The sequence below is a fragment of the Lytechinus pictus genome, chromosome 12 (genome assembly GCF_037042905.1).
Source record: "Lytechinus pictus isolate F3 Inbred chromosome 12, Lp3.0, whole genome shotgun sequence".
In the NCBI taxonomy this organism is placed as follows: Eukaryota; Metazoa; Echinodermata; class Echinoidea; order Temnopleuroida; family Toxopneustidae; genus Lytechinus; species Lytechinus pictus.
Window position 1 is genome coordinate 4751522 of NC_087256.1, and position 121896 is coordinate 4873417.

Consider the following 121896-nt stretch of genomic DNA (forward strand, 5'->3'; position numbering starts at 1 on the left):
TGTCGTATGCCTCCTGAATCATATCACACTTCTGCGTATGTTTAGCGTGCCCAGAGTCAGGCAGTGCAGCGCCCTCACCCGATACCTGATTGCTGCGCATGCTCTGTCTGCGTTGGCGGGTTTTACCTGCGCAGTTTTCTTTTTTCTGACGTTCGTGCTTTGGTTTGGGTTTAGAACAAGGGCAGAGGCGAAAAGCCCTCAAATATAGACAGTAGGTCCGATCGATTAAACGGGCGAGTACTCGACCGATGCCAGCCATAAAGATTATGTTAATGGGGATTCCCATCAGAGCATAGATGATGCATACAGCGCGTCCAAGTTGAGTCCGGGGGACTATAAGACCATAACCTGGAAATGAAAAAAAAATGAGAGGTGTAATAGTAATATCCATAGGCGGGTCCATGGGGGGGCCCATGGGGTCGCCCCCCCCCCCCTATTGGCGGAAAAAAAGAAAAAGAAGGGAAAAGAGGGGAGAAAAAAGGAAGAGAAAAAAAGAGGAAGAAGACGAGTGAATAAAATAAGGTGGGGGAAGACTTGGAAAATTAAAAAAAAATCTTTCATATCAATATATAAAAATTCGCGCTCGCATTGCATGTTCGATGAGATACATGTCTTGCTCAACAGGCTGATGTGGAGCTTAATACACTACTCAAAAAAAGTTAAGGACCACTTTTTAAAACGTACATAAAGATTTTATACAAGGTGTTTTATTTCTGGAAATACCTCAGTACAACTGTCCTAAATGTCCTTAAACACGCTGTAATCAATTTCACGCATGGGTGGTTTCAGTTGTTGCACAATGTCTCTCGCATCACTGCACATCCTGAAAAGTGGGCCCCGAGGGGTATCAGCTACCGACATGAAGTGGTAAAAACGAATGTCTGAGTGTCTTTCAGGCAGTTCAGTAACGAGTGTGACCACCTCCTGCAGCAATAACGGCTTCACAGCGCTGTCTCATGGAGCTGATGAGGCGATTGATGTCTCTGACGTCCAGTGCATCCCATGCAGCCTCCAGAGCCACACCCAGCTGCTGCAGTCCAAGTGGATGGGCTTCGAGCTGCTCGAGACTCCTCCCCATCATGTCCCAGACGTGCTCTATCGGGTTTAAGTCCGGGGACCTCGCTGGCCACTCCATACGCTCAATCCCCTGGCCCTCAAGGAACTCGGTCACCACCCTAGCTCGGTGGGCACGGGCATTGTCATCCATGAAAATGATGTTTTGTCCCACATTTTCTGCAAATGGCACCACTATAGGTTCAAGGACCTCATCCCTGTACCTCACTCCTGTCATTGCTCCCCCTGGGACCACGTAGAGACGAGTACGGTTGGCGTAGGTGATGCCTCCCCACACCATGACGCTGCCTCCCCCATAACGGTCATGTTCTGCAATACAGGGGTCTGCAAATCTCTCTCCTGGTCGCCTCCAGACTCTCGAACGTCCATCATTGTGGTCAAGGGAAAATCTGCTCTCATCTGTGAACAGAACTCTACGCCATTGCTGTCTGGTCCATCTGACATGCTCCCGGGCCCAGTTGAGACGAATTCTTCTGTGAGCAGGGGTGAGTGGGACACACTGAGCTGGCCGTCTGGCATGCATATTGGCTCTGTGAAGTCGGTTACGGATTGTTTGAGTGGAAACAATCACTCCAGTTGCTGCAGCGAAGTCATTGTTGAGGCGGCGTGCACTGTGAAAGCGGTTGCGGAGGCTGAGATTCGTCAAGTAGCGATCATCTCTAGGGGTTGTCGAAACTGGTCGGCCACTGCGGGGTCTCTCGGAGTATAGCCCTGTCTCTCGGTGTCTTTGATTTGCTCTGCTAATGACACTGTGTGACACGCCCATCATTCTGGCTACTCTTCGCTGACTGAGGCCAGCTTCCAGCATCCCTAGGGCTCTGGCTACATCTGTTTCACTTAGGTGGTGTCTTGGCATTGCTATCCAGCTGTCCAGGATGCCATCAAACACAATGAAATCAATTTCACACATGCAGTTCTTTCATGTCTCTTGCATCATTGCAATGTGCCCGTACAAAAGTGGCTTCCAAAGCATTTTCTGTCTTTAGTCTCTACAATCAACAACTTGCTGACAATAGCAATGCCAAGATACAGCTGTCCAGAATGCCATCAAACACAATGACATCAATTTCACACATGCAGTTCTTTCATGATGTCTCTGGCATCATTGCAGTGGGCCATAAGACAAGTGTCTTCCAAAGCATTTTCCGTCTTTAGTCTGTACAATCAACAACTTGCCTACAACAGCAATGCCAAGACACCACCTAAGTGAAACAGATGTAGCCAGAGCCCTAGGGATGCTGGAAGCTGGCCTCAGTCAGCGAAGAGTAGCCAGAATGATGGGCGTGTCACACAGTGTCATTAGCAGAGCAAATCAAAGACACCGATAGACAGGGCTATACTCCGAGAGACCCCGCAGTGGCCGACCAGTTTCGACAACCCCTAGAGATGATCGCTACTTGACGAATCTCAGCCTCCGCAACCGCTTTCACAGTGCACGCCGCCTCAACAATGACTTCGCTGCAGCAACTGGAGTGATTGTTTCCACTCAAACAATCCGTAACCGACTTCACAGAGCCAATATGCATGCCAGACGGCCAGCTCAGTGTGTCCCACTCACCCCTGCTCACAGAAGAATTCGTCTCAACTGGGCCCGGGAGCATGTCAGATGGACCAGACAGCAATGGCGTAGAGTTCTGTTCACAGATGAGAGCAGCTTTTCCCTTGACCACAATGATGGACGTTCGAGAGTCTGGAGGCGACCAGGAGAGAGATTTGCAGACCCCTGTATTGCAGAACATGACCGTTATGGGGGAGGCAGCGTCATGGTGTGGGGAGGCATCACCTACGCCAACCGTACTCGTCTCTACGTGGTCCCAGGGGGAGCAATGACAGGAGTGAGGTACAGGGATGAGGTCCTTGAACCTATAGTGGTGCCATTTGCAGAAAATGTGGGACAAAACATCATTTTCATAGATGACAATGCCCGTGCCCACCGAGCTAGGGTGGTGACCGAGTTCCTTGATGGCCAGGGGATTGAGCGTATGGAGTGGCCAGCGAGGTCCCCGGACTTAAACCCGATAGAGCACGTCTGGGACATGATGGGGAGGAGTCTCGAGCAGCTCGAAGCCCATCCACTTGGACTGCAGCAGCTGGGTGTGGCTCTGGAGGCTGCATGGGATGCACTGGACGTCAGAGACATCAATCGCCTCATCAGCTCCATGAGACAGCGCTGTGAAGCCGTTATTGGTGCAGGAGGTGGTCACACTCGTTACTGAACTGCCTGAAAGACACTCAGACATTCGTTTTTACCACTTCATGTCGGTAGCTGATACCCCTCGGGGCCCACTTTTCAGGATGTGCAGTGATGCGAGAGACATTGTGCAACAACTGAAACCACCCATGCGTGAAATTGATTACAACGTGTTTAAGGACATTTAGGACAGTTGTACTGAGGTATTTCCAGAAATAAAACACCTTGTATAAAATCTTTATGTACGTTTTAAAAAGTGGTCCTTAACTTTTTTTGAGTAGTGTATATCAAGTTTTGAAGTCATACAAAACGTATTTCAGCTCGGACATCGAGCTTTCGTTATTTTGTTTGATTTACAAATTGATTTTGAAAAAGTGCTCGGTAAAAAAATGTCCGTTTTATTGTCTAAGTATCGAAATTTTCAGCTCGCGCTGCGCGCTCGCATTATTTGATTTGTCAAGTACCCCTTCTCTTCGTGTAATCCATAAAGTTATCAAAATATCCCTTTTCAGATTTGATTGTCAAAACCTATCAACATAGCCCTGCGCGCACCCATTTTGATTGGTGAGTAATGCATACCTCTATAGTGCGTAAAAAAAAAAACGGTACAGATATGAAGTGTATCAAAATTTTGTTTGAAATTATGATGTATAATTGATGTAAATATATGCTCTAAAGTCTTATCTTTCAAATGACATTTACAAAAATGAGTTTTGTTCATGCTTTTGCGAACACGAAATGTTTTTGTCAGGGGTTTAAAAAAAGGCTTGCGCCAAATGGCAAAAAATGAGAAAATATTGATCATCAGACTTCTTGCTACTTTTTGTTCAACTTGTTCTCATTTCGTTATTTCTGCATCATACTTGGTAAATATGATTCTTGGGTAATACCACATATGTGTTCATGAGGATGATGAGGTTATAGGTCATCTATGGGTCAAAAGGTCAAATGATATGTGGTCATGTCCATCCTTTTTTAAGCTTTTGTTCATCTTGCTCTTATTTCTTTATTTCTGCACCAATTATATTCATATTTGGTAGGCCTCACATGATACTTGGGTAATACTTCATGTGTATCCATGAGGATGATGGGGGTCAAAAGATTATTATTGTACATTTTATTAATCGCGTATTCCTTATACAATATAACAAAAGGATTCATGTCTTTCAAAGGCACCATAGACTTTGCAGCACAGAATGAAAGAATTCGATTAAATTACAAGCTCTCCCATTGATATTGCGAATCCCTTTGCTTGGGTTGACATTTTTTTAAATAGTTTTTACTTGTGAAGAAATATTCAATGCGAAAAGATAACGTATTTTAAAAAGAACAACACAATAATTCATGTGAAGTGATAGATTTGTAAATAGATTTTGACAGCATTATTAGAAAATTATGGCAAAGACACTGGAAGGATTAAAAGGAAGTGTGCTGATTAGCAAGAAGTCTGATGATCAATATTTTCTCGTTTTCTGCATGCCATTTGGCGCAAGCCTTTTTTGAACTCCTGGCAAAAATGAACCGTGTTCGCTCAAGCATGAACGAAACTTATCCTTTTTAATGGTATTTGAAAGATAAGATGTCAGAGCATCTATTAACAACAAAATATAGACATCATAATTTGAAACAAAATTTTGATAAACTTTTTCAAAACTGTCCCCTTTTTTATACGCACTGTATAGTAATTCTATAACAAACTACTTAAAAATCCCCTTTTCATGACAGTTTATCAAAATTTCGGCTTGCAATTTGCGCTCGCGTTATAATTGTTAAAGATATTAACCCATGCATCCTATGATCAAAGTTGCTTAAAAGTCCAGTTTTCAGGCCTCATATCAACAAATCTCTCGCTCTCATTAGGCATATTAGATTAATTTTCATGAATTCCTAACAATCAAATCGTCTCTTTTCAGAAAGGATTATCAACAAGTTTTATCTCGCGCTTAGGAAGAGGAATAGGAATATAGTCCTCATTTTCATATGTTGACAAAATATCCTTAGAATGTCCCGGTCCCAGGTCAAAATGATAACAATGAAAATATCAGCTTGCGCTCGCATCATTTATCAAGTGCGACCCATATCCACTTCACAATTTTCCTACACAGTGCTTGAATTAGGGCTTAAATTGACCCTTTTTCAGATCGGAATATCAAATGTTTCCAGTTCGCACTTTCCGCACGTATTATTGATTTTCATGATAGAAAATGTATTTAGAATGTCCAGATTCTAGATCTAAATTCAAAACACACGCACGCATGTTCATCGAGATATGCGATTCTTCTTTATTTCAAATATGCTTAAATTATCCAGTTTCAGATCAGAATATCAAAAATTTTCTGCTCGCGCTTCGCGCTTGCATTATAAATGTAGGGAGATACCCAATTACCCATCCTTTTCATGATTTGCAAAATATGAATAGAGTGTCCCGTTTTGGGGTCTAAATCTCCTTTTTTTTCCCGCTCGCGCTTTGCGCTTGCATTGTTTAGTTATATTCCTATCCCGTTCTTGATTACAAAAGTGCTTAGAATGTCCAATTTTGAGGTCTGAATGTCAAAATTTTCAGCTCGAATTATTTGATTGTTGCAATATGCATCGTCTTCATGGCTACCTGAAAACTGTCCTTAACAAGTCCCTTTTCGATCAGGCCAGAACGTATATTAAAATTTTTAAATCGCGCTCGCATCAATTTTTGTTTAACAAGGTAGGACTACTCATTCTGTTCCTGGCTACAAAACAATGCGTAGAATGGAAAATGCTTTTTTTTTTCAAAATGAAATGTGCCCTTTAAAAAACCTACTCTTTTATAATAAAGCAGCATAATACATTTTAGGCTAGAAAATCACAAAAAATTTGCTTGCGCTTTGCGCTTGCATCAATTATTGTTTAGTAAGGTATCCTGCTCATGGAATATAAAAGACTGCTTAGACTGTCCAGTTTTCACGTTGGACTATCAGAAAAAAATTTTGCTCCATGTTTAGTGCTCTCATCAATTATTGTTTAGCAAGGTACTCAATCTTTTCCTGGTTACAAACAATGCTTAGAATGTCCAGTTTTCAGGTTGGAATATCAACAATTTTCATATCTTATTACATAAAATTTCCACAATTTTCAGCTCGCGATTCGCAATTGCAACATCTCGCAACGATGCCCCTTTAACAGAAATTAGCGCCATGATTGACCAAAAGTGAGTTTTACCACTTCAGATTTGATTTGATTTCCAAACCGCTCGCTCGCAGATGAGCCTAAATATATATCTTATCAATCATAAATTTGCTCAACTTCATCTACAAAACACACAACTATACTTCACGCAGATGATAATTTCATGGTGAAAATATCCGTTTTGCACAATAATGCCCATTTTGACATATAAGTGCCCATTTTTGGCTTTGCCCCAAAACAAATATACCTTCCACCGCCCCTGTGATACATAATTTATGCCATTATGCGATTGATTTTGCTTTCTGAAGAGTCTTAATGTAAGGAAAATGAAAAGGCATCGTAGAAGCGTCCGAAATTTGCCTTAGTCATGCAAGTCCTTAGACAATGCAGTTTGCAAATTAATATAAACGCGATGAATAAAAGTAACAGCAACAAACATAATGCTGTTGAAAATAAAGGAGATACGGCCGCCGTAGGGGAAATGTGACTGCAGCATTAGTTTATCGATATTGCGGATCCCAGATTTTATTCCTTTTTTTTTGTCTTTTACAGAGAGAGCGATATTCCATTTGGTGGCATAAAGAACATCAGCTATACTTCCTGCACTTTGCGATTTTACTTCTCAAATACATTAAAATGAGCAAGACTTTGTAAAAAAACAAAAAAAAAACGGCTTCGCATGCATACTTTGCGCAAGGCATAACAGGAAGCAGTAGACTCATTTTAAAGTTTAATTTATGCATTTTGAATAAAATGATATAGATATTGCTTAGTTGCATGACCAAGCTATTGTATATAGAAATATGCCATTTCCACATTTTCTTCTTCCTTCTTTCCCCCTACTTTTTGTCCCCCTTTCACACATGAAAAAGTGGTGCCCCTACCCCGAGTAGCCGTCCCTTCATATTGACAAATTATATGGCTTTCTACTACAGGAGATGTTCTCAAAAGAAAATTGGTGATTACGAAAAAGTAACTTTTATTCCATGCATACGAATTATATGGAATTTAGTCATTCAATAAATATCGAATGGTTTCGCTTGGGAAATCTCTTGACATCTCGATGGGAAAGATCACATTTATTACGGGAGTATAATATATTCATCTTTGGAACAGCGGCGTAACAGAGGTCGGTGGCCAGGGGGGGCAAGAGCCAAAAATTTCCCGGTCATATCATGGAACAGGCAATGACGTCATAATAATAATAATAATAATAATAATAAGGCATTTAGGAACGCTATACATAGTACACTATATCATAGCGTTTACACTGTAGATCAATTTACAACACTTAAAAAAGCTACATCTATCTTAGATACAAGTACGTTTTCAACTGTTTCTTAAATCTAAGAAGAGAAGTTTCAGATCTTAATTTAGTGGGAAGCTTGTTCCATTCTTTTGCCGCAGCAACAGTAAAACTACGTCCACCGGCCTTGCTCCGGGTTGTCTGATAGGTTAGTCTAAAATGATCTCCACCTGACCGCAAACCTTCTCGTTTAGGATTATGAACCTGAAGTGCCCCCTTGATATACATTGGTACATGATCATGAAATGATTTATATACATACAAAAGAATCTTAAATAATATTCTTTGTTTAACTGGTAGCCAGTGTAATGCCCTTATTAGTGGAATAGCATCATGTCTACGGTCAACTTTGTGAATAATACGTGCTGCAAATACGTCATAAGGCAAAACATTTGAGGGGGCGATATGGCGTATCGCTCAAATATATATATATAAGCGAGCGAAGCGAGCGAGCAAATCTTTTTGACATTTTTATTGCAAAATCCAATTTTGTGATAGATTTTGACATAATGTTAAAAAGATGATATCATATTTCACCCTCCTCTCTTTCCTTTTTTCTCTCTTTTTTTGTACGCCACGGTAAACAGGATTTGTGTTATGATTGTCAGCATCAGGGCGAAGCTCTATATGCTCGAGGGGGCCGAGTATGGCGCTTCTGGCAAGAAGTAGCTTAATATAGGTCCCGAGCGAGCGAAGCGAGCGAGATAAAAAAAAAAAAACCTTTTCATGAGAATCTAACATGAAGATAGATTTTAACGTGATATTCAGAAAAATATAATACACTTTCCTTTCTTTCCTCTTTTTTTTTGTTTGGTTGTAGAACTTTTGGGGGCCATGGTCCAACTCATCCATATAACAGTGCTTTATGGGTGGGGTCCAGGGCAGAGCCCCGGAACCTCTTGATATCAAAGCCATTTTAAACCTTACAGATGGCCACTTGTTTTAATCAAATTGCGTGTGTATTTATATAGCTTTAACACAACACATAAATTCAATGCAGTTGTGTATCGTAATCATCCAAATATTGTGAGGGGCACACCATAGCAAATGTGGGAAAATTTGTAAAAAGTCGCCAGCGAGCGAAGCGAGCCAGAAAAAAAATGGCCTGTTAAAATGAAATTCTAATTATGTGATAGATTTTTACATCATTATAGCAAATATCATGTCATATATTTTTTTTCATTCATCTCATTTCGCTGCCTCCTTTATTTTCTTTTATTTCCCCTTGGCTGTGGAACCACCCCCCGGTACGCCAGTGCTTCAACGTAAAGCTTAATGCAGGTCCATATAGGGGCCCGTTATAGAACCCATAAAAGGTTACAGATGAAGAGCCTCCACTGCACGGGGTCTTGACTCTAGGACAGAGCCTTTGGAGATTTAGCAAGTTTATGATAGACTTTCGTACATTATGCTATATACCATCCATTTTTCTTCCCGCTCGTTATAGTGTATAGTGTACGTTATTTTGTCCCTATTCTTTATTTTCCAATTTAGATTTGGCTAATTCCATTCTGCCTTTTTTTCCCGCTTTTGTTTGCCTTTTTGTCATCTTTAATTTATTTCCCTGTCTTACTAATCATGCTAATGTATTATATCGGGGCGAATTGTTCTTTCTCACTTGTTCTTTTTCCTTCCTTTTCCCGTTATCTTTCCGTTTTCCCTTTTTTTATGTTTTTCTTAGTTTTCTTTTCCCTTTTCCTTTTCCTTTCCCCTTCCCTTTCCTTCCCCTTTCCCTTTTTTTCTTTTCTTTCCTTTCCCTTTCCCTTTCTTCCTCCATTTTTTTTTCTTTTTCCCGTTTTTTTTTTATTTTCCCGGTGAGCTCCGCCAGGGGGGGGCAGCTTGCCCCCCCTGCCCCCCCGCCTGTTACGCCACTGCTTTGGAATGGATTAGAGTGTGAGATCTATCAAAGGTTACGAAGTTGACTGTTATATTTAAACTAATTAAAGTAATGTTTACATCCTTCCCTCTAAGAAGGAACCCCCCCCCCAAAAAAAAAAAAAAAAAAAAAAAAAAGTTAAAACAAAACAAAATAAAACAAACGCGGAATTCTTTTCATACAACATAAACCCTTAACATCTCAAGGAATCAATATCAACAACGAATTTATTTAAAACAAAATCAAAATCATGTGAAATCTTTTCATCACTCCTAATTTCCATCACAGCTGGTATTCAGAGCTGAAATTATATGAGCTGTGTGGCTAAATGAAAAATAGCAATAATCAGAACATGGTCATCACTAATCAAACTCTATAATTGGTCAATGGCTGATGTATATATTAGCATCAGTGAAAACGTAATTGCTGCATTTTCAGTACTTCTAGTCTTGCTAGTATAGGCTTGCTGATTTACCATATAAACATGATACACTACGTTTATCTTACCAAATAACTGTTATCACTAAACACTCATTACAGCGACTACCACTATCACTATCAGCAAACAGAACCAGAATCAATTTACAACAGCAATATGAATGAAGTCATTGGACGTCACAGTTACAGGCTTACAGAATGTAAGGCATCAATGAGATTTTCCAACGAACGTAATGGCTAATGGATGTATTATGCTTTGTACACTTTCATCTTATTGGTTAACTAAATATTTGTTTTAGTTCATTTTCTTACCAAAATGAATTTCACATGCAGTTTCAAATACAGGCGTTTAAAATCAAATTGACACTAGTCATGAGCGAAGTCTAGAGGTCTATATCAGTGTGCTGAAGATAATAGCAGCGCCGAAGTTTTTGAAAATAAATTAATTCTTACAGCGAATTAAAACCTCTTCAAAATTGAGCTAATTATTAAGTACCTTAGTCACAGAGCAAAATTAATTTGAAAATCTAGGAAAATTATAATGAATGGATAAGGGTATAAATAAACAAAGGGATCCCAAAATCTGTGAAAAATTTAAATATATGAAAGAATAATTCAACAAAGAAAATATTCCCGGACTTCCGAGACATATCATACTGGCACTGCTATCTTTTACAATATTTTATTTAGTAGACTTGTTAACTGCAAAAAAAGGGGTGAACGCTGCATTTTTTAGTACAAATGTCCCACTTGGCACAAATGTCAGACACGCTGTATCTATGCAAATAAGCAAGTAATTTGCATAAATTTGCATATTATGTCGATATAGTGAAAACAAGTATTTAAGAATATACATTTAACCAGAACTGCCCTAAAATTGGAAATAAAGACTTAGGGTAAGAAAGGGAAGAAAATTGTCATAAAATGATTGAGATATCCTTGTTTATTATTACCTAATTTACATAAATTATGCAAATTATAATTCAAAACAGAGTATTTTTTCATGAATCCTCAACTGTTTTATAAATAACAGCAATTAATACACAATGTCAACATTCTACATGAAATAGAATATATTAGCGAAAACATCGATATGCTTCATGACAGTATTGGTGTCTTAATTTGCTTAGAAAGAGGGCAAATATGTCAAAATGTATGACGTGATATTGCGCTAAAACGAGACCGAAGCAACCTCTATGTCACAGTCACACTCACGAATCGGACAATAAAGCGATCAATGGTATGTCATTCGAGATAACACAATCTCAACACAATAGCTTCCATCGGCTTCTCGTATCGCTTTTGTTGGGTGTGTCTGCCACACCGTAATCTATGATATATACGGGCAAAATGCATTTCGGTATCACCATTTGTTTTATTTGTTTCTAATCTGTTCCCCTTGGAAAATTAACAGGAGACATTGCTTTGCAGGTTACTGCTTTAATGAAGCTCTGGACCATGAATCATGACGAATGTACCCCACCTCAATCCATATTTTAACTTTATTGAAATATATATCTTTTGGAGACCCCGAAGTGGCAAAACTGCATTCCTCCGGCATTCCCGCTACTTTATAAAAACCAGTTTGACTTGTATTATCGACTTGGAAAAGAAAGATGTATGAGACACCAGTCAACATGTTTCCTGAAGAAAGTTTTTGTGTTTATTTCAGCCTACGCCCACGGGAGCCCTCCGAATTTAGCCCATCCCTTCTCCTTTTTTCGACACTAAATAAAAAATATCGTGTTTTAAAGCCATCGGCAACGCAACTTGCGTTTATTGGTATAATAAAGCAACTTTTTATGTCTATATTTTATATTTATCAATATTAATATTATTGTTATAATTATTATTATTATTATTATTATTATTACTATTATTATTATTATTATAATTATTGTTATTATTGTTCTGCAGTTTGTAATAATGCTCTAGCACAGTAAAGGCTATAACCCAACAGAAGCATGCCTAGGATACCCTTTCCCCTTTTGGTTGTATACATTCAAAAATAATTTATTGTCTTTAGAACTCTTAAAAGATTACTTTTGTTTGTATTGATATCTTAGAATAGATTGAGTAGAAAATACTCTACAATTGACATGTAGAGGAGCTGTGGTACATTGAAGAAAAGCCACACGTAAGCTCCAAACTACTCAAAGCCCTTTATTGATTCCACTCTATGTTAAATTTAAATATTTTTAGAGCCCAATCGGAAGAAAGATGCATTTCTATAAACTGCACAGTAAAGCCGCTTTACGTTCTCCTCCTGGAAAAAAAATAGAAGGCATTGTTTTATATCGCATAAAATAAGTTCGTGTATATGACCATGATGACGGTGGCCTGTCGAAGTTGCCCAACCCTTTATTTTGTTTTGACAATATATATTTAGAATATCGTCTAAATGAAGCCCTCATTCTGGAAAAGGGCACTTTAAAGGCAGCATCTACATTGCAGGCCCTAGCACCCGGAAGCGGGGGCTGAAGCACCCGCAAGATTTTCGGGGGGGGGGGGTGTGCTGCGTGTATTATTCTCCATAGACATCACCCCCTGGAATTCCGGCAGATGTGACAAAACGAAAAAAAAGAAACGTTACCAAAATAACCTTCATTTTGTAGTGCAATCCTTTTTGTATATTTGTTTGTTAAATTTCTTGATGTAAATTTGAAATGCAAATAAGGTTCAATGTAAATTTTTGGTCCCAGGAAATTTAACAAGCAAATAAATAAAAAGGATTGCACTACAAAATGAAGGTTATTTTGGTAACGTTTTTTTTTTCGGTTTTGTCACATCTGCCGGAATTCCAGGGGGTGCTGTCTATGGAAAATAATACATGCAGCACACCCCCCCCCCCGGGAAATCTTTTGGGTGCTTCAGCCCCCGCTTCCAAGTGCCAGGGCCTCCTCTATATAATGTAGATGCTGCCATTAATAAGTGCCCTTTTCCAGATGAGGGCTTCATTTAGACGACATTCCAAATATATATTGTCAAAACAAAATAAAGGGTTGAGCAACTTCGACAGGCCACCTCATGTACACAAACTTATTTTATGCGATATAAAACAATGCCTTCTATGTTTTTTTTTTTTTTTTTTGGGGGGGGGGGTTATTCAAGAGGAGAACGTAAAGCGGCTTTACTGTGTAGTAGAAATGCATCTTTCTTCCGATTGGGTTCTAAAAATATTTAAATTTAACATAGAGTGGAATCAATAAAGGGCTTTGAGTAGTTTAGAGCTTACGTGTGGCTGTTCTTCAATGTACCACAGCTCCTCTACATGTCAATTGTAGAGTATTTTCTCCTCAATCTATTCCAAGATATCAATACAAACAAAAGTAATCTTTTAAGAGTTCTAAAGACAATAAAATATCTTTGAATACATAAAACCAAAAGGGGAAAGGGTATCCTAGGCATGCTTCCGTTGGGTTATATAGCCTTTACTGTGCTAGAGCATTATTACAAACTGCAGAACAATAATAATAATAATAATAACAATAATAATGATTATAATAATGATAATAATAATAATGATAATAATAATAATAATAATGATAATAATTATAATAATAACTTAAATAATTTTATTAATGTTTATAATAATATCAATAATGATGAATATAGATTTAAAAATATATAGATATAAAAGTTGCTTTATTATACAAAAAAACACAGTTTGCCTTGCTGATGGCTTTAAAACACGATATTTTTTATTTAGTGTCGAAATACGGAGAGGGGATGGGGTAAATTGGGAGGGCTCCCATGGGCGTAGGCTTAAATAAACAAAAAACTTTCTTCAGGAAACATGTTGACTGATGTGTCATACATCTGTCTTTTCCAAGTCGATAATACAAGTCAAACTGGTTTTGTAAAGTAGCGGGAATGCAGTTTTGCCACTTCGGGGTCTCCAAAAGATATATATTTTAATAAAGTTAAAATATGGATTGAGGTAGGGTACATTCATCATGAATTCATGGTCCAGAGCTTCATTAAAGCAGTAACCTGCAAAGCAATGTCTCCTGTAAATTTTCCAAGAGAAACACATTAGAAACAAATAAAACAAATGGTGTTTTACCGATACCGAAATGCATTTTGCCCGTATATATCATAGATTACGGTGTGGCAGACACACCAACAAAACCGATACGAGAAGCCGATGGAAGCTATTGTGTTGGGATTGTGTTATCTCGAATGACATACCATTGATCGCTTTATTGTCGGATTCGTGAGTGTGACTGTGACATAAAGGTTGTTTTGGTCTCGTTTTAGCGCAATATCACGTCATACATTTTGACACATTTGCCCTCTTTCTAAGCAAATTATGACACCAATACTGTCATGAAGCATATCGATGTTTTTGCTAATACATTCTCTTTCATGTAGAATGTTGACATTGGATATTAATTGGTGTTATTTATAAAACAGTTGAGGATTCATGAAAAAATATTCTGTTTTGAATTATAATTTGCATAATTTATGTAAATTAGGTAATAATAAACAAGGATATCTCAATCATTTTATGACAATTTTCTTCCCTTTCTTACCCTAAGTCTTTATTTCCAATTTTAGGGCAGTTCTGGTTAAATATATAATCTTAAATACTTGTTTTCACTATATCGACATAAAATGCAAATTTATGCAAATTACTTGCTTATTTGCATAGATACAGCGTGTCTCTTTGGATTATTTTTTTCTTTTGACTCAAGGAACATTTGTGCCAAGTGGGACATTTGTACTAAAAAATGCAGCGTTTAAACCTCTTAACAAGTCTACTAATTGGACGCCAAACTCCATTGCAAGAATAGAATATACTTGGAGTGGAGTCACCGATGGCTCGGTTTGAGAAAGGTGTGTGTCTAAATCGGAGGAGTCTGGAAGTTGGTTTGACTGAGATATTTCCCCTCTTTTCACAGAAAAAATCACTTTCAAATACTGTACATACCGTTGAAGTCCCGAGCGAGCGAAGTGCGCAAGCAAAAATTTTAACCTTTTTAAAGGTCAAGGCCACCCCCAGAAAAATGTTGATTTGAATAAATAGAGAAAATTCAAACTAGCGTAACGCTGAAGATTTCATCAAAACCGGATGTAAAATAAGAAAGTTATGTCATTTTAAAGTTTTGCTTATGTTTCACAAAACAGCGATATGCACAATTCAGTGTCATGCAAATGAGTCAGTCGATTATGTTCATCACTCACTATTTCTTTTGTGTTTTATTGTTTTAATTGTACAATATTTAATTTTTTAAAGATTTGACAACAAGGACCAACTAAGTTGACTGAATCATATTTTAGTATTAAACAATGCTAATTCCACATGTTCAGGGAGGAATTAATCATTGTTTCACTTGACAATGAGGAATAAATTAGAATATTTCATATTTCATACAATAAAATACAAAAGAAATAGTGAGTGGATGACGTCATCAGTCTCCTCATTTGCATACCGACCAGGGTGTGCATATAACTGTTTTGTGAAATTAAGCAAAACTTTAAAATATAATAACTTTCTTATTTTACATCCGATTTTGATGAAATTATCAGTGTTATGCTTGTTGGATTTTTTTCTTTTTATTCAAATCAACTTTTTGTTGGGGTGGACTTGTCCTTTAAGATGACAAACTATTTTTCCTTTCATTTTCTTTCGTTTCTCCTTCTTTCTCTTTTTTTTTCTTGGTCGTGGAACTATTTTTTTTTTGGGGGGGGGGGCATGGCCCCAAGCCCCTCCCCATCTGTACGCGATCACATTAGAAAAAAATACAAACCTATAGTAGACATCACGGTGAGACAGAAGTGTACGCCCCCTGCCATGTCCCATTTGTAATTACGCTTTTCAGGATGACAGCGATCTAATATTTCATCAGCGAATCCAGAAATTGTATCAATCGTTAGATCATCTAATTGTTGTCCTCCCGATGAGAAATTAGCCTGGTCTCTGGATACATTCCTGATAGTCTGCCAAAATAATAAGTGTGGAAGAACATTAAGGACGAGCAGGGCTAGAGGCGCCACATATACGGTCACTATAATTTTCCAAAGATGAACTTTGAGAAAGTATATTAATTAATAATCTGATCGTTATTCATACAGTGCGTATCTTGTAAAATTATATATTTGTGTAAATCCTGAATGTTTTTTTTTCTCCACATTTACACATTGGTACAGATCTCTTTAAACAAATGACGATATAACTGTTGAAAAATCTTGCTGCTTGAGTGAGCACCACTTACTTTTGAAAAGTTCGTAAAAATTATTTAAGCAGAACTTGAAAATAGTTTATGAATTAAAGTGGACGTTAATCATGAAGAACACATCGAATTTAGGTAAGAACATTGATTTGAAGATATCTTTTATCTTTTAAGTTATTTCCTTGCCCAAAACACTTCATAGAGCGCCATTTTGCCCCCTCGATATACCCTCCCCACATACCGAGGAAATCGTCATATCCACCTTACACGAAGCTGTGATTCACATAAAATGGTATAGGCTTGATTTTCTTTTTGTCAATCATTGTCAAGCTTTGAAAAAGTGTGAAGAAGCAATTATTAAATGAAATATGAAATGTTGTGCCACTTTAAATGATAAAAACTTAGAGAAAGAATGCTGGAGATGACCGAAATAAACTTTCCCTTCAGTTATGTCCTGAGATCCCGATGGCACAAATAGGTAAAGGTTGTGCTTACCTAGTGTTACAATGTTAGTTTGGGTGGTAAAGTTGTTACAAAATGTTTGAATGTATCTGGTTTATTTCAATTTGCTAATAATTCAAAAGAAAGGTATGAGAGATGTTCCGCACTGTCAGTTTGTTTTCGCCTTTCTTTCCTTACACGGCGTGAAAATGAGCATTTCTGCGTAAACCAATTCCTGCGAAATGGACAGTGCTCACTCAATTGTAACATTCTGTCAAATTTTTTACTTTCATTACTTTTTGATAGATGAGACCCAAACCCAAGAATATATGTGGAAAAAATATCCAAATGTTGCATATTTTTCCATTCCCAGGAATTTTTCAAATTGTAAACTTTTTATTGATACGAATTGCATAGTGCATGAGTCTTTATATCCTCTTGTTTGTTTTGGAGCTATATGAAATCTAAGTATAATTTTTTATCTGATGAGAAAATACGCATATACAATACCCATATAATTATAAACGTCCTTGCCCCTATGGAGTTACCCTTAATTCCCATCTCCTGTAGACAAGAGTTGATGGTTTACACTTAATTTCTGTTTGAGCCCAAATGCTTTTTGGATTATGATAAAGCTTAAGATTTACGCTTTAACATGATATATAGAATTATAAAATGAAGCATTTTAGATGGGTCAGCATCCAGCTTTTCATAGGCCAAGTACATTTAGCAGCTTGAAAACAAGAATACTGTGCTCTGATTGGTCAAAGAGACCACACACCCGCCCATATTCCAACGGTTTTCACGCTGGGGGCTCTCGAAAGTCACAATCACCATGTGGTAATCTCTTCAAATTATCCGCAAGTGTTGTTTTGAAACATTATTCAGCCAATCAGAACACTGGATTTTATGCTACTCAGAAATGTCAGAAATCTCGTTTTGTATCTTGATGGAGAAATGCTGGCTGCCGATCCATCAAAAAGGTGCACATCAAGAATGCATTGTGCGAAAGTACAGAGTTTGAGCTTCCTGATATAAACAGTATTTGGGATCAAAATAAAAAGTTTTGCACAATTTGCAAGAGATAAAAAGAGGAAGAAAATCCGTTTGGGGCATCTTTTCAGGCCTGAAATTCACTTATTCATCAAATAATTTTATTTTAAACATGACCAATATAAAATAGTAACATTAATTATGGTACAAAAATATTCAATTTTACTTGATGATAAAGTGGTTAAATTGTTTGAGAAAGAAAGTCTCAAAATTCACGAGATTTTGCAGGCAGGTGAATTCAGCCACGGGAGGAGTTGGATAAATTTTGCTCATTAGCACAGTGACCTGCACAGATGAGAAAGGTCGTGCATAAAGGGTGGGACAGAGAGGAGAGAGATGATATGATATACCCATATTCATTGCAATTGCCTAAAATACCGAATCAAATTAATAAAAAATTATAAGGGCTATCAATACCATTAAATCGTCCTGTATTCAGACCAGGAAGTAGTTAATGTCACACGCTTATTTCACCTTATTCGTCTCATTAATTATCCGTTTCTGTGTCCTTCATCACCGCTTTTCAACATGCTCAATGACATAAGAGTAAAACCAGTTTACAGAAGCGAACAGGCTTTAACAGATCTTTCGTCGTAAATAAATTGATTTTGCTGATTACCTGACGAGAATCATAAATCATTATTGAAGCATTACACCCACCCTCGAGACAGGTTAATTTTGATGAGAGTATCTTTCTATATGGAAAGAATTACTGATAATGCATCATACAGTAAGGTTTAATGGTCATCAAATTTTTTTAGAAGTGATCGAACAAAGCAAAAGAGCAACTGTTGAGTACCTTTTTGGTTGCTTGGTATCATAATAGTTTAAGAGGGTATTGTTAGAGATTGAAAAGGTATTTTATATTCAATCATAATAAGATCTTTAGCAGAAATTCAGTAAATGATAACGTATCTATAAATTGTTGAAGTTTTTATTTTGTGACGTCTGATGCTGGGCGATGATCTCCCAATTATTAGTCTGGCAGGTGAGTCAGAAATTCCACATTTTTTTTGCAGTGGTTAATTTCGGATGGGGTTTATTATCATAATGCTTTATCATGGAAAAATATAAGAATAATTATTGTGTGTAAGTAAAATGATATGAAATTTTTGGAAATTGAAGTTTACGGGATTTACAAAACATAACATTGGGAAGAATGGCGATTCCTAAAACATTAAAAACCAAACTCATATATTATTTTCTTCATGCATTTTCGTAAAATTTTCATTGCTATTCTTCTATAAGCTTGTCATCAAGGTGGACTCCCCCTCAATATTTTGAAAGGTTGGATTCATCAGGCAATCGATTGAAAACATGAGATAAGTCGTAATCCTCGGCCATAGCAATTATCATGATTATGGAGGTACTTTATGGTATCTGTCATTTCACTATAACCGCATGTCGCTTTGCATTTGTTCTAAGATATATCGGCCGATTTGTTTACCATATTAGATGAATATTGGAGAAATAAAGTTAATATAATAGTAGGCTCTCACTGCCTCTGATATCAATGTACTTGAAGCATATGCTTTCTTTATTAAAGGAGTAGCAGCAGCAACAGTAGTAGTAGTAGTAGTCGTCGTCGTCGTCGTAGTAGTAGTAGTAGTATAGTGGTAGTAGAAGTGAGTAGTAGTAGTAGTAGTATTAGTAGTAGAATAGTAGTGGTAGTAGTAGTAGCAGTAGTAGTAGTAGTAGTAGTAGTAGTAGTAGTAGAATAGTAGTAGTAGTAGTAGTAGTAGTAGTAGTATAGTAGTAGTAGAAGTGAGTAGTAGTAGTATAGTGGTAGTAGTAGTAGTAGTAGTAGTAGTAGTAGAAGACATCATGCATATAGCAATAGCAGAAGTAAAGAAACATCACTAGGCATATCAGCATCATCATCCGTATAGTTAATATGAGTATTGTGACATTCTAAGTTGTATATAATAAGAGAGTATGTTGTCAGGATTAAGTAGTTTATTTACTATCTACAATCTGATGAAAAATACAAACACAATAGCATCTAAAAAAAAACACATTCAGAAATACATTCAAACTACCAAGAAACATTGATATAATATATTGTATACAACAGTAACAGAAAGTGGTGTGGTTTGAATCAATATTTTGCAATTTGCCTACTAAGAATCATACCTCTGCTATCAGATTGTAAAACCATTGTCTTTCTTCATCAACATGATCACTTTCTCTCGTCTTTTCTATCCGGCTGAACATGTAAGCTCCAATTACGAGATACGAAAACCAAAGAACAGTCGGGATGATAACCCTTCGCGTGCAGATCGTTCTCAACGATTTAACAAACGCCATGTTTATCCAAAATAGTACCTAACCTTTTTTCCAATATACACATACTTCCATAATAAGCAGGCTATCATGGTCTTCTAGAATGACTCTCCGATCGAGCGTAATGGTTTTAACAAAATGAGTATAATGGAGTTTTCACCGTCCTTGAAATTGAAATGCATTGGCGTAAAGCTTTGACAACCACCGTCCTGACAGTTTTTGAAGTGTCAATTCCGTCCAATTTTGTTCCTGACAAATTGAAGTGTACTTTTATTTCGCCTGGGTTTTGATCTATGATGCAAGCAGCGATTATTTTTTTTTTGTTATCGTGCGCATTGGTTAATGTTGAGCCAAAACAAATATCTTCCATTAAAAGAAATATAATTCTAAGAAGCAATCAGCGTAATAAGTTTAATTCTCCAGGCATATAATGAAATCAACCAAGTATAAACTTTGTTGCTATAACAACAAGACGAAATCATTTTATCTCCATGCATGCTGCAATGAAAAGTGATGATCCCTCTATATAGGGAAGTCAACGAAGGCAAGATGAGTTTGAAGATTAGGTAGAAGCACAATACCTTTCTAATGAGAGAGTCAAACACGAGAGTGACAGCACCGATACAATCAAATTAACTTTGATGAGAATACTAATTTCACTTGCCGTAGTGATAATCAACCTAGGTACTCCATCATGTCCATTTAAGCTCGAAAGATCAGACTTCTTCTTTACATATTACATATTTAATGATTCAGTGCTATAATGTAATGATTCCAGGCAGTGGCGTACCGTGGGTCACAGCATTGGGGGGGGGGGGCACCAGCAAAAATTTAGAGTCACTTAGAGAGCGTGCGAAGCGCGCTCAGTTGCCAGGTATACTGACATAATAGATACATTTTAAGGACAGTGCCATTAAACGGTTATGTATCTCACTAATCACATAATGCGAGCGCGAAGCGCGAGCTAAAATTTTTTGATATTCAGACCTAAAAAAGGACATTATAAGCAAATTTTTGCAATCATAATACATACCTGTCTCGATAAACAAACAATGCGAGCGCGAAGCGCGAGCTGAAATTTTTGTATATATTGACCCCAAACAGGGACATCTTAAGGACTATATTTTAGGAATCCAGTATACATATCTCACCATAGTCATCTAATGCGAGTGCCAAGAGCTTGCTGATTTTGTAAGAATAATATAAATCTAAACACATGAAGCACTGGTAGTCATTGTAATCATGATTATCATACGCATCTCACTAATCAAATATTGCGACCGCGAAGCGCGAGCTGAAAATTTAGGAAATTCAGACTTAAAGAGGGGCATTCTAAGGCCTGCTTGTAGGAATTCACGATGACCATGCGTATTTCACTAACCAAATGATGCGAGCGCAAAGCGCAAGCTGAAAATTTTTGATATTCAGATCAGAAAAAGGGACATTTTAAGGACTGATTTTAGGAATTCATGAAGAACAGACATATCTCACAAATCCACGAAAGCGAACGTAAGCACGGACAGGAAATGGTTATTAAGACCTTAAAAAGGGGCAATCGCTTTAAGTAGTCATGAAAAAGAAGCATATTGCACTACATTAAACAATAATTATTCGAAGTGCGAGGAAATATATTTGGTGTATATTGACTTGAAAACGGGAGATTTTAGTACAGAGGATTACATAATCTTGTTAAACAGACAATGCGAGCACCAGGAACAATGAAAACATAGGCCCTGCGCAAATTATGTTTCATAAAGTTATGATTTTTTAATGTAATATAACATAACATAATTATAATATAATATAACATTATAATTAACAATAATTTCTTCTTTCCCCACTACGTTTCTTTCCCTTTCTCCCTCCTTTTCTCCGTTTTTTTTTTTTTTTTTTTTTTGGCCAGCCGATTGGGGGGGGGGGGGGCACGTGCCCCCCCCCCCCATGCCCCCCGTAGTTACGCCACTGATTCCAGGTGTGGAAATCAGATGGATCCTTAAGCTAGGCTGACACTTGCACGATTATTTGAAATGAGCAAACTACTGTAAGTCGAAAACTGGCGTGTATAACCCGTCGTGACTGCGTGCCATGTCGGAACGAGAATTTTGACATGTTCAAAATTTGGTCACGACAATTTTTAGCGACCGGGTCGTGAACTATATGCGAAAACTGTTCGTGAACTCGTCGTGACGATGCGGGAGGGTGTGTGGCAGTGCGTGGCAGTGCGCACCATGCCACGACTGTCACGAACTGACACGAATAGTTCACGAACAGGCACGACACCGTCTGAATTGCGCAAACTCGTCGTGCCATTGCCGGAAGTGCGTAAACTATGCGTGAACATGTGCCAGTTCTTGTCATGTGGACACTGATGGGCACACATTCGTGAACTAGTCGTGAACAGTGCGGGAGCCTCCCAGTTCGTGCTGCAAAAATGACACGACTTGCCACGACAAAATCGTGGCCAAACATCGTGCAAGTGTCAGCCTGGCTTCAGTTAATTGAATTTTAAACGCCGGATTTTACTGATCAAATCATCTGTGATACCTTGTCACGTGAGTGTAGGCGGGTGGAGGTATCTCAGAGTAAAGGAGGGCATGTTTTTTTTTAAGCACTAACACGATCTCGATCTAATGGAATCGACTGACAAAACGTTTCCATGACAATAAGCCTTGCCTTCATTACCAACAATTTCCGTTGGGAGCTCAATACTAAAGCCACTGAGATAACACGATGACAGGAAAATCAATGAGACTATTATAAGATAAAAATGTAATTACAATAAGGTTGGGGTTTCTGATTGACTGCATAATCATTCGTCTCTCCTACCGATATTGCTCAGAATCTGATTATGATTAGACATAAAATGGCATAATTATCTCTGTTGACTACATGCTTCCAGGCTATTATTTCTTTTTTTGTAATCATCATGAGACTAATGAAACTGGGTAATTTTATCACAACAATATGTCATGACAACGCGTGTAATTTCAAGCTAGTGTGTTCTTATGGTTGCTAAGCAACGGGCATCCTTGTTTCATGGAAAAAATACGAGATTTTTCTATTAACCTCGTGCATTATATAGGGGAAGAATATGCATAGGCGTTAAATTGATATTGCAGACGATATATCGACACGATTATATTAAATTATCATAAAAATATATATATTTGTTTACTGCTGAGATAATGTGTTTATACAGCTTTCTTTATTTAAAAAAAGAATAAAAAATTGCAGTAATTATATGAATATTGATACAGAGCAATAAGAGTACTACTTGTTTATGCCACCACCACACTGTAAAAAAAATATTGGGTAAAAATTTTACCTCCACGAGGGTAATTATGTTTCCAACCAATTTGGGGCAGTATTTTACCCAGTGCGGGAAGCATATTGTCCAGTAAGGTTAAAAAATGAGCAGCAATTAGTTTAGAATGGGCAAATTTTTCATCACACTGCATGGATAAATAAACATGGCTAAAAGAAATGTCCAATGTTGGTTTATAGACACATAATTACTCTCATGGAGCACTTTTACCCAATATTTTTTTTAAGTGCACCAATACTACTACTACTACTACTACTACTACTACTACTACTGCTACTACTACTACTACTACTACTACTACTACTACTACTACTACTACTACTACTACTACTACTACTACTACTACTACTACTACTACTACTACTACTACTGCCACCAACACCACCACCAACACCCGGCACCAACACCACCAGCACCACCAGCACCACCACCCCTACTACTAATACTTTCTAAATGCGAAGGAGATAATCTTTATTTTTTATTCAGGGTCTAATTATCAATGTTTAAGGAATCATGCAGTGAGCAATGCGACCAAACTGAAGGCAATAAGCACTTTTGTTAAGAACTAAAATCGGAACTTTCTACTCTCTTACTTATTTGCTCTTTGAGATTAGCTTGTTTAATTGCATATTTTTACAAAGTATTCCGAAGGTCTTTTTCATTTAATATAAAATCTGAACCATACTTTGTAAACTTGTGCAATTAAAAGTAGGTTTTGAGGAAGTAAAAGCAAGAAGAGAAAGTGAGCATGTTGAGTGAGTATGTCTACTATCCCGAATAAACTGTATAAGGTATATGCAGCTCTCGCATAAAACTCGGATTTTATTCTCGACATCTTTCCAATGTCATCTCTTATGTTGTGAAGTCAATGTTCCGTGTAATTGAAAGTACTACTGTTGGGCGTGCCATTTCGGTAAATACCTCCGCCAGTGCCCGATTTAAACGAGTTGTTTAGTGTTTAATCCCTTAGAAGTTAAGTCTTAATAAGTCTTTTTAAAGTATTATTGTGCCATTTTGGGTGTGTTCACAATTCATTTACCTGTGTCACTTTTTCTTTTACTTTCCCACCCCTCTCTCTCTCTCTCCCACTTCCTTTCAGTGTCACCTTCAGCTTTCTTCTTCCCCCGTCATTTCCACTCATTTTCAATTACAAGTAACTAAATTCATTTATATGTTTTATTAATTGCATGCTACACCCCTTTATAATTACGAGTATTTTATTATTATTATTGTTTAGTTATTAATATATATTATAAATCAACCATTGGAATTGGGACAGGAGGCTTCATGCCACAGTAATTAAGTTAACTTTTTCTGTCCCTGGCGTTCCAATGGTTGATATTTCTTATTTTGTATTGTTTACACTGAAATGTATCTTTGTATATTATTTGCCGAATAAATAATAATAATAATAAAATGTAGATCAAATGCCCGTGTCAAATATTAAAATATTATGGAATTGAGGAGCCCCCCCCCCCCCCCCCCCCCCCCGCTTAGGCCGTGAATCCGTTAAATCTGAGAACATATATAGATACTTCTTAAAAGTTCTCATTTAAGAAAGGTGTTGCTATAATTTTGAGCGAGCGTAGGAAGCAAGAGAGAAACCACTTCTAAGGGTTGTTGGCTAATCGTAAAATTAAGTATGGAAACGAATGAAATATTTTGGTTGGATTTATCGAATCTTAATCATTTTTATTTTCACCAGCTTAAGTTGAAATTCATGATTGTTGGTAAATTGGAGTTGATATTCTTAATAATTGCTATGTAACGGGGAAAGGCAATGGCACTGTTTATTTTTATCAAACGTAATTATACGAGAATTCCAGAGTATCTTGAACATCAAACATGTCATCATTCCATGGGCGGAAATCCCAGGGGGGACAGGGGGACGCGCCCCCCTACCAAAAATAGTAGGGGGACACAATATCAAATGTCCCCCTACTAATTTTGGTATTTTATGATGGAAAGAAATACATCATTCAAAATCGAAATAAAACATGTATTTTCGCGAGACGACCTTGCTTTTTTGGTGTTCACTTTTTTTGCTTGTCAAATTTATTTTTGTCTAAATGACCTTATATTTGAGGTGATAACCTTTTTGGGGGGGCTAGTCAAATTTATTTCGGTCGAAATAATCTTCATTTGGGGTGATAACCCTTTTTTTGCTTGTCCAGCCCCTTGCCCCCCCCCCCCTACGTTTGGAAAGAGATTTCCGCCCTTGCATCATTCACTTATTAAAGGGGAGTGAAACCCTTGCAACAAGTTGAATTGTATGAAAATGAAAAATCAAAGCACAAATCAACTCGAGATCCTCTCGTTGTCACTACGACAAAATTTACGTCTGGGTAATTTACCTTTTTCTGTTGAAAACAATGTTTTGTTTATCGGCAGAGGGGGCTCGTCTTACAATTTGCGATTGACTCAAAGTGCGATTGATCTAAATTTGTGTAGTTAAGAGCAGGCGCGGATGCATGGGGTCGAAGGGCACATGCATGCTGCCGCCCCCCCCCCCCAAGAGAGAGAGAGAGAGAGAGGGGAGAGAAGGGAAATGTAGTATAGGGAATGAAAATGAAAGGCAGGCGCGGTTCTGGAATAAAAGTTTTTTTTTGCGGGGGGGGGGGGCTTCCGGGTACCTGAGAAATTTTCGACGTTGTTTGATAAATGAAAATGGCCTATTGTGGATAGTCTTATACTGACAAAGCAGCTACTCCCCCTCCCCCTTATAAAAAAAATATTTATAATATCATGCGAGGGAGCGTAGCGAACGAGCGAAAAAGAAAATACATTTTCAAAATGCTTGAGAATTTTTAATCTATATTATGCATCAGGGCCTGATGGGTTTTATAAATGTAGATGAGGCATTTAACGATAAGGGGGGGTAGATCTAATTATCAGGAAATAGGTTTTTGCATGTTGTTACTCTCTCCAGGCGGTTTTGGAGAACTTGAACGCAAAAGTGTAAACTAAAACATGGCAGGAGATGGGGTTTTAATGACACCCCTTAAAATTATTACGAGGGAATGTGATGACCGGGGAAAAAATAAGTGAAACCTAGCAATTGCAGCACTTCACGAACTTCCAAATAAATGAACATCTGCAACATCGTTAAATTACTGAATGGGATACTCAAAATGCATAAAGGCTACAAAAGAATACGACCCAATAATCACTATAATCAATAATCAATCAAATCATTCTACGCGTCGCTTCTATCATGGGGCGGGCAGGCGGGAGAACGCAATTGAAATGTTGGGGATGCGGCAAACATATCGATGTGCCCTGCCCAGTAATTTGACAAAATGAAAAATTTAAGAATCCATTGCAATAATGTGTTTGAAAAAATAAAACATCTGAAAGCACTATAAAACCATCAAACTTGACATGAAAATACTATAAACATATAAAATTGAAAATTGTTCGTTATGCTTCACGTGCAAAATTCTGCATTGTAATTTTGGATATTGTCTTTACCCCCTATCGCCATCCGAAACATGGATCGGCACTCATGACTCTAAACTATACACAAAAAAGTAAGTCCCCCCTAAATCAAAATGCTGTAACTTTTGAATGGAATAATTTTTAGATGTAATATTTCGTAGGTGGTTTTTTACACTCATTACGAAACTCCTGGAAAAAAAAAAAAGATTGATCGAGTGAGTCATGCATGAATTGAGGGAATTTCAATTTAAAATGTTGTATGAGCTTATATACACTAGAAAATATTTGTATGTATTTAAATTTACTACGAGCAATGCTTGTGCTTTATGTGATAAAAATGAAGAAACCTATGAATATTTATTTTTCAAGTGCAAAAAACAAGAGATATGTGGAAAAACTGTGGTGTTCTTTCAAACTTAATTGATAGTAAAAATATAAATTACATGATCTTTGTTTATAGTAGGAATAAAAATGAACTCCTCACCTCAAGAAATAAAAAAAAAAAATTAGGAAATGAACATGAAAAAACTAGCAGAAGAGAGGGGCACTAAGTGCACCATCTCAGAAAATGGGAAATTTTCACCAATAGAGGTGACGAGGCAGGCACGGATATCATGGATTGGTGATAGTACTGGGGGCTGTGTACTTCTGAGGGTGTGTGTGTGTGGGGGGGGGGTTGTGCGGGTGTTGAGGTGGTGTGCGGTGTGTATGGGTGTACGTGTGTGAGGGTGTGTGTCCGATTGTGTTTTGTTTGTGCTGGTGCTTTAGATGACGGGGGGGGGGGAGGGGGTGTTTTGAAGACAGATTAATTTTCTCACAGACCTTCAGTCAAATTATGTTGCATGTTCATTATGTTTGAATTATCAATGATGTATTTCTATTTATATGAAAAATTATTTTTTTTGTTGATTGCCAACTGTAATATATGTTTTTGGGGGGAGAGAAATAAAACATTACTTTAGTCCCCAAAGGCCCCCCCCCCCCTAAAACTGCGCCTGATGAAGGGGGAAAGGAGAGAAAGAGGAGGACAGGAAGGGAAAGAAAAGATGGAAGGAAGGAAAAGGAAAAAGAGAAGGGAATGGAAAGAGGAAAGAAAATGGCGAAGAAAAGTGAGAAAAAGGAGAGGGGAAAGAAAAGGAAAGGGAAAAGAGAAATAAAAAAGAAGAGAAGGGAAAAAGACTTCATGGATCATTAATGAGCAAAAACATCAGGTATACACTGTAAAAACGCTGTTTAAACTTTTAAGCACGTTTTAAAGCCCGTCACTCTAACAACTATTGTTTGAACTTTTTAAACGACTGTTTTAACTCTTTAAACAACTGTTTAAAATGTTTAAACAAGTTGTTTAAAAAGTTTAAACAATTACAAAAAAGATTGAACAACTTGGTGTTAGAGTGACAGGCTTAAACATTTTTTTTTACTGTGTAGAAACACGAACTTAGACCTCTTTCTTTATATTCTTGTGTTTTTGTTATTTTTTCTCCTTTTGATTTTCTATTTTCCCCCTTTTTTTTTCACTGCTCCAATGATATTTCACAACCCCTTATTACATGTTTGACACATCTTGTTCGCCATGCCAACAAAAGGATCATCAGAGAGTATTTGACATGTTAATATTCATAACTTTCGTTATTATTCATAGATCCAAATTTTGTTGAAATTTTCTTGATCTTATTCTTTGATTTTTCCCTTTTTACACAAGCCATATTTTTTTCCGTGTTTCATTTTTTTAAGACAAATAATGTTAACACCATGCAGTGGTCTTTTTTTTTTTTGGGGGGGGGTCTCAAGCGTCTGAAGTTAATGAGAAATATCTCAGGGCTACGCCTGTAGGATGCTTGAAAAGGTTCATAAAAACTAGGCCTATATATACCCTTTTTGACGAATTATAGTTACAAATAATTTTCCAGTATGAGTGATATATTTGCTTGAGATGATAAAAGGGGAAAAGTATCTCAGAGGACACACATGCAGGCCCAGCAATGGTCATTCACCGTCATTGATTATCATGCATTCAAGGAAAAAAGAGGGTAGCTTTACTTAATGGGTTGATACCGTCTCCAGTCGAAATAAATTATCTTTAGCCTGGTAATTGCCCATTGGAATATCATAAGTCAATATCACTGATTGATTTTAGATTAGTGATCAAGGGATAGTGTGTACTGGAGTAAAGCAGTTGATTAAAAATTAGAATTTTACGAATGTATTTTTCGCTCAATGTATCTGATAATATATTATCATCAAGTATAATTTGTAAACAAAATATCATTGACTTGTCACGAAGGATCCGATAAAGAACACCAAATATGGTCTCTGTAAACACATACCGGCACATACCCCCTCCGAAGTCAGGATCATGTCACAGCCACAGGGTCTCGTTTTGACTTGCATTCTGACGTATGACGTGATCATCTTCTAAAAATAGAATGGGAGTTCCTTGTTTTTATAAAATGGCCGTAACTGCCAGCAGCATCCCATAGGCATAGCAGACGTTGTTAGCGGTAAATAAAGTAGGCTTATATCTTCTATCGTATGAGTATAGATATTGGATGAATGATTGGATGTCATTCATATGTTGGTCTATTTGATGGCGTGGTGTTTTTATTTTAAAGCAAATTATTTTTGTGTTTATCCGAGCTCGAATCGGAGCTCAATTCTTCCGCATTCACGTACGGTACGTTATTGTACGAGGCGGCCAGGCCTGGGCAGGAATCAATCTGCCTGCCGCTCGGGTGGCCGGTGGACGTGTGCATGGTGTGTATGCTTGTTGATGTTGTTAATGCCAAACCAAGGCAATGCCAATGCCATGGTAGCCCTCGCAGCTTGGGGCATGTCTGCGCACGAATTGAAGTATTGAGCCTACAATTAAACATGACTACATGAGTCTCTTAATTTCTCAAAAGTTTTGGTTGATGTTCCTTATAATATTTTCAAAAGTATTTGTGCACCAAAATAATATAACGACTTAACGTTAAAACTTTATTAATTCCAAGTCCAAGCAAGATGATTGATGGCCAACCTCGCAGCCATTAGCCCGAGGGGGGGGGGGGGCAAAAATACATTGACGAGTGGATACCATGTGTGACCAAAAAAACATGTAAAAAGGATGTCTTTTTCAAGATATGGCATGTTAAGTACGTAACGTAAAATAACACTAGTAACACTAAAATAATGAAAAAAGGTATCTATTTTCACTAGGCAAGCTACGTGTTTAGGGTCTAATTTGCGAGTTTTAGACTAAAATGTTTTGTAAAGGATGTACTTTTTGCCCCAAGAGTCAACACTAGTGTTTTGTTTAGAGTACTATTTGCGCGAGATGTGGGAGGTGCATGGGGCTGTACTAAACCCACTGTACCGACGACCGACGTCAGTGACATAACAATAAAAATATCGCTGTACTTGTTTAGGGGGTCAATTCAGGGAATACTTGCCAAGTATCGTTTTGTTTCCAATACTTGTTAAGGGTAGGGTTTCACACGCCAATACTTGTTAAGGGGTGCATTTTCAGAATATTGAAAATACGTGTTTAGGGTGCTTTTCGAGACCCCATGGTCGGGCATGGTATCCACTCGTCAATGATAGTGCCCCCCCCCCCTGGGGCCATTAGTGAGTTGACGGTGGCAAGATTAATAAGACAAGTTAGATCTAACTGTACATGTATTGTAGGCTAGATTCTACTGGGGAATAGAACCATGCCATTTCACTTTTTTATTTAAAAAAGTCTTTCACTGCATACCGACTCATTTTGCAAATGATTTAGGGATTTCAATGTCTTTGCCCACAATGGCCACAGCTTTCAGATAATTTATAACTTGTTCAGTTGTTGTGTTTATGATATGTTACATGTAGGTTCCAAGGGGAAATGTGAACACACATGCATGCAAAACACAGACACAGGATGAAGTAGGAAGACAACATAGGCCTACACAAGATTGACCTAGAAGCTTGGCTGCAGAAACAACCAGGCCTAGGTCTAGAATTTTTTCCCAGTAGATAAATGGTAATGGGCCTAGCTATACTGAGCTTATTAATTTTTTTTTTGGTCCTCTGAAGAATAGAAAACCTTGGTCCCCTTATTGAATATAAAAACTGTCTGTGTTTTATGTGGTATATATATGTTATAGTGATTGTTAGAGGAAAGACAGAGAAAATACACATGTTATGTAGAATGAATAAAGGCATGCAAAATATGTGAATCATTTATAACAAGCATTTTATTTTTAATCTTTACCCATACAGTTAATTTCAGTTGAGCTTACAATAAAAGCCAAATCCAAAAACTTGTCACCATGGTCAAACAACTCATGGACATGTGTATAGGCTGCATAGCCCAGAACCTTCACGCAATCAGCAACGTTGGCAAGCACCTTCCCACATTACATAAAGAGAAGATTCTACAATGGGTTGTCGATCATAACATGCTGACTGCACAATACTTGCCACACGTCACGTACCATCTCTTCTCACCGGTGCTGAGGTCCATCTCTTTCAACGAATGTGAACAGATTACCGACAAGCTCCTCGTTCAGCTCGATGCGTGCAAATGTAATCTTGAGAGTATCAAGATTGAAGGGTGTAAGGCTACAGGTAAGAGAGACATGCTGAGGCAGCAGTTCCTTGTATCTAAAAAAACTTGTGATTAGTTAAAGGGGAATCCAACCCAAATAAAAACTTGTTTTTATAAGGAAAAGAAAAATCAGACAAGTTGATAGGTGAAAGTTTGAACCATTATTGGACAAACAACAAGAAAGTTATGAATTTTTAAAAGTTTTAAATATTGGTAATAACTATACCCATGGAGACTTCAAATTGGTCGTATATGGGATGTCGTAGTGATGTAAGGCAAGGACTACTCTTCCATGTACTCCAATACATATTATGGCCAAAATGTTATTTTTCCAACAAGTTTTATTTCAAATTATATTTTTCTTTCATGAGGACATAAAACAATATACTACCTGGGTTATATTTAGATTACTGCCCCTGGGGAATGGGTACTTAGGAGAAAATCACAAATCCCTGATAATAAAGTACATGAACTATGGGAAAGTTGTCCTTGCCCCTTGTCATAATTTACTTACCCAGTTGCCAATTTGAAATCTACATAGTATTAGTGATCTCATTTTTAAAGCAGCTATAACTTTCTTATTGCTTGTCCGATTTCTTTCAAACTTTCACCATTCTGTTTAATTCATTTTTCTCTTTCCAAACACAACATTTTATGGCCAAGGCTGGATTCCCCTTTAATATTTTCATGTAGTTTTGAAGTTGAACCCCCCCCCAAAAAAAAAAGATTAAAATAACATGAGTGAATAAGTTTTTAATAAACTTTGAGTGATATTTGAACCATCTCTTGATAACCTCTAGGTCTCATACACTACTCTGTACTTGATGAAGAATGGCAGGATTGTCGAATTAACCCATGCCTCAATTTTCAGGTTCATTCTTGGTGAATTTCCTTCTCATTTCACCCCCTCCCCTTCCAAAAACGAAAAGAAATCCATTCTAAATGTCATTTCTTTGATAGTTATATAGAAATTCTCAGTTTGAAGAACAAGCACATCAAATTTTGTATTTTTATTCTATCCACAGATGTTGGTGTATCAGCTCTGCTGAGCCATCAAGTTGAACTGCAGATATTGGTATTGAAAGATGTAGATGAAATGACTGGAACAGGGCTAGAAGTACTCAGGTCAAAGAAATTAAAAGAAGTCGACCTCTCCCAGTGCACAAACCTTATTAACAAAAGTAAGTTATACTTTAATACTGGCTTCAATTTGAAGGTCAAGTTCACCCACCCCAAGAAAAATGTTGATTTGAATAAACAGAAAACAAATCAAAACAAGCAACACCCTGAAAATTTCATCAAAACCGGAGGTAAAATAAGAAAGTTATGACATTTCAAAGTTTTGCTTATTTTTCACAAAACAGTTATACGCACAACACAGAAACAAGCTAATTAGAAAATTGATGATGTCTCTCATTCACTAATTCTTTTTTTTTTTTTGATTAATATAATTCCATTTTTACCTATGTGACAATAAGGACCAACTTGACTGAACCATAAACTGTTGAGAGGATGCCGATGCTAATTCCACATGTTCAGGGAGGAATAAATCTTTGTTTTACAGGACAATGTGGAGAAAGTTAGAATATTTCATATTATACCATAAAATACATAAGAAATAGTGAGTGGGTGACATCATCAGTCACCTCATTTGCATACTGACCAGGTTTTGCATATAATTGTTTTGTGAAATTAAGCGAAACATCAAAATATCACAACTTTCGTATTTTACATCCGATTTTGATGAAATTTTCAGTGTCATGCTTCTTGGATTTTTCTCTTTTTGTTCAAATTAAGTTTTTGTTGGGGTGGACTTGTCCTTTAATAGGTAGATCTACATCTTTATTTGTAAAGAAAGTGACATGTGACTCAGACATTTTTCCCATCTGTGTGCACTCAAAGATAAATAAGTTCCATACATTTATGTTGTAAATGTATGGTAATTGTAAGTTCTGAAAATGTCATGAAATAGGCCCGCCACAAGTTTATGTATGAAAAGGTTAAGGTTTATAGTCAGGGTTAGGTTTTTAGGATGCGTTTTACATTGATAAAAGCTAATAAAGTAACAAAAAGTCAGATGTTTGAATGCGGTATCTTCTTATTTCTTGTGAACTTCTCACACTTCTCCGTTTATCACCAAGGCCTTGTACAACTTGTGACAAGAAATCCAACAATATCAAGATTGAATCTAGGTTCCTGTTATAAGATCACTCATGAGGTCATCCCTACCATCGCAGCAACTCTTTCTCATGAACTTGTAAGTATATTGATCTAGAGTTCTTGAATAAAATGATGCATGGTTATATTGAGTGTGAGTGTGTAGTGTTTCTGTGTTATTAGGTCACTCATGAGGTCATCCCTACCATCGCTGCAACTCTTTCTCATCAACTTGTAAGTATATTGATCTAGAGTTCTTGAATAAAATGATGCCTGGTTAAATTGAGTGTGAGTGTGTGGTGTTTCTGTACCAATTTGGAGACCGAAAGCTAAAAAATGTATCATGCATGAATCATTAGCATCACCCCTATTTTATGTGGAAGCTTCAAGCTCCAAAAATGTACTATGCCTGAATCAATAGCTTTCACTCATAATTGTGAAATGATTCTCTAACTCTGAGAAGAATTGGAAGACGGGTTGCTTTCATACTTCTAAGATCACAAAAATATGTGGAAAATTACAAAAAAAAGAAGACTTTTTCAGGTATCAAAATACAAGAAAATTTATTTTAACATATCCACACCTGCCTCAACCACTTAATCTATGTTTTTATGCATTCAGCCCATTCTATGCATATCATATTTTTTTATTATTTTTTTTTCTGTAGGAGCATTTAGATCTTAGTAGTATCCACACTATAGAAGATGAAGATCTTGTTGTTTTATCACAGCATTGTAAAAACTTACAAGGGTAAGCATAATTTTGATTCGTTTTTCGCATTTGTGAATATGCATTATCAATTTTTTCTCAATATTCAGCCATATGTTAGTGCTGATAATACTTGTTAGGTGATTTGTGGAAAGCTGGTGCTATTCAAAAAAATCTTGCAGAATGCCTGAAATTCTGAAAAGTCATGAAAAATAATTTATTCAATAATATTTGTAAAATAGTATTCAATTAATTTGTGTAAACAAAAATCATACTATTCTAAGGTAAAATTGTGCTTGGATGGGCCAAGAATGGGTCAGTGAGATTATTCAGTCAGGGAAATTTGAATTTTGTGTTACATCTCTTTGTGACTGGGCCATTTGCAACCAAAGTGTATAACTATTTCCTTGATGTTTCCTATTATTACAGAATCGTACTTCATGGATGTAACAGAGTAACCAGAACAGGAATTATGGCAGTAAGTAAAATCCCAATATTTTTTGAGTCGGCTATACGGTTGTCAACATTACTTTTTTTGTCCTTTTATTTAGGGAATATTTCTGTGTTTTTCATTTATCTTAATATGAAATGACAATTATTTATTTTTGTATCCTGGCTACGACAAAAAAGTGTGCCAGCCCAAATTCCAAGGTTGCCGCTATTTTCCCAGAAAATCACATTTTTGCCATAAATTTGTCATTTCTTGAAATTTTCACAAGCTTTAGTTGTCTTTACCTGTTTCAGTGAATCCATTTATGCATACAGGGAGAGACACAGATAATTAGAAGTTTAATTGATACAATTTTTGTCCACATTTCATAATCTTTCTTGCTGAAATTTGCATATTTGACTTAAGGTGTGTAATGAATGGATGGTGTTACAAAACCAATGTAAATAATAAAATGATGATGGGGAAGGGTGGGGGAGGGGTTCAGACAGATCGAGTATAAAAGCAATATACTATCATCATCACTTCCAGCTGAACAGAGAATGCACCAAGCTCCAGCTCCTTGACGTCTCCTTCTGCTACAAGCTCCAGGAAAGCTCCAACAAGGATTGCTTGACAGAGCTCCCTGTTAGTCTCAAGAACCTTGTCCTGTCTGGGCTTCAGCTAGATGGTGGGGACATCCATGCAACAGTCTCTAGGTTACCCAAGCTAGACACTCTTAGACTATGCGGGATTAATTCTATTACTGAAGAAAGTGCTGTAAAGGTTTGTACTCATCCCATACTACTTATAGTAATGATAATAATACTGTTACTCATTATTTATATATACTTATACATTCATTCTACATATCTAAGCACTTACGGGGGGTGCATGATGGCCCCCACCCCCTTCTCATCTCGACCGTTATTCTTGCGATTGCACCAAAATTTGGCAAGCACATTCCTTACCACATGAACTAACCAGCCAGTATAAAAAATTCCAAAAATTATTATTTGTTATTAATTATGAATAAAATATCCAAATTTATTCATGAAAAACATTATTTGCATATTTAACACCCAATTTCACTTCAAAATTTTCTTTCCAGATGTCATCTTTGAAATCTTATTTAAAGGATTCCACAACAACAAAAAATCGCAAAAGTCAAATATTTCCTTACATATTTCTTTGTTTTTAGAATTTGTTATGTATTCCTTTGTTTTTCACTGTTTTGTCAGTGCAAATTATTACAAACCATTTAATAACTAGATTAAGCCCTAAAATTAATCACGCAGACCAATTAGAATAAAATATAATCACCCTTTATGAATTTCATCTCCCATAGACTTTGTACACAAAGTATAAAAATGAGCCATTTTCAGCATAAAATTGTCTCATAAAAAGTCACGTGATGTTGCGATACTATACCCATACTTCATGAATTTGGTCTCAAAAGTTGGTCAAGACTTCAAATGAAAAAGGTCAAATTATTTTTTTTGCATTCCAGAATTATCGCGTAAAGCGTTGAAGGGCATCATGGCCCCCCAGTCCTTTTGGGGTTAAAGGATGTTTCCTCCACTTTTTGAATGAGAAGAGAACCAATTTCAATATTCCTCAAATAACTCATCATATTAGCAAACTTAGTATTTTTCTTTTCGTTGCTGCATTTCTTACTTTTACAATTATCAGAAATAAAATAGATATTGCTTAGAATTATCACTTATTGCTAGAAATTTGCCATTTTGCATTGAAAGACAGTGATTTTCGCCATTTTAATTACCCAAGTTAGAGACTCTTTAAGATTAAATCCATCACTGAGTAAAGTACTTTTTGTATTCATTCCATGGATAATTCTCCGGTGATTCTTGATATTGGCAATATTGGTATAATTTTAGCTGTTATGATTATGTAGCAGAGATTGCTATGGAACAGTGATCACATTGCCAATTAAAAGATTTTGCTGAACATTGTCTTGAAAAAAAACCCACAATACATAGTATGTAAAATTATTGACACTTCTGCTCATATGCATTCAGCACTGAGCATCTAAATTTACAAACCAAACTACAAACCCTGTGCCATGGATGGAGTAAACTTAAATGTTTTCCTCTTGTACTTCACAGATTTTTGAGACAGTTGGTCCTCAGCTGATAAGTTTGGATATGACAGGATGCCATCAGATCATGACTGATGATATCCTTAGACTCATTGTCAAGAATTGTAAAGCTCTAGAGGAGATCTGTCTTGCATTCTGTATGAAGTTGACCGGTGAGCCGTTACGGATGCTCTTCAGAGATGCTGAAAGGTCTGGTAATCTGACGCTGTTCAGGGTCAGTGGCTGTAAAGATGTAAGTACTGGAGCATTCTACACAAAATTTACTTTGGAAAACAGCTTTGTAGACTCTCTGCTTCTTTTTGATTGGCTCAAATACACAGGAATCTTGGAGGGGTTCTCGGGCCCCTTTTCATCATTACTTGCTAAATGTCAATGATGAATTCCAAGCCACAAAGGAAAGCTTGTGAAATAGTGCAATTGGAATGGCTTATAGCAGATTCACAAATTATATTCTTTATAAAAAATCCATGGTCCTGTTTTGTTGGATGTGAATCTATTTCTTGACCAATCTTGGGCCCTTGATCTGAGGTCTATTAAAGATTTCGATGGGTGTGTTTTCAAGTCTTTTGAATCTGCGATGTAAGAGAATATACCAACTCTACTATTAATTTTAACCATGAGTCAATGACAAATCATTGAATTAAAAGTTGCATTCAATTGTCAGATCATATATCAAGTGACACAGGAAAGAGATTACATAATCATTTTTTTTTTTCATTATTTTTTTTTCCTTCAGCTATACCATGACATCCTATTGGATATGAGTAAAGCCTGTGTAAACCTGACCAGATTGTACATGGCTGGAATCAAGAGTGTTGATGACACCTTGCTCTTCTCCATTGCAAATCATATGCCTCATCTTAAAAATATCTCACTCAAAAGCTGCGTTGGTACAGTCGCAGACCAGGTGAGAAACTGGTTCTTTGTTTTTTCTCTCTCTTAATCCCCTAATAAATAGGCTATGAAAAAGGTATTGAGGACTTGGAGATGTCTCTATTTCATATTTCGGCATTTATATTCCTTACATCATAAACTACCTGAAATCCCCAAATAATTATTCTGATGATTCCATCATGAAAAATTATGTGGGAAAACATTATTTGTCTCTGAAAACCTCAATGTTACTATATTGTATTTCTTATTTTTTCTTTACAACCTTAATATGCTCGCATCATGAAAAGTTATGAACTTCATATAATTGTTAAATTTTTTTCCTTGATGTCTTGTTTTTTTTCATTTACTCATTATTTATTTATTTGCTTATTTATTTATTTGCTTATTTATATTAATTGTTACTTCAATATTCTGTTGAGTGAGTGGAAATGGCACATTATAACTCATTTCTATTTATCTAAAATCATAGATTGTTTTGAATCATACATTTGTAATTTTTTTTTTTGAAGTCTCTGAGAAATACCATAATATTATTTCCTGTATATGTCTGCAGGTGACGGATAACGGTGTTGTTGAACTGACAAGATGCTGCCCTCTGGAGGATATCTGCCTTGCTGGAATCCATAGCATCACCGATAAGAGTGTTTTTGCTCTGGCCAACAACTGCCCTGACCTCAAGACTCTCTTTGTATCAGGATGCACTAAGGTCACAACGCAAGCAACAAATTACTTACAGGTAAGAAGCCAGGTTACCAATCTGTAATGACACGCACCTACATGATAGAAAATATTTTCGGGGGCTACTTTTCACAAACTGCTGCCTAAATCTGGAATGTTCGGTAAGCTTTAACACTGCAGCGAATGGGGATTTTCCAGGGATTTGATCTTCTGTGCACATAAATTATAATGATTGCAATATATCAATTAACTTGATGCCTGGAAATGTTTAACACAGTTCTCATCAACAGGAATCGCTGGATATATTATCAACCAAATATACCATTAGACTTTATGAAAATGGAATTGCCAGTGAGACAGACTAACCCAAGTAAATGTAAGAACCCATGAAACATAAAGGGTGATCATGAGATGATTCTGAATATTAATGAGAATAGAACGATAGAAGAATGCGGAGCAGAAGTGGAAGAATTGGGTAAAATTACTACATGTCTGACCTAATGTATAATGATGCAATGAGGAATGGTTTTGTGATGTAGATTTGGAATTGACTCCCCTATTTAAACAATGAACGATTAAAAGCAAATTTCAAACAACTGAATGAAAGAAGTACTGGAAGAAAGAACTATTTTCAAAAGTAATTCAGGAAAAAAGTGCTTATATATTTTTTCTTACCACTCTCTCTCTCTCTTTGTCCCTTTCTTTCTCTATATAGGACGTGTGTAATGACAAGGTATATGTCTACCATCGCCTTCCTAATGCTGATCCAAACCTCGTCATGGCCAAGAATCTTGATACAGGTGAATTTTGCCAGGTTGATCAGACAAAATGGACTATGTGGTAACCATGACAATGTTATTTAGTTATTTCAATGTCTTTCTCATGTCATCCAAGATCTGGGGAAATATGGGAAGCATTTCATGAAGCATCTTGTCAGTTTTACTTAACTAATAGCGTCTTTACACACGACTCAGCTCGAGTGTTGAATCCTCAGGCAGAGTCGAACGCTGCGAAGAGGGTAAGTGTGGAAGCGTCTATACTGAAACAAAAAAGGCGAGTTCGACACGGCCCACAGATCATGAACGGAAGTAGAATAGATGTCACAAATATGCCGTGTTTGACTGAGGTCATGCGGGTTCGACACGGCTTTCTATTTACACAAAAAAAAATATGCGAGTCTGACTCAGCTCGCGGGTTGAACCCTACGATTTTGGCGGATCAAAAAAAAAAGTGTTCGACATGGCTCGCGGATCACACTGATCGCGTTTATACAGCATAAAGTTGCCATGTTGAGCACAACTTGCGTGTCAAACCCTTGAGCCGAGTCACTGTGTAAACACGGTATTAATTGCTCCAAGCCAGCCAATCAGATGCTAGGATTTCAGTAACTTATTACAGTTGCCAGTGAAAATCACTGAATCTTCGCTTCATGAAATGCTCCTAGATGATCTTTGTCACCATCTCAATATTTGAAATGTTCATCTTTATAAAGAGCATAATGCTTGTAGAATGTTTAGGGTTGCAGAGATGCTGAGAAGTTTCATTTTATCTAAAGCTATGCCAAATCTTTCTGGTTTCAAATAATTTATATTTTTAAAATTTTTTATTATTTTTTTTGGGGGGAGGGGTGGGATTTTTACTCTTTAGGGCCCATATCTCCTAGTAGGCCCACGGGAGAGCAAGGCTTTTTCTTTCAAATCACCTTTCAAACACTGTCAGTAATACAGGAAATTTTAGTGCCTCAAGGCAGGTCAGATGGACACACAAGGCTTGTTGCTTTGGGCTAATGCTGAGTCTGACAGGGAATATTTTTCTTATGATCATTCATTCCTAATCTTCTAATTGTATTGAACTACATATGTGTTTAATGAGATTGTGGAAAATAAATTCAATCCAATTCAATTCAAATGAAAACTGGGCTATTTTCCATTCTTATGATGCTCCTTCTTTTATTTTAGGGGCTAAATTAGCTTCACATCATTTTTGGGGGCTGTTTTTTTCCTGCTTTCAATTACAGAATGTACATGTGATCTTTATTAACTGGTTATGTACTTACATTTACTGAAATTGTTGTACTTGTTACACAGTGACTCTCAACTTATATTCATATGATATCGTGGTAAAGGTCATATTCTTTGGTGACATATATGGTATATTAGGTTTTACTAAACCACTATCTTAATGCTATTCATTTTGTAAAAAAAAAAAACACCTTTTTAAAATCTGCGGTACATATCTTTACATATTTCCTGAAAATATAGTTCATGTCTGAGTTCATGGTCCTGTGACATAAATATTTGCAATCATTTACAAGGATTTATTGGTTGATAGCTAGTTGGACAATTTGACGTTACTTGAATGTAACAGTGATCCTAATTGGCCATTGGCCTTTTGTGTTTGACCACAAAGATGTTACCGGTCCCAAATCTCTCTCTCTGTCTCTCTTTTTCTTTCTCTCTTCTTCCTTGTATTGATATTCAAATATAGTTGCTTTTACAATTGACAGCAAACATTTATGTAACCAGTCAAATTCTTCTCTTTTTCTACACCAAGTTGAATAGTAATTTTGATTTATATTTGAATCATTCTACATTTTTATTGATGAAATGTGTTATTGTAATTTGTCACCACTGCGATTCATATTTCTGTGGTGAAGAGGGAGACGGCCATTGTTGAGATTTCTTTCCTTAATTGAAGTAAATACCCTTCTAAACCTACAACTGACATCCATTTGTGTACATGGGACCACTGTAAGTACCAATATTCCATGTTTATTTACTTCCGTATTTGTTGCATGTTCATCATTTTATATTTGATATACTCATGACTAATCCAGTCATTAAAATAATTATTGTAACGTTAAGTGCAATTTTCTTTTACTTTCCTATCTCTCCAGCTTCTTATGGTTTTCTTGTTAAGTCGAGCAAATTTTAAAAATAGAAAATACTACTCTGATTTCATACTTTACATTTTTGATAGAATCAAAATTTTAATATAGAAATTCGTTTCTAATTGAAGTTAATATTATAATTCATATAATTGTTGAAATGGCTCAGTTAGATGGAATATTATGTCAATTGAGTATAGGAAATTCTTGTCTCAACTGTCAAATTTCAATCAATATTACCATATGTTCTTGTATGCCCACTACACCTGATATATATTATACTACTTTATATTCATATCAATATGATTTCTGCTACCATACTGTTCTTGCATACTGTACAGTATATCAAAGTGTCTCTTTGCCTATTCCAAAGGCCCTTTTTATATATTTTTTTAATGCCATGGTTTGTTTTTACCAAGACTCACTATTTGCTGATGCTAATATTACATCTATGCTTTTAAGATCCATTTAAAGCTTATAAGCAGTTGGTGTATTTCTCAGATCACTCTCATACCACATGGTCTAAACCCATTCGGTCTTCTCTAAATCTTTGGTCTGATGACCGTTTGTTCTACACTATACTTGGTCGTACAATGTAGTCTAATTCTATTTTTTCATCTAATACCCAGATGGTGTCATTTCCACTTCATCTACTAATTATTTTGCACTCTTTCAATGAAAATTTGATTCATACACAGTCCATCTATCATATAGAATAAATGGTATTAGTACAATGAAGTGGTGCTAGACAAAATGAAGATAGCATTACTGGAAAGAAGGCAAATTTTTGATTGTTTAGTTGTTAACGAGAGCAAGTTGTTAGTAGACAAACTGGTGAATTAGGATTAGACCATGTGTGATGAGACGGAACAGAAAGCAGACAAATCAGTTGTATACCAATTAGCAATTTACTGGATACGATATGTAGTCTTCTAGCCACACTGAGTGTCGTTTATGACAAAATAGCCCCTCTCTCCAGTCTCCACCCTTTATTATTTTTGTTTCAATCTGCCCTAAAACTTTGTTCATGAACATTTTGTGTCTTAAGTGTAACTGACTTTATAGAGATGATAGGAAGATAATTGTGTATGCCATGTTGGTGCTTTAACTCTAGCATGATTTTAATCTGATGGAAACAAATCCTTCTAACAATTTAGGGGATTCTAGAAAGCTAGTACATTTGGAAAGTTTGGCCAAAAAGTAATTAAGTTGTTAATTTAGTTGTTAACTAAAAGTCTTGGATCTCATTTATATGCTAGATGGGTTCTTGAAGAAAGAATTGCAAAGTAAGACCTGAGAAAAAAAAAATCGATTTAATTATTCCAATATTTTTTTTCCTAATCCATAAACCTTAAACATTCAATGACATCATTGATACATCATTCATCATTACTGACAATGTTCTGATGATGATTCTGATAAAATAATGAAAATGTATTTTACACAAAGAAAGATTTTTGTACATTGTGCACAAATTTAATAATGTACTGATTTTATATCCATTCATATTCTATCAACAAATTATATAGATTTGTATGTTATGACTTAATTTCTGAGCTTCTCTTCTATTATGACTTTTTAGTTTTAACAGTATTATGTTATGTTTGTGTGTTTGTAGATACAGTAAGCAAGGTATAACCTTGCATGTATATGTATGATAGTCTTTCATGTAAGAAATAAATCATAATCTATAGCATTGACACAAATATATTGGCTCATTTCATTTAAAGATAAGATTGATGGAAGCAACAACCTAGATTGATTTGAAGGTTGAGAAGGATGATGGAATACATACACAGAGGGAGTTTTGGGGTAAAGGTGATGAGAAGGAGAAGAATGAGTTGAAGGAGATTAAAAACAGATGATAAGGTGAGTGAGGGAGAGTGAGAGAGGGACAGACAGAGAAAAGAGCTTGAGGGAGAGGGGAAGTAAGAGAGAGAGAGAGAGAGGGGGGGGGGGGTGGAGAAAGATGGGAGCAAGGAGGGATGGGTAGTGAATGATGGCACGAATTATTGAAATATGTCCTGGAAGTCTACTTTTAAAGAGTTGGCGAGAGTGGGGCAGAGAGGGGGGGGGGGTAGAGAGAGGTTGACAGCATACAAATGAAGAGAGGGAGAGAGAAAAGAGAGGGATATTAGGTGAAAGCAGGGGCGGATCCAGGATTTTCCAAAAGGGTGGCACATTTTCCGAGGAAAAATTTGACAAGCAACAAAAAAAGTCTTCACTTTCAAAAGGGGGGTGCACACTTCTATTTCCACGGCATTTTTTCATAAAAAATTTAATTTTGCCTCTCAAAAGGGGGGCACGGGCCGGCTTTGCCCACCCCCCCTCTGGATCCGCCAGTGGGTGAAAGGTATATATTCAGGATTAGTGACAAATCAAAATGTTCCCTAAAAGTCTTCGTACCCTCCTTCTTGTTCTTTGTCTACCGAAAAAATTGTAAATACCACACATATCGCTTGTCCCGCATTATGCACAAGGTGGGGTTATCAAAGGGGTTTGATACATTTAAAAAACATCAGATCGGGTTTAACTGGATCATTCTCTAGTTAAATGAAAGTTTAAAAGGATATGATCAATAAAGACGAAACTCGCATTATGTTTGTCCTGTCCGCCGTGTTCGAGGAAATACATACAGATGGGATTATCAATGGGCTGTTTAAAGGCCACTGGTCACACTTCATCGATGGAGCGAATCAAACAAGTAAAATATCAGGGTTTTTGTGTCGATAGGACCAGCATTCTTACAACACCCAATTATATTCCTCTTGTACCGCTGACTACTTGAAATCGATAACACCTAACAGTTGACGTCTCAAGTTAACCTCCCAAAGATCAATGCCTCCCTCGAAGAATCTATATCTATACTTTTAGTCTATAAAACAAAACAAAATAGAAGAAGGAAAGAAGAAAAATTCTGCTTTGTAAACGTTTTAATCGATCATCAAATACGGGTTATCTATAAATACAACTTCGTAGAATGAATCATTAAAGCAAATATTTTTTCAAGTAATATCATTTATTTAAAAGAAGCATTTCCCCCGTTTCTAGTTATAATACTTTAAGGACACTTTAAGGGCAAAAGTTTAAAATAAAAAACTATCACTCTCTTGTCTTGAGAGGAAAGTACTGCCGAACTTGTGGTACCATTTCTCGATGACGATGCTTCTGATCATCCCAGGATGGCTCAACGGTGCCTAGTTTCGAACTTTATTTGACAAAAAAATAAATCTGGTGACAATAGTTCAACATGCTGTTTTGGGGTGAGTATATTAATTTAATATTCCATTTGCTATTCATTAAACAATCTAAACGCATTAAGAATATTCACTTGCTATAATTTATCTGTTTTTGTAAAAGAGATTCAAACGCAATTGATCAAGCGTTCGAACCTGACAAATAAATAAATGCATATTTTAAATTGATGGAATATGTTCTTCAAATTCATTTAGAATTTTACAAAAAATAAGTTGTGTACATTTCTTTTGATTGAAAATAAATATTTTGTTTCTTAACAAACTAGCTCTCTAGTATAAAGAAACATTTAAAATAAGATTATTGGCAATAAAACTAATTATTGACGATACTATCTTTGGTAGATATTTATATAGAGCATAAGACAGGTCTTCAGACTACCCTATTATTATGTTTAATTATTATCCTTATCTTTGTTTTGCTATTTGTATTCCCATCCTTCTTTAAAACACACGCGATGTAAGATTCTTGTTTTTTCCTCTTGACTTTTAAAATAGTGTTTCTGCTTCTGGGCACACACATCGTCGGTAAGTTTTTTTAAAGATCTTCGTCTTTCAGCTTCCTATCTCTCCATTTTTAGAGATGTGGAAATAAAAAGAATTTGAATTCTATACAAAATTTTGCAGATCCATGGAACAAGAGTAAAATGCCTGAATGTATTCTTCTTTTTAATTTCATTACATTTTTTTCAGTTTCTAAAAATAAATAAATATTGAGAAAGTGCAAAAGACATTAATACGCCTCGTTTATTGTGATTTCAATAACACATCCTTATTTGTTAAACTACAAACCAGATATACAAACACTAGTTTTGATACGCGTTACAATGCATTTGAATTTCGGATACCATTTCTACTTATCATTACCTCCACTTTGTCTTTTGAAAATCAATATTCATACATGATTGAATTTTAATTTATACTTATCCCTTCTGTTAAATGCACACATTGTATCGTTGTAGAAATGTTTTACGTGTAAACGTAAGTAAAGAACCCCCTTTCAGTCAAATAGCATTATATATTTCATTAGTTTGTTTAGATATGATAAAAGTCACGTGATATATTCATGTTATTCCTAACATGTCGACATTGGAATTGATTGTATGTCTTGTTTAGAAATATAATATGAAGACTGGATTAATCACAAAAACGGTTGGCAAGATCTTTTCTCCTCATAAGGTTTATGATATAAATGATGGAAGTGAATAAATGAAATGGAAAAAAACATCAACATATTGAATAAACAAAAAAATGAAGATAAATTAGAATGAAACCAATCGTTAAATTTAATCAGTTATTATTATTATTTTTTAAAGACGGGGCATCTCAATGTCGTAAAAACTGGAAGCAATATGGTACTGCTTGTTACTATATTAACACTAACAGTCTGACGTGGGAGAACGCTCAGTCATACTGCGAGACACAAGGCGGGAACCTGGCCAGTATAGCAGATAGTGGTGTTAATGGTCACGTGGCATGGGTTATGAGCGGATATTCCAAGGCTCACATTGGTAAGTAAATATATCTTTATTTCATAATATGACTCAGAAGTGGAGATATAAGGCTCAATTCATGAAATTATACAGATTCTTATTTGTATGTAGAGTTAGGCATATATGGCTTAATTACCTTGGATACTTTCCTAACTTTCATTTATGATGTTTCTTCCTCCCTAAAATGCAAATTGCAATATATCCAACAATCCGTGTCTGGAGTTGGATACTTAATGCAAAAACGTCCCGTTAAGAAGTATCTACAAAGAATAAGATGACCAGAAAAGTTCAATAGAACCATTTTCATGGCTACGGTGGCATGAAAGTGACTGAAACATTTAGTGAAGGTACTTTTGATAATTTACATCCCACCGCTGCCACCAATAAACGACAGTCAACTTACGATGACAACAATAATGTATTTGATTTTGTCATACCCCAGACATGGAGAGATATTTACTTGTTTCTTCCACACAGGTATAACAGATACCGAGAGTGATGGCACCTGGTCTTGGTGGGACGGAAGCTCCTTGACTTATACCAACTGGAATTCTGGAGAGCCGAATGGAAACTTTGAGACCAACTGTGGAGGGATGCATTCCACTGGGACGTGGGATGATTACCCCTGTACTACCAGTATGGTCAGCGTATGTAGGGGTATGTCATGGAATTGAATAATGTTTGTATCGCTGTATATATAATATTTGATTTGATTACGAAATAGAATTACGATGGCAATTTCGATATTGGAAATACATGGTTCACATCATTTTGGGAAATAACTTGAATAACAAGATAAATATAGACAATTCGGGATTTAATACTGCGTATACCTGGTTAAATTTGTATTTTCTCATAACTTGAAATAGAATATGAATTTATTCATCTAAGTTTTCCTAATTATCATAGCTCCTATACAGTATACTGCTACGAAGACTGGTTGTTCGTGTCCATTTGATTCGACCCGTACGGATTGTGCGTGTTGTGTAACAGGTGGTACACACTGTGGTCAACAGTATCCCAATGAATGTTACTACTCAAGTACTTCAGAATGTGGCACTGGTGCTAATGACGTCATTGATGGTGAGTGACACACGCGGTTTCATGCGTTACGCCATTGATCGTAACGGAACTAATCGTAACACCAATTCACTCGAACGTGTAGTCCGTTTATCGTCTTTCAATGTTAACATTCCATTGATCAGTCAGATTTTTAGTTTGGTGGTACCACTCCCCAAAACATCCTCGACCGAAGCGGTCAAGCTTTTTATTACATTTCAAAGCTAGAAAAAGAGTTTTGCTGACGATTTAACGTAATGAATGTTATTTACAACATCACTGTAGGCCTAATTCACTTTTTTATCATTTTTATACTGGGCAAGAGTGTTGCGCAGTCGACGAAAAAATCATGGCCCGATTCTTCAAATTTTGTTTCGTCATGACTCCTCAGTATTTCAAATTGAGTCGATCAAAGATTAAGTAGTGAGAATTTTTAATTGTCGTTGAATCTGTGGACACACTTCTTAAATGTCTAATTGTCACCAATCTTTACGACTAGTATAACTTCTAAACCATAATAATTTAGTTTTTTACCCCATAAGCCCTTTGTTTCATGTTTCAGAGTACTTATTTCATCTCTTGTATTTTTTTAACTGGATGTATACAGATTGGCAGCTTGTCATGAAAGTGACAAGAAGCTCAAATATTAACGTCTATGACCTGTACACCGGATCATCTACCTACAACGATGGCTCGGCTACGGCTAATATTCTGACATCAACATCGGTGTCGTATAAGAGTTCTGAAGCGAATTCCTACAACACTAACTCACTCCAACAGGTAGTCAATTTGTTTCACGTCTTTTTATGTTTGCATTCTATAGGTGTCAGTCAGTTTTCAAGGTGGAGGCATTTTTAACTCCCAAACTTCCTTGATTGATAAATTATGAGCGAGTGGTGCGAGCGAGAGAAAAACAAATGTTCTTAATCAAGCTAATACGCTGATTGATAAAGTAGATTTTATTTAATTTAGAAATGACATATTTACTCTTTTACCACCCAAACTTCCTTGATTTATATATCATGAGTGGTGCTAGCAAGAGAAAAAACAATGTTCTTAATCAATGGAATATGCTAGTTGATAAAATATATATATTTTTTTAATTTAGAAATTACCTATTTCGAAAAATCGAGCCCGTTTTTTATGAATTACTATGGTCGAATTGGAGTCAAATTCGTTGGTATATCTGCAACAAAGGATTTACCGTTATAATGTTCTTAAACAGAAACTGTGTGTGCATGTACGTAGGCCTGACAAGATGTACAGGCATTTGTATGATTTCTCATGACTGGATAGTAAGGATGATTTCCTAGACGTGTATTGAATATATTCGATTGAATATCTCCCTTCTTTCACAGATCAAGTTTGCTTTTTATTCCGGTGGTGTAGAGATGCGGAGCTTGACATTTGAGACTTATGGAACTAGTCGTACCAACTGGTTTCATACCAGCTACCTGAGTTATGCACCCTATTCTGATATCTACACGGATACCAAGAACTACCAGTCAATGGCAGGGTGAGTGTCATTTCAAGTCATTTTCAAAATTAACCATGATAATTAGGCCTATGTCTAAAATATAGCGAGAAAACCGGCATTTCGAGGACTTTCTATCTATTGGGTATATGTTTGCTGACATTAATTGTCGATTAGTTTACCAGGGCCTGGATTCTTGCTAGATATGAAGACTGCGCTGCCTTTTCATATTGTAAGGATTAGTTTGAATTTGTAGACGAATGTGATGAGGAAGGTGATGATGATGGCCGTTATGATTATAATGTTGGTGGTCCGAATGATGATGATGATGATGATGATGATGATGATGATGATGATGATGATGATTATTAAGATGATGATGGTAATGAGCCTGAGGAGGATGATGAGGAGGATGACGATGGTGATAATGATGATGATGATGATGATGATAGTTCAGTTTCATTGTGAATTCCTGTATCTCTATTACTATATAAACAGGACCGGGCATCGTAGGTTTTTCATAAATCGTAATTACGGAGGGTGCTCTGTCGATGCCGGTTGGTTCGTGATCAGTGATTACGGGAGCACCGCTGGATGCACTTGGGACAACTACTACAGTAAACCTTTCTTCATCTACAGTGCTGCTTCTACGTATCAGACATGGGAATCTGGTATGAATTAGTATTTAAAATATATATATTATTTTTATTGTATCACTTTCTTTGGGGAATCAAGATATTAACGTTTAGAGTCAAGTCCGCTTTCTTAGTATAGACATTTTTTGTCTTGAAAATCTTACTGGGAGATCGAATGAATTAGTATTATCCTTTTTGATCATAATTATGTTAGAAATCCTGCGCAATTAGCTGTTATTCGTATGTAGAGGCCTATATTTTCCCTTGACAAATATTTCGAATGAAATTATATTTTCTTCTATGCAGGAAGCAGAGGATTTCCTGATACAGTCGCATTTCTGCACAAGTACTATGGTGAGTACAAAATCCATCTCATTAGAAAGATACTAGTATTCACAACAATGGCTGTGAAATCATGTCTAGTAAAACAATCTATTCTGAAATTTGACTCTCAAGCGAAAAAAAAATCAAGACAGCTAACATTAACATAATTAAATGTGCTATGAAGAAACTATTGTACGTTATTTTCAATATTTGTTGGCACATTATTACTCATTTATTTATCTTCCTTTTCATAAATTTTATTCTGGTTTATCGAATTGAAATAATTTTATACAGTGTCTTAAACGGAATAAATGCTTTTTCATGAATATCAGATAAACTTAATACAAATTAATCTGAAATAATACATTGAATCCTTAGACGACGGAACCGATGATCAGGCTATATGTGATTCTGGTTGGACTCGCAACCGCAATGGTTGTTATAAACTCGTCGAATCGACGTCGAAATTCCGTGAATCGATGAAGGCCTGTCGAGCGCTCCATGACGATGCCGACTTGGCGAGCGTTGCCGATCAGGAGGAAAATGATTTCCTACTCACGCTATCAAGGTAATATTATATAGATGTTGACCGAACATTGAGTGCTTTTGACTCCCTCGGAATATGAAGTTATATACATAGGATCGTAGGAGAAAGTACGATAGCAATTTTGATCTTGAACGTATATGGCTTTATCCATATTCAGAATTCAAGGACGTCAGATAAGAGTGTACGAAGTTGAAAAAATAGGCATCGATGTTGTCATTGATACATAGGATGTTCAAAGTTGTTCGTGATGTTCTTTTTTTTGGTTGTTTTGTACGTTCAACTTGTCGATTCGTTACAATTACAATCGGTGTTGTAAGTGGATGCAGGATTTGAACATTGCTCATACCCTTTCCACAATTTCATTAATGATTCAACAAACTGGTGCCAGCCGTCATGAAATACCTTTTTATTATCTTTTTTTTTCAACCTTCTTCAGACTTTATGATTTAGTCTCACTAAATCATATTGTCAACATGATCATATAATAATTATATGACCCATGCCATCCGTATTCAAGTTGATTCATTAATTTTTAATCCTACACATTGCGTTACCAGAGTGAACCCATTTGAGTTATTGGTCGGTCAGATCCCACTTCACGAATGGTTGCAGAAAAAGACCAACCATCACCAATCACCTTGAAATAAAAACCACTTTCTCAGTGTTTTAAGGGGGAGACAAACTTATAACATTCTCCCTTTATTTTAACTTTTTTATGCATGTAACTTGTGTCCCCATTGTAAAATCAGAATACTTCTTTTACATCATTTCAACAATTTTGGACCGTATTACAATAATTTCTAAGTAATGATTCATTTGTTATTATCATTATTAGACGGACGTTAGCACACAATAATTATTGGATCGGCTTTACGGATATGAATGAAGAAGGAACATGGGAATGGTCAGATGGATCAGTTGTATCATATACTAAATGGAAATCAGGAGAACCATGTAAATATCCCCTTAATCGAATGACATTTAAATGTTAATGAGAAGTAATCAAAAGAGTGAATTTGGAATGAAGATGCATTTTCACTCTTTTTTCGAGGAAGGATCATTTGTGATTTAAACTTTTTAGATCATTTGTGATCGACGAAGGATGAGTGAAAGAACATGATTTCACTCTTGATTTACTTTAAAGCACTCCTTAAAGATGGAATATTTTTAGTACTTTCTGTGTAAACTTTAAGCTGGGTATTATAGATTAGTGTCAGATCGGGGCCTTCAAGGAAGCCAGATAAGCTTCCTCGTTTTTCATTCTTTTTGATAATGTAATTGCGTATTTAACGTGTTAAAAGAGTAATGAAAAGTTTTATTCACTTGACAAAATCTTACTTTCTTCTGCACATCGCTTGGCATCATTTCCGCTTCAACCCTGATTTTTAAAAATAAAACAATTAAGTTTTTGTCAAGAACACGGGATATCTGGCGCATCTCTTCCAGTGGCGTAGCTAGGATTTTTTTTCCTGGGGGGGGGGGCACTGGGGGGTCCTTGCTTTTTCAGGGGGGGGCACCATTTTTTCCGGTGTGTGTGTATGTGTCACAAGGGCTAATCCGACTTTCGCCAATAGGGGACGGGGCCCGAAATTATCTTCACCTATATTTTCCCCGATCAGTCACTTCTCAGTTTTATTCTTATAAAACAACATAAACATGAAATAATCTCATAAGCCTTATAAAAAGTGCGAGCGCGAAGCGCGAGCGATTTTTTTAAAAACTTTCATGTATTTTGTCCTGAAAATTTGATATTCTGGGCAATGTTATGTGTGATCCTGAACAAGATTCGTATGTAACTAGATGGTTACTGCGAACGCCAAGCGTTAGCAGAAATATTTATTAACCGTTCTAGCATTATCGAAAAGGGACCTGTTAATATTTCAATAATGCGAGCGCGAAGTGCGAGCAATTTTTTTTGACATTCCGACCTAAAAAAAAAAAGGTCATTCTAAGCACTTTTTGTATTAATAAATGGGATAGGTATGTAACTAAACAATTGATGCGAGCGCGAAGCGCGAGAGGAAGAAAATTGAGATTTTAGACCTAAAAGCGGGACACTCTATTCATATTTTGTAAATCATAAATAGGATATAGTTAATTGGGTATCATTAATAATGCGATCGTGAAGCGTGAGCAGACAATTATTGATATTTTGATGTGAAACTGGATAATTTAACAATACATTTTAAATAAAGAACATGCAGGCTATCGCGCATGTTTTAGATTTAGACCTAGAATGTGGGCATTCTGAATACATTTGTTTAATGGAACATTATGGAATACACGTAGACAATATAAACTTGGCAAATCAAACAATGTGACCACGCAGCGTGAGCTTAAAATGCTGATATGTAGACCATAAAACGGACATTTTACAGAGCACTGAAATTTGTAAATGAAAAAAAATAATGAAAGCTCGTTGTCCAAGCTAAAATATGTTTTGTATATTGACTTCAAAACTTGCTCCATATCAGCCTATTGAGCAAGATATGAATCTCATCGAACAGGCAATTCTTGCGCGAAGCGCAAGCAAAATTTTATATAGTAACATGAAGGATTTTTTTTTTCCAAGTCTTCCCCTCACATTATTTCATTCACTCGTCTTCCTCCTCTTATTTTCCTCTTCTTTTTTTTTCTTCTGTCTTTCTTCTTCTTTTCCTTTTTTCTTTTCTTCTTTCTCCCATTTTTTTTGCTCTGCCATTTTTTTTCAGGGGGGGCACCTGGGGGGGAACACCAAATCTCAGGGGGGGGGGGCACGTGCCCCCCAGGCCCCCCCCCGTAGCTACGCCACTGACCTCTTCCAACACATTGTCACAATATTTAGAAGATTTGGAATTCACATTTATTTAGCTCGAATAGAATCATAGTATAACGAAAGCAAATTATGTTAATGCTATCAATGAACACGAAACACCTGAAATAAAGTAAGAATATATCATCTTGTTTAGAAATTCGCATCAATTTATTTCCTCTGTTACTATTCTCTAGCTGGTGGCAGTGAGCATTGTGCAGCGTTAACATGGAGTTCAGATGATACATGGAATGATGCTACATGCTGGACCTCGTATGGTTATTTCTGCAAGTATCCTCTTAATAAAGGTACGAAATTCGATTTATTTTAAAATCGTTTTCCTAGGCCTTTGTCTACCGTTATTGCAACCATGTGAAAATGTACTGATATCATTACCGTCATTATCAACATCATCATCATCCTCCTCCTCCTGCTCATCATCATCAACAACAACATCATGATCATAATGGTCATCATCCTCATAGGTATCGCCATCCTTATCATTATCACCATCATCATCACCATCCTCATCATCATCAACAACTTCATTATCATAAAAACAATTGTCTTAAGTACGTACTGTCTATGTTAACCCTTTTCATGCAATGTAATTATGTCAATTGTATACTTATTGTAAGTATGACATATTGAGAATGGAAAATAATACAGTTGAATTAAATTGAATTGAATCCTCATCATCACCACCACTACCCCACCACCATACTGATTGTGAATTAGTTTTAAAGGGTTTTATAGGCTATATAGCTTAAAAACACGGTAATAATCATATCGTATTTTTTTCATCAGCATTCCACTTCTGTGGCTTTATCTTTCTATTTATTTCATGTAATCATTTACTATCTATTCGTTGTTTTTAAACCAAGAAACATTGTCTTAAAGGCAAGTTTTCTTGATATAATTTTTCTTTACCTTTACAGTATCATGTGCCGATTGGAAACGCAAAGGCTATACATCCAGTGGATACTACACCATTGATCCCGATGGTAGGAACAGTGGTGTCGACCCATTCAGAGTCTACTGTGATATGACTACGGATGCTAGCACAGGTAAAATTGTTGTCTTTGTGGCTCTTTCCCATGCCCTTGCATGAAACATGTTTCCTCATACCCATGTTTGATTACTAAATATACTGCATTCATCAACTACTTCCTTGGACCTCCCATCGTTCCAAAGAAGCAATCCTAACAATTTGTTCAGTACTTCTGTTCCTGGGAGAAATATTCAGTGATGTTGTGAATTTTGTTTGATCTAAATTCCCACATTTGGACTGGATATACCCACTTCACCCAGCGTGGCTGATCTTCTGAAGAGTCCATATATTAAAAAAAACCATACAAGATAAGTAAGTAAGTAAGTAAGTAAGTAATTGAGTAAGTAAGTAAGTGAGTAATTGAGTAAGTAAGTAAGTAAGTAAGTAAGTGAGTGAGTGAGTGAGTGAGTAAGTGAGTAAGTAAGTAAGTAAGCAAGCAAGTAATTACTAGTAAGTCAGGTAAAGTACTTGTAAGTAAGGTAGACATCAAAATATAACCATCAAAATACATATTTCTATTTCTACATGAATTATCAATGCCAATATCCTTTTTATTGGAACTTGAATCACTGTTATATCTGTTAAATATCTTTTAATAATTTTAGGCATTACGAAGATGAGCCACCAAGAAGAATATCGATCACTAATTACTGGATACGAGGGGGCTTACAGTGCCTCACGAGTAATCCGATACCAAGATCGCAGTATCGCTCAGGTTGCCATGGTAGCGGATATAAGTGCATCATGTGATCAATTTATTAAGGTAGATTTGAATACAAGGATATTTCTTTCTTAGTTCGAATTTGGTTATTTTCTCCAAGATACTTTGCACACCGTTCGTCTTTACTCCATATAAGACACCATTGCCCGTGTTCTCAAGTCCTGTTTACCCTAGACCATGGTTTTAACTCTGTATTAAAATTATGGTAAGTCATAGATTTCAAAATTTTGTCTACATTGTACATTTCTTATGTTTACTGTGCTCTTTCCTAATTCTTTAATGTTGAAGACAAGTATCTTATTTATCATTTCCAGACCCTTAAGAATGAGTTTGGTGTTAAATGAGCTGATAAACTGAATCTCTAATGTTAGAGATTTATGTCACAATTGGCTATCCATAGTTGAACTACAACTTTAGACCAGAGTGTAAATTGAACCCGACTTAAAAATACGGGGCTATGTATGCAACTTGATTTAATTTTTGATTTAATTTAACCGAGACAACATTTATCAAAATATATTAATTGTCCATGTTTGCATCGAGTTATACGCGCTCACGGATAATTTCAATGTCAGACAAATCACCGTTTTATCCTATAACATGCCAGTTAAAAGAAGAATATCTATTTTTTTAAATTAGTGAATGAAATGATTTACCCGCGGTCATTTTTTCATTACGTTATTGAAATATCAAATTTTAAATATGTCACCTCTTATCCCTTGTTTTTCCGATTTCAGTACGAATGTCACGGTTCTTATATGACTGGCTATGGGGCATGGTATGACAGGAATGGAAACCAGAAAAACTATTGGGGCGGAGCCTTGGTGGACAGCGGACAGTGCGCATGCGGGAATTCAGGTTTGTCATCTTTGAAAACATTGGCATGGAGGGGGAAGGGGCGAATGCACAGGGGGTAGGGGCGAACAACCCTCATGATTTTAAACTTATTGAAAAGCCGATTGAGAACGGAGAAAGAGTATTGGAAATACAAATTATGGGGCTATGTCTATGTTAGGCCTAACCATTTTTTTTTCATTGATGATATCTTTCAGGCACATGTACAAATGGTCACCACTGCAATTGCAATACCAATGACAATACATGGAGAGAAGATTCTGGTTATCTCACCGATAAGACAACTTTACCAGTCACTGATATAAGGTTTGGTGATACAGGTGATGGAAGCGAATCGGGATATTATACTCTGGAACCACTCTACTGCAATGGAGACGAATCTTGTAAGTTAACCATGTGAATGATGAATTTTATTCTTCACATGGTCTTCACGGCGAGGTTTGATAGGTTTTGGAAATAATGAAGAGGAAGAATTGTCAACAGTTACATAGGCCTAAGCATTGGTTGATTAGTAACATCTTTAGCAAAAAATAATGAATGATATCATTAGAATTCTATGAATAACGGAATTTAATTCTCAAAGATATTGAGAATGATGCTCTTTAGTAATGTATTCATGTTTCCTTCATGTTATGGTCAACTTAGTAATGTTGACGGATTTGCTGATGAACAAAATTGTTTTGAGTTGTACTTATATAGGTTAACACGATCCACTTTCTACTCTTCACTTTCTCATAAATTCAGATATTGTAACTGACCGGACAGACTTCATGTTGATCAGAGAGCGCCATATATCGGATTATAACAATGACTACCAAACAGGACTCACGGTCAACCAATGCGCTGCCGCCTGCGTAGCTGCTTCGAGTTTCTTATGCCGCTCCTTCGACTATCACCCATCAGACGGGGGATGCTACTTGAGCGAAGAGAATGACCTAACCGTCGCCTTGACCAGCGGATCTGACTATCATCTTCACGTCCGAATCAGTGAGTTGAATCATGTCCATGGTTGAATATACTAGTAGCTACCACGGCCACGCTCCTACAAGTTATCAATAGATAGAAACAGCATGCAAGCATGTATATGAAACAAAATTCATTTTTCCCGGACCTTGATTTTTTTTCTCTTCAGAGTACATAGTTTACATTACTGAAAGAGTTCATGAATTGTATCTTCTACATTCACAAACTTAACCCTTTTACAAATGACTTTGATCTTACATTTCGTACTGTGAAATTCAAAGTGTCTTTTTCTTTATGATGTTTTTCATATTGTCAAAAAACGAGATAATTGTATCTATTTTCATATTTTTTCTTTTCAGTGGATCCGATGGTTGACCCATACGAAGGTACGTAGAGCAAGTCGTTCAAAATTGATAAAAAATCGAAGAATTATTATTTTTGTTAGATACCAAAAGAAAATGCTACAAGCCCACTGAACAGTACCCATTATTGATTATGAAGTTTGTTGCTTTTTTTCCTTACTCTCGTGAGGATTAGTGATCTACAATAGTCAAAATGATTGAATATAATAGCACATTTCAAAGATTTTTTTTAATTATGAAATATATGAATTGAGAAGTTCAATTTTAAAGAGGATCTGTACATACCAACCTTGCTTTTTTTTAAAAAATAGTATAAGTTTGCTGAATGTGAATTAATTCAGTTAATACTTGAACAAGGTATAAGCAAATGAATTTGTTGTACTACATTTTATTTTATTTGAACTGGGGTTTGATTTTTTCTAATCTTTTCTAATCAATTAATTTCTTTTAGTTCCCTTATTTCAGTATTTTGCGAACCTCATCATATGGACTAGTCTTTTCCCTCTATTCTACTTCGTCATTTATAAATGTTCCTTATTTTTGTATCTTTTTTAGAATCAAATAGTTGTTCAAGTGGATGGCTTCAACGAGGCTCATACTGCTACAGACCGTATCACTCATTTCATACCTGGCTAGATGCAGAGACTAATTGTCAAAATCAAGGAGGTGACAATTTGTTTCGATTATTTATATCATTCTGTCAAAGTTTGAATACAATTTTAATTAATATGATTAATACTTGATACTATCAATAATATCAATAATTGCAATCGAATTCAACTGTGTGAATCTGGTGGGTGTTTCATGAAAATTGTCAGCACTGACTAAATTGTCAGTGCTGACAATTTCAGTGAAATCCTTGGTTTTGATTGGCTCAGAGGCACTGGCCTCTGACTGTTACTATGGTAACTGTCGGAGAAAGACGACTTGTCAGTGCTGACAACTTTCATGAAACGGTCCCCTGATGCAACTTTATTTCAATCATTAAATGTGTCCTATTCTGCAGGACATTCAATGTTATGTTTATCGAATGACCGCTATGTCTAAATTATTGTTTGATATTTGTTATAGGTATACAAGAGAAAAGAAAAAATGTTATTATTTGAGACATATAAAATCTTCAAAACTATCTCTTCTTTCATCTTTTGTAAGCATAGGGGGTGGAAAAAACCTTACTTATAAATATAGACTTAATATTTGCCGAATCGTTCAGATTCGCATGATCAGGGTAAGTTTTAACGCTTAGCCATATTCACAACGTTCTGGTAATATTTCATTTTGTAGGCCATATTGCGACTCCAACAGATTTAGACGAGTATAAGTATTTAAGGAGGATATTTCGATGGGCACAGAGAGGAGTATCTACATTTTGGGTCGGACTAAATGACATCGAAGAAGAAGGTATGTCTATTTTTATCTAACTGAAAAACACATAATTTATTTTTTTTTTAAATGTATTAGCAACGCTTTCCCGTTATTTTCAATAGAATAATGCATGTGTTACGGTATCTTTTAATATCGTGTATATCTACTTTTCTATAATTTTCTGTCGTTTATTTGCTCTGAAACTCCTTGAAAATCTAGTTAAGATGTAAGTGTGCTGTATAAATATTATCTGTTAATATTATTATTGATATTGTTTTATCAATATTGATAACAGGAACTTGGAAGGATGCGGAAGGCAATGGCCCGGTTTACACGAACTGGAAAAGCGGAGAACCGAATGGAGGCATTAGTGAAAATGGGGTATTGATGCATATCCACTCAACAAATGAGTATATTGATGCTACGGTACAAAGTGGGCGCCAATACGTCTGTAAAGAGGACATAGGTAAATTAAAGTGTAGGGTATGGAATGATTACTCTGGATTCATAGACGCATAGCAAGTTTGCTTTGGAGATACTTTCTTATCAAAGCCCGATCTATAGAGATTGCTCAACTTAGGGAACAAGATTATTTAGAAGATGTACTTTAGCAAACTACATGTTTATGCTATATTATTATAGCGAATTGATTGTAAATGGGTAGTTGTAAATTGCTACTATAGTTTAGTTAAAATATGCAGTACAGGGATTCGAATCGGGTTCCGACATCAAGCTATCTGAATGGAAGTCAATTTGATTTTCATAGAAGCGTGTTACCGGTGAAGTGTAGGTAATATTTGATGGCAGCGGTGGGATGGTAACCTGAGAATCGTTGAATTATTATTTGCAGATGTAAGAATCGTAGTAAATAAAATAATATGATAGGATTATACTTTCACATCATGTACAAAAGAAGCTGTGTAACACGCTTCCATAGAGTCAACAGATCCTGACTAATGTGGAAACTAAAATTAAAACTAAACTAAAAACGGTCACTGTTCTTGATATATTGTTAAAAGGACATCTGATTTTTAATTTATGTCTTCTGTAATTTGCCCCTATAAGATTTGTATGACAAAACGCCATAAATTGTAGGTTTATGTGTTGTGGATCATAATGATTTATCAACGAACTGCATCTGTATAATAATAATAATCATCATCATCAAAATGCGATATTATGAATTTGGACATTTCATCAATCATAAATCGTAATCATTATTTAAAAAAGCAATGACTGACTTACTGATGTGCAAAAGAGGTAGGGGTACTTAAAATTTTGGATAGATATCACACATGAAACCTTAGAACCCGTTTATGTTAATATTGTGTTTTAAATACTTGCAGGGGCTGGAGCCATTCCTCAGCCAACAACTCACCCGCTATGTGATAGCAGCTCCTGGGCTTGGGATGACCATAGCTGCTACTTCTTTGGGACCAACACCAAGTCCTGGTCTGACGCGCAGGACTATTGCCAGGAGCTAGGGGGTGACCTGGTTACCGTAGAAACAGAGAGAGAATTCAACTTTCTGGTCAACTACTATCGATATCGCTATTCCAGCAGACGATTTTGGATTGGACTTAGATACATACCGGCAGAAGGTCTGTGCCACGAATCTTAGATTTAAGAATCATGATAGATTTCTAATAGTAATTGATGAAAGTTCTGATGATAAAGTTATTACCATGATTACTTAAGACAGGGTTACACCCAAACCGAATTTTTCCGAATAAATTCGTACCGATTCTAGCCGAATTCGGCCCAAGTCGGATGGTTGCGATGGATTCGAATGTTCCCGAATCCTTCCTGAATTTTCTCGCATTGCGGAGGGAGAACAGAATACTCCCGAAACCATCCGAATACGTGTATTCGGATGGTTTCGTAGCTGATTCAGGTGGGTGTATCATAAAGCTCTTCGTAAGTTAAGAGCGACTTTAAGAACAACTGGTGAACATTTCTTACGTGCTAAATAATCACCAATGAACAAATGGTGAACATCATTTACCACAAGAAAGGATCACCAGTCGTTCTTAAAGTAGCTCTTACGAACAGCTGGAAATGAGGATTAATGCCTTACCAATTATGAAACGGTCCCCAGTTCCGGTGTAAATAGGCCTTAACGTGTTTCTCTATTTGATTAATAGTATTTCAATCAATTATTTACTAATCATTTTATTTTTTATAATTTTTTTTATTCATTTAATCATCTACCTATCTGATATCTATTCGTTTTCATGATGTTGTTCGCCACATTGGTTTTCATTTCGCCCTCTCACTCCCCCGTCCCCAACTCTCTACTTCCCTCCCTCCTTCCCTCCATCCCACCTTCACCCTTCCTCTCTCTCCCACCCAATCAATCTCCACCAACCCCTCCCGTTCATATAATTAGACGTATACCGTTGGGAGACGGAAATATCAGAGTATCCATGGAACGGTTCACATTGGGACAGCGGCAAACCAGATGGGACAGCATCGGATCAAAATTGTGTTGAGTTCTCAACAGCTCAGAGTTATAACGATGAAGTTTGTTCTGCATCGTTATACTACATCTGCGAAAAAGATACTCGTAGGTTGATGATTGTACTCTCCAGAGTTTATAGCGAAGATAAAAAGAATGAAAATAAATAAAAACGGCAGGGTTTTGTAGCCCTATACTTTACTTGCGCGACTGAGCACGGTGTCATATTGGCTCCCAGGTCTCCAAGGAATTTGTCCTACTCATTAACTTAGTTTCTGATTGTTTCACGTTATTATTGCATTCAGTGTACCATTGGAAATGCGCAAAAGATCTTCACTGCGTAAATGTCATAAATAAGTACAGCTCATAGTAGCCTGATGTGATAAAGAACAGAATAATATGTTTTCATTTTTTCAACACATAACCAGTCTATAGGCCTTATTGATTTGTTTCCATTTCAAGAGTAAGGTTTCTGGAAAAGTTATACTTAACATTTAGTTTAATACTGTTCAAGGATTTCTTGACCTATCTTTTAGAAAAACATGGATAATGATCATTTCATGATAACGTGAATGGTATTAAATGAATGGCCGACCATAAGTTGGATGAATTCAGCTTCATTTCTTACCATTCTTTATGATCCATATTTTCATCATTCTTACCAATATCTTTGTTTTATCATAGGCCCAACTTCGAAACCTTCAACTTTCAATCTGGAAATCAAAGGACCAACGTCGTTACTTTTGTCATGGAGCGCCCTTCCTCAGGCTGAACAGAATTCTGACGTCACTGGATACTACGTAAGCAATATCTCTGAAAGGCTGTCAAATAATTTCTATACCTAAATATTCACCCCCCCCCCCTTTTGGCGTTTCAAGAAACTTTACGTTCAACTATAAATTAAGTGTAATGTGACATTGCAAGAAAAATTAATAGCAAATTTGAATTTAATCAATGTACTTTTACTCGAATTTAGGACTTAGGATTGATTTGATATTGATAGGGCAATTGAATACATGACGTTTACTCGGCTAGGGATTAATCCCATGGTTACGATGGGTGCTCTATATACCACGAAACCACCTTGCCTTGTCAAAGTAGTTAATATTCTATATCACTTCACAGTTACACTCTTTGCGTAGGGCAGAGGTATATGACAAAAGGAAAAAAAAGTTAGATACTGTCTGTGTCATATTTTTACGTTGCCCTTTTGTACTTTGCATGTGCAAGGGGAATTTTCCTTACCACTTATCATCTTCCTCTGGTCTGTTGTAGCCTACTCCTGATGTAGACTTATCATCCTCCTCTGGTCGGTTGTATTCTACTGCTGATGTAGACTTATCATCTTCCTCTGGTCTGTTGTGGTCTACTGCTGATGTAGACTTATCATCTTCCTCTGGTCTGTTGTAGTCTACTGCTGATGTAGACTTATCATCTTCCTCTGGTCTGTTGTAGTCTACTGCTGATGTAGACTTATCATCTTCCTCTGGTTTGTTGCAGTCTACTGCTGATGTAGACTTATCATCTTCCTCTGGTCTGTTGTAGCCTACTGCTGATGTAGACTTATCATCTTCCTCTGGTCTGTTGTAGCCTAATGCTGATGTAGACTTATCATCTTCCTCTGGTCTGTTGTAGTCTACTGCTGATGTAGACTTATCATCTTCCTCTGGTCTGTTGTAGACTACTGCTGATGTAGACTTATCATCTTCCTCTGGTCTGTTGTAGCCTAATGCTGATGTAGACTTATCATCTTCCTCTGGTCTGTTGTAGTCTACTGCTGATGTAGACTTATCACCTTCCTCTGGTTTGTTGCAGTCTACTGCTGATGTAGACTTTTCTTCTTCCTCTGGTCTGTTGTAGTCTTCTGCTGATATAGACTTATCATCTTCCTCTGGTCTGTTGTAGTCTACTACTGATGTAGACTTATTTTCTTCCTCTGGTCTGTTGTAGCCTAATGTTGATGTAGACTTATCATCTTCCTCTGGTCTGTTGTAGTCTACTGCTGATGTAGACTTATCATCCTCCTCCGGTCTGTTGTAGTCTACTGCTGATGTAGACTTATCATCTTCCTCTGGTCTGTTGTAGTCTACGGCTGATGTAGACTTATCATCCTCCTCTGGTCTGTAGCAGTCTAAGTCTACTGCTGATGTAGACTTATCTTCTTCCTCTTGTCTGTTGCAGTCTCAGTCTACTGCTGATGTAGACCTATTGTCATACCTTGAAAGGAACTTGTCTTATAAAGATGGTTTTTATGGTTAACCCAAGAAACCCATTAAGCAAACTATTTTCGGATAACATTTCTACCAAGTTGCTTAGTTCGTTGGCATGACCTGGACGGACGTTGGAGGATAGGATTTTTTTTCGTTCTCATGGATGTTTAATTTTACCCACATTAGTGGCAGTGTGTTTCATAATCTAGTCCCACTTATCATTTTCCTATGTTGCTTTCTACCTCCTTGTGATCTCGTACTTTGTGTCTATTTATCCATGTCTCGAAGTTCATTTGAATATATTTATTTGTAAACTAGATACACTACTGGCCGAGAAACAAGCAACACACAAATAACGTCACCATCGATGTCACTGGTTTGAGTACTCTCTCGTACTATCTAACAGGCATCGCATCAGGCACCAATTTTGAATTCATCATTCAAGCCTATACCGAACAAGGTGATGGACCTGAAACGGATCCGCCAATCAATGGCACAACAGATATAGCATGTGAGTTCCCTTTCGCTTTTGGTGCAATTATATCAGAGATAAAATGTCCTTATTTCCTGTTGTCCGTTTTAAACAGGCATGAATATTGATTTTTCAAACGCAGTATTTTATCAGGAAAGAAACGAAAGGTTGGTAAATGTTTGACCAACCATACATTGAAACTTCTTGAAACTCTCTGAGACCATTTTAGGGTTAGAGCGACACTACAGGCGCTGTTTTTCCGACGGGGGCGTCTTCAAGGTTGAAATCTTACCTAAGGTTATTTTTTTTAAATATCATCATAACTTAGACAGCATATTGACCTATCTCATAACACCTAGATATAAGGCTTATCAAGTATCACCGATCATCTTGTTTGTTATGATCTAGCTGACCTTTAGTTTGATGTTAAAGGAGAATGAAACCATTGAAACCAGCTGAATCCATATCAAAGAGAAAAATAAAAGAAACATATTGTTGAAAATTTGAGGAAGATTGAATGAATAATAAGAAAGTTATGAGCATTTGAATATTGAGATCACTAATGCCATGTAGATCCTCCCATTGGCAATGCGACCAAGATCTGTGATGTCACACACGTACAACTCCCTCATTACTTTAGTACTTATTTCACTTATATTCTCACTTTTATAGAGTCTATCACAAGGCGAGGTGTTCTCTTTATGAGAGGACAAGTACAGAGGTTTCACAACATTATATCATTGATGAATCATTTTGTCATATGATTAGAATGAGCAAAAAGAGATGTTTTGGGGTATATTTTCAGTGTCCAAAAGGAGAGAGTTGTTCATCTGTGACATCATAGATCTTGGTCGCATTGCCAATGGGAGGATCTCCATAGCATTAGTGATCTCGACATTCAAATGCTCATAACTCTTCTATTGATAGTCCTATTTTACTCAAACTTTTGTTGATCTTATTCTTTGATTTTCCTGCTTTCACAAAAGCTAACTTGCTCCAAAAGTTTCATTCTCCTTTAAGAAATGGCATCGTAATAATGAATGTCCTTCATCAATCTAATTAATTCGTATCGTCTTGCAATATGTTTAATTCAATCTATGTATTTTCGTTCTTTGTTTATTTAGCTGTTCGCAGTTCTGAGAAACGGAAGGCTAACTTCATCCTGATGAAGGGCTACCGTCTCAAGAACCACGCCCTCTACGAGCTGGAAGTATACACCTTGTCTGAATGCACCAACGTTTGCTTGAAGGATGAACATTGTGTTTCGGTGAACTATCACAAGTTATCTCGCGCACCGAAGAAGAGTTGCGTTCTCAACAGAGAAACACATACAAACTATCCAGACGATTTGGTACCTGACCGTGATTTTATGTACGGATCTATAGATGGGCTATAGTAGAAAGCGAACATAATGATCCAAGTCTAATTTGAAAAAAAAAAGTATGGCAAAGAAACGGAAAACGAGATTTCAGATCGTGTTCCAGATTATTTCGACAAAAATCCATTACAGTACTTTCTCTTTCATCTACGCATAAGCTTCTTGCTTCTTTCATTATTTTCTTAAAGATGTTATTTGAATGTATACTTTGGTAAGGCATTAATCCTAATTTCCAGGTCCCTCGATCAGAGATGACCTTAAGCCGTCGGTCCTCTGGTTGGTTGCTTGCTTAGCAATCAGGTAAAAAAAAACACCACCACCAAAACCATGTAAATGAAGATATCAAGTATGTATTATGTCTGGATTTTCCCATTGATATACATTAATCTTATTTTATTTATCATTGTTGATATTAATTTGTTTAACAAATGAAAGAAATTGAGATATACATGTACATGCCGTTTGAGATACGCGTTAAGAAGCAATAAAAACACATCTACATGATAAAAACTCTGGCTCCTGTTTTTATTTCTTGCCAAACACTATTTCAATAGAACTTTATCATGACTTTTCCAGATAAAGAAGAGCTATAATAAAAATAAATGAACATTAATCATGAACAAAATCCAAATATGATTTCATGCGGTGCATGCAGGATTTATAGAATGACACTGAAGAGAATAATGTAAGCTAATGATGACGGTGACGGTGATGACGGTGATGATGATGATGATGATGATGACGACGGTGATGATGACAATGATGATGATGACGACAATACAATATGCCAACGTGTTGACGATGAAAAGAAACTGACTGATAGAATGAAAGGAGAAGTACAGATCAGAAACTAACGAGGTGAAAGAATGAGAGAAAATAACATCAAAAAGCTTGAAACAAAAACAAAGATCAAATGAAATATACGATACACAGTAACATATTTCTTAATATGTTTACAAGACGTGAGTTATCGACAGATGCCGACTTTCAGTCTATTGTTCATGGAGAGAATTTCATCACTACCAACTCAACATCTAAAAAAATGGCTGCCATCCAAGCAGATCAAAAGAATCCTAACAATGGATATCTTTTCCTTTAGAAGCGTCGTGAAAGATGACCATTCCTACAAGTGTCACTATAAAAGGAGGGGACCAAAAGAAGGTTTTAATCAATATTTCTTTTGTTCGGGTAATCGTTCGAGCCACTACCTTGCACATCCCATCTCTGAGTTATATTGGTCATAATTATCCTATAAAAGGAGTATGGTGCGCATTGCGTAGCTGAAGGAAATACTTTCGTGAACCCACAGATTCCTCCATGTTTTCATCGTAATGAGTCTCATAGGTAATTATTTTAATTTTCATATGGTAGAACATATTGAATACATTTGTTTTGTAAGATACAGGTGCACAGCATGAAATTAGTGACATAAGATTTAGCAGTAATGTACAGAAAAACGAATTAGGCATTAATACAGTATGAATTGTGTCTACTGTAAAATAAGTAATTTGTTATTTGAACTAAAACAATTAAATGTGGATCGAAAGCATTCATAGTCAATTCCGAATTGTGTTATTTAGATTTAACACAATCTACTATGATCATATCTTTGTTCCCTCCAGTATGTCTTAAGCCATATTTATCTGGTATTGTATGCTTTTATTTTTTTCAACGAGCGCAACGACGCATGATGTTGAATATAATTGGATTATTTTTTAGAATAGAGTATTAAAAATATCAAATGAATATAAGCATGCTACGTTATAATCTATATTCAATAATTGATTATTGAGGTTTTCATAATAATGAAAAAGAAACGGTATATCACTCTGTGATGAAAAATTAGGAATTATTTCCTTTTTCTTCTTTTGGAACAGTTTGGACATTGTTGCTTCTGATTACATCTGCTGCAGTTGGTAAGTACATACATCACAATCAAAATAATATATTTCGGTTTAAAAAAAAAATTCTTTTTATTAAAGCGGAGAGTTTGATGAGGACAATGGATTGCATGAACTAAGCTGATCATTCTGAGGTATTGAATTATTGTTTCGGTTGCCCAAACATTGAGCAGTGTGTCTGCAGCGCTTTGTAACCGAAAGGAAAAGGCACTATATCAAATGACAATTGGATTGGTTTGAAGAAGTTATTTTATTAAAGTAATTGTAACCGATTCTGAGAAAGATTACTGTAAAATGTATTATAACACGTTTCATTGGTTTATATGTATATATCTATTTGCAACTTAATATGATTTTTAAATATGTTATTTGACTGTCTTTCGTGATCATTATAACAATTATGGGGATGGTGATGATACTACTACTACTAATAATAATAATAATGATAATAATAACAACAATAATAATAGTAATAACAATGATACCAATGATAATAATAACAATGTAAATAATGGTGATGATGATAATGATGATTATATCCAGTTATCTACAACGCATGAACTTATATGAATCGACTGTAGTTTTTTTTATAAGTGTTCTACACTTAACTCACATGCTCAATTAAATACTGTTAAAAATGCCAATCAATAAAACAAGACTCGAATTCATGAGTTTATCAACCAGGCCTGCAATTATTAACAATTCAGGAAAAGTAACGCCTGGTTCAATGTGATTTTCTGTATTTTTATAGTTTTATTAAATTACTTTTCATGCATGGGTCTGAAATTAAATTTAAATACACGAAATGCTAAAATGTAATGCTTAATTCATGAAGACATGAAATGTCAAAATAATACAACAAATAGGTAAACGAATGTATAAAAAGAAAATTAGAGATGAGAACTTCGTGACCAAACTTTATTACTTTATCATTAATTCCATCTCTTTATTGGTAGATAATTTTGTTGATAAATGGCAAGAAAGTTTTAAACCAAATTCAGTATGTTCCATTCGACTCACTAGAATCTTTCGATAAAGCCATTTAATCCAGCAGGTCCCTCGAAGACCCAAATTCGATAGATTCCTTTTTAAAAACATCACCTCTAATTCCTTTTTTTTTTCTCTTTATACCCAGATGGGGCATCTCAATGTCGTAAGAACTGGCAGCAGTATGGTACTGCTTGTTACTATATTAACACTAACAGTCTGACGTGGGAGAATGCTCAGGCTTACTGTGAGACACAAGGCGGGAACCTGGCCAGTATAGCAGATAGTGGTGTCAACAGCCATGTCAGGAACGTCATGAGTGGCTACTCCAAGGCACATATCGGTAAGAAATGATGTACTGATGTGTATAAATGTATTTAGTTGGCTCCATTTTGTTCTTGAGAACAATAAGTTGCAGAATGGTGTACAAAAATCACAAGCGAATTTTGTTTATTGTTCATAATTTGGACTACTTTGTTGTGAAAGTATTAGACCAACGGTAGTCTATCCCTTCTAAACATGGTATTTGCTGGAACATTAAAGAGCCATTCTAACTCTTCATATTCCTCTGGTATGACAGGTATAACAGACACCGAGAATGATGGCACCTGGTCTTGGTGGGACGGAAGCTCTATGACTTATACCAATTGGAATTCTGGAGAGCCGAATGGAAACTTTCAGACAAACTGTGGAGGGATGTATTCCACTGGGGCGTGGGATGATTACTCCTGTACTACTAGTATGGTCAGCGTGTGCAGGGGTAAGTGTGTATAGGTTGGTGTAGGACAGCCCCATACCCCCACCCCGATATCATTACTAAACATGGATGTTACTTATCATGAGAAATATGAGTAAAAATTGCATTGTTAAGTGAAAGTGGTTAACTATATAGTGCGAGAAATAGAATAATAAGAGAAATATACATATAGTAGGTTTTACATGCTTAGGTTAGCATTCAGCCTATATATACTTGAGACAATATTCACAAGAGGCCTTAACTCCCAAAGAAGCGAAAAGTTCAACCACGTTCCGAAAATTCTATGATATGTATTTTTTCGTGAATCATGTAAAATGACATATATACATGGAACAATTTCTTTTGTCTATATATGCCTTATATAGAGTTAAAACATAGCGGATAATGGTCGTGATTATTTGCTGTTGCTTAGTTAAATAAAGATATATTATCTCTATCATGTCTATTGTCACCTGTAGATTTTATGTGACCCTCTACTCATGCTAGACCTTTTGTTCCTTTTCCCCTTATCATTCTTCTACAAAGGCAAACACTTTATCAACACTTTCTTATGATTTATTTTCCCTTTGTATATGTTTGCCTTTGTATGTCCTATTTTAAATTCCTTCCTTGTCCCTTCTTTACTGGAACTACTAACATCTTACTAAGATCATGGACCTATTACAACCTAAGATTAACCAGATCTTTAATACCAGTCCATACTCGAAGTCTGTTTTTACAGCATTTCCATTTTCTTCACTTTGTATTTCTTTCCTCCTTGCCATTATGTTATCTTCCATAACTTGTATATTATTTTCATCGAGTGAAAATAAATCAAGTGCATTGAACAAAAATGAATTGAAATAAAAAAGGGGGTTCTTTCAATGGTTTCCTATAGAGTCCGGTTATAATACCTGTTGTATTATATGCATTTCCATCCATATAACTTTTACTTCTTTATTTTTTTCCATAGCTCCTATACAGTACACTGCTACGAAGACTGGTTGTGCGTGTCCGTTTGATTCGACCCGTACGGATTGTGCGTGTTGTGTAACAGGTGGTACACACTGTGGTCAACAGTATCCCAATGAATGTTACTACTCAAGTACTTCAGAATGTGGCACTGATGCTAATGACCCCATTGATGGTGAGTGATCAAGTTTATTCAACATACCAGATGAATCAATTGTAATTGCGTCAATATGTTTTCATTAATTTTGTCTAATTTTTCAATGGATACAAGCCGGAATCACGTCGGGTTATACTTACTCGACCTTCCTATAACACATCGAATTGGTGGCGAACCCAACCTTCTGGAAATAAATGTGGAGCATTTTCATGAAAGGGGTGGCTAAACGGCCACGCGATCAGTGATTCGAAGGTTTTACCAGAATACTGCCTCAGGGTAATTCGTTTACCTCAAAAGTGTACCTGTCTTTACTTCCTACTCATAAACTTTCTTTTAATGAAATCATACTCTTTACCAGAGAGTTGATACGATAGATCCTTTCCTTTATCACACTAATATCATAAGAAAGAATTCCAATATACAACACTAGGAATCTTTATGTATGTACCCAAAATGTACTGCCATACGTTAAAATTAGAGGCAGAATGAATGTGATCTAGCAAATAGGATCTAAACGGAATATTTTTCATAAAAATGTACAAAATTACAAATGGGATGTTTTTACAGTGTTTTATATTTATAAAAAGAAATATTGAAAAAGGGTCCCACTATATAAATTCTTCCCTTTTCTGAAACAATTTACTCTAAGCCCTTCAGAACTATCGTTGATCTTGATACTACAGTTTCGTTACTGTTCCTCTTGTTTTCTATCGGTCAGATAATTAATTTCTAATCACTTCTTATTCTATCTCTCGATCTCTAAAACAGATTGGCAGCTTGTCATGAAAGTAACTAGAGGATCGAGCATAGACGTCCATGACCTGTACTCCGGATCATCCACCTACAATGATGGCTCGACTACGGCTAATATTCTCACATCGACATCGGTCTCGTATAAGAGTTCTGAAGCCAATAGCTACGATACTAACTCACTTGAGAGGGTATATTACATATATATTTCCTTTCTGATTTTTTTCATTAAATTCCGGGTAATGTCTAGATATTTTTCTTAGTAGTAGATAAAACTCGTAAACCGACTTTCCGTTACGCTTCCATCCTTGGGCAATCTAAATACAAGCGTTCAAAGATATTTTGAAGCCCATGAAATCACACGAGAATTGTCCCGAAATAGGACCAATGTGTCCAACATAGAACACGTACATTTCGAAATATCTGTTCTTTAACTCATTTCTCTAGAAAACTAGCATGACATGTGAGAGGATAGGTTTCTGATGATTTATTACTATCTTGTAGCTCGCCTGTTCTTTTAAAGGTTTATTGCTGACTTTTTTTCTCTCTCTCCAACTCCATAGATCAAGTTCGCTTTCTATTCTAGTGGTGTTGAAGTGCGGAGTTTGGTATTTGACACTTCTGGAACTAGTCGTACCAACTGGTATCATACCAACTATCTGAGTTATGCACCTTATTCTGATATCTACACGGAAACCAAGAACTACGAGTCAATGGCAGGGTGCGGACATTTCTCTTTACTATTCTAATACTCTTTTAAACTATGAAAATGTGAGATAAATATTAACGATGGGTTATACGATGATTCAAAATTTTCAGATATCTTCATATTTCCTAATGCATGTATACTGAAATAATGCAGAACAAATATGGGAACTCTTTGACGAATCTCTTTGGAAATGTATTTTTTTTAAATAACTGAATATAGTACTCTTCAAACTACAATTCATTATAGTTTAAAAAGAAAATCCTTTAAATTGATTATGAACCTCAAAACATGGCCCTGGAAAGAGGGGATGCATGGAGAACCACTTAGATTTTCGTTGGGGGCGCTGCGTGTATTATTCTCCATAGGTATCACCGCAAGGTATTCTGGAAGATGTGGTAAAAATTGAAAAATGACCTTCATTTTCAAGTGAAACCCTTTTTTGGTTTCTTTCTTTTTTATTCCTCGGCACCAATTTGATCTTTGATCTTCATTTTGTAGTAAAAATTTTTTGGAGCTTTTCAAATTTACATCAGCACCCCAGTAAAAAAAAATAGTTCCCAGGACCCTACCTCACAAGCATCTATATCGTTCGGTTTAATTGTGAATTCCTGTATCTCTTTACAATAACAGTAACGGACATCGTACATTTTTCATAAATCGTAATTACGGAGGCTGTGCTGCCGACGCTGGTTGGATCGTGATCAGTGATTACGGTAGTTCCTCTGGATGTACCTATGACAACTACTACAGTAAACCTTTCTTCATCTACAGTGCTGCCTCTACTTACCAAACATGGCAGTCAGGTATGTCGCTTTTCTCTCTTGATTAAAAGAAAAATCGAATCATTTAGATTGTCGGGAATGTTTCAAGCTTTATGGTGTTTTTTCTATTCCTACGTTTCTACGTATATCTTGGGACAACATTATATCATTGAGGTGGATATGCCTCTGTTGGAAATTATAGGCGAATAACTCTTGCGTCCTAGACATTTTCCTCTAGAAATTAAACTGAAATTTAGATTCTTGTTATTGGTTTGAGTAAATCATTACACAAGAGCCAACGCTGTAAAGGGAAAAACATGTGTTCAGGGCGGGAATCAAATTAAACACAAATGTCTGAAAAGCCCATACTTTAGCCTGTAAAAGCAACAACGAAAAGAATTAAACTCACTTTTTAACCACCCCTACTTAGAGTTGTATTATGATATATATCAGTTCTAAATATTTGTGATAAACATGATTAAGATGATCGTAACTTTGCGATATCTGAATAAGTGAAAACTTATTCTGGGTCTCAACGCACTGGACAACAAACCTTTTTTTTGAATTTGATCAAACTGATATTATACTCTTTGTTTTTCTTTACAGGAAGTCGAGGATTTCCTGACACGGTTGCATTTCTTCACAAATATTATGGTAGGTAGATACAACGATCCTTAATAATAATAGATTCTTGCAGATTTAGTCAAATAACCTTTATAAACAAAGGGCGTAGATCTGATTGTTCTTTTTGATAACGTTCCCATTTCATTTGTACAGAACGATATAAGATTAGATTATTCTAAAATGGTGTATGCAGGGGCGGATCCAGCTTTCGCCAATAGGGGGGGGGCTGAAAAATATTTTCATCAACATTTTTCTCGATTGGCCGCTATAATCTGATTTTTTTTTTTTGGGGGGGGGGATTCAGGGGTTAGTCCTAACTAGAGACTGAAGTTTTAAGTATATGTTAGTTTTTATTGTTATAAACTAGATAAGGTATATCATGTGCTCTTAATATATAATGCGAGCGCGAAGCGCGAGCTCAAATTCTTTGATATTTTGTGTCCTTAGACCTGAAGATTCTGAGGAGATTTTATAATCATGAAAAAGATAAGTATCCAACTAAACAATGCGAGCGCGAAGCGCGAGCCGAAATTTTATCATAGTAACGTGAAAAGGGACTCAATTATGACTGTTTTTATTGATTAATGAAGAGGATACAAGTATCACCAATTAAATAATGAGAGTGCTAAGCGCGAGCTCAAAATGTTTGACATTCCGACCTAAAAACTGGACAGTCTAAGCGCGTTTTTATTTAAATACAGAAAAAGCTGTGTGTCTCAAACAATTAAATGCGAGCGCGAAGCACAAGCTCAATTTTTTTATATACTGACATGATAAAGGAGCATTTTGACAAATTTTGGTAAGAATTTCCAAAGAGGATAGGTAACTCACAAATCAAACAATGCGAGCGCGCAGCGCGAGCTGAAAATTTTGATATAAACAATTTGTGTAAAACAAACAAAATAATTAAAGCTTGATGTGCGAGCTAAAATATTGTGTGCAAATTGATTTCAGATCTGGATATATAAGTGTCATTTAATCCTCTTGAATGGGATTCATTGGCACAGGCAATGCGAGCGCAAAGCGCGAGCGAATTTTTTTATATAAAGTTCTTTTTCCAATTCTTCCCCTCACCCTTTTCTTGTTTCCTTTCGGGGTCGGGCCGGCCGTTACGAGGTTGTAAATTACACATCCTGGGTATGATACCTCTTTCCTACTTTTCTTTAGTGTTTTTCCTATAGTACACTTTTTCTGCAGGTTGTCAAAAAATAGGGGGGGGGGGCCGGGGCCGGCTCGGCCCCCTCCTGGATCCGCGCCTGGTATGTGTGCATGGTTAAGAGAAACTCACTTTTCTTGACAAGGATTTGTACATTATGGGCAAGTCATATTTTATGTTGAGATGGTTACTTATATTTAGTTTATTACTGTCAAGTTCTGTTTAGTCAGGAACGTTAATTAACCCGTATACGGATCACCTAGACACGTTTAAGGGATGAACTTTGTTGAGAGTACTTTATTTTAAACGCTTTTGTAAGAATAAGAGGCATTTCTTCCGACTGTATAATCAACCGTATCAGAACAAAAATGACGAAATGAACGTCAATGACTATCTAACATAAGAAATAGATGTTCGCCGAGCCTCTTTTGACGGCACCCCCCCCCCCCCCGTCTCTCCCTCTCTTAAGAGAACCCAGGCGCGGTCTATAGTTCAGCTACATTCGCCAGACAGAGACCATACCTGACCGTAGATATGGTGGCAGAGTTATCACGACATCAAATGATGGATCATTGTCAGCTTGGCTCTTAAAGCTATTTTCATAGCCACAGTAATATTGGCTTGACCAAAAGGATCACAGTTATAACTATTCAGCCTCTATATTAGTGATTATTATTTTAAATCCTGGTACAAGAATATCTCACTGCTCTTTTTGGAAGTCAGGTTTAACTTAGACCATGGTCTAACTCTGTGCTAATATCATTATGGAAAGTAAAACATGTCAACATTTTCCTTACAGTGTATGTTTCTTATGTTTACTGTGGTCTTTCATAACTCGTAAATGGTGTAGAAAGCTATCTATTCATCCTTCCGAAACAGTTAAGAATGATTAGAGAAAATTGAAACATTGAAATTCTAATATTAGAGATTTATGCGAGTATTATGGTTATTCATATAGTTAAACCACAACTTTAAACCAGAGTTTAAATTAAACCTGACTTCAGAATACGGGCCTATGTCTTTATTTCTCACCATTCCGCCCTTGCATTTACCTCTATCGACAAAGGTGCATGTGAATATTTTGCTTAATCTGCCTGATTTGAAGTTTTTTGCAATGGTATTTTAATGTAGACGATGGCACCAGTGATCAGGATATATGCGACTCTGGTTGGACGCGTAATGGGAACGCTTGCTACCAGCTTGTTGAATCTGCTGTCGACTACACAACAGCCTTGGCCGCATGCAGAGGGCTCAACGACTACGGAGATCTGGCGAGCATAGGTGACCAAGATGAAAACGACTTTCTTCTAGCACTATCAAGGTGAGTCCCCATCTCCGCATCAACAACTGCAAGTTGATTAGGAGGCTTTCCGTGGAATACACACAACTCCTCTTAATCTCTCTCTAGGGTCCACGTGCGCATGGTCACACAACCCACACACGCAAACGCACACAGACACACCCACACACGTTTATCAATCACACACACACCCACACCCTTGCTCGCGCAAAGGCACGCCTTTACCTGCACTCGCCCGCAACAGTGTAGCTACGTTTTACTTAAACGAAAGACCCTGTAGAGTCCATGCTTGAAGAGAGCTAAGGCCTTTGAGTGATATGCCATTGAGAGGTGAGTTCCCGGGTGAGTTTTTTTTTTTTTTCTTTCATAGAAAATTTTTATTCAAAATCAAACACGAAATCAATTCAATTTACAGAAAAATCATGAAGCGAACATGTTTACAACAACTGTACATGCGTACTATTATCTATTGATAAAACAAAATTATGATGTTTTTACTAAGAACCCTTTCAATTTCACAATAGCGTTTCAATACGTTCTTAAAAGAACTAAACCACAACCGATCTCCCTTACAACGTGTCGAAAAAATAAAATATTTAGCGTAAAGAATATAACGGTTTACAGTAGAGTATTGAGCGTCAGGGCAACCAAACAAAAATAAATTCTTATTCAAATACACGTCATTGTTAAAAAAAGAGGTTTGGAAGTTTTGAATGAATTGTTGAGTTACAGGGCAGTCCCAAAACAGATGTGAAATGCTTTCAACAGAGGAAGAACAAAATGTACATAAATTAGATTCAGACAAGCCAATATCGTAAAGATATTTGTTCACCCCCATTATCCGATTGAAAAGTTTATATTGAAAGTAGCGGAGTTTTGTTGAAAGACAGCATTTAAAGGGAATCATATACAATCTATTCCAATTATTAACCGGTTCATTTAAAATGGATGCCCATTTTGTTTGCGAAGTAGGGGACTTTAAGATTTTATCAACAGAAATTCTATGGATAAACTTGCATACCTTAAAAACATTATTTAAATTATACAACAAATCTTCTTGAGTTGTTCTACTCTCAACAAGATGTTGACGAAAATGTTTCCATTCATTGGGTATTGCAGAAATCAATGAATAATATTCAAGAAAATTACAATTAATTTTGTATTTTTGTAAAAAAAGTTGTATGTGAGAGAAAATTGTTTTGTTCATCCATTAAATGTTTAATACTGATGATCACATTTTTAAGCCATAGTTGTTTATATATAACTTTCCCATCTACTTTGATCAATGAGTTATTCCATAACACTTGATTCTTTATATTCAATTCAGATAAATTAGGAGAGAAAGTTAAATAACTCCAAGTAATTAAGATTTCTCGAATGAATTTATTCTTTATTTGTAATATTTTGGGATCATCGTATTTTAAATTACATGTCCAAAACAATTCTCCTCCAAAGGTGACCAAGTTGTGTTTGAAAAAACATTTCCATTTTCCTTTATTTTCTGTGCTCATATAACGTTTAACCCACGCAATTTTCAAGCCAGAAATTACGGAAGGTAAATGTAACATTTTCAATCCACCTTGACTATAATCTCCAATAATTGTAAGACGACTGATTTTATCCGGTTTTTCATTCCAAATAAAAGAGTAAATTAAATGTTCTAATTCTTTCAAAAAATCTTCTGGAGGTTTTGGTAATACAGACAATAGAAATATAATTTGTGAAAGGCCGAGTGACTTCAAAATAGTTATTTTCCCTATTGGAGTTAAATTTCTCATTTTCCATACTCTTAAAACATTTTTTATTTTCTTAAGCTTTGGAACGAAATTCAATTCAAATATGTCTTTTAAGTCAGGTGAAAAATATACTCCCAATAATCTAAATGGGCCATTAGAAAATCTTAATCCGGAAAAGGATATGTCTGGAGGATGTGCTTTATAATAACCTAGTGCCACAATTTCAGATTTATTTTGATTAATGCAAAGCCCTGAAAAAACCTTAAATTCGTCCAAAATATACATGATGATTTTTAGAGACTTGACGTCATTTATATAAAATGTTGTGTCATCTGCATAAGAGTTAAGATTAATTTCTATTCCATTCACTGTTATACCTTTAATATCACTGTTTCCCCTTATCCATAAACACATAATTTCATTACAAATGATATAAAGAAGAGGACTTAAAGGGCAGCCCTGCCTTACTCCACATGAAATTTGAAAAAATTCTGAAGCATGTCCATTATTCAAAATACAAGAATATATATCATTGTACATAACTCTAATCCATACTATCAAATCTTCCCGGGTGAGTTACAATCATTTAAACGTGATAGGACTAGTGATCTTACAAGTACAGCTGTATGGCAGGAATCTTTATTAACAAACTTTCTAATTCTACTAATATTACGTAAATGAAAATTAATTTATTTAGACACATTAGACACATGTTCCGACATATTCATACATTTAGCGAAAGTTACACCCCAGAATGCGAACAGAAGGTGAACAGTTAGTTGTATGTTCGCCAGTCTTAAGCTGAACGTCTTGTAGCTGCTGGTGATCTTTAGAAGATGCTTCAATCCGGTCTTGTCTTGGTTCAGTTTTAGTTATTGAGTCAGCATCCATGAATGAACATCAGTAACCTATCTAACGACTCATTGATACTTTTGAGGAACCTTCGGATCTGTGTAAATATGATGTCGGACATCCTGCTTTTGTAAAATATTTACCACTGGTTGAAGATATATATTAAAACACTGTAGGCCGATAACTGAACCATGTGGAACATCGTATTCGAGAAGTGAGCCATCAGAGGTTGAGTCATGTATTCTAACTTGATATCTGCGATTCTTGAGGTAGAATTCAAAACCAGGCCAGTGCAGACCCGGTGATACCATAACGTTGTTGTAATCTGCCGAGAAGCAAACCATGATCTACCGTATCAATGCTGCGGATAAATCGAGTAGAATCATAAAGACTGCTTGTTGATTATCCAGCCCTGCAGATATAATCATGGACACAGACCAAAGCAGTCTGAGTACTATGTTGAGCCATGTATGCCGATTGATGTGTATCCATGAGCTGATTGGACTCACCTAATATTGTAAGCTGGTTTGAAACAGCGGTTTCAATAAGCTTGCCCATGTACCATGTATCTGATATTTGAAACTGGCCGATAATTCCGGAGCTCCTCCTTTTTCATTGACAGTTTCTTAAGCATATAGAGATATAGCTACACTGAGTGTTGTCTATCTGACAACGTTGGAGTAAGAGTGAAAGAAACACAACCACGCTTGAGAAATACATTCAACAAAGTATTTTACTGAAAGAGTTTATAAATATTGACAGTGAATATATAACAATAACAAATAATGATGTATCAATATTTAATAGTAACATCCTATGTAAGCATACTTAGTAATAAATCAAACTTATGCAAAATGAAGTTTTCTATTTGGGGTATTGAGTGTTTGTACTCAGGCACTCTATACATTCTACAGGCCATCCCAGATTTTCAATTCATCTACAATACAGAAACTAACAGGGTTAGTTGAATTATATGTTTTTAGAAAACCCAATTCCCTTATATACATATGTTATTCTACAGCGACTAAAGTCTACCTCTTACATATGCATTGAAATGAAATGTATTTGTTTCAATTTTCTTTTTTCAAACACTTAGACGTACATTTGAAATGAACTCTTACTGGATTGGATACAATGACCTTGATGAAGAAGGTACTTGGGTATGGACTGATGGTACTGTGACGTCATATACCAACTGGAATTCAGGAGAACCTTGTAAGTGAATCCTGAGCAAATCAAATCTAATCTTAATCAAGAATAAAATGGCTAACTTGGCAGAAAGTATGCTTCTACTAAAATTCTAAAGATTAGCGTCATTTCGTCATTTTTGAACAGCCAAATCTAATAATAATAATAATAATTGACTTTTATATAGCGCTTTATCAATCTACGACTGTTCAAATCGCTTCATTACCCGGTCAGTGGATTCATAGCATTTCAAACAGCCTGTTAGGCTGCTTGAATATGGTGAAATTGTTATGAATCAGTCGAACTCGATTTCAATAAACTTCATTTTCTAACCGATTTGACTTCTAATGCGATTATTATTACCATTATCACCACTACCACTTTTTACTTAAAGTATTCTCTTCATTTCTGATGTTTTCTGTGACCATTAAAACTGATTATTCTAGCTGGTGGATCAGAGCATTGCGGTGCACTTCGATGGAGCTCGGATGGAACCTGGAACGACGCACATTGTTCTTCTTCATATGGCTACGTCTGCAAATACCCTCTTAATACCAGTAAGTAAAGTTAAAACACAATTATCCTTGAATTAATTAGCATAGGAACTTTGATGAGAAATTATACTGAGTTTAGACGACATTGTGAAGCTGCTGAAAAGGGCAAACCGTTAAGCGGAACCAATGGCGGCGGAAGCCCCAAATTTTAGGGGGGGGGGCCAACAACAAAAATTGACAAGCAAAAAAAAAAAAAGGTTATCAACTAAAATTTTAGGGGGGGGGATCACCCCCCACCTCAAATTTAGGGGGGGGGGACATGCTTCCGTCGCCTATGAGCGGAACTGTCCGAACAAGTAATATTTTTTTTGGAAATTATTACGATGCCACTCCCGATATCCTTGCTTACTCTTGGATGTTCTTCCCGATTTTCTATAATTCCATGGTCATGAAGATATATGCGATTTCTGTGACAAACTTAATTTACCAAAATGCACTGTTATGCACATGCCCAAGTTCTGTGCAATCCCTTAATATATATATATATAAATATATATATAGTGTGAAAGAAATGGATGAAGAGAACAATGGTAGGCGTAGCTTAAATCATCAAATCATATATATATAAATATATATATATATACATTTTAGTGAAATAACCGCGTCACTGATTTGGTCCCATATCTGAAGTCCTATCCAAATGACACGTTGCGACATAAGGGTGACTTCTTTTCATGATGAACTTTATGTGAGATATAGGCCTAGGTTAAGGAAATCTTTAGAACTCAACTGAAATAAATCTAGAGTTCAAAATTAGTCTAAATAAATATGGCTCATGGTTCGCCGCCATATCTTGACTTTCATTCCTTGATTCACCCATCGTTATATGTATTATATGTTACACGGCATTTACACTTATATTTGTTTAATCTCGGTCAGTTCATGTATAACTATAACAACAACAACCTCCCAAATGTATTTAATTCAATGTTTCCAAAAAATCAATCCATTCACAACTATCCAACAAGGCGATTGGGTGAATTTCATTTACCACTTTTCAGAACTTTGCGGGCTCAGAACACATTTATATATGATGGACTGAAGTTATGGAACTCACTTCATAATGATGTAACAAATACAAAATCTTTGAACTCTTTTAAGACTAAATTCAAATTATCTCTATTAAAACCTTATAATATACTCCCAAATTAAGTTTGATTCATCATCTCTGTCAAGTCATCATTATTACTTTAAAGACTACAATTAAAACATAAAATAATTATCCTTTTTTATTTAAAAAAAAAGATCTGACACAAGTCCTTCTCAGATGTGCTCATCATTGAACCTCATACATTATTGTGTCTATCCTCTCTATTTTCTCCTCTCCTGTCCGCTTATACGCCTTCCTACCGGTTATTTGTTCACGGCATCAATCACATTCTTCGTGCATTATATTATTTCCAGGTTATTTTATATATTTTTTTCTCCTTTTATACACATCATTGAATCCAGTTTGCTTGAGTCCACGACGGCATGTGTTCTATCTACGTACAGCAGCACCCATCCATCTTCTCAGGGCATTCTCCCCTTTTTTCTTCTCTTTTTCTGGGGGGGGGGGAGGGTGGGGTGGGGAAGGGTGGATATTTTAGGACGGGTTGTTTTGTCCTTTATCAAACTATATATTTTTGATAACTTTGTATTTATTTTGTGAGTATTTCCCTCTCATGTATTTTTTTTTTCTCATTTGATTATCTGTATTTATACTTTGTTATTTTGTTATTTGTTGTGTTATCTATTTTTTGAGGGGCCCACATTGTACAAGCATTGCTTTTTAGTGGGTCCCCCCATTTCCATCTTAATTTAATTTCTATTGAAAAATAGTATACATATTTAAAACCTACAATGTGTTGCCCAAATTGTCTAAGTGTTTTTTCACAACATATGTATCATTATTTTTTTTTTGCAACGGATACAAATATTTATGTTTATATATGGTATACAATTTGTTTTTGTTTGATGGGAGTGAAATAAATAAATTTGAATTGAATTTGAATCGTTAATGCGTCAGTCATTTCTTTAACAACTGTTCCTTCATCTTCTCTTTATCAGTTTCTTGTGCTGAATGGAAGCGTAAGGGCTATACGTCTAACGGTTACTACACAATAGATCCAGATGGAAGAAATAACGGAGTGGACCCTTACAGAGTATACTGTGATATGACTACGGATGCTAGTACAGGTAACACATCAACGATGAATTGTTATTTTAAGGTTGAAATCATAGCTTTGAAGTGCGAAATATATCATGAAGTTAGATATCACATGATATTATGATTTATTATTTTTTTTTTTTTTGCTTAAGAGAGATAAAAATTATTTTCTTCAAATTCGATTCACTCTAAAAAAGGAGTTTTAGAAAAATGGAAAGGAGCATTAGGAAACACATTTATTTGCTTTTTTTGCTTAAATTTGTCTCCCGAGATTTGAACGTATTTCTCGCTGTTTATAGCTTTAAATATATTGAGTAATTAATCATGCCTTTTTGGTTAAAGTGAATCTTGACATTGAGAAATCCTAATTTCAACTGGTTTGGTATCCATTCCTGTACACTGTCTTGATCATCAGCTCGTCAAAACCCGCCGTCACACTTATGCGAATGACTCTAAACCAATCGATGATATTTCATAAGAAATAATACAATAGATTTGGCATGGATCGATGATATTTCATAAGAAATAATACAATAGATTTGGCATGGCTGGTTTTGACGGTATACCTCCTGCATCATCAGTGACAGGAAAATGTATTTTGCAACTCGATGCTGACGGAAAAAAGGCATCATCAAATCTACAAATTACTACCTCGTACGCATGTCTTTTGCTTGACCTTCCCCTTTTCTTCTATTAGATGTTCAGCTATATCTGTATGAGTCGTCATTACAACAATACTTAGATATTTATGCTTTTTTTTCCAGGTATTACGAAGTTTGAGCACCAAGAGGAATATCGTTCATTGGTAACGGGTGCAGAAACTGCCTTGAGTTTCATCCGATACATTAGATACGGCAGGAAGTCAGTTGACCAGGTGTCTATCGGTGCGGACATCAGCGGAGAGTGTTACCAGTACATCAAGGTCAGTTATTCAACACCTAGAGTTCTAGATAATGGAAGCACTGCCATACAGAAAAGGAAAGGAGCGGGGGATTAGTTTCGAGAGCAAGAACAAATAAAGAAGAGAATAAAGGGAAAACCGTAAAATAGGAAATAATTTTCTGGATCATTTTCAAAGATAGATAGATAGATAGATGGTTTATTAACACAATTCAAGACATCTTCGCGGCCAGGGCCAAATTGCAATGTATTTACAAGGTAATAATGACACAAAAATTGCTCAAACAATAACACAGATAATTACAAAATAAATAGAAACAGATATAATATGGTATCGAAATTACTTGTATCGTAGGATTTTGGAATGGAATATTAATTTGAAAGTAAATTGTATGGGAAATGACTAGTAAATATTGTAATAATATCTTAATAAAAACGGAAGCATTTAACGGAAACATTAACTTATTTGAAAAAAGGTATGACGAAAAAAGAAAAAGAAAGATATATAATATATATGATTCATGCATGTGCATAACATGATAAATATAATATAAATTTGTCACGTTCTACCTATTCCTTTTGAAAAAAGGTTGTTTGCTACTGTTAATGTACCACCTTTAAATGTTTGGTCCTATTATACAATGTAGAACACTGAAACAATGGTTAGTCAGATCATACAAATTATTGATGGTAATTGATATTTATCCGGAAGATGATTGCGATGAATGGTGTTTACGTACATGAGATTACACATTTCGTTAACCCTATGAATTAATGTAAATTCTCGTTGCCTAACGTTTTATTTCAGTACCAACGTATCTTTTTTTTTTTCTCTCTATGCGCCTTGCCTTAGTATGAATGTCAAGGTTCCTATATGACTGGTTATAGTGCTTGGTATGACAGAAACGGGAACCAGAAGAACTATTGGGGTGGTGCCAATGTGGACAGCGGACAGTGCGCTTGTGGAAACTCAGGTACGTTTTTGTTAGTCATATTAGCGGGCGCCTTTGGTTATTGGCTTTGAAGTAATATTAGACCCATTGCGGTATTAGATAGAGATATATTCTGACCACTTGGCGTTTATTTCGTGCTTTCCTAAAGATGGAGTATGACCAAGTCATTGCTATATATGATTGATGTGAGTAGATGTGTATAACGAGTGTGGCCGTGGGCCAACCTAAACCAGTATGACAATTTTGCAGTACTCCTGGTGATATCAGCACTGATACAGTATCATCTCTCGTTTATTGTGTAAATTGAAACAAACACTTGACGCAGATCAGAGAGAGACACACTGCTTCATTTGACAAGACTAAAATCACAAAATCTTTACTTACTTTAAGATTTCATTTAAAAGAAGTGAACTTTAATTTTCACGTTCAGGCACATGTACAAATGGTCACCACTGCAATTGCAATACCAATGACAATACATGGAGAGAAGATTCTGGTTATCTCACCGATAAGACAACTTTACCAGTCACTGAGATAAGGTTTGGTGATACAGGTGATGGAAGCGAATCGGGATATTATACTCTGGAACCACTCTACTGCAAGGGAGACGAATCTTGTAAGTTTGATCCAGATCTATGCATGAATTTAATTCATCTTTTCCTAATTTGATAGGGAAGAAAGATAAAGTTTCTTCAAGGTTTCATTGGATGATATCATCGTAGCAACAACCAGAAACAGCTCCATATATCATGTATATAGTTGGCCTTCTTGATAAAGATGAACGTAACCCAACGTAATTAGTTAAGAGCTTGTATTTTGTCTGGCCGTGACACCCGTGGTATCCTATGTTAACAGAATTTACTCAACCTCATTCTGTATCTCAATATACGCAATCCACTTTCGTAGAAAACTCTGAGATAGAAATTTATTTGGACCAAGCAATTTTCGACAGAGATCTTGTTTAAAAACAGGTTTCATTTTTAACCTACAAATTATGGCTTTGTTTTCAATTCGATATGGACAATTTAGAAGCATATATATATATGTCACGTTATTTGGCGAAAAATTGGAAAAGAGTAATGGAATGTTGAAAGTCACAAACTTACGTCGTATCTAGTTCGGCAGTTCCACTGGTTGTTTCTTTGATTTGCAGCTGAATTAAAGAGAAAAACCTGTTACCCTGTCATCAAACCAGGGAGTTCTTCTTCCTAATCCCTGATTTTGATCATTTTATAATTGCTAGTCTGTAATAAAACTGAGCTTTAATAAAAAATACAAGTTGACCTTGAAGATAATACAGAACGACGCTGATGATAATAATGATGGAAAAAATGGAGATGAAAGGTTTTGTGCAGATGATGACTATTTTGTTTCAAATGTGCAGAATAATGGTGAAACTGCGGACGATGCTGACATTGAAGATTAGATGATAACATTTTTTATGAAGGGTATTGTGAATAGAGATTCCTGACCCAAAGCTCCTTTAAATCTTTCTTTTGATCAGTCCTTGTGACTGGGCGTACAGATTTCATGTTCATCAAAGAAAGGCACATAAGTGGTTACAACAACGAAGCGCTTTCTGGCGTAACTCCTGATCAATGCGCTTCAGCCTGTGTGTCGGCTTCCAGTTTTGTTTGCCTGTCCTTTGATTACAAGCAGTCGTCAAATGAGTGCTGGCTCAGCGCGGAAAACGACCTGACTGTCGCCACGGGTACCGGTACTACGTATCACCTATATGTCCGAATCAGTAAGTCTATCAATCGTGCTGTGTGTCCACGGAAATCCCGTGTGTGTCTGACAATTGGTTTACTATAGAGCAGTTTTAAACGCAGAGGGAGCTGCATTTCTATGACCGGTTGAGTGTAAAATGTGTACCAAGGTAGTTTTATTTCGACAAAACATCATGTACTATAATGCCCCTTTACTTAGGTAAACAGCCGTAACTGAAACTATTGGAGGCTTACTTGCCCGAACCTTACAAGAAAAGATAGGTAGCTCTGATAAACTGAATAAAACAAGAACGTTACTTGAATTTAAGGATTTATGAAACATTAGGTTGACTCTTAATTTCTTCACAATGTAGGCCTGTATAAAAATTTCTTCCTAGTTCTACCTTTCCATCAGCCATTCAACTTGTCGAATGGTAAATCCCTCACTAGGCAGGGGTATTTTGGGAGATCACATGACCGGGGAGGGGCTCGGAGGCCTTCCTTAAGATCTTCAAACTCGAGGGGGATGGTTCGCAGCCCTCCCCCCCCCCCCACCCTGCAGCCTTGCTAGGTTTAAATCTGGAAATGATGGGAGTTTTCATTCATATTTAAACCCACATTTTAAATAATTACATATCACAAGTAGACTGATACTCACATATCGTTTTCTCGACTGCATAGTCCAATTTGATGATATTATCTTTTGCATGATAACCACAAATCGTCTTTATTTTTGTTTTGCTTTCTTTCTATTCTTATTTCCCAGTGGATCGCGTTGAAGACCCATATACTGGTATGTGAACACATCGTACTGATATTTAAATGTATTAATGATTTTGTTTCCTCTTTCGCTCATTTCTGCAATGCGAGCTAGCATTGATGAATGGTTGCTGCATTGAGTATATTGATTTTATTATTACTTTATTGACTATGATTTTAACAAATATGATTGAAATAAATTCGTAATGAAACAACCATCAATATCATGAAATCATATTTTCAGTATTCTCAATCCATAATGATTATCATATTCATTGCCACCGATGACCATTTCTTTTACGAATATTGGGGTCAAATGCATGGGCGATGTGACACTTGGCCGTTGCTGGACTAAACCAAAGTGACGAGGGGTCCTTGGATCTATATAATTAATACTCGAATTTTGTTGTTGTAAAACCAACACGCTACCTCAGGTCTTCTTGCCGTCTTATCAAATTCTCCGGTCCTATTCCTGATCAGGTGTATCCACGTACAGATTATCAACGAATCGTGTATACAGAGAAAATATGTGGCACAAACCTGCGATAAATTTCAATCATTTTTCTCGATTACAACTTAAGAAATTGTTCCCAATTAGTCCTCTGTAAATAATCTAGTAATGTTATAATTTTCATTCATCAATCCGGTTGGAGAGCTTAGACAGCTTAATCTGTGATTCACATGTTACCTACGGCCATGAATTCTGGGGCCGGTTTCACAAAGAATGGAAACTTTGCCATTATGGCAACTTCCAGGGAAACCTTGAATCTGATTGGCTGCTGAGCCCTGTTACCATGTTGCCATAATTGCAAAGTTACAACAGTTGTAAGTCCTTTATGAAAAGGGCCCCAGATGACCACTTATCTCATCCGAAACCAGGGGCCCGTAACACAAAGCTTAGCAATGATCGTAGAACATTGACTACAATGTACAATTAATCGTGAAAATCAAGTCTAACTTTTGTATTACGGGACCAAAGGATGTACAATAGATTTATCCGCGGTTTATCTGATATAATCATCCTGTATTTTGTTACTACGCAGAGGTGTCGAGCTGTTCTGACGGCTGGACAGAGTACGGTTCAAACTGCTACTTACCGGTTCTAACCAGTTTGAGCTGGCTAGATGCAGAAACCGCCTGTCAAGGAGAAGGAGGTGAGATTCATGATGATCAATTATTGTTCTATAATGACAAAAATCAGTATAATAAGATATTATAAATATTACCAGGATCCAGCGATTCTTATGAATAAAAATAATAAGCAATACTGTCTGAAACATGGCTGCTGGGCCCAGCAGTGTAGCGTGATTTGAGCAGATATGGAAAGCCCACACAGAAATAAAAACAAATACTCTTCTATATAACATGAAGTAAATTCTTAGTGTGTATTTTGAAAAAAGTAAATGTATGATCGGGGGGATGAGGGGAAAATTATATGAATCAATAGAACCTTAATTACATAACATAATAAAGAGACGCCTTACAAGGACACCAATATCTTCATCATGTCCGCCAGCCTACATTTCTTGTCCATAGATAGATTGAAGAAAAGTAGCCTACATGCCTCGAATATTGAAGATGGTCATTGCCAAGATTGTGACGAAAGAGAATTCATGGATGAGTCTTTCATATCTCGCTTCCCAATCGTGAAATAAAAATAAAATCATAAATATGACACAATAATGTATTTTTCAACAAGATAAAGTACGATTTTGGTATGGCATTACAAGCCGATGCCGTCATTGTTTCAATAAACGGTTTTATGTAATCATTTATATTGTATGGTTCATTGATTTTATTTTTGAAGGTTATTGATTTAATATTTCGCATTTGTTGGTTTTACAGGACATTTAGCAGTTCCGGACAATGAAGACGAATACAACTTCATGAGACGATCATTGCGATGGTCTCAGTCTGACTCAAGCACCATTTGGCTTGGATATAACGACATTGCAGTAGAAGGTAACAATTGGGGATTGGTATTCATGATGATGATGATATCGACCATGATGAACGACATTTACATAATTATATAGATCATCTATCTGAATAGTATATATGATGCAACCAGAATCCATCCTACAATAATCACTCTGGTTTTAGTTTGATACTTTGTCATCATTTTATGTTGGTAGATTGGACATGGGGGGAGTTGCATCGAAGAAACGAATAGTATTAGCGTTACCAAATTCAAAATGTTACTCTCGGCCATCTTAAAAGATCCCTACAAATGGCAAGCATGGTGATCCGCAGATGAAATACCAGAAATAAACGTATACACACACTCTATAATGTAAAATAAAGCACACATTCCTTTATTCAATTAAACTATAGTGAATTGAAGATGTTTGTGAGCACTTGAAATATTCAAATACGCCATTTGTTTTCATGGTAACAGGAACATGGGTAGATGCTGAAGGGAACACCCCATCGTACGCTCCTTGGAAGAGCGGTGAGCCCAACGGTGATATAAGCGAGAATGGAGCGGTCATGTATATCGATGACTTAACAGATATGGTGGACGTGACAGTCGATAATACATTACATTATATCTGCAAAGCAAGCCCAGGTATACTACTAACTTTATTTTCTTATAAAGCTGTCCATGATGATTCATGTCAGTGAGTTATATTTCTTGAAACAACAGAATACGTGATTACAATACGGGATTGCTATAGACTTGTAAACGATGCCCTTGCATGCTCCTTGTCTTTTAAATGTCTTGCTTGTATACGTTACTCCTACACTTTTCCTTGAGTTTAGTTAATGAATAGAGGAAGGTGGATTGATGCCCAACAGACTTGAAGAAGAAATATCAACCCTCGGAATAATTAATGATTTAGATATCAATCTTTAAAGAAAAAGGCAGATCATCATTACCATTTATTTAACCACTTATTTCTGTAACTAATCACTTGTTTCCAATTATGCCCAAAACGCTTTAATGAATTTAAGCTAGTAAGGTTGCGAAATATTCATGTTAAGTTAAAATATGGAATTATGGCCTTTATTCCACGGCGTCTGCTTAGAGATTGAAAACGTCTTTTCTCAGAAGTAGACTGACATAGTCAGGAGTCCGTACTAATATGTTTTCTGTCCGGAAGGTTGTTACACTTGTCTAGATACATTATAATTTACAACTAACCAAAATTCTTATTTTTTAAATAATAGGAGCTTCTGCAATCAGTCAACCTACCACCCACCCTCTCTGCGGTAACGGTTGGGCTTGGGACGATCACAGCTGTTACCTCTTTGGATCTGATACCCGGTCCTGGTCTGACGCGCGGGACTACTGTCAGTCCCAAGGCGCGGATCTTGTTACCATAGAGTCCGATAGGGAATTTGACTTCTTGGTCGATTATTATCGTCATCGATACTCAAGCAGGAAATTCTGGATTGGACTGACGTATCGATCGTCTGACGGTAAGTATAATGGGATAGTTCAGTCTGTCCTCTAATAGGCAAGCTCCCATTTTCCAAAGCTCTAGATATCTCCTTTTGTCTCCCTTCGGTAATTATTACTTATCTCTCAGAGAGGCCAGACTGGACTTATATCAGTTTTGTGAATCTTCCCAAACATGGCGATTCTTCTCCTTTCGAAGGCTTGCCCATTGTCTGTGTCACTGATAGCTGGTCAGGAATGGTTTTCTCATTACCTACTAGGTCTTGCAATTTTTTTAAAAAAGGAGGACAGCTCGATGGTTGTTACACAAACTGCAATGATGAGTCACAGTCATACTCTTTATCCCGTAATACTGGCATCAACCGTTCTTCCAATGGAATCTAAGCAGAAAATTCACAAAACGTTTTTCAACAGCAAAACCATTAAAACTTGGAATGAATTTTGATAGAGGATCCGCCATGAATGTGTAATAAATCCGATTTACATTTGTTTTGTTTTTAGGGTTGTGGCGCTATGAAACAGAACACTACACTGAGCCAGAGAGTAGCTCTTACTGGTTGAGTGGACAGCCTGACAGTGGAGGATCAGGTGAAGACTGTGTGGAGCTTTACACTTCTCAGAGTCTCAACGATCGAGCCTGCTCAACCACCAATTATTACATCTGTGAAGATGATACTCGTAAGGAGCACTTGATTATTACTGTAAACTGATTATGATCGTACGACCTATATGCTATATTCAGAATGATATGAAAATAAACAGAGGATGTACGTCGATAGATTGTTGTCTCTCACACTGCAGGGGGAAATATACCAGGAATAGTGCGAAGGGCGAGGGGATGAAGATGACAGACTGACAGAGAATTAGTCAGAGAAGGGGCAAGAACGGGAAAATGAAAATAAACGAGAAGGAGAAGAAGAAGGAGAAGAAGAATACGAAGAAGAAAGAGGAGGAGGAAGGTGGAGAGTGGGGATGATAAAAGAGCAAGAATGTTAAGATGAGGAAGATGCACGGACAAGCGGTTAACCAAATTAATAGGAACAAAATATAATTTTAAACAGCTTTTTTAAAATCCCTTTTCCAGATCCTTCATCTTACCCAAGCGACCTGTCTGTGGAGGTAGCTGGTACCAATGCTGTCACTCTTACATGGGGAAGCATTCCACAATCTGTTCAGAACTCGGACGTCAACGGCATAACCGTAAGAAATCGCTCCATCTGTATGTTGGTGTGTGTGATGGGACGGGTTGAAAGAAAGTTGGTGTTTTGTGGGTGTGTGTTTGTGTGTGTAGGTGCGCTCGTGTGCATGATGTGTGTGCATGTGTGCACATAAGTGTGTGTGGATTCGTTTACAAATGAATTGGATTGATCAGTTGGTGAGGGGTTCAAATGAAGTAGGAGCACCCCAAAATAATTAATCTTCATCTGTCCCACATTATCATCAAAATCATTAGTGTTTTCTTGTCTTTTCCTTAGGTCAATTACTGGCCTATGAACAAACAGAGTAGTAATACAGAGTCTCTTAACTTCGATGTGTCGACGTCATCGCATTACATGACGGGATTAAAACCTGGAACGACCTACGAGTTCGTCATCTTTGCAAGTAATGATAACGGCGACGGTCCCGAGAGCGATCCACCAGTCAATGCAACTTTGGAGTCATCTCGTAAGTTTGAAGACACGATGATAATTTCACAGATCTTAACTGTGATTCCACTTGAATTATTTTTACTCTCACTTTCAATACAAAACGGAAGTGAATGCTAATCAGTTATTACTAGAACACATCCCCCAAAGCAAATAAGCAATTCTCATTTCCCCGTGGTCATGGGGAACCGAACAAAAAAAATTCTTATTTAAATGCACGTCGTCGTTAATTTAAAAAAGAGGTTTGAAAGTTCGTAATAAATTGCAGGGCAGTCCCAAAACAGATGCGAATTACTTTCAACAAAGGAAGAACAAATTGTGCATTTAATGCGATTCAGACAAGCCCATCCGATAGTAGCTTCCAAGTAATCCTTGGTTTTGCTTGGTTGTCGAGCTTTTTTTTACATGGTGGTTATCATTTGATGACCAAATCACCATTATAAATTTTATGCAACGGGAATCAAAACCGAAGTACTTAATCTTGTCTGATTCAAAGACGCCTGACAGTTTCAATTCTAGAGCTCATCTCATTTTTAAATATGTAACAGAGTTTATAAATCATATCTTGTGTTCGAGCGAAATGGTTTCATTAACAAACTTGGGGCATCATAACACACTTCTTTCAACTCTTCTTAATTTTTTTTTGCGAGGGGATGGGTTGAAATCTCTTTTAGATATGAAATGATTAGATATGCAAGTCATGAACCATTTCAATAACATATTGCATATTCAACCATATTACGATAATCTTTATGACTATTATATTTGTACTTTTTCTCTTTGGTTCTTTTTTTCTTCTTTCACTGCGCCTTGGGCACTCTGCCGAGTGGATTACGCGCATTACAAATCACATATATTATTATTATTAATCTTTCTCCTTTTTTATAATTTTTTACAGTAACTCGTACCCGAAATGAACGATTATCGGTCTATGTACTTCAGGAGGGGTATCGACTCTCTAACCACCACCTCTCTCAGTTAGATGCCTACAGTCTGGCCCATTGTACCAACCACTGCACCAGGGATAGTAACTGTTTATCCATCAACTACCACCGGACAGCTGCAGGGCCCATGAAACCATGTGTCTTGAACAGCAACACACATACTGACAATGCAGGCGATTTTGTGTCGGATCTTGATTACACCTATGCCAGTATCGAAGGATTTTAGATCTTTAATTTGGCGGGAAATGCGTCGCCAAAAGTCAAACTTTTCCTCCAGTTAATCTATAAGACTTTTGGATGTACATATTTAGGCAATAAGAATTGACAGAGTTTTAACAGGATATTTTATAAAAGGACCGACAGGAAACCTGACGATAAGATAAAATCATTGAGAAATCATATATAATGGGGGAACAAGTGTAGTCCTTTTTTTTAATATGATATTGTTGCTTGTTATCACTATTCCCCATTCGGTATTTCGAATGTATTCTTATGAGGTGCATTGCAGCAAAGTCAGATATAATACACATCGTGAATAATTTAATATATTTAGATGTTATTTTGTAAGATATTTCTACTTCATGTATAATGAGAAAATAAAATACCCAGGCGGAAAGAAACAAGTTGTTCCCTTTTTAATTAGTGAGTGATTAACCGATAACATGTATGGAAGAACTTCGAGAGAGGAAAGATGGTATATGTGTATATACGGAGTGTGTAGAGAGAAAATGATTGTATTAAACGAGAGACTTTGTTAATAAATTATGGGGGAATATAATTTGGAAAGGTCAGAAAGTAGAAATTAAATTTTAAAAGCAGATATGTAACTTTTAAGACGTGACTTTTTTTAAAATCTAATCAGAAAAGTGACTGTTGGAATTCTTTCTTCAAATTAGTTATACTCACTCATGCGCTAATTAGGAATCGTGTGTATAAAAAAGTGTAAAAAATATAAGCTTTACAATGATATGTAATTTGTTCATTATACTTGTGATTAAGTTATGATAATTCTCGGGTACGTATTTTTTATGGGACGCACTGTATATCCTTCTCCCCCCTTTCCCCGCCTCCAACCCCGAAGTTACACGAGTGCTCATGAACTATATTTGCAAGATATATACATGTATATATTACAAAAATTTGATTCAAAACCAAGTACACATCGACCCCATATTGTCGCGTATGCTCGTATGGAAGGAAAAAACATGAATTTCCTCTGCCGAAGTATGTGTTGTTCAATTTTAGTTTTCAATTTCATTAAGATTTTTATTTTGTTCAAGCAATTGTTCATCTGTTCAATTCAATTCAAATTCAATTTATTCTTGATAATAATTAAAACATCAAATTGTACATTCGTATATAGAAATATCATTACAAGAAAAGGAGGGCAACAAGAAGTTTACACTTGAAAATAAGAAGCCTCCAAAATTACAGTAATTAGTATATGTACACATCAGATGAAGAGGGGGGGGGAGCGAAATATGCTCATTCACACACAGACACACCCACCGAGAAACATCGCCATCATCACACACAAAAGCACATCCGAACATCCATCATCTTGGTTCATTCATTAACAAAAATAATACATAACTAAATGAGGTGAGTTTGGATTCAAATTAGGAATAGGTAAATATCGTTCGGCTAAAATAATAAAGGGCCACGGTTCATCGGGCTTGCATGCACAATTGACATTTGAGAGCGATCTCTTTCACGTTAAACGCAATATCACAACTGAAGATAAATTTCCCAACGAGCTCCTAACCTACCGCGGATTATTACCATGTTTAATACAGTTCGTTTTCATAATTGGCTTTTATGACATTGCTGTAGTGTATCCTACAATATTACATACAATGTTTCTACACAGAACAGTGTAGCATGAGTGCCTGAGACTGCCATAGCATGTTCATCTGAGGAAGAAACATATATTGGGGCGGAGGAGCTGTTTATTGTGCCCTGTATCAGTGTACAGTGAGTTTACAGCCAGTCACGTATTGTATCGCAGCAATGGCTTTCCAAGGAATGACAGACAGAGAATTAATGGCCATCGCCAATAATATAGGATTGGAAATCGACGAGCTTGGTGTCCATCTAGGCTTCACTTGGCGCAAGGTCCAGTATTTCCAGTTACGTAATATACTAGGGTTCTACCTTGGATCAAACTTCTCTGGTACCATGGGGATGCTGCATTCTTGGAAGAAGATGAGGAGAGAGCCCGTTAATGAACATCGACACATTTTTGCGAACTGTCTTGTGCGTGCTGGTTGGGTTAACCTATCCGAAAGAGTGCTAGAAGGTATGCCTATCAAACTTGCAAACGCATACAACGCACTTGCAAGTTGCATTTTGGTTGCAGCCTGTAAACCACGTTTAAATTGATCCATACTTGATTATATCGATAATACAATAGATTTATGGGTATCCAAAGATATTTCGGGTTTTTTCTTCAATTTTTAAAAGGATAATTTATGTAAGCTCTACCCTTAAAACAAAGAGCTCCATAAGTAGTGAGGTATCATTCCCAACCAAGAGGTATAAATTCGCAGAAGCTGACAAAATTGTTTAATATCAAACAAGCTGAAGCATCATAGGCACAGTTTTTGTAAATATGCATTGTATTAAATCATGGAGTTCTTTGTGAGCAGCAGCAGCTGCGTTATGGCAAGTCTATTGAAAACTGTTAGTGACGCTGACATTGATTGACAGATGATATCACTGTAGGATTCATTTCTACTTTTGAAAAGTGGAACCGCTCTATAAGCCAACAAATGGCTTTAGTCTAGACGGTTGGGGTCCAGGGGCCCTGTAGGGATACCCCCCCCCCTCCCCTCGAAACCCACCGTAACAAATTTAGCGACATGACATTTGTTGCTCGCCCCCTGAAAATAAACACCTAGCTGCAACGCCCCTGAATCCTAGTTAATGCATTTTTTTATATTTGTAAATGCTAATTTTAGAATCATTGGTTACCTCTGGCGCTTTCTCACAGTATTTTCCAATAAAGTTATTTTAGTAAATGTTTTGGTCTCCTGAAATCTTGCATGTTACTACTTTCAATAATTATGTGTACTGTGACTTGAATAAATAAACATAAATGGAAATAATGATAATAATTGTGTGTTTAAACTATTATTTCACATATGCAGGCAAATTCATTCCTGAGGCGGAAAACATGAATGACGTGATACATCTAGGGTCCACCGTCATAAACAAGTTGCTAATCCTCGCCGGGGTGTTGATTGTTCTGCTTGCTATCGTATGTTCTGTGTTTTGTACGAATCTTCTTCTCTTACCAACGGAAATTAAAGAACTTCGGAAACATCTCATTAATTACTATAATACACGCTCTTGCGACATCAAGACTGTTCCCTGGAATGATTCCAGTATTCTAGATCTTGATGATTTGTTCATCAATTTGAATCTCTTGCAACGTGGCGTTGACAAAAATAGCAATTTGGTGCGGGAAGACATTTCATATACAAAGCTTTTCCAAATACAAAAGAAAGGAAAGGTTTCGAAGAGGATTCTCCTAAGAGGTGCGGGAGGGACTGGAAAAACAACACTCTCGTGTAAAATAGCCCATGATTGGGGTAGTTGTTTGTGGGGGTTCTCCATCAGGTGTACCCCTTTACTAATCGTTCTTCAGTTACGGTTGGTTGACCCTACGAACAGTCTTGGTCAAGAGGTTGTGAACCAAGGTCTGGTTCCGACAGATCGACATGGAAGTATAACAGCTGACTTAATAAACAGCTATATAAGCCAGAATCCAGAGAGTGCTATCATCATATTCGATGGTTACGACGAGTATGTATATGGAAGTTTGAAGGAAGACGGCAAAAAGGGAGTCCTCGATATTCTAAGGTATAAATCATTCAGAGATACAATGGTGATGGTCACATGTAGACCGTGGCGAATAGCAGACTTTGAAAATTTTCCGGACTACACTCACGTCGAACTGACAGGATTTACCTCGGAAAACGTGGTCGCCTATGTTAATAAGTTCTTTCTGCACAACAAAATGAAATCGGATGACCTTCTGAAGTGGCTTTCTGGTGGCAAGTACCCTGACTTAACAGACCAAATACTGAAGGATTCGGAAGTCTTGCCGTGTGATAATTACTACTTTGATTGTAGCATTGAGGACATTTCCTTCATGGCAAGATACCCTCTGTTTTTGGCCATGTTTTGCGAGCTCTCAAAGAATGGAAGCTTCCTGACAGAGACTTACACCGTCCCTGACGTGTTCAATAATATCATAGAATACATGTACGAACAATATATTAACAAGATAAAGGATTCTGAAAGGGGAGACCTCGTTGATTTCGACAATCTAAAGGTGTTTCTAGGAAAGCCAGCATATGATAGTTTTTGGGGACAGCCCGGTCCGATTCAGAATGAAAAAACTGTGTTCACTGCAGAGGAGTTCAAAAATGATACTGTCTTTAGATTAGGTAGTGAAATCGGATTCCTAACCAATATTCCAGAAAATGACTATTACCGGGGCAGGATGCCTCGACGAAAAGTCTACACAACGGTATTCTTCCATAAGTTCGTCCAAGAGTATTTTGCGTCTTGCTATTTTAATCATCTACATGACAATTTTCCTTCTAGAGCTAACAGAATACAACATATCTTTGCCAAGGATAATACCTTCATCTTCTTTTGTGCCTCATCGGCAAAGGTAACAACTGAAGAGATGAAGCAGTACATAGAGAGCGATTCACATCTTTTCGTCAAGGAATATGTCCACACCGCAGGCTCGAAGATTCCAGCTAGTTTTCAGGGTTTAGTTGGTAGTATGAGCGAAGGGAGTAAGATAGAAAATTCTTATACTAATGTACAAGGTCAAAATTTAGTGCCTTTAGTTGGCCGCATGGAGGGTAATAGTAAGTTAATAAATTCTTTTAATTTTGGGAATGGAAATTACAAATAGAATAAGGTGGAGATGACAAAAAGGAAGACGAGGTGGGCAACACACAGGAAGCATAAAACGGACGAAAACAAGAGGACGAAGAAGAAAACACGAATCTGACGAAAATATGTAATAGGCACATGTTACATGTGATACTATGAAAAATCTATCAAGATTCAATCCTGAACAGTGAGACAGACGATCACATGACCATACACAATCCAGTGACGTATTCAAACCAAGCAGACTTGTCATGCTCCCTTGTATATCTTAAAGAAGACACTGCTAAACCTACCTCTGATGGTTCTCTGCTGATGAGTATATCATTTTGGCTAAACGGTGTAGAGTAATTTTGCGATGCAAATTGTATAGGAAGGATGTCCTTCCTATACATTCCGGGAAATTCCACAGACCTAAGAAAAGAAACACTTAAGTAAACTGGCAATCCAACATGGGATGGTGGATTTTACACTAAACCATACTTACCATGCTTGCTTTTGAAAATCGTAAATGACAGAGTATAATTCTAGTAATGATGACTTATGAAAATGGTAAGGGTTCTCATTCCAAATTAATCAACTTGTGAATTGTTATGTATCCTGTTCACAGCTGAGATATGGTTATTCCATTTAAGGAAAGAGATCCCGAAAACCTTACTATTGACAGACCCTTTACCATGTTAACCGCTTTTTCAAAGTTCTTTCAGAAAGTGATTTTGTCATAACGTTGAATCTTCTCAACAAGAGAAATATTATGGTTATGCTTTCGAGAAAAAAATATATAATTACCTATGCCATGCTAGGTTTTAATGATTAAAAAATCACCATCAATAGACAAAATGTTACACATCATTGGTATATGCCTTGATTATGCTAAAGCATTCGACACAGTAAATTATGCTACTTGGAAATTGCAAAGTTGCAAGTGTCCGGTGTTCAGTTACTTAGCTCCCAGAAAACAATGTTTCTAACAAATCATAATGTAAAATCAGTCAGGGACATTGCCGTGTTCCTACATTGTTCACTGCACTGTATATATTAATTATTGTTACTCGTTTGATGTTTAGTTGTTTATTCGATTCGACGATGAGTCGAGTGTGTACCAATGTAAAAAAAAAGAGTCCTCAGTGAAAGAAAGGAAATCCTTTATGTGGATCCAGACGCATATATTTCTTTTACTTATGGTTGTTTATAGTTTAAAAAATAGATCTTTTGTTTGTGTTTACGTAAATCTTCTTTTTTTCAAGTGGTTACTAGTATATGCTAATATGAATGCTCTTTCAATTTCAGAATAAATTAAATAAAACAAAACATCATCCGTTTTTTTAATACGATTGCCCATTTCGCCATACTTGTTTATTCATTTGTATTCGTTAGAGATTGAAAATAACTTTCCCCACAAAACATTAAAATGATAGTACTCCACACATGGAGATGATTCAATGCTTGTTAATATACCAAAATGAGTGAGAAATGGAGAATGAAAATGAAATATGGGATTGATGAAATTTTTATGAGAGAAATGACTGCTTGAAACAAGAAAGTAGGGGAATGGTGGCCAAAAATACGAAGAGCATAATGGATTATAGATAGATAGGAAAGGGCGGGGCCAGTTTGTCAAAAGATGAAATATAGGAATGGGAGGGTGTGTTTTTGAGTGTTTGTGGGTGTGCGTTGAGGGTGGTGTAGAAGATGACCCTGTATGACTTAAAACAGAAATTGATGATCATTAACATGATTATCACATTCGTCAAATAAATAACGGTGTCACTTAACGACCTTGTTCTGCGTTATTAGGCATATTCATGTATATAAATATGTATATAATATATATATATGTGTGTGTATATATTTGTGTGTGTGTGTATGTATTATATAATCATCGTCACCATCACAACCGCCATAGTCATCGTCACCATCACATCCGCCTAAATCACTAAAATAAACATACATCATCATCATTACCATAATCATGATTTCCTAATCGTTACTATAACAATCATTAGCATGAACATTATCGCTAACTGTCAATCCTCTCATCAATGCTTCAGCACTAACAATACAACGTAATTACAATAACAACAACCTGGTCAGCTCCCATTATTTACCATTAAACTTCCATTTACATGAATCAACAAAACAGTCGCTTCCATATTTTGTGTTCTTTAATTGCACAAATATTAAAGACAATGTATCAAATGTTGTTTAGTGAAGATGGGTAAGTATGGAAACTGGAATTCACGTAATTAAACATTATCAAAAGTTCAGTAGGAAATAGTAAGTCTCAATTTAATGTGGACTGCTTAACCTTATTACTGTTTCGGACAATTATGTCGTGAAAACATAAAAGAATGAACAATTATTCCCCTTCAAACAATATTTTTGGTATTTAAAATGGAAGCAAATTGACTGAAAAAAGTATTGCCATTATTTACGAGTACTCATGACATATAGAAAGGCAAGAAAATGTTTTAATGTGTCGAATAAGTGAGTAAGTTTAGATAATGTCATGATATGAACAATAAATTCGCCGAGTAGTGTGTAATGATTCTTGTATTTTATGTACAATTTTCAAACCATATTACACTTTGTAAAAGGGCATATTGGCTACAAAATGCTTCTATTGTTTTGAATCATTACTCTTCGACTGTGCACATTCAAATTGATATTGTTGAATTACCTGATATCATTTCATATGGTACATGTCAGGTTGGAGAATGGCAAGCATACGTCATAGTCTAAAGAAAACATATTACCATTCCGAGATTTATCCTTTGTATGGAAAAGCGAACGAGTATGTTCGAATCCCCCAAATTAAGAGGTTGTGTGTGCTATATACATTAACTTTATATTGCCAGTGCCACCCCCCCCCCCCGTTACCTGCGTCATCTGTCTATTATTTATTGAATCATTTATTTCTCGGGCACATTATTACAATATTCACCATACCATACAAGTCTTTTTATAAATTGATTTTATGAAACTTGTGAATATATATATACCCCCCCCCCCCAATAATATAAAAAGGATTGAGATTTTTTTGATCCATTCATTATTCGGCTGATAAAATAGGAATGGATTGATCACAAGCTGTTCAATTAAGTTTCATCTTGTCTAGCCAAGCTAACACCTCAGCTCGTTTGCTTCCCTCCAGATAGTCCTCCTCATTATTCTTTGCTCCTGCCTTCCATTTCAGAATGGACTTCTTGAAGGCATCCTTTGCTTTCAGCACGGTGTTGTTTCGCCATAGATTCACGGTGTCCTCCTGCAGATCTAGTGATGTCTTGCCTCCCGTCAAAGACCTCCGTCGCATACGAAGCGTAGGCATTCCGTCAGTTGGTAAGGTCACGTTACCGCTATGCAGGTCAGATGACCGAAACGTGGGTTGCTCTTCAATCTTAGGATTCCTATCGATCATGAACAGTTCTCGAGGAAAGTGGGTAGTGATCTCTGGGATGAATCTCTTCGGAGGTGGAGGAGGTTTCAGTTTGGGTGGTTGGCTTAGATATCGCGGGGACGTTCCACCACGGCGCTCCCTCCAAAGGTCGTGTTCGTGTCTAAACTTCTTGGTGAATAACCCGTAGAGTTCTGGCTGGAATTCGGAATTGATGGAGAGTTTGGTCTGGCTAGCTGGCAAGTCGAAAGTGATTCCTCTGGAAATAGACTGGCGGGCTATGGCTCGTCGTATTTCAAAGGTTTGTTTATCAAGGGCTTTACTTGGTATCCAAGAGAAGGCAGATTGTGTTCTGGTCTTAGCGGACCTGCTGTAGTTCGGCACGGAGGCAGCATTCTCTAGCCTAACCCTCTCGACAGGGTCATCTTCTGGATCATCTGACGAGTAATCCGACTCAGCCGCTCCACCATCTCCATCGTCGTCGTCGTCGTCATTGTCGCATTTATCATCATTAAGCCATTCCAAACCATTATATGGCATGCTTGACTTACGGCTGATGCTCTCACGAACTCTATCCCAGTCAGCAAGGTCCAAAGACGGGAAGGAATCCCTTGATTTGAAGTCTGTTGGCCTCCTATGGACCTGCTTGAAGACATCATAAACAGTACACATCGCTGAGGAAGTAAAATAGACCCAGTATTTCAAACAACCGCACCCATGTGTTGCATCTACCAGGTTGACATGCCTGAGGGGAGAGATGGAAACGGTAGTCGGAATCAACAAAGATATAATAAAAAACTGACTTTTTAAAAACAAATTATTTCTTTCAACGTCGTCATATATGACAAAACAATTACACAGTTGAAAAAATATATATACAACGCTGTTTACTATATGAACCTTACAGTAATTGATTAAACAGTTTAAACAAGTGTTTAAATCTTAAGATACAAAGTTTAATTTTCAATATCTAATCTTCAGTAAATTAAACATGATTGTTTAAACGATTAAACAAATACTGTACGGTTCATTTAGTAAACAGCGTTGTATAAAATCTTAAACAGCGTTTTTAATATAGTTTACAGTGTATAGATAAACAATGGCGGCAGTGATAATGGTGTGTCTGAGTGAGACTTTTTAAATTGAAATACGAGGTATAATAGTTTTATGAGCCAGCAATTTCTTTCCTAATTTATCTTCTTTTATATATATTCCTTTGTCCCTCTCGTTTCAATTTTCTCAAATTTTATATTTGTTATTACTTCATAATGTCAAAATGAGTTATAATTTTGGGGCAGAACGTGATATACGAATGTTAATTTCTTAATGGTCGCAAGAGAGCGAACCAAGCCAGAAAATTTATTTTTAAAATGAAAAATATCGAATTTGTGAAATATTTTGACATAATAGCCGTTATATCATAATATGTACGCCTTTGCTTTGATAACATGAGCAGGGATATGAGGATAAATGGTTCTAAGACAATAATTTGTTATAATGTCAAATGACCCGAAGGATTAAAAGTGGAACTGTAAACAGTGCCGCTTTAATGCATGGGATATCCTTCAAATTTAGTTTGTTTGCAAAAGTGGTTATATCCACTTTAGACCATTCAAATAAAATCTTTTTTTTTAAATTCTCCTATATTGCAATATTCTTATGCGAAACTAAATTGTCATGATGACACTGTATCATGTGAATAAAAAATTAGGTATGAACCAAATCTGCCTGTCTTTAAAAAATATATTTCCCCAAAAAATTACTTATGTGGATCTAGCCCCTTTTGCAAACTAACTGAAATGGATCTATCCAAAAAAAAAAATTCTTTGCCATTTTTGTTCACTTTTTAATGGGAATATCAACTTTTCTTAGGTATAATCTTATTGAGTTACTACAAATCTATAAATTGAGACCAACCCAAAAAAATCAAATTTGAAAATGAGCTCTTCAAATACAGATAATAATTAGTTGAGTTTGTATTATATATATATGTTTTCTTAATAGAACACACACAAAATCGTCTAGCATGATAAAACAAACAAGAGATTGTATAATCAATTTTTTTCTCAATTTCAGTAATGATGGAAACGAATGGCACCAATCAAAATACTTTGGCACATCATGAGCATAGAAAATTCGTAATTTTAAGGAGAAAACCACTGATACATATTTAATTAATTCCTCTGATAAATATAAAGTAATTGATTTTGACAGAGAATATACAGGAAAATATCGGATTGTTAGTATTATCACTATTAAGAAAAAGAAAATTAAAGAAGCCGAAGAAAACTTACTGCTTGTATCACACTGCAAATCACTTGTCTTCTAATCTCTTTTATTGTTCGCGCTTGAGACATAAACATGAAAAAACTGCAAAATCTTGACGAAAGCTCAAAAGAACGATAACTTGTCTACAATACGAGGGGAATGACGTTGCTTTCTCCTATACTTTCTCATGTTATCTTTTGATCGATTTACTTTTAAGCAGTATCTTGGGACACTTTCTGTGTTTTTCTAAAGGTAACACCAAACAAAAGATTTATTGATTGAGGTGGGGAAAATGGGAGAGGGCGTTTGTCAAGTTAAGTTTCTTATCCCCATGAGATACCGTATGCATGTTCAGTATATATCAATCATAATAATTGTCAAATCGTATTGCATGAACTAGGTCATGCATATGGATAATTGTAAGCACTAATTGCAAATACGCTTCCCTACCAAGGATAACGTGTACCCAGACAGAAAACATTGCTTTCCTTACTTGAATGTTTTCATGTTTGGTATCATAAGGCGGTTTCAAAAGAGTTGTGGTTTCACAAAACCTATCAACGCTTTGTCGATCACAACGGTATGGTCGTCTACTTGTTGTTTACATATTTTTGTTTATCAACAAAAATATAGATTGACTTGAGAAATTTCAATAATCCTTTCTATCTTTATGCGATTAGGTGAATTAATCCTCATTTTCTTTATAAAATGAGATTGTGCGAATGAAATCCTACTAAAGGTTTTGTCTAATCCTAAAGGTCGATTTCTTAATGATAAACATGATATAGGTATACTAATCATGTTGACGATAAGGTAAGTCCCTATATTTTGTGGAACCACGCCTCTTATTTCACTATCGATTTATTGTTATCGATCGTCCTTGGTTCAATCAAAGAAGGAGTGTATATAGGTCGGACCAAGCTGTACAGACACAAATCGATATCTGTTAACATAACTATCGATCATCTTCCTCGCATTGGTGCCCTGCTCATTATTATATAGCTGCCACTATTATCAGCAGAAATATATCTATCCTTGCTGGGGGTAATTATTATCTTGTAGACAAATCGTTCTATGGTCTGTGACCTATTTTGACAATAGTCGTGTTTTTAAATAATCTAAAACGAAAAGAATTGACTGACACTGCTCGAGATAAATTGAGCTGATAAAATGTTTTATCCATAAGGTTGCTAAAAAAGGTGTAAAGGAAGACCCTGGTTATCTGGGCTTATGTCAAATTCGACCTTACTTAGTCATTATATCTTAAATGTTTCAGTCTCATATTGAGCCTTCCTATTTTGGGAAAAATGAAATATATAAAAAAATGAATAGTTAAGTAATTTCATTACTGTAGTTTATATTGAACACATGCGTTCTCGAGTTGATCTACGTATATCAACGAACTCTACTTGAAGTGTTACTGAAAACACCGAACATGCCGAAATGATTTCCAATATACATGTAATAAGGAATTGAAATATGAAGATGAATTTCAGGGCAAAATTCACAAATATAATTTTCTCGTTTAGAGGTAAATACCACCATGAATGTAGGCCTTCATATAAAGTATTTTTAGCATTTTATTGCTTTTTTATTTGAACATTGGGACATTGCATTACAATTTAAACTTTAATTTTGTTTCTCATGTGTTTATCAACGATTTTATATCTGTATTTTCTCTGTTACCATGGATACAGAGTAAGCAGATCTAATAAGGTGAAAACTGGCAGATAAGTGATGGAGGTTTAAGGATTGATATATATCCCATACCCTTAGTTAAATGTTCAATCAGCTATTTTTGCTTTGACACTTCACAGCGGACCCAGGAGGGGGGGGGGGGGTCCGTGCACCCACCCCTGGAGGAAAAACATGGGAGAATTTAGGAAAATAGACAATGGAAAGCGATGTAAAATCAAGAGGAGAGGTGTGATTGGAGTGCTGATTCCGCTTTTCTGGCTTGTTACGGAATTTTGGAAGAAAAGTGGGCCCGCCCTTTGTCAATCTTGGATATGCCACTGAGTATTTATGAATGTGATTGTGGTCATGAAATTTTTAATATTTTCAATGGTTTTAAAGTCCAATGTCTGAAAAAGAATACCAATGTAATTGTATATAGACATAGACAGGCACGGAGTGGGAAGATAGAACAAAAAGAGAAATAGAGAGAGAGAGATGGGGAGAGGGTGAGATAGAGAGGAGAGTGGGAGGGAGAGAGAGGCGGGTAGAAAAAAAAATCGTTGTTTATTCGAGTTTAAAGTATAATATATATGACTAATGACTCAACGTTTAAGAGCTCACATTCGTGAAGATCATACTCTATTTAATCATTTATTTTAATTTTAGTGGACAATAAAAGCCGATTATATACAGTTCAAAAGTTCATGAGTCAGAATTTTGGCCAAGATTTCCTTTGATATTGATCACAACATAATTTATGACAACATAAGATGTGGGTTGACTTTACCATTTTTACGATATGCATAAAAAACACTTTAAATCATTAAAATTCTGACTGTCATACATGTAATTACACTGAATGAATTGATGTAAATGTAATGATTCCATGAAAATTCTCGATTTCACTCTATAATGTATTCTGTTTTTACTTAATTGCTATGATGTCGAGTTAATTGTTAACTGCAGGGCGCCTATGGAAAGCAGTTTTGCATAACTGAACAGGCCTACCCTGCAGTATAAAAAAAGATAACCAATAAATAAATAAATAAATGAAAATATAATGAAATAGATTATTTCAATACCTTAACTATATGATAAAATGTAACCACGAATGGATTTCATGAACATACTATACATCGGGGGTCTCCCGGCTCGCCCTGCGTGCCACCTTGAAACCCCAAATGTCACCCGCCTCAATATCTACCACTATATTACATATATCCTTTTCATAAGCAAGCCTTTTATCGCCATCCCCCCCCCCCCACACACACACACACACGTCCAACACAAATATCCATGAGTACAGAAACAGCCATTTAACTGTAAAAAAAAACAATGAAACTGACCAGGGAATCAAATGAAAACACGACAATGTAAACACACAAGGAAAAAATAAATAAAGATAACCTGGATCAATATAATCATTGTTCTTAACAATAAAGAGTACATTGTGACAGATTTACCCCCCCTCCCTCCCCCCTCACATGCAGATACCGAGACGCTTCATATACGCCCTCTTGCGAGAAAAACAACAACGTCAATACACAAGTAACAACAAATTAAAAAGATGTCGTAAAGTTTATTCTCATAAATAATAAATGTTCTATTAACATGATTAATGAGATGGATACATTTACAAAATGAATATCGTCAAACAAATCTGTTTCAAGTCACCACATGCAAGCAATAAATATAAAGATATTCCACTCAAACAAGAGGTACAATCGGACGAATACACCAATATGAGGAGGGATTTGGCATTTTCTGAAATTGGAATTGTTTAGGGGACAGTGATTCTTTATTTTTGTCATTTTCACAGAGACACATATATGTAATTTAAGTGGTTGGTTCTGAATTTGAAAATCAACCTAGTTTTATGTGGTGAAAATTACTACCAACTTTTACAGACCCCAAATCCCCAATGTGTGAGCATATCACTGGCGTACAGGTGGGGCTTTGGGCCAGGGAACCACCCCCTAAAAAATCAGGACCAAGAAAAAGAACGAAAATTAAAGAAAAGGGTTCAATATGCTCTCGCTTTCTAAATATCATGTCAAAAACTTTTGTGCCCCAAAACTCAACATTTTGCTCGCTCGCATATTTTTAGAACCATATCTTTTCCCTAAAAATATTTGATTCATTACGCCACTGAGGAATATATAAACTATGGTCTACAGAAATGTTGAAATGACATTTGAAATATAATGCAGAGGCCTACAAATGGGTCATTTTTTTCATTACCATAAATCTTAATGATGTTACAATCCTCAAAATAGTAGGTATCAGATACGCGAACAAGGATAGTTATTCATTATTGATCAGGAATAATGCATTATCTAGAAAGGATTATCTACCATGTTTCACAAACAATAGGAGTGACATGAAAAAGCAATTGAAGGCAGTCAATCTATGTTAGTATTAATTTTCTTGGAGCGGTCCACGTCGTGCTCCTTTAATAGAATATCGATTTAAATAATTTGTTAAATTTGATGTGAAGAAGAAAAAAACCCATTTGTTTAAACATTCAAGAAACTGAGTAGATTAGTCGACCCCATTAAGTTAACAATCTTTTATGAATAATTGTTTAAACATGTGACGACATTAAAGCAAATACAAAGAATTAAAAAAGTAAGGAAAGAAAAATTAGATTATACAAAAAAAATCACCAAAAAAGAACCTAAACTCTCTTTGCGTGCTTTACGACTGATTGGTGTTTTTTTTCGTTAGTGTCCGGTAAGTAATAATGATTATGAATTTAAAAAATGGAAATTCATACAAAAAGGTGTTGTGGAAACAAAGAAAATTTGACCTTGCGAAAATAATTAGAATAAAATAGTAATTATTCAACCAAATGTGAAGATGAAAATGAATAAAACAAGTTGAAAATTTATCTCCTCATTTTCTGGTAGATGATACGTGAATTCATAAATGTATTTATACGACTGACAGTGGCCGTTTCGCTATTTCAGATTAGTAATAATTTTTACATAAAGTTCCGACGAATTCCGAGAGAATATTTGTAATATTTCAGAGTGGTATGATGGTGATTTTATTACCTTCATCATCACTTTGGTCATCAAGTGTCATTTTGACCACTGAGTTGTTAACTCCATCCAACCATTTTGAAATTCTCTCATTCAGTTCGGAGTCACTTTCATCTTGATCTTCGTACACGTAGTCACCAACGACGTCGCTCTCGGGGTCGATTTTCTCCTTGGCGATGTTGTTATTATTCATGACGTTCGTAATGGAGATCGTAGGATGGTCGTAGGTAGCTCGTAATTTGTTCTGTTTGGGAGGCGGTACCTCGGGGAGGAAACTATTGTTCGAGTTGTCACCGAGGTCATCCATTGAATTTGAACTGATGCTGAAACTAGCTCTGTACTTACGACCATGGTGTGTAATTGTCTGAGGATTCCCTGTTGCATCACCAGCGATTGGTCGTAATTGGCCTCTCCCCCTTTCAGCGTCATCTCCTAATGGACTTTGGTCATTGCTCGCTCGGCTATCAACCCGGCGACAAAAATCATTGACCTTCGCAGCAACCCGGTTGAATTCCCGTTCCGAATGCTGCATCATTCTCCGTTTCACCATCGAGGAACTGGAATACCGCCTTGCTCTGACGTTCGGTAATCTCCCGTTGGCGATCAGGGCTTCGCCGCGTTGTTGAGTCAGGACATTGGCCAGGGTAAGACCCGTTGGTACGGAGAACGACCTCGTCAGAGGAGGTGGCTGACCACCGAACCGTTTCATCGGCAAGCCTGATTTGTCGACAGGCGGCGACGGAGTTGGCCGCAATGGGGCTGACAAAACCCGCATTTTGCTATAAGTTTGAAATGATGATGATGTCGACGACGATGACCGCCGGGTGCGCTGTTGAAGGAGAAGACGGTCTGGGATTTTCTTCTCTTCCTTCTCTTGTTTCCCACGTTCGTCATCGTTTGGGAGACAGAATGACACTGATTTCCGTAATGTTCTCTGCCCAGGTTGTATCTTGTCATCATTCATTCTAAAGAGAGTTACAGCAGCTTTGTAAATTGTTTTGCTATCTCGTCAGCATGGTTGTGTTCCAACAGGAACACCATAAAGTGGCATCAGTTATTAGCATCGTTTTTTCAATAGACAAGAGCAGAAAGACACAAACGAGTGATGGAGATTGATCCAATATTTAAGACTATATCATTAACACTGGTAGATCAGCCAAGTCCCCATGACAACTTAGGCTGTATTCATGACGTTGGTTTCTGTGAGTGAAAGATACAACAATAACAAAATGCTAGTATTATCATGTTTGTAAATAATGTGAGGATGATGAACATTGGAACATAAAGTGTCATGCATTGTTTTTAAAGTGGAGCTAGGTGAAATAACTGATACACCAACTATACACCAATATGACATCATACATTGAACACTTGAATTCATTCAAGGAGAGCAAACATTAATGTGCTTAATAAAAACAAAACATCGAAGACATCAATGATGGTAGGCTACTTGGCTTAGTCAATGGTTCATTATTCATTAGCTGAAAGTGTCCTACCTGCTTACAAAGTAGAAAAAAAAACTGATGAGCAGATCCAACACAATTTCAACCTCCTTGTAAGTTCACCATTTTAACACGATGAACTCAGTTGCGATAAGTACTCAAACAAGCAATTTACATAATCAGGCAGAAACAAATACATTTCATCAGGTAGACTGTACTTCAATTAAAATATAAAAAGATGATTAAATGTACACGATGATAATTATCATGTTCTAATTTCTTTTAAAACCACACTGAATAGTGACTTGTTCCCCAAATAACACCTTGCGTCTGCCGAGTCAATACTGTCAATAATATCGTCAAGCCCAGAGCACTTATGTTCTAATAGCCCTCCTCCCTGCGGCTCCAAGCTAACCTTACAGCACAATAGCAGGAGGAAGGTTCTATTGTCTTCCAATCGACCTATGAATTACTCCTACTTGTTCAGTGGTCTTCGAAAGCGATTCTTTTGTGGACATTATTACCGTTCCCATTGATCAACATCTAACGGAGCACAGTTAGATGCAAATAGATGACCCTCCTGTGTCGAAAACCCCTCCTTCAAATACAAAGTGATCCCAAAAGGGGTTCAAAATGAACCCCCTTTGATTCCCATTAACGAGATAAACGGGTTGACTCTCTACCCTTCTTCATTATAATGAGCGCACTTAAGTTCAAGTGAAAGGAACGTGTCAAAGACACCCCGTTGCTTGAGTGAGATTAGTACTGACTATTAATCTCCAAAACGAACCACTTTAGGAGACTAATCACCTGGAAATAGACTGAATTTGACTGCCTGGCTCACTTAATCTTGTTGACATGGTTGACGTACTCTAAAATTTGACAGGTAAACGTCAAAATTCATTTTAAACCTCTTAAAAGGTAAATTGTGACATTGGTTTATTTCAAAACTTTCTTTTAGATTTCACTCTTCGCTTTTCAAAATACTCATAAACAAGTTATGAGTCCATAAAATGTATTGCATTGGCCAAAAGAACTGTTTTTATTCTCAAAAAAATATATAAAGAAGAGAAATTTTGCCAAGTGAGCTTTCTTTTGATGCAGATTTTGAAATTGATATAAAAAATGAAGAGCGCCACCTTGAGACCAAATGACATCAATACCTGCTCATGAATATTCATATCCATCGCCTCTGCGCTTGTCTCACGTGCCGATCTGTATACCGGCTATACAGTACAGTATCGGATTGAACGGCGGAGTCTGTTTGCGACTTTTTCATTCATATCCTGTAGGAGCGTGTGCATTCGCGCAGTCCCTCGACGGCAAATTAAATAACTTGGAAACAACCAAGGAACTTTTTTAAATGACCATCATAATAATTGTGATGTTATGCACGTTGTTTTTCAAATCGCGGAGAATAGGTCCTACGTACATCTTGATATCTGGGCAGAGTACCAGGTACCGAGAGACGGCTTCCTTCCCTCTCCTTGCTTTTCATCTTTGCTTCGTTTCTCTAGCTGTATTTTTTTTTCTTTACTTGTCCAGGGTATGAAGGGAGGGAGAATTATGGTTGCTTGTGAAAGGGCTATTCTTATTTTTTTCCCCGTTTTTTATTTCTATTTTATAATTATATTTACATACGCATTTTTGTTTCGATTCCGATTCACTGAATCGTTATCAATTTCTTCAGGTTCTGTATTTTGATTTGTTCATTATTATAACGTGTTGTAACATTTTTTTTAAAGGAAAAGGAAATCATTTTGTATTGAACTAGCTTTGCCGCCATTCTTCATTATTTTGCTTTGTGCGTTATATAGGCCTATAAGATGCTCTTTCTCTTCCAGTGATTATTTGTCAATATACTGCCTCAATGTATTTATCACAAAAAATGACAAATACCGCGTGGCCTATGCCTTTTTTTTAAACAATATATTCTGGGGCGGATCCAGCTTTCACTAATAACGGGGCCGGGGTGAACAATATTTTCATCCACATTTTTCCCGATCGATCGGCAGCTCAAAGCTAGTTTTTGTTGGAATCTATAGTCGTAACAGTACTAAACCCTATAAAAAATGCGAGCGTGAGGTATTATTTTCGGACTGTGTATTGTGTCCTGAAAATTGATCTGAGCAATATGATCATTAAACAATTAAGATGCACACTGACGGATAAGATGCTCAAAAATTTGAATAAGTAAAGGCCTATTTAGTTCCCTTGTTCGTTTTACTATAAGCCCTTCAACAATGTTTCCGTGTTTTGTATTACATTGATCAGTTAATATTTCTTTATGTCTCATACTATTTCGATATGAATTATACCTTGTCATTGTTGTTACTATGATTTTATATACTAATAACTCTGAACTTGTGAACCTGTTTAACCATGACTGAATGAATAAATCAATAAATGAATTGGTATAGATGAATATATGTTCCATCGAACAGGCAATGCGAACACAAAGCGCGGGCTAAATTGTTTTTATACTTGTGTAGTGACATGATTGGCTCCCACCCCTCCCCAAGTCTGAATTCCCCTCACCTTTTTTTTATTCATTCTTCCTCTTATATTCCCCCCCCCTCTGCTTTCGTTCATATTACTTTGCGCCGCCAATATCGGGGGGGGGGGGGGCGTAACGTCGGCCTCCTGGATCCGCCTATGATACCGGTGCGTAGGTCTGTATGTTATAACCATGTAACATCGATCCCCCTCCAAGTTTCTCTTTGCATTTTTCTTTTCAACTTGTTATGGTAGTATACTGAACAAGAACAAGTATGACGTCTCCTAGGTGCCTCTCCCTCCACCCACTCCTCCTCGGTCCGCTGCATGTGCTCGGATAATAAAATTACGTACTTATCATGGTGATATATATATAATAAAATTGCAAATTTTATTGCAAAAACTGCATTACTCGTGAATTTGTGTTTCGCATTTCTGATGTCTTATTAAATATATATATATATATTCGAGGACATACAGCTAGGCGGAACTATTTGGGGGAAGGGGTCTTCCATCTCTGTGTGATTCCGAAGTTCCGATGATGGTTCAGAGAATGTACTTCATGCAAAATCACGTTTTGGCATGACCTCTCAGCGCTGGGCATATCGACGGACAAAAAAATGCAAAAATGTGATGGATCGAAATGGTAAAAAATATATATTTTAAAGAAAACCATCGTTATAAAATGCAGTCATACCAACATATTTTTGTTAATACCAGTTTGAACTTAGATAAATATTATAACCCGAGGCTATATTAGCAGCAGGGGCGGCGGAACCGGGGGGCGGCAGGGGCACTTAACCCCCTACATAAAAAAATCCCAGTAGGAAAAAATGCCTTTTTTAAATGGAGAGTGCACTTATTTCAAAATGATGTACATGAATGTCCCTTTTCAAAATAAAATACCCTTTTTGAAGTCAAACGATACATTTTAGGTTGGAAATCACAAAATTTTTGGCTCGCGCTTCGCGCCCACATCATTTATTTTTTAGGAAGGCACTCACTTTGTTTTGGTTACAACTTGTGCTTATAATGTTCAATTTTCAGGTTTAAATGTCACAAATCTTCAGCTCGCGCTTTCCGCTCGCATCAAAGGTACACATTATGTTCTTGGTTTCAAACTGCTTAGAATATCCAGTTTTCAGGTTGAAATATTACAAATTTTCGGCTCGCCGCGCTTCGCATCAATTATTATTTATTAAGACACACAATTAAGTTCTTGGGTTAAAAAAGTGCTTAGAATGTCCAGTTTTCTGGTTGGAATATCGCGCTCGCGTCCATTCTTCAATTAGATGCACATCTTTTTCATAACAAAATTGCTCGGAATGTTTGATTTTCATGTCTTATTAGTCATGTTAGTACAAGCAATGTCTAGAATTTATAGCTCGCGATTTGCGCTCTTAACACCTCGCAAGAATGCTCTTTTAACAATAATTTGCGCGATTTGACCAAAAAGCGGCGAGTTTCACAACTTTAGATTTGAAAATGTTCAAACTGTTTGCTTACTACGCTCGGTCCCGGAAAAATAAAGCCTAAATAGATATTTTATCAATCAGAAAAGACTTTAAAAAGGTTTTGCTCAATTTAATTACTACAAAACGCACAACTACTTAACACAGATGATAATCTCATGGTGAAAATATAAGTTTGCATAAAAAATTCAATTTTTTGCATATAAGTGCCTTTTTTCGCTTTGTCCCCCCCCCCCCAAAAAAAAAAAAAAAAAAAAAAAAATTGAAAATACGTTCCGTCGCCTATGATTCCGTCACCTATGGCACTCGCTGGTATTTGAATATATCATCATTTACACCCTCTCAAAGAAAGCAGACTTACTTTTGCCCTTTATTTTGCCCACAATGGAACTTACAGGAAAGCATATCAAACAGGATGCAAATGGAGGTCTATTCAGCCGGACGTTATTATACGCTTTGGAGTTTGGATTCTTGTTTGCCTAGAAAACGTAAAGTATTTCAAGAGTTTTTATATTTTCATTACATCTTTGTCCTTATTTCTCTATATCCGTAGCTCTACCATGTGCGTATTCGGGGGCGCCAAAATAGGGAGAAAAGGGAAGGAAAGAAAAGGGGTTGACGAATTGCTGTTTGACATGGGGGGGGGGGGTGGATGCGCCGAATTGATGTTCAACCTAGAGTATGTATATAGCGGGTGCCGAATTTATGTTTTGCTTAGGGGCGCCGAATTGATGTTCGACCTAGGATGTGCCAAATTGATCTTCATCCTAGGGGGGGGGGGCGAATTAATGTTTTACCTCGGGGCGCCGTATAGATGTTCGACATAGGGGCACCGAAGGGCACCGAAGGGCACCGAAATGATGTTTAACCTTGGGGATGGGGCGCCGAATAATTTTTTTCTATATACGGTTGTCGAGTTGCTGTTTGACATATAGGGGCGCCGAATTGATGTTCAACCTAGGGGGTGCCGAATGGATATTCACCACACGCCAATTTGATATTTGTCTCGGTGCATCAAATTCAGGTTCAATTTACCTAGGGAGGGGAGGGGGTGCCAAACTCATGTTTGCTCCCATCAATTACCAATCATGTTCATGATTACCAAAAGTGCCTAGAAAGTCCTAATTTTAGATCAGAATATAAAAACAAATTCATCCTACTCTTCGCATTAATTGTTTAGTAAGGTGGCGATCCTGTTCATGGTAAGATAAGTGCTTAGAATGTCTGACTTTGTATCAAAATATATAGATTTTTATTCAGCTCGCGCTTCGCGCTCGCATAAACTGTTTTGTTACTGATCATCCTTTTCATGATAACCGAAAATGCTTACTCAAATGTCCAAATTTTAGGTAAGAATATGAAAAAAATTTCATCTCGCTCTTTGCGGACGCATCAATGTTTAGTTAGATGACAATCCTGTTCATGATTACCAAAAGTGCTTAGAATGTCCACATTTTAGGTCAAAATATCAATCACTTTTTAAGCTCGCGCTTCGCACTCGCACAAATTTACGAGGTCAGAATATCAAAAAATTTGAACTCGCGCTTAGCGCTCGCATTAATTATTTAGCTATATACCCATCCTGTTCATGGTTATAAAAAGTGCTTATGATGTCCAGTGTTGGATTGGGAATTCAAAAATTGTCAGTTCGCACTTCGTGATCGCATAAAATGTTTTGTTACTGATCATCCTTTTCATGATAACCGAAAATGCTTACTCAAATGTCCAAATTTTAGGTAAGAATATGAAAAAAATTTCATCTCGCTCTTTGCGGACGCATCAATGTTTAGTTAGATGACAATCCTGTTCATGATTACCAAAAGTGCTTAGAATGTCCACATTTTAGGTCAAAATATCAATCACTTTTTAAGCTCGCGCTTCGCACTCGCACAAATTTACGAGGTCAGAATATCAAAAAATTTGAACTCGCGCTTAGCGCTCGCATTAATTATTTAGCTATATACCCATCCTGTTCATGGTTATAAAAAGTGCTTATGATGTCCAGTGTTGGATTGGGAATTCAAAAATTGTCAGTTCGCACTTCGTGATCGCATAAAATGTTGATAGATACTCATCCTGTTCTTGATTGCCAAAAGTGCTCATAGATTTTTTTCCCCTCAAATTTTAGGTCAGAATATAAAAAAAATTCAGCTCACGTTTCGCGCTCGTATCAATAATAATTGTTTAAATAATTCATATACATATCATGTTCACGGTTGCAAAAAGCGTAGAATGTTTGATCGGAAAACAGATGAAAATATCCCCCTCCCCTATTGGCGAAAGCTGGATCTAGCCCCGGTTAAGAAATTACAGCTCCCGCACATAATTTTAATATGGTCTACCACTCTGATGAAAAGTTGAACTAAATTGAAACCCCAAAACGCTTAAAAATTCTATGCTTTCTGGTCGCATTTATTCTTTTCAAGAAGTGGATACAACTTTGATCTTTTTTTACATGGACACACTATGGACACATTAAAAAAAATGGTCTTCGATTGCCTTTTTCACGTGGTTGTGGAATAAGACAATTCAAAATGCATTTAGGCACTTTGATTGCCTGAGTGGTCGGGTCGGGGTGCAATTTTCCGAAAAGTTCACAGGGGCGCAAAAATAGTGACCCCCTCGTGGTGCAAAATCCTGGATATGCGCATGTCCGTCGGGCATCGTTTCCACTTTTGTACCTCTTTATCTATACCGGTGTGATACTATATAAGTCCATGGATCAGTTTACTTCCATTTCGTCTGATGCCAAATCGTCAAATTGCCAACTCGCCTACTATCATTAAAGTCTACCATAATTATGTTCATCCACTATCGTCTAGTAACCAGTTGGTCCAATAGCCATTCAGTCCATATACCATTTGGTCTAATTGGACAACGTGCTATTGTGCAAAATGAATGAAAATGAATTGGATACTGGACCAAATAGTTGTTCGACGAAATATTGATGGACGGAATGGATATGGACTAAATTAAATCAGACCATGTGGTGAGTGCAAGTTGGCACTTGGCAGTCGACGACTTGGCAATTTACCAATGGACCTACTAGGCCACTAAATTGAACTTGTCCGAGTGTGCCATAACACCTAAACTGCAGGCTTTCTCATATCCGATACCCCCCCCCCCCATCCCCGCCGCCCCAAGAAAGGGAAGGGGGGCATGGAGGAGAGAGAAGAAATAAAGAAAGAAGTAGATTGTTGAAAGGGAATCAAAATAATATGAATCAAAGGGAATGTAAACGCAATATCATACTCTGTTTGAATCGCTTCTCTTTCATGGAATTTATATTTTGAATAGATCGTTTCATTTCAGTCTTTCACATTATTTTACTTTCAACCCTGTATTTCATCAGCTTTACTATCAAAAGCCTGCGTAGCGAATTACAAAACGTCCCATCCTTGTTTCACCACCCATGACATTACGTAATTATCATTTTATTATTATCATGTAATGAAATTCATACTGTGTTTACACGCTGCATCTGCTGTCAGTTTGACTACCTTGTAAATATTTATTTACAAGGTAAAGCTTATTTCCAAGGTAATATTTATTTACAAGGTAAAGCCTATTTCCCCACTGGAAAATAGCTTTAGAGCTTTCGTGGGTCATCCTGTGTAAGCCTGTTGTTTTTAATGCTACTGTATATATATTATGGTGACTTGCGAAATAAAATCAATCAATCAATATTTTTTGACGATATCCAGTTGAAATCAGTGGCGTTCAAAATAATGGGGAAGGATTGGGCTATATGGATTCCCAAATTTGTCACGGCCAATACAAAAAGAAAGCGAGAAGGGGAACTAATATCTGAATATTATGTCAAAATCTATCACCGATAAAAAATGATTTGTGCCCGACACATATATCTGGCCCCTTAATTCATATATTTTACGTTTATTATTTACGCCAATAGTTCAAGCAAGGTTCCTAACATCTTTCTGTATTTTTCGATGTTTACACAATTCCTAGCCTTGGGTTGGGGGTTGTGTGTATTCCTTATGTTCGCATTTTTTAATGTTATTTTTCTATTTATTTCAATATTATCCTCTCCAACTTTATTATGGTATGACTATTCAAGGAATTATAATTACTCGTTTGCTTGCATGCTCCATGACCGCTTTGCCTTCACTCCGGGGGGGGGGGGGGGGCACTTACATTGACGAGTGGATACTATGCGCGACCCCAAAAACACGTAAAAAGGATGTCTTTTTGTCAAAAACACACAAATATTTAAAAAAGGGTATCTATGTTGCTAGGAAAGCTACGTGTTTAGGGTAATATTTTCGGGGATGATGAAACAAAATTAAAATGTTTTATAAAGGATGTCCTTTTTGCCCCAACACTACGTGTTTAGAGTCCGACTTGCGCGAGTTGTGGAAGGTGCATGGGGCCGTACTAAACCAAAATAATGATGTATAAAGGTAAAACCAACGACCGACGGACCCGACATAACAATAAAATATCGCTGTACTTGTTTAGGGGTTCATTTCGGGAATACTTGCCAAGAGTATCGTTTTGTTTCCAATACTTGTTAAGGGTCGGTTTGAGACGCCAATACTTGTTAAGGGGTGCAGTTTGAGAATATGGAAAATACGTGTTTGGGTGCTTTTCGAGACCCCATGGTCGCGCATGGTATCCACTCGTCAATGGAAGTGCCCCCCCCCCCCGCCTTCACTTCTCTCAGTGCGTATTCAGAACTATTACTGTATTCTCATTGATCCCCCTGGAGTTGTAAAAAACCCATAAAGGCAAAATATTATATTTTCATCGGCAGCACATGTGCATTAATTACATCATCATAAATTAAGTACATCAGGGTCCATGATCAGAAAAAGCGTATACCCATTAAACCTCGCCAGATGGGGCTTGTCCCAAAATAAAAATTTTATTTTTGTCTCGTTTCGAAATTTCATTTTTATTTTGGCTGCTATATGCTTCAAGCACATATTTGCTTACTGTATATAGTTTGCCTATGCATTTTACTCATTATATATATATTTTGTTATATATTGTATTTCTCCAGTCACTACATATACGATTGTCACTTGTATTATGATCATGTCTCAAGCATTGTAAATTTGTTTTGTATATTATTCCAATAAATGCAAAAAAATCCTGCAAAAAAAGCCACATCACCACATAGTTGAACCATTCCAACTATTTATACGATCAATACGATCGCCTCGACTGATCTGATACGATTAATTATTCCGCGATTATAATTAAGGCCCTTGGAACCGGGGGTGCAAAGCACCCCCAAGATTTTACAATGGGGTGCGGCGTGCATTATTTTCCATGTAGGCAGCTCCCCCTGGAATTCTGGTATAGGTGTCGAATTGGATAAATGTAGGAAAATTACCAACATTTTGTATTGGAACCTTTTTTAATGTTTTTCTTTTGCTTTGTCAAATTTTCCTCAGCACCGCCACCAAAAAAAAAAATCGTGACAGTGTGAACTTGGCACTTTTTTTTCAATCATAAAAAATGATTATATTATTTTCCCGCATGAGTTTTGAAATATTGACACGTACGCCAGAATCTCTTTGGTCCTAATATGAAGCATAAATTTCCACGTCTATAAAACAACAGTTATCATTCGTTTTTCCTATAGTTATAGCAGGGAAATGGGAGTTACAATTCCATTGATAAATAAGTCTAAAATGTTATGCCAATCAAGATGCAAGTCCCGGATGCAAGTAATGTCTTTGTCCTGCTCATGTCGCAGTCATTCACATTTTTTCAACGGTTGAACTGCTCGTGCACACTCTGTATGCGTATAGGCCTTTCCCGGAGGCCTTTCTTCCTCTCATTTGTTATAAAATTTCATCTTTTTATCAATTCTTTCTACTTGTTTACTGTCTATGAAGGGGTAGCAAGTTGATCTCCCATGGTCTATTGCTGCATCATGTATCCATTTCTCTTTGACCATCCATTTCTTGGGAAAATACATCAATTGGATGATCCATTTATATATGCCTATCCACCCATTCTTTCAGTCATCCATCCACCGGTCGTGCTGATGGTTTGATTATAGCATGGACCTAATAGGTCCATGATTGTATAAAGTATAAAGCGCCCTACTATATCATTATAGGCTACCCCCCACCCCCTCCCCATACTACATAAAAACTCGGCGACCCATGTACACATTTCAAAGCAGACGTAATGTACATGCACAATTCCCTTGTACATGTTGCACCTTGCTGCTTCTCCAGGTTTGCTTAGTCTTCTTTCACATACGTTGTTGCACTTTGCCCCACGGCGTGCCTTGTAAAGTTCTGTTGTAAGACTCTACATGCTGGTCGGCCCTGGAAATCACAACTCTGAAGCACGTGCACCGCGCAATACTCAACTTCTCATTTTTCCATATCTCGATGCAAGCTTTCTTGTGTGGATGCAAAAATAAGAGTTTTCCCAGAAATCTTGTCCCTGACGTCATGTCTGCCCCCCCTCATTTTTTGACACATGACGCCTTTACTCTGCTTGTTCGACCTTGAGCCGTTGGTCCCCTGGTTGCTTGCTCACAGGCATTCGTGCTTTCTTAGCAGTCAGGTAAAAACCTCGGCACAGAAATAACAGAAATTAGCAACTTGATGCGTACGTTGGTCACATTCATGCTATCACGGTCTACACAATGTAGACTACACGTACGTACTTCGCATCAACAGGTTTCTCAGCTCACCTTTTGACCTCGCGAGTTCAATCTAAACAAACGAAGAGTAGTCAAGTGTTGCATTGGGATTGTATCTTCGTTATGTTTTACTACAGGCCTATATTTAACCCCGCATTGGGGTTGCATCTTCGTTATGTTTTACTATAGGCCTATATTTAACCCCGCATTGGGGTTGCATATTCGTTATGTTTTACTATAGGCATATATGATTGCATCTTCGTTATGTTTTACTATAGGCCTATATTTAACCCCGTATTAAACAAACCCTGTTTTATATCATAGAACCTGCTCTGAAAGTAATCGTTTTTCTCTTCGCCCTTTCCCTTCATGCTTGGCTGTAGACAGAATGGTGGTGGCCGTCTGTTTAGAGTTTTAAATATTTTTGGTCTAACTTTTTTTTCCAATTTCTCCTCTGTACTTTGCGAGTGGATCTAAATAATCTGAAACTGACTGAAACATTCAGGAAAGATAAAAAAACACCAAAATATCAAATTAGGGTATGTTGTATCCATACCCCTTTATGATGGCTCTCCTGATTCTCTTTCACCAATCCACTTCTTTCTTTCTTCTCTCTCCTCCCTCCCCCTTTCCTTTGGGGAGGGCCAAGGAGTCAGTATACAGAGTATACATACAGTGAGCTGCGCTATAGCGCCTCGCTGTAGTTCCCGTATATGTATCACGCCAAGCTATACATGAAGGGAAAGGTGCATAAAAGAGCTACAATCCACATGAATAAAGATCAAACTCGGAACTCGGCCCTTGCCCATCTCTGGGATTCTCGTATCTCTTTTAGTCTTGGAGTACTTTCAGATTCATGACATAAGAGTCCGAAAGTAAGCCGTATTGGGCAATCCTTTGCTTCGTCATTCACGTCAGATAATCAACGTGTCTGAATCCTTTTTCACGCGTACGATACATTTATGGATATAGCTCAATATAGTATTCTTATCCTGTGTGTGCTATCGCAAATAGTGGATTATATCTGAAACTAATGCAGAGCGCAAGCATGTCGCTAGCCGCCTAGCATCGGCTCATTGAGCTTGCACGCACCGTTCGATGTTTGCTTTCTACTCAGCTACACACACAGAGTACTGCACTTTGTTGATACGGGGATTTCTTGATACTGCGCATGCGCCATGACGTATTTCATCAATATGCATGAGTCGTAATGAATATGCATGATTCGAACGGTGTTCTAATATCAATTTATTTTTTAACCCGAGAGGGCGTCAATAAGAAAGTTCAACCTTATATCGATTAACCGATAATTGTTATAATATATGTTTCACCCCTCAATATCATGAGAATATAAAAGTTATGCAAGTTTCTTTTCCGTGATAAAATAGAGCAATAATATAGGTATTTAATGAATGTAATAATTTCAAAATTGATTCATTGCCCTTGTCTGAGATCAACCAATCATACACTATACCTTTAATCTGTCCGATGGTCCGAAAATAGTGATAACACCCGCCCCCTAAAAAATTACAAAAAACAAACTATGGCGATTATTTTGGGAAATTCATCTCAAAAGAAAGACTTTTAGTCATTACCTTTATTAATAGGGATTGTCTAAAGTAAAATACCCCCTTTTTCTGAATTCGAAATATTATTTTTGTTTTTATACGTTAGTTTGTGATGGAAATATTATTAGCTTATAAAAGAGGGCTCCAGATATTAGACAATCCAAAAGGCGTTTTTAAATCAATCGTTTCATTTCATTTAATTTGTTTTCATATTTCTCGTTTGACATTGTTCTACATAAAAAGAAAACAACAGAATAGTAAATAATATTTTTTTAAAATAACAAAAAATACAAGTAACATAATACAATCTGTCAAGTAATGAAGTAAGCTTATAAGTGATGGGAAATACATAAAAGCAAACTTGTATAACTGTACGCCCTGTCGTATTTATCTCTCCTATGTCAATCAATATCTGATAGTAAGATCTAATTAATTTAAAGACTACATACAAACATAGTCTTGGATAGCCACATGATAATACATTAATGTAAGACATAAGAAGATATCGTTTGCAGATGATAAAAAATATATTTTTCATTATGTTTTCGAACATAATTATACCGAGTAAAAGACCTACGAATAATCACAAATGATATTCTAGTAATAAAAAAATTGTTTGGTATTCAAACTTAAGTTGAATAGAGACGTGTTCAAAAACTTGTTTCTCTTGCACTTTATTCAAATTCAAGAATCAACATAAAGCAAAATCAAAAAAGCAAAATCTTCTATCACATACCATTAATAAGACTAAGAAATGTTGAAAGTATCCACTCAGTTAATAGCAAGAAAATCGCCCCTCGTCGTACACAAGTAAATCATGACTGATTAGATAGGTGATGAATATACATTAAATACCATCCAAACATTTCCAAATCGATAATGGCATAAATAAATTTCATGCGTACACCGTATTGGTGATATTTGCTGTCATACAAAGACTTATATATCAATTATCCAATATCTGAATAATGCGAATAAGCTCTATAGTCTGCTCTATACACAGACCATCTACTAAGAAAAGAAATGTAGCACTGACTTAGCAAATCGTTTTTCTGCTCGGCGATAACATTGATCATGTTGATGGACATATATCTTTCTGCTCGTTGAGGTGGTCCACGCAAAGTGAATGGCATAATAACGATATAGATCAAATACCAAACAAGAAAGGTTCTTACTTCAATGGCTGTATCAATAATACTTCGATTGATTTTGGAATGATAATGGACTGATGCAAATAGACCAAAATCAATATGCACACCCACCGCACGCGTGACACGAACACTACTTTAAATTAAAATGCTCTTGAGGTGAATTCCAGCGTCCCCATGAATAAAAAATATAACGCATATAAAATTATAGCAAGGACTGTGCAAATGAAATAACAAAATAATATCAATCTTTTGTTCGTAGTTTAAGATTGAAGAAAGATTCCAGATAGCAATAAGATGGAAAGCGTTGATGTCTTGCGCTCTCAAAAACGAGTTAAATCTCTAGACTAGAAGTCTTTCCACTTATAAAGATAATTGTACTTA

General features: G+C 36.4%; 7 protein-coding genes across 11 annotated transcripts in view; 4 read left to right on the forward strand and 3 right to left on the reverse strand.

Annotated features, from left to right (window-relative positions):
- Positions 1-7961, reverse strand: part of LOC129273219 (potassium channel subfamily K member 18-like) — an 8632-nt gene extending 671 nt beyond the window's left edge. The window contains exons 1-2 of the mRNA XM_064107842.1: positions 7916-7961; positions 1-348 (exon numbers count right to left, since the gene is read on the reverse strand). The exon at positions 1-348 is cut by the window's left edge and continues 671 nt beyond it. Of these exons, the coding sequence (XP_063963912.1) occupies positions 1-348; positions 7916-7961 (394 nt within the window). The remainder of the gene's footprint in view (positions 349-7915) is intronic.
- A 21199-nt stretch (positions 7962-29160) lies between these two features.
- LOC129273220 (F-box/LRR-repeat protein 2-like) lies at positions 29161-41906 on the forward strand. Of its 2 annotated transcripts, none has more exons than XM_064107468.1 (11): positions 29161-29264; positions 31003-31350; positions 32356-32511; positions 33472-33587; positions 34155-34237; positions 34625-34673; positions 35175-35408; positions 36749-36973; positions 37478-37648; positions 38189-38371; positions 39029-41906. In XM_064107468.1, exons 2-11 carry the CDS (start codon positions 31053-31055, stop codon positions 39155-39157), a joined length of 1644 nt encoding a protein of 547 aa, XP_063963538.1. In that variant the 5' UTR covers positions 29161-29264; positions 31003-31052; the 3' UTR covers positions 39158-41906. The 2 variants fall into 2 exon arrangements, with proteins under 2 accessions (XP_063963538.1, XP_063963539.1); XM_064107469.1 differs by having other exon boundaries at positions 29177-29273.
- A 2165-nt stretch (positions 41907-44071) lies between these two features.
- Positions 44072-65496, forward strand: LOC129273403 (uncharacterized). Its single transcript, XM_054910431.2, has 26 exons — positions 44072-44463; positions 44953-44982; positions 45771-45965; positions 46425-46604; positions 46857-47030; positions 47614-47786; positions 48365-48522; positions 48979-49151; positions 49422-49469; positions 49818-50007; positions 50822-50940; positions 52975-53085; positions 53716-53844; positions 54434-54591; positions 55287-55407; positions 55602-55787; positions 56149-56391; positions 56727-56753; positions 57285-57395; positions 58014-58130; positions 58390-58560; positions 59441-59695; positions 60484-60660; positions 61237-61352; positions 63081-63273; positions 64359-65496. The coding sequence occupies exons 1-26, from the start codon at positions 44451-44453 to the stop codon at positions 64628-64630; spliced, it is 3840 nt and encodes a 1279-aa protein (XP_054766406.2). The 5' UTR covers positions 44072-44450; the 3' UTR covers positions 64631-65496.
- Positions 65497-65798: 302 nt separating this feature from the next.
- On the forward strand, positions 65799-92081 carry LOC129273234 (uncharacterized). The gene is made up of 26 exons (XM_064107345.1): positions 65799-65956; positions 66490-66528; positions 67649-67843; positions 68081-68260; positions 69210-69383; positions 70134-70306; positions 70679-70836; positions 71455-71627; positions 72192-72239; positions 74497-74686; positions 78350-78468; positions 78888-78998; positions 81045-81173; positions 81909-82066; positions 82898-83018; positions 83428-83613; positions 84502-84744; positions 85473-85499; positions 86509-86619; positions 87311-87427; positions 87864-88034; positions 88637-88888; positions 89370-89546; positions 89953-90068; positions 90344-90533; positions 91413-92081. Exons 1-26 carry the CDS (start codon positions 65944-65946, stop codon positions 91682-91684), a joined length of 3843 nt encoding a protein of 1280 aa, XP_063963415.1. The 5' UTR covers positions 65799-65943; the 3' UTR covers positions 91685-92081.
- A 1090-nt stretch (positions 92082-93171) lies between these two features.
- LOC135156157 (uncharacterized) lies at positions 93172-97704 on the forward strand. The gene is made up of 2 exons (XM_064107679.1): positions 93172-93757; positions 94608-97704. Exons 1-2 carry the CDS (start codon positions 93469-93471, stop codon positions 96392-96394), a joined length of 2076 nt encoding a protein of 691 aa, XP_063963749.1. The 5' UTR covers positions 93172-93468; the 3' UTR covers positions 96395-97704.
- Positions 97705-98519: 815 nt separating this feature from the next.
- LOC135156142 (uncharacterized) lies at positions 98520-102288 on the reverse strand. Its single transcript, XM_064107590.1, has 2 exons — positions 102061-102288; positions 98520-100511 (listed from the first exon to the last, which is right to left on the reverse strand). Exon 2 carries the CDS (start codon positions 100436-100438, stop codon positions 99467-99469), a length of 972 nt encoding a protein of 323 aa, XP_063963660.1. The 5' UTR covers positions 100439-100511; positions 102061-102288; the 3' UTR covers positions 98520-99466.
- A 2047-nt stretch (positions 102289-104335) lies between these two features.
- Positions 104336-121513, reverse strand: LOC129272859 (uncharacterized). 4 transcript variants are annotated; one of them, XM_064107904.1, is made up of 2 exons: positions 108252-108993; positions 104336-107955 (listed from the first exon to the last, which is right to left on the reverse strand). In XM_064107904.1, exon 2 carries the CDS (start codon positions 107717-107719, stop codon positions 106739-106741), a length of 981 nt encoding a protein of 326 aa, XP_063963974.1. In that variant the 5' UTR covers positions 107720-107955; positions 108252-108993; the 3' UTR covers positions 104336-106738. The 4 variants fall into 4 exon arrangements, with proteins under 4 accessions (XP_063963974.1, XP_063963976.1, XP_063963977.1 ...); XM_064107906.1 differs by having other exon boundaries at positions 105272-107955; positions 108613-109049; XM_064107907.1 differs by lacking the exon at positions 108252-108993 and adding an exon at positions 121401-121513 and having other exon boundaries at positions 105278-107955.
- Between the last annotated feature and the right edge of the window lie 383 nt (positions 121514-121896).

Bases quoted from the DNA above. Each gene is read 5' to 3' on its own strand.
- LOC129273220 (XM_064107468.1), top strand. From the start codon at position 31,053: ATGGTCAAACAACTCATGGACATGTGTATAGGCTGCATAGCCCAGAAC. The intron at 32,512-33,471 runs GTAAGTTATACT...TTTATCACCAAG, and splicing joins CACAAACCTTATTAACAAAA to GCCTTGTACAACTTGTGACA. The intron at 33,588-34,154 runs GTAAGTATATTG...TTTTTTCTGTAG, and splicing joins CAACTCTTTCTCATGAACTT to GAGCATTTAGATCTTAGTAG.
- LOC129273403 (XM_054910431.2), top strand. The intron at 45,966-46,424 runs GTAAGTAAATAT...TCTTCCACACAG, and splicing joins ATATTCCAAGGCTCACATTG to GTATAACAGATACCGAGAGT. The intron at 48,523-48,978 runs GTGAGTGTCATT...CTATATAAACAG, and splicing joins AACTACCAGTCAATGGCAGG to GACCGGGCATCGTAGGTTTT.
- LOC129273234 (XM_064107345.1), top strand. The intron at 66,529-67,648 runs GTAAGTACATAC...CTTTATACCCAG, and splicing joins GATTACATCTGCTGCAGTTG to ATGGGGCATCTCAATGTCGT. The intron at 74,687-78,349 runs GTGAGTCCCCAT...TCAAACACTTAG, and splicing joins TTTCTTCTAGCACTATCAAG to ACGTACATTTGAAATGAACT.
- LOC135156157 (XM_064107679.1), top strand. From the start codon at position 93,469: ATGGCTTTCCAAGGAATGACAGACAGAGAATTAATGGCCATCGCCAAT. The intron at 93,758-94,607 runs GTATGCCTATCA...TCACATATGCAG, and splicing joins ATCCGAAAGAGTGCTAGAAG to GCAAATTCATTCCTGAGGCG.
- LOC135156142 (XM_064107590.1), bottom strand. From the start codon at position 100,438: ATGTGTACTGTTTATGATGTCTTCAAGCAGGTCCATAGGAGGCCAACA.
- LOC129272859 (XM_064107904.1), bottom strand. From the start codon at position 107,719: ATGAATGATGACAAGATACAACCTGGGCAGAGAACATTACGGAAATCA.